Genomic DNA, 103,372 nt, shown 5'->3' with positions numbered 1-103,372 from the left:
AGGTGAATTCACGACAATGACCCATGCAAGATGTGTCTCTCCTCTATAATGCTTCTGCAATAAAAGAATTCTCCAGTAATATATTCATTTTCCCCTTTCCAAACCTTTAGGCTGACATTAAGAAAACTCCCATCTTATATCTTGAAGTATTTTAAGTTAATAATCAAAACTTGTTACAGTCAGAAGGTTATTCCAAATGCATTCTTTATCAGCCCCTTCTTTTGCAAGAGCTTCAAATTGTTCTATTTGAATTGATTTTTTTACTTTACACCATCTTTTCCTTTTAAAATCTAGTGCGACGCTCTGCAGTACTATGATTAAAAACCTATGAAATATGAGGAGTAGGCTTTTTGGCACTTCGAGCTGAGTCAAGAATTCGATGAGGTCACGGCTGATCTGCTACCTCAGCCTCATTTCCCTTATTACCCCAAACTCTATTTACCTCTGTCTTGAATATACTGAATGACTCAGCATCCTCAAACTAGCTGGGTAGAGAACTGCAAACATACACAATCCTCTGAGTGAATTCTCACTTCCATCCTTGACAGTCAATTCCTAAAAGCAGTGACCCATTTCTCCAGATTCCTCAAGCAGAGAATTCTCAGCATCTGTTCTATCAAGTACCTTAAGAATTTTAAATGTTTCAATTGAGTCAACTTGAATTTCATTCGTCTAAATTCTAGGAATATATAAGGTTAGTTTATTCAATCTCTCCTTGTGCGACAAATTCCCCAGCCTGGGTGCCAGCCTAATGTATCTTTGTAACATTCATTTTAGCGCAGGTGAAACCATTCCTTAGACAAGGAGACCAAAACTGCACACAATACCCCAAGAGTGGCCTCACAATTGCCTGGTGTGGTTAATACAGCAATAAAAACAAACAAAATACACATTGCATTTCTGGTGGACTTGTCTGATTTTAATGCTAGTAATTTATTTTTGCTGAAGGCTTTGCTATATAAAAAAAAGTTTACTTGATTTAGTGTTTGTTTTGTACCTCGGATAGGCTTGATGTTATTACAAAGGATGAAGAAAGGAGACTGCAACTTTATAAAACTACTAGGTGGCAGAGTAGGAATGCATATTCATTAGACAGGACACAAATTATGCACAGAATTAAAGACCAGGATTAAAAAAAAAATGATCAGACCATAACATGGGAACATCAAGATTTAACTAGTCAGTGCAGGCTTATCTTTAGTTTTACATTCAGATGCTGGAGTCAGAAATTGATCGCTGTCCTTAGTGACAGCATCGAGACTGCTGCTGATAAATAGTTCAGATTAGTTTGACTCAGGCTGCCAAATCTGCTTTTCCTAAACAATCTTAAACTCATTAAGACAATCCTAAGAAAGTTGCCCTAACATTGGAATGATTTTTCTTTCACACTGTGTAATAAATGTATTTGATTTTTTTTACATAGATCGTAACATTTTCAGTCCCTGTGACAGTTGCACTTTTTGTTTTTTGCATGTTAATGTACTGTTGATTGCACACAATCCCTCAATGTCATTTTAGCAAGAGAGAATCCCAAATAAAAAAAAGTTGAAAGTCTAGTTGTCTGGTGTGATTGTTGATAAAGATTGGTGCTGTGTCCTGCTTTGCCCTGAGAACATGTTTTGAAAACATTACGTGAGAGGAAAAGCTGGAAGTCTTAGAAAATATAGAGGTGGATAAATCTCCGGGATTTAGTGAAAGATGTTGTGAATCTTCAGTATTCAGAAAAGATTTACAAGTATAACGCCAGGGTAGGAGGGTTTGAGCTACAGAGAAAGGCTAAATAGAGAAAATGGGGACTATTTTCCTTGGAGTGTCGCTGAGGGGTTATCTAACAGAAGTTCATAAAATCATGAGGGGCATAGACAGCATGAATATTCAAGGTCGTTTCCTCAGGGTAGGGGAGTCCAAACTAGAGACCATAGGTTTAAGATGAGAAGGGGGAAGACTTACAAGGGATTTAAGGGGTCACTTCTTTCTCGCAGAGGGTTTTGCTTGTATGGAATGAGCTGCCAGAGGAAATGGTGGAGGCTGGTACAATTACAACATTTAAAAGCATCTGGATGGGTACATGAATAGGAAGGTTTAGATAGGTACGGGACAAATGTTGGTAAATGGGACTAGATTAATTTAGGATACCTGATCAGCATAGACATGTTGGACTAAAGGGTCTGTTTCTGTGTTGTATATCTCTATGATACTAGTTAATGCCAGGATGTTGTGGGAAGTTAGGGACAAAATTGTGGGACCGCTTGTGGAAATATTTCTATCATCTATAACTATAGGTGAGATGCCGGATGATTGAAGAGTGGTTAATGGAACATAAAGCAAAGAACACAATACAATACAGTACAGGCCTTTTGGTTCTCAATGTTGTGCTGACCTTCTATTCTACTCTAAGATCAAACTAACCTACACACCCTTCATTTTCCTATCATCCATGTGCCTATCCAAGAGTTGCTTAAATGACCCAAATGTATCTGACTGTACTATCATGGTTGGCAGTGCATTCTATGCACCCACCATTCTTTGTGTAAAGAACCAAGCTCTGCTAAACCTTCCTCCAATCACCTTAAAACTATGCCCCCTCATGATAGCCATTTCCGCCCTAGAAAAAAGTTTCTGGCTATTCACTCTATGTCTCTCATCATCTTGTACACCTCTAACAAGTCCCCTCTCACCCTCCTTCACTCCAATGAGAAAAGTCCTAGCTTCCTCAACCTTTCTTCATAAGGCTCCAGTCCAGGCAGCATCCTGGTAAATCTCCTCTGTACTCTCTCTAAAACTTCCACATCCTTCCTGTAATGAGGTGACCAGAACTGAACACAATATTCCAAGTGTGGTTTAAGCAGGGCTCTAAAGAGCTTCAGCATAACCTCACGGCTCTTAAACGCAATGTCCTTGATAATGAAAGCCAACACACCATATGCCTTCCTGACAACCCTATCAACTTGGATGGCATCTTTGAGGGGTCTATGGATATGGACCCCAAGATCCCCCTGTTCCTCCACACTGCCAAGAATCCTGCCTTTAACCCTGTATTCAAATTCGCCCTTCCAAAATGAATCGCTTCACATTTTTCCAGGTTGAACTCCATCTTACACTTTTCAGCCCAGTTCTCCATCCTCTCAATGTCCCATTGCAACCTACAACAGTCCTCCATACTAACCACAACTCTACTAACCCACCCTTCCACTTCTTCATCCAAGTCATTTATAAAACTCACGAAGTACAGAGGTCTCAGAATAGATCCCTGTGGAACACCACTGGTCACTGAGTCCCAGGTATTCTATGAACTTTCACCGTCTGTCTTCAATATGCCAGTCAATTCTGTGTCCACACAGCCAAATTTCCCTGTATTCCCATGCCTCCTTACTTTCTGAATGAGCCTACCATGGGGAACGTCTTGCTAAATGTTGAGCCTAATTATAGAGTCATTGAATCATTACGGTGTGGAAACATGCCATTTGGCCCAACAAGCCTACACCGACCCTCCAAAGAGTATCCCACCCAGACCCATTCCCCTACCTATTACTGTACATTTACCCTAACTAATACACCTAACCTATGAAACACTACGGGCAATTTAGCATGACTAATCCACCAAACCTGCACATCTTTGCCCTGTGGGAGGAAACCGGAGCACCCAGAGGAAACCCAGGCAGACACAGGGAGAATGTGCAAAGTCCACACAGTTGCCCGAGGCGGGAAACAAATCCAGGTCCTGGTGTTGTGAGGTAGCAGTGAAAACCACTGAGCCATTATGCAGTCCTGTGATGGCAGCCTTAAATTTTGTTTTATTTGTTCATGGGATGTGGGCATTACTGGCTAGACCAACATTTAATGCCCATCCCTAAATTTACGAAGTACAGTTAAGAATCAACTACAGCCACCGTGCTGCCCAAAGATGTTCTGCCTTTGTTTAAGAAGTGGTGCAAGGAGAAACCTGGGAACTATAGACCTTCGAGTCTCATGTTGGTGGTGGGTACGTTGTTGGAGGTGAATCTGAAAGATAGGATTTTTATGCATTTGGAGAGACAAAGAATAACTATGTAGAGTCAGTATGGTTTTGAGAGAGGCAAATTGTATCTCACAAACTTAAAAGTGCGGGCAAATTTGACTAGATTAATTTAGAATATCTGGTCAGTATGGACTAGCTGGACTCTATGATCTGTTTCCATACTGCACATCTATTTCTCTATGACCAAGATTGATGAGGGCAGAATGGTAGATATTGTTTACTTGGATTTCAGTAAAGCCTTCCACATGGTAGACTAATTTGAAAAGTTAGATTGCATGGAATTCATGGTGAATTTGCCAATTGGATACGAAATATGCTCAATATCAGGAGACAGAAATGATTTAGATGAGGATACAGTAGGCAATGTTATTAAGTTTGCAAATGGCACCAAAACTGGCGGCATAGTCGACAATGAAGAAGCTTAACTGAGATTGAAAAGAGACCTTGATCAGTTGGATCAATGGACTGAGTGGCAGATGGAGTTTAATTTGGATAAATATGAGGTATTGCATTTTGATAAAACAAACAAGGGCAGGACTTATACAATTAAAGGTGGGGCTGGGGGTAGTGTTGTAGCTCAGAGAGATCTAGGGGTTCATGCACATAATTCTTCAAAGTTTGCATCACATGTAGACAGGGTAATTAAGAAGGCATTTAACATACTTGCCTTCATTGTTCAGACCTTTGAATATCGGAGTTGGCAAGTCACATTGAGGTTGTAGAGGATATTGGTGATGCCACCTCTGGTGTACCATGATGCCAGTTCTGTTCATCCTGTTATAGGAAGGATATTATTAAGCCGGAGTGTATTCAGAAGAGAGTTACCAGAATGTTGTCGGAAATGGTTTTACGTGTAAGGACAACTCCGGATGGACTCGGACTTTTTTCATTGAAATGAAGGGGATTTAGGACTGACCCTTATAGAGGTTTATTACATCATGAGTGGAATAGATAGGTGACATTACCCTAGGATGAAGGATACTGGAGGCGTGTTTTTAAGGCGACAGGAGAAACATTTAAAAAAGACATGGGGCAATTTTTTTTAAGATGGAGAGTGGTTCACATTTTGAAAGAACTGCCAGAAGAAGTGATGGATGCAGGTACAGTTACAATATTTAAAAGACATTTGGATAAGTACATGAATAAGAAACGTTCGGATAGATATGGGCCAAGTGCACACAGATGAGTCTAGTTTAGTTTGGGATTATGGTCAGCATGGACTGATTGGACTGAGGGGTCTGTTTCTATGCTGTATGACTCTATAACATGTCTGTGTCAAAGTGATAGCACCAGATTTCCAGTGTACTAATTGCCAGGTTTATTCTGACATATTAATTGGCTTCTTTATGCAGGATGATGTATCCAGATTAATCCATCGTTGAAAATCTCAGCTTTGACTCAAGTTGTTGGCTTGAACTCTATATCAGTAACTCTCCAAACCTTTTTAAATTCACTTGTGGGGAATTGACATTGTTGCGTTTCCATTGCTGGCCTCTAAAAGGGATGGTGGTGAGCCGAATCAAGATGAAGTCCTTTGGATGAAATGTTAAACCAAGTATGCTATCTGCTGGCATGAGTGATATTCAACAGTAGGAGAGTCTCTACAATGGATTGCTGAGGCAAGTCACTGGTTGTTGCCAGCTGATCACCTTGGTGGTAACACAACTTCAGAGAACTGATCTATCTTCCACTCGCAATTAAGAAATAGTTAGGCATCGGTCATGGGTGTGAACCATAACCAGACAGACAGTATGCACTCTGTGCTTCAAGCTCTGCAGCCAGCAGTATAACTTATCACAAAATGTGCGTATTGTCATCCTGACGATGGGGTATGCCATACCACATTAAATGGTTATTCAACCAATTGCAGACTTACAGCTTCCACTACAGCTGTTTGCTTCAACATAAACGAATCGTTGGTGGCAACAAGTCCTGGATATTCGGGCACATTGTTATAGACGACCTCAAAATAATTCCCTTGAGTAGCTGTTATCCAAACCAGCTATCCAAAAAAACAGGCATGCTCCAGTTCATTGGAAGAACTACAAGGTCAGCTCATCAATGTTGAAAGGCTGACATGTTGCTAGTGACGGTGTTGGTCCACATGCCCAAGAAAAATTCCAACATCCTATCTATTACCTTAGATTTGCTAAGGTACACTTTTAATAGTGCTTTTAAAAACCATAATAATATAATTGACAATTGCTACAAATGTACTAAGAACAATTTGAAACATCCTCTGGGTAACTTAATTCCAAGCAACCCAGTTGAAACATGCCCTGTTTATAAAGCTTTTCAGAAATGAGTGGTCTACCCTGTTGAGGATCTCTCACCAGCTGATCAGCAGGAAGGAGCCAATGACTATTCCTCTTGGTCAGTGATTGATTTAAAACTATAGAACAGGATAATAGTGATAAAAATAAACAATCGTTTAACTTTATTTCATGTGCATGCAAGGAGAGCTGATCTGATCAGCTTGAAATGTAAAACTGACTCTGGTGGGATACAAATGTCTCCAAATATTACATAAAACACTACAACGTATATATTACATTATTCACTGGTTTCCCAGAGTTTTCACAGGCACAGCCAATATGTCACCCAAAGGCTGACGCTATCACGCTTAGTGCAGCTTGCCTCTGCATGTGGTTCCCTTTTGCTTTGACAAATGACTGAAAATGAACGAACTGAAACTGATTCAAACCTTGCACAGGGCTAAGTGATCCCACAACTACTCAGTTCATAGAGTCATAGAGATGTACAGCATGGAAACAAACCCTTCAGTCCAACTCGTCTATGCAGACCAGATATCCCAACCCAATCTCGTCCCAATGCCAGCACTTGGCCCATGTCCCTCCAAAACCTTCCTATTCATATACTCATCCAGATGCCTTTTAAATGTTGCAATTGCACCAGCCTCCACCACTCCCTCTGGCAGTTCATTCCATACACATACCACCCTCTGCGTGAAAAGATTGCCCTTTAGGTTACATTTATATCTTTCCCCTCTTAGCCTAAACCTATGCCCTCTAATTCTGGACTCCCCCAACCCCAGGGAAAAAACCTATCTATGCCCGTCAATTTTATAAACCTCTATAATGTCACCCCTCAGTCTCCAACATTCCAGGGAAAACAGCCCCAGCCTGTTCAATGTCTCCCTACAGCTCAAATCCTCCAACCCTGGCAACATCCTTGTAAATCTTTTCTGAACCCTTTCAAGTTTCATAACATCTTTCCAATAGGAAGGAGGCCAGAATTGCACGCAATATTCCAACAGTGCCATAACCAATGTCCAACAGCCGCAACATGACCTCCTAACTCCTGTATTCAATATTCTGACCAATAAAGGAAAGCGTACCAAACACTTTCTTCACTATCCTAAATTACCTGTGACTCCACTTTCGAGGAACTATGAACCTGCACTCCAAGGTCTCTTTGTTCAGCAACAATCCCTTGGACCTTACCATTAAGTGTATAAATCCAGCTAAGATTTGCTTTCCCAAAATGCAGCACCTCGCATTTATCTAAATTAAACTCCATCTGCCACTTCTCAGCTCGTTGGCCCATCTGAAAAACATCCTGTTCTAATCGGAGGTAACCTTCTTCGCTGTCCACTACACCTCCAATTTTGGTGTCATCTGCAAACTTATTAACTATACCTAAGGCTCACATCCAAATCATTTATATGAATGATGAAAAGTAGCGGACCCAGCATCGATCCTTGTGGTACTCCATTGGTTACAGACCTCTAGTCTGGAAAAACAACCTTCCACCACCACCCTGTCTTCTACCTTTGAGCCATTCCGTATTTAAATGGCTTGTTCTCCCTGTATTCCATGAGTTCTAACCTTGCTCACCAGTCTCCCATAGGGAACTTTGTTGAACGCCTTACTGAAGTCCGTACAGATCACATCTACTGCTCTACACTCATCAGTCCTCTTTGTTACTTCTTCAACAAACTCAATCAAGTTTGAGAGATATTACTTCCTACGCACAGAGCCATGTTGACTATCCCTAATCAGTCCTTGCCTTTCCAAATAAATGTACATCCTGTCCCTCATGTTGCCCTCCAACAACTTGCTCACCACCGACGTCAGGCTCACTGGTCTATAGTTCCCTGGCTTGCCCTTAACGCCCTTCTTAAACAGTGGCACCACATTAGCCAATCTCCAGTTTTCTCACACTTCCCCTGTGACTTTCAATGATACACATATCTCAGCAAAAGGCCCAGCAATCACTTCCCTAGCTTCCCACAGAGTTCTAGGGTACACCTGATTACGTCCTGGGGATTTATCCACTTTTACGCATTTATCCAGCACTTTCTCCTCTGTAATATGGACATTTTTCATGATGTCACCATCTATTTCCTTACATTCTATATCTTCCATATCCTCTTCCACAGTAAATACTGATGCAAAATACTCATTTAGTATCTCCCCCATCTCCTGCAACTCCACACAAAGGCTGCCTTGCTGATCTTTGAGGGGCCCTATTCTCTCCCTAGTTACCCTTTTGTCCTTAAATGTATTTGTAAAAACTCTTTGGATTCTCCTTAACTATTTGCCAAAGCTATCTCATGTCTCCTTTTTGCCCTCCTTTCTTAAGTATACTCCTACTGCCTTTGTATTCTAAGGATTCACTCGATCTATCCTGTCTATACCTTACATATGCTTCCTTCTTTTCCTTAGCCGAACTCTCAATTTCTTTAGTCATCCAACATTCCCTATACATACCAGCCTTCCCTGTCACCCTGACAGGAATATACTTTCTCTGGATTCTTGTTATCTCATTTCTAAAGGCTTCCTATTTTCCAGCCATCCGTTTACCTGTGAACATCTGCCCCCAATCAGCTTTTGAACGTTCTTGCCTAATACTGTCAAATTTGGCGTTTCTCCAATTTAGAATTTCAACTTTTAGATCTGGTATGTCCTTTTCCATCACTATTTTAAAACTAACAGAATTATAGTCGCTGGCCCCAAAGTGGTCTCCCATTGACACCTCAGTCACCTGTCCTGCCTTATTTCCCATGGGTAGATCAAGTTTTGCACCTTCTGTAGTAGGTACATCCACATATTGCATCAGAAAACTTTCTTGTACACACTTAAATTTCTCTCCATCTAAACCCTTCACATTATGGCATTCCCAGTCTAAGTTAAAATCCCCTACCATAACCACCCTATTATTCTTATGGATAATGGAGACCTCCTTACAAGTTTGTTTCTCAATTTTCCTGACTATTAGGGGGTCTATAACACAATCCCAATAAGGTAATCATCCCTTTCTTATTTCTCAGTTCCACCCAAATAACTTTCCTGGGTGTATTTCCGGGAATATCCTCCCTCAATACAGTTGTAATGCTATCCCTTATCAAAAACGCCACTCCTCCTTCTCTCTTGCCTCCCTTTCTATCCTTCCTGGAACATTAAGCTGCTAGTCCTGTCCATCCCTGAGCCATGGTTCTGTAATTGCTAGTCCCATGTTCCTAACCATGCCCTCAGTTCATCTGCCTTCCCTGTTAGGTCCCTTGCATTGAAATAAATACAGTTTAGTTTATCAGTCCAACCGTGTTCTCTGCTTTGTCCCTGGCCAGCTTTGACAGTTTGACTCACTTCTGCTCTGAACTGTACCAGATTCAGATTGACCTCTTTGCTCACTATCTCCCTGGGTCCCACCCTCACCTTACTAGTTTAAATCCTCCCGAGCAGCTCTAGCAAATCTTCCTGCCAGTCTAAGCACTTCAGCACTGCTATATCCAGTTGAACATTGGTGGACCAAAGCCGAAGAGAAGGGTCCTCAAATATCCCCACCCTCAATGATGGCAAGAACTAGCAGTTCTATGCAAAAAACAAGTCTGAGTCATTTACACCCATCTTCAGCCAGAAGTGCAAAGTGGATGATCTGTCTTGTAAGGTCCCTAGCATTATAGATGTTGAATTCAGCCAATTCAATTCACCAGGGGTTATTACAGACCAGGAATTAAATACTGCCAGCTACCTAAACACTGCGGCTGCAATGCAAGTCAGATGCTAGGAATTCTGTGGTCAACAATACACCTCGTCACCTTAATGACTGCTGTGTATTTGGTGGCTAAGTATATTGGAATGCTCTCCGCATGCCTGGATGCATACAAATTTCAACAATACTTTTCTAACTTGATACCATTTGTTACAAAGCACATGACTGGCATATCATCCATCATTTTCAACACTCACACTCTACACCACTGACAGAGTGACAGCAATGCACAGTCAACAAGATGTACTGCAGCAACTCAAGTTTCTTCCATACTCAAGCCTACAACCTCTACCTCCTGAAAGGACAAGGGCATCAGATGGAAGGGAACAGACAAGCTGGTACGTCCCTACCAAACCACACACCATCCTAATTGAAATTATATTATCCTTTCACTGTCACTCGGTCAAAATCCTGGAACTTCCTTTCTTACCAGGAACTGTCAGTATACCTACATCACAGATTGCAGAAACTCAAAGATAGTTTAGAATTGTCTCCAGGACAATTAGGAATTGACAATAAATATTGGCCCAGCCAGTGATTCTAACTGCCATGGTGAAAAGGAATGTCAGCCCATCCATTACATTGAACATTCAACCACTCCAAACACTGATGCAGCAATGTACAAAATACAATGCACCAAGTCTCCTTTGACTACACTTTTCAAACCTGAAGCCCTTACAACCTAGAATGACGAAGACAGCAGATGCATGGAAACATTACTCCATGCAAGTTTGTCTCCAAGCCACACACCATCCTGACTTGGAACTTAAGACCATTCCTTCCTAACAGCAACGGCTAAGATGACAGCTAACCTCTACTTTCTGTGGGACAATTCAGATAGATACCACATGATGATGTTGCCAGCAAAGGCCATATTCCAGGAAATAACAACAAAAATAAAACAAATATTCTGTCTTCTCCCATTCCTTGAGGTGGTCAGTTATTAAATAGCTTTGGGATTCCTAAGTGGTAACAATTAAACTTTTAGAATTCTGTACCTGATTTCTTATCCTCTTGTTTGCCCTACCTTAATTTTATTGATCTGAAAGTTGTGAATTATGAGTAGACAGGTTTTAAATTAGAGGCTTTATTTTATAACCACCAACTAATCGGGATAAACTTAACCATCTTGAAGTTCCTTAGCTCTGTCTACAGAATCAGTAAAAGTCTTTAGAACTCAAAAGGTCAACTGCACTTTTCTCAGTCTTTATGCAGCTAAGCTAAATTGTGGAACACAGCCAATTACTCAACAGAAAACAGGGATGAATGTGACATCTTCTAGACATTTGAAGGAGCTAACCTGGAAGGATATCATGCGCTGACTCTTGCCCCTATCCTTTACAAGGTTGTGGTCAATTAGCTTTAAAGGAGACTTTCTCTTTTTAACCCCTGTCATTGATTCAAAGAGTAATTGGAAATAGTTTGCAACAAAACGTAAAAAGCAAAATTAGAGCAAATTAAACACACTAACAACAAGAAGAGGTGACTGGTCTTTATTTTTAACCTCAAACTTTTATTCAATTGTGCAAAATTTGTAAGATTCCCTTGTCACAATCTTTTGAGACAATATGAAATTTGCAAATACAGAAGTTTTGAGAGCTTACAAATTAAGCACTTAGATTTGAGAGGTGCATGTAAAGCACGAGGAATTTTAGCAGAAGCAATTGAGACAGCGGAGAATACAAGTTTAAGGGAGGAATAGAGAGCAAGTTGAAGAGGAAGATGGCAAGTTAATGGGAAGGAAAATCCAAACCTGCTGAACAAGACTTTTCACTGTATTTGTAATAAATACACATGATAATAAATCAAATCAAATGGAGGACAGTTTTTAATTAGGAACATTTCAATTATATATTTTGTAAAAGTGACCAAGGTGCAGTAATTCTTCTTGTTCTCCCTCGTACATCACTTTCTCCCTAAAGCTTCTCCCCTGCTGTTCAACTTAATGGACTTGCTCTCAGGCTTTTGTCCGAAACATTGACTTTCCTGCTCCTCAGATGCTGCCTGACTTGCTGTGCTTTTCCAGCACCACTTTAATCTTGCCCTCATCTTATACTCATACTTATCCAGTCAGATTCTGTCACGTAATTCCCCATTTTTTCAATCTGGATTTGAATTTTTGTCTAATTATTCTCCTACAAGCATTTTGGGACTTTTCACCGACATCACGAAGGGTTTTCAACACAAGCTGCCATCACTGAATTCACACAAAGTTGAAAGCACCGATTTGACTAAGTGCTCCCTCTTTAGTTAGTCATCAAAACATTAACAATTCCCGTGGATAGAAAAACCTGTGGCACTAAGATCAGAGTTGCAGGATAGCTATCTGCACCTACTAGATATAAAGGATAGTTTTACCAACTCACTGCAAGGAAATACTTCTGTAACACAGAGGAGGGCATTGTTAATGATTTCCAGGAAAATAAAAAAATAATTTGACATTAATGACCCCAGATTAACCACAATCATACTGAATGGTGGAATGGGCTTGAGGGACTGAATTGCTGACCCTGTTCCTAGTTCTTATGCATGTTTGATATTTCATACCATTTTATAAAATATAAAGATCAGTAGATGGGGAACTCATCCAAATGTCAGGTTATTTAAATACGATAGGAGAAAGTGAGGACTGCAGATGCTGGAGATCAGAGCTGATAATGTGTTGCTGGAAAAGCGCAGCTGATCAGGCAGCATCCAAGGAGCAGGAGAATCGACGTTTCGAGCACGAGTCCTTCTTCAGGAAAGAGGAACGTGTGCCAAGCAAGCTAAGATAAAAAGGTAGGGAGGAGGGACTTGGGGGAGGGGCATTGGAAATGCGATAGGTGGAAGGAGGATAAGGTGAGGGTGATAAGGTGAGGGTGATAAGGTGAGGGTGATAAGGTGAGGGTGATAAGGTGAGGGTGATAAGGTGAGGGTGATAAGGTGAGGGTGATAAGGTGAGGGTGATAAGGTGAGGGTGATAAGGTGAGGGTGATAGGCCGGAGTGGGGGTGGGGAAGGAGAGATCAGGAAGATGATTGCAGGTTAGGAAGGTGGTGCTGAGTTCGAGGTTGGGACTAAGACAAGGTGGGGAAAGGGGAAATGAGGAAACTGGAGAAGTCTGAGTTCAATCCTTGTGGCTGGAGGTTTCCTAAGCGGAAGATGAGGCGTTCTTCTTCCAACCGTCGTGTTGCTATGGTCTGGCGATGGAGGAGTCCAAGGAACTGCATGTCCTTGGTGGAATGGGAGGGGGAGTTGAAGTGTTGAACCACAGGGTGGTTGGGTTGGTTGGTCTGGGTGTCCCATCTTCCGCACCACCCCCCACCTTTTTCTCCACTACATCGATAACTGTATTGGCGCTGCCTCGTGCTCCCACGAGGAGGTTGAACAGTTCATCCACTTTACTAACACCTTCCACCCTGACCTCAAATTTACCTGGACCTTCTCAGACCTCTCCATTTCTATATCGGGCAACTGAATCAACACAGACATTTACTATAAACCGCCTACTTGCGGAACGTTTCAGAGAACACCTCTGGGACACCCGAACCAACCAACCCAACCACCCCATGGTTCAACACTTCAACTCCCCCTCCCATTCCGCCAAGGACATGCAGGTCCTTGGACTCCTCCATCGCCAGACCATAGCAACACGACGGCTGGAGGAAGAGCGTTTCATCTTCCACCTAGGAACCCTCCAACCACAAGGGATGAACTCAGATTTCTCCAGTTTCCTCATTTCCCCTCCCCCCATCTTGTCTCAGTCCTAACCCTCGAACTCAGCACCACCTTCCTAACCTGCAATCTTCTTCCTGACCTCTCCGCCCCCACCCCCACTCTGGCCTATCACCCTCACCTTAACCTCCTTCCACCTATCGCATTTCCAACGCCTCTCCCCCAAGTCCCTCCTCCCTACCTTTTATCTTAGCCTGCTGGACACACTCTCCTCATTCCTGAAGAAGGGCTCATGCCCGAAACATCGATTCTCCTGCTCCTTGTATGCTGCCTGACCTGCTGCACTTTTCCAGCAACACATTTTCAGCACGTATTTACATATGATATCTAACAAGAATTTTTTAAAAACAAATGAAATGGATTTCAGTGAGATTATAAAAATGAATTTTGCACATTTCAGTCCCAAAATGGATTAATAACATGGATTACATAAAACACACCTATTTGCAATTCTTATGACCCCTAATTCAGCAAAGCTGCAAAACAATTACTTCAAACATATTAACCATTTTGCTAAAACAGTGGGAAAGGAGATTTCAAACACTGTGTCAAGCATTTCTACGCTTCTAATCAGCGTAATTTTAATACTTAAAACCTTTATACAATTCTGTAATAGATCAATCCAAGTGATACTCGCGTTATTCTGGTACTTTTCAATGAAGACTTTATTCCAAAACTTGAATGTGGTGCTGATCAGACATGGTACAAATGAATGCTCTCTTCCACCAAAAAGCTAATGAGAAGTAGTCAAGAAAAGTTCTCCGTTCTCATCTTCAGACATGTTGAGCTGGTCCCAAGTCAGGTTTGTTTAAAAGCTCAACTGTTCTTCCAGCTTTGCTCTCTTCAAAAATTACAATCTAATTTAAAAACGGAAAGATGTCAAATCATAATTACAAATGAAAAAGGTAAGGGGACTCTGGTACAAATTTACAGTACAATAGTAACACAGAAAAACATAAAACTGTTACTTTTTAACACAATGCTGCCATGGGATGCTGTGCCATCCAGAGCTGCCTTGATGATTTAACAGTGCCAGTGACAGAAGAAAGAAGGATCAGTTTAAATCCCAGAGGAATGTATATAAGCTGCACCTAGCCATTGACCACACACCACCCTCCCCCCAAAAAATACAAAACAAAGTCTGTAGCTCTTCCATGAGCTAATAACTAGTCTGCTCACAGTCATAAAATGCTGTGGATGGGCTAAATTGATGTACTGTGCAATCCCAGTAGGAAAAAGTACTATCTTTTGATGCTGATCTGAAAATTAACACTTCAGAGAATAGAATACCACACAAGTATCAGCCTAAATGATGAATTTTGATCATAGGTGAGGGCTTAAATCTTAAACCTAGGTATCTAGCTCAAAAGGTGACAGCAGTAATGGTGCAGTCAACTCCAAACTTTCCTATTGTCAGAGCTCATCGTTTAAAGTTCACATTGGGTTTGTTCAAGATTAACACTGATTATTATTTATCACCTGCTGTCACTAATCACTGCATTTTTCCATTCACAAATAAGTTGACTTGTTTTTGGCATCAAAAATAATCTGTAGGGAAAGGTATGAAACGATGTTAGAAAATGAAGTAAGGGAGATAGAATGCTGAGAGGAGAGTTTCATTCAAAACACTAGCGTGTAACCGAATTTTGGATTTGTATTTTTAAAATTCTTACATTGAAATTTTGCTTCATTGCTGAGAGATTAAAGTTCAGGGTTCTTTGGAACAGCTCCCCCATCATTTCTGCTCTAATATGGAATAAGGCAATATGGAAGCCCAGTTAACTGTATTGTCAGAACTACTGCACAAAGGGTGAATTTGATCCAAAAAAATTTTACTTGTGACCGTTGTAACTGATACCAATAGAGAGGAATGAAAATGTAATGGATTCCAATGGCTGGATATTCTGGCTTCTTACCTCATTACTGCCATGCTGTAGCCAAGGGGCTGGTAAGTATAATGTCTGTTGTGGCCCTATTTCCCAGTAACGGCCTAAATTCATTCCATTCACAAAAACCACTCCTTTTGTCCAGCCCTGAAAGTTACAAGAAGAAAATAAAATAACTTGATTGAAAAGAAAATCAGTTCTGAACAAGGGATGCTGGTCCTGAAACATTAACTCTGCTTCCTCTCCACACACACACTGCCAGACCTCCTGATTTTTTTCCCAGTGATTTTTGGTTTCCAGCATCCGCAGTCCTTTGGTTTTTTTTTTGAGTGGCACTCGATTGTAAATGTTTCACAAGAATACGCAATAGGCAAAAGGAGTACAGAGAGTTGACGAGCTGGCTGGAAATACAATTGCTGAGCCTAAATATCATTGAAGTGAGTACTGGAATGGTTAGAACCCCCCCAAAAAAATTCACTTCACCCTCCAAGTCCTTGCATTTTTTCTCCATTCACATGAAGTTCCCAATTCCCATTGGGAAGCCACAATTAGTCTGCTCCACCTGCCAGCCAGCAACTCCAGTTTGGAATGGCTTGGAGTAAAACAGGTTTTACCTCACTGTGCCTTTCGTTATTTGGCCAATCACCTTAAATCAGCATTTTCTGGTTCCCAAACCATTTGTCAATGGGAAAATTTCTCTCCATCTCTCATCCAGACATGATTATGAATAGCTATCTCAAAACTTCTCTCAACTTCCCCTTTTCTAAGGAGAACCTTGTCTGAGAATAGCAACTCAAGTCTCTCGTCTCCAGAACCACTTGCTGAAAAGCATTGGAGAGGTTGCAGAAAAGATTTACATCTTTCTTAAAGTGTGGTGTCAAGATTAGACACTATATTCCAGTTGAGGATGAATCACGGTTTCACTTGGGTTTATCATGACTTTCTTATTTCCTACGCTATTCCTCAATTTATACAGTAGAATTATAACTATTCTCCATCCATATTGCCCTCCTTCATTCTATCTACAAAAATGTCTCAAATTGAATTTCTCCACATTAAACAACATTTACCACATCTCTGTCTAACCCACTAACCTATATATCTAGTCTTGTTCACTTCCTTCTGTAGTTTACCACTATCCTCCTTCCAGTCCACAACACTTGCAATTTTTGTGCCATGTGAACATGCTATAACTCTATCTTTCTTTGAAGTGTTTTTTCAATGCACCTTTGTTTACTTGAATATTACTTGAAGCTTAAGAGGTGTTAAGAGAATTAAACTTTCCAAGTCATTATGAGTGGCTGTGCTTGAGGGATAATTTTATGAACATTTCAAAGATTTGCTCATGTTATTGCAGGGTTCATTGGTTCTGTACCTAGTGGAACCTGGAAGAACTCTTCAAATATTAGAACACTGTACATTTGATTTTTGAAAATTGTTCAGTCACCCACACATGTTCTGAAGAACATAGAAAATCAACTTCTGCTGTAGAGAACAGGTTGCAAGGTGTGAACATTTCCACAATGCTGTTCGGTTCATTTCAATGGCCATTTACATTTTCAGATCAAAGCCCTATCATTAATCACTGAATTAACACAAATAAATCACATATCATTTCAGCATAAAATGCAAGTCTGATATCACTTAATACTTTTACTGTCAAAAGGTTCCCAACTCCAGATTAGTCATTTCCACTAATTTACAACTCATTGGGGAACCGTCCAGCACATCTTATGCAAACCCCAGTCCAATACCATCAAAATTGCAGAGAGGTTTTAAATGCAGACAAGGTTTACTGAATGCAGGCTTATTCTTCATATTCTTACACTGGAGTTATAAAATATCTGAAGGTAGAAATTGGAGCAGCTATCACAGAAACAGATCATGTCTCTTATCTTTAAAACTGACAAAAGTTAAAATGTTTTTTCTTAAATATTCTTCTCACAGCAAGGTTTCCCACTGATTTTAGTAGCATCAGCAAATGCAGCTACACGGTCTCTTTATCCAGTTAATTAATGTGGATTGTAAATAGTTAAGGCAGTAGTAATGATCCCTGGGGAATCTCACTATAGTGAGCCAAACTGAAATAAACTCATTTATCATAGGCACACTGTTTACTGTCAGTCAATGCTCTAACATTTTAATTCTTACCTTGTGTCATAAACTGTAATGTGACATTTTAGTGACCACCTTTGGAAATCACTATATGGACTGGTTTTCCTTTACAGATTTGGTGGTTACAATTTGTCAACTACTTTGTTTTCCTGTTGGTGTTGCTCGATTGCAATATGATTTTTTAAAATGTCCTATTATCCTTGATAATGAATTCTGGCATTTTTCCAATCATAAATATCCAACTAAGTGGCCCATAATTTCCTGCTTCTAGACCCCTTCCTTTCTTGAATCGAGGTATCATGTTTGTGCTTTTCCAACCACTGGTCGCTTTTAAGAAGGGGAATTTTGAATGGTTATACCCATATCAACCACTTATTTTAAGACCCAGGATGCAGGGAATTAGCTCCAGGACACTTGTTAGTGTTCCATAGGAACATTATTAAGCAACACCTGGCACTTGTAGAAATATCAAAACAGATAAAGAGAAGATAGAAGATTGCTCAAAGCATTATTTTTAAAGGAGCATAACAGAAGGCAGAGGGGAATTAATACTGACTGGCAACTGTTTGGATTCTACTCAAGCACAATACATATCTCAGTCCAACTATGTACTGCTCAGAACAGGGCTAGAAGCTATCAAAGTGAATCGTTCCCAAATCAGCAAGGAACCACCAGTTCTCACGACAAACAGAAAGAAAAAAATAATGTTAAAAGGTAGGTGGTTTTCAAATTTAAAAACTCTAGGGACTTTGGAATTACTAGCCACCTTAAACGAACCTCTGCTCTATGAGCAATCTATTTTGAAGATACATGCAAGAATTGGCAAATAAGACATAAATTTCAAGAGATTTTGAACTTCAATGTGGAAAAAAGGAGTAATTCTGCCTATCAAATTGAAAGTCTTAGATGAATAGCCCTGCTTATTATGTGCTTTGTATGTCAGTCATGACTTGCGTACTACCTTCGTGCCAAGAAGCTTTAACCACTTTCATTTGACCTGCTTTCAGAAACTTCAGAAGATCAAATGGCAGGACCAAACTGCAAGCCACATGTGCTCATTTGAACGGATACGTCAAACCACCAAACCATTGCGAAACAGTCACAATTAAGTTGGGCTAATTTTGCAGTCAGAATGCTTAACACTCATGTATCAAAGTGAATCTTCTATGGATAGCTCCCCTGGGGTGTGCTCTCATGGCAGTCAAAAGAAGCACTCACCAAAAGGACATCAGGAAGTCTTTAGTTAGGAGGTTTGATGTGGGCTATAAGTCCTGTGAGAAGCCTGTCCAGGTTCACTGGGCAAGGTGATCCAATATGTAGATGGTGGTAGTGCAGTTGATGTAGGTTATATGGATTTCAGCAAAGCTTTTGACATGGTCCCAAATGAGAGACTGATAAAGAAGGTAAAAGCACATGGGGTCTGGGGTAACTTGGCAAGACTGACAAAAAATTGATTTAGTGGTAGGAGACCGAGGTGGTAGTACAAAGATGTTTGAGAGATTGGAAGCCAGTACGCACGGATTCCTCAGGGATCAGTGCTCATTCCCTCATTGTTTGTGCTATATATAACTGATTTGATGAGAACAGTATGAGGGAAGGTGGTAAGTGAATGATAAGTTTGCTGATGACAAAGATTAGCCAGATGGTCAATACTGAGGAAAGTTTCAAGTTCCAGGAAGATATAGATGGGTTGGTTTAATGGACAGATAAGTGGTAGATGGAATTTAACCCTGATAAGTGAGGGGTGATGGACGCACTTTGGATAAAGCAACAAGATAAGGGAATAATCAATGAACGATAGTACACTAGGATGCTCAGAAGAACAGAGATCTTGGGTTGTTTGTCCACACATCCCTGAAGGCAGCAGGAGAGATTAAAAGGGTGCTTAAGGCAGCATACAGGAAACGTGCCTTTATCCATAATGGCACAGATTATAGAGTAGTGAGTTATATTGGAACTATACAAAACCTTTGTTTGACTGCAGCTGGAGTAGTGTGTGCAGTTGTGGCTGCAAGACTGTAGGAAGGATTGTAGAGGAGATTCATCAGGATGTTATCTGGGTGGAGCATTTTTACGAGAAAGAAAAGCTGGATAGGTTCAGGTTACTTTCTTTTGAACAGAGAAAGCTGAGGGTCATTTGATTGAGCTATATACCATTACGAGGGTCATGGGCAGGGTGGATAGCAATCAGCTGTTCCCCTTAATTCAAGGGCCACTAATATACTCAACCTCATTCAGGTCAAACAAATTTATTTGATTGACACTTCACCTAACAACTTCAATTTTCATTCTCTCCACCACTGATGCACAATGTCAGCAGTTTGTATCATTTACAAGATGCATTGCAACAACTCACCATGGCCCCTGAAGCAGCAGCTTCCCAACCCAGGGCTTCTACCATTTAGAGTGACAAAGACAGAAGATGCAAGTGAACGTTGCCATCTGCAAGCTCTTCTCCAAACCGTAGACCATGCCAACTTCCTTTACTATTGCGAGGTCAAAATCTTTGAATTCCCTAACTGCATTGTTCCTACACTCAAAGAGCTGCTGTGGTTGAAGGAAACTCATCATCTTCCTTTTGGCAATGAATGCTGGCCTAGCCAGTGATGCCCATATCTCGTGATGAACAAATAAACAAAAAATGCATTAAAAACATTTAACAATTAATTTGATTGAGTACTTCACTGAAGTACTAGCTCTTTTGGATTACCAGTTCCTCGTACATCATGGAATCATTTAACAATGAACAGAGGCAGATTATACCCGTTCCTAGAAAGTTGTCTAACGGCAGGAAAAGGAGGAACTCCAAGAGTAACCTGATCTGCAATTAACTTGAATTTATTTTTAGAATTAGAGTAGGTTCTGCCAGGTGTGTGGACTTCCCATCTGGGTTTCCTGTGTCTGTTCTGCCCGGGCTCATTCAGCACTACCAAGGTCAAGAAACACAAATTAACCCTACATTTTCTTAAAACTCAATCTAATGTTTGTTGTTTAAAAAAAGAACTAAACAATGAATGGCAACATAAACATGGCCCAAAGTGAAATTACAATCTGTTATTCAGGGATTTGAATTTAATCTCACGAAATGGATAGGACTGATCTAAATTGATGCCAGGCCTCAGTCTGTCTCTGTTCTCCCTCAATACTGTCTGTCATGTCTCAGTTCTTGGTGCAAACTGCAAGGAGAATGAATAGAGTCTGAATCAATACATTCTCTGGTCTCAACTGTGTTCAAGAAATTGCAGTAATTAAGAGTAAAGGGGAAATAAAGAGCAGATTTGACAACATTTTGAAAATTCAAAGAGAACTGTCAGCACCACACCAGGAATAACAATTAATAAACACAGTGATCTGTTCAGTTAGAACACAGACACATTCTAAAACTTAAACTGCCACAGAATGAATCTTCAGTTATGTCAGATTTTCAATCACAGCTGAAATGTTTCAAAATTCTAAAAAAAAATTCCTTTAAAAAAATTGTTTACAAACAGAAGCATCATATTTTCTTCCCATGTTGGGTTGAATTTGACCTTTCGTAGTTCTATAATCTGTTATTTCATTTTCTCTTCCAACTGCTTTATTGAAGAAGTTGTGCATTAAGGATGCAAGTTACACATTTTGTTTTACACAAGTTATACATACCAATAATCAGCAAACCTAATGTCATTTATGAAATATCCTGCAAGGACAGTAACAAACACTATATTGGACAGACAGGCAGAAAAGTAGCTACCAAGATACACAGACACCAACTAGCCACCAAAAGACATGACCGACTATCAATAGTATCCTTACAAATATACAAAGGTGGACACCACTTTGACTGGGACAACATACCCACCATATGACAGGCTAAACAGAGACATGAACAGGAATTCCAAGAGGCCTGGCATTCAAACAGGAACTCCATCAATAAACACATCGACTTGGACCCCATTTACCAACTTCTGAGAAAAAGAACAGAAATGATATTATACACCACAACAGACCGAGACACACAAATAGAAAGTAGGACAGAACACCAGCGGTTCACCAGAGGCTCAGTGATGATGTTACCTAACTTCGTGATGAAACATCTGAAACAAACCTACCAGCTCAGCGAGTAAACTTACAATCTGAACCTCATCCCGAGCTACAAATCTTCTCAAAAATCACAAGTATTTTGTTTCAAATACCCCTACCCACAAACAGGACGTAGAAATTATTTTCCTCACCTTAAGTTTAATGAAAGTATCATAAGGCAACGAATCCACGTACAGTACACCGTAGAAAAAGGCAGGTAACGTCGGATTTTCAGGAACAGAATTCAACTGGATAGCTGAGAAACTTCAACCGAAAAGAGACAAAGAAAAAGTTGGCAGTATTATTCCTAATAAACAATATTCAACTTAACAGATGATACCACCTTTATTAATTGAAGTGATCCTTGAGTCAAACAGCAAGTGCAAGGTTAAATATTTCTCAGACACTAAGCTTACAAAGTTTAGAAACAATGAACCAACTTATTTGTGGATATGAGTCACATGGTATGTCCAGTGACAGTATCACAGATGCTTCGCCCGTTAGCATCCTGCTGGGCAACTGATGCTTTTCATTTGCCTTGATCCTGCAAGTCTGTTCTGGACAGACAGCTCAGGGTTGACTTTCACTTCTACAATTAAAAAAAATCCATTTCATTCAGATGAAGTGTCCCTGCCTGCCAAGCTGATCTTTTATGCAAAAGATATTCTCTCCTTCTGTGACAGGGATAAGTGGACATCGTCATACCAAATGCCCCCAGCAATGGTATCCTCTGCTTCTTAATTAGATTACATATTGATGGTATTCCTGCATCATTGTTGAGACATCCTAAATTTCAGTCCTTAATGGTATCAGTCATGGGTAGCACTGCGATTGTAACACAATTAGAATAGTGTATAAACTACTTTAAAGTCTGTATTGCTGAAGAAGTCTCCTGGTTTACCAATGTAAAATAAATGCTGCTTGACAATTCAATGAAAGACGCAGCGTTGAGTGGTGGTTAAAAATACTTCAGAAATATTTCTTCAGTGTGGTATTATTGTGTAGAACAACACTGGCAAATGAATAGTGGATAAACTGGACCAAGACATTCTATGGTGCTTTACTTGCAAGAATACGACAATTGGTCTCTCTGGTTTACCGTCCAAGAAAAGTTGCTAAACTTTCCACTCCTGAGTGGAACACTTAGCAGCTTTTCTTGTTTCCTAAACCAGGGATAGATACTGAAAGCCAATTGCAGAGTCTGTTTCCGGAAGTGTGTGCATGTACACATATACCCATACAGACAAATGGAGACTACACAAGAACAGAAACAGACCCAGCTCTAAAACACTGCTCTGTCAATTAGTCTAAGCTCAACACAAAAAGCAGAAGAGATACCACAGAGAAGCAGTGTCCATAATCCAGCGAGGAAGTGATGGACAAAAAAAGGCTTGGCATAAGTATGAAGACATACATTTTATATTACATAGACTAGAATCTTTCAATAAAGTGAAGGCGGCATTTGGTCAGAGCATTGAGTATTGGAGTTGGGAAGTCATGCTGCGGCTGTACAGGACATTAGGCCACATTTGGAAAATTGTGTGTAATTCAGGTCTCCTTCCTATAGGAAGGATGTTGCGAAACTTGAACAGATCCAGAAAAGATTTACAAGGATGCTGCCAGGATTGGAGGATTCTGGCAAAAGGGAGAGGCTGAATTTGGGCCAAATGCTGACAAATGGGACTAGATTCATTTAGAATATCTGGTTGGCATGGACGAGTTGGGCCGAAGGGTCTGTTTCCGTGCTGTATGTCTCTGAGTCTAAACCAACCATTATTTCTGTGGGACCATTGTTGATGAGGCACTAATGCATAAGCAGCCTGAATTCAATTCACAATGAGAGTGGCACAATGGTAGCATGCACTTAGATTGGCATGGGTTACCTATGTGTGAAGTTAAGAAATGGGTTCAAACTAGGCCAAGTCACAGCAGTATTATTTGGGATGAGTGTTCCAATGGACAACTAAAGGTAGGAAATTCAAATTTCTCCTATGGCTCATCACAAAATCTATCCAAGATTGTGGAGCAACCTGTAAACAGTAATCTAAACTCCGTATACAATGAACAGATGGAAAACTATGAAAACTTTCTTTGTCTGGTCTTTGTTATCCTCTCAACTACTGGTTCTATTCACTAAGCGTTTTAACCATTTGTAATTTAGGATGGAGTTCAGGAAGTTTCAAGTGATTAAAATTAAAAAAAAGCAAGGGCCATAGTACCTTGACATGCTGATGTATTTACCCTTGAATGCATTTTTTGATTCATTCGTAGGATGTGGGTATGGCTGATTTATTGTTTAGTATTTATTGCTCATCCCCAGTTGCGATTGCGAAGGTGATGGTGAGCTGCCTCTTGATCTGCTATAGGCAGGCAACAATGCTGCTGAAGGTGTTTGGGCCAAGGACATTACCATGAGGAACTCCTGCAGAGATGTACTTGAGTTGAGAGGACTAACCTGAAATGACCACAACCAGATTCCTGTGTTTCTGGTATGACTCCAACCAGTGCAGAGTCTTCCTCCTGATTCTCACTGACTCTGGTTTATATAGGGCTCCAGAGTCAATTGCAGCCTTAATGTTAAGGGCAATCACTCTCCCTTCACCTGTGGAATTCAGCTCTTCCGTAACCTTCCATTACTTTACTGATGATCATGAGTAGATTGATTGGCTGTAAATGACCAAGTTGGATTTGCCCTGCTGTTGTGGATAAGACATCCCTGGGTAATCTTCCACACTGTCAGTTAGATGACAGTGTCGTACATGGGAACATGGCCGCACAAGTCCTGCAGCATATCTTTAGAACTATTGCTCAGGGCCCAAAATCGTTTCAGTATCCCTTGGAACTGCACTACTTGTCAAAGCAGGATAAATGGCTACAGAAAGCAGGCAGGAGAGTGGAGTTGAGACCAGAATATGATCAACTATGATCATGTTAAATAGATGGAGTAGGCTCGAAGGGCTGAACTGCCTACTCCTAAATCCCATACTCTGATATTATGGTAAAAGTTTATAAAGTACCAGAATACAATGTCTTAATAGCAGTATGAGTTAATGTATCAATGAGTAGCTGTGTAAGTGGTTTGAGCAACTGTGGCAGGGGTCTGGGGGGAAAGAGAGATGGGGGTGATGATGGAGCCAACTGTTTAATGCAGAGAGGTAGGGTGATATTCTTGAGTTGGGGGCCAGTTGCATCGAGAGTTAGAACTGGTTTTAATCAAACAAACTTTCCAGGCAAGCTCTGTGAAATCTGCGACGTTAATTCAGACTTTGTTGGAGGCCTCTGGATACAGAGTGATTGCCCATTGATTGTTAAAACCACCTGGGAAATTTCTACACAGTCATTGCATTGGGACTTCTAATGGCTCTGACTATTCACTCCAGAAGATCTGAGGTAATATGTGCAAAAAATAATTATTACAAGTAGTGTTGAAAATATACAAGTTAAGGTTGCACAATATAACAAATCATTGAAAGCATGGTAAACTCCTAATATTTTACCTTTCAATAAAATTTGTTTTCATCTCTAAGGGGTAGATTGTAAAGTCCTTCAAAGGTTCCTTATTCAGAAAGACATCACCTATGAGACCTGAAAAATCAAAGCAAACAAGTTTTTTTTAAACGCAATCACCAGTTTTTATGAGGTGTACTCACTTTGAACTGGGATATTAGTAATCTAATCACAGGAGAACACAAGGAGTCCATAATTTCTTTCAAGACATCATGAAGTGATTCTCCTGTTTTTTTCCTTCATTTTAGTCAAATCACCTCTGAATAATCACTCAGTAAACATGTTATGACACAGCTTCATGGTAGGAGAAACATGAACTGAGACTTATTGGCTAAGAGGTAGGGAGACGACACTCTGTCACAATGGTTTATCACTTTAGTGAATTATAAATAATGGAAATATCTTCAGGTGACCATGGTTCAGAGCAAAAGCCACTGAACAACTTGCATAAGGAATCTGGAACAGACAAAAACGTCACAAGGTCTTTTCAGAAGTGTACTCAATAAAAATGAGTAGGCAGAAGTGGGTACTGCAGATGCTGGAGATTAGAGTTAAGATTAGAGTGGTGCTGGAAAATCCCAGCATGTCTGGCAGCATCCGAGGAGCAGGAAAATCGACGTTTCGGGCAAAAGCCCTTCATCGGACTCCGGAGAAGGGCATTTGCCTGAAACGTCGATTTTCCTGCTCCTCAGATGCTGCCTGACTTGCTGGGATTTTCCAGCACCACTCTAATCTTGACTCAATAGAAATGAATGTCAACTTAGTGGAGATATTGAGAGAGGTCACTAGAAGCTTGGACAAAAAAGTGGGATTTTAAAGGAGGATATTCAAGGAGAAGATTGATTTGGCTGAAGGGAGGGGTTGCAGGAGTGGAGCACAGGAGGTTGGCAGCGAAGAAACATGGGGGCTGCAGAGTTAGATGATGGTAAAGTACGAGGTGAAGTTTAAATTGGATTCCTTGGGGCAGCGGGAGACAATACAGGTGTGTTTGAGGTTGCATGATTTGGTACATTAGGGTAGTGAAATTTTAATAAACCGAAATCTATGGCAACATGAAGAATGACTAGAAGAACATAGGAAAAGTTGAGATCAGAGGTGAAAAAGAAGTACCATCAGCTATAACTAGATTAAATGAAAATAATGGTATGAAAAATTATCAGGGGTATTAAGGAATGTAAAGTTAAGGTTAAAATCAGATTGGCCATTGTTCTATGAATTTCAGAGCATTTTTGTAAATATTTTTCCAATTAATCGGAGAAGTAGGTGAAGTATCACAGCATGGATTTGTTAAGAGCAAGTCATGACTGACTAATTGCTGGAGATTTCTGAAAATGTATCAGAGAGAGTTGGCAAGGGCAATGCGGTCGATGTGGTACACAATTACTTCCAGAAGACAATGCCACACAATAGACCTGTAAGAAAAGTTACAGTTTATGGAATCAATCAGTCAGCAACATAAATACAGGGAGAGATGTTTAGTAAGTATTTTTTGGGCTGGATGGTGACTCAATCTTTACATGATCTGGAGAAGCATTTAGATCTTGGTAAACTGGTTGATAGATTGATCAATTAATTGATTCATTGTGTCACATGTAGTGAGATGCAGTGAAAAGTATTGTTTTGTATGCTATTCAGGCAGATTATACCTTACGAAGTGCACCAGAGGGGAGTAGAACAGTGTGCAGAATTCAGTGTTACAGCCACGGAAAAGGCAGGGAGAGGGAGAGGGAGAGGGAGAGGGAGAGGGAGAGGGAGAGATCAGAATTAACATTTAAGAGTTTCATTCAAAAGTCGGAAAACAATGCAGAGGAAGCTATTCTTGAATCCATTTGTATGTGTATTCAAACCTTTATATTTTCTGCCCAATGAAAGAGAGTGTAACCAGAAGGGGATGGGTCTTCAATTACATTGGTTGCTTTCCTGAGGTGCGGGAAGTATAGAAGTCAGAGGATGGAAGGCTGGCATGTGTAATGCACTGGGCTATGTTCACAAGTCTCTGTAGTTTCTTGTGGTCTTGGCAACTGCTGTTTCCAAGACCACAATGTGATGCATCTATATAGGAAGCTTCCTATGGTGCATCTATAAAACGGATGAGTGTTGATGTGGACATGCAAAATTCCTTAGCCTCCCGAGGAAGTAGCGATGTTGTTGTGCTTCCTTGACCATTGCGTTGACGTGGGTGACCAGGGCAGATTGTGGGGATCATCACTTGACCTCTTGATCACCTCTACTTCAGCACCAGTGATGCAGACGAGGGGTTGCCCTCCACTCTGCTTCCTGAAGTCAGTGACCAGCTGCTTTGTCTTGCTATCATTGATGGAGAGATTGTTGTCTTTACACCATGCCACTAGCACTCTTTCCTGTATTCTGTCTCATCATTGTTTAAGATCTGACCTACAATGGCGGTATTCTGCATTTACAAGTTTTCTGAGTTGGGGTGGAACTTGCCACATGGTTGTGAATGTATAAGGAGTATAGTAGGGGCTGAGTATGCGATGTTACAGGGCACTAGTGTCGAGGATTACAGTGGAGGAGATGTTGTTGCAATCTTACTGATTGCAGTCTATGGGTCAGGAAGTCTAGAATCCAGTTATGAATTGGCAGCTGCCACACAGGTCTCAGAGTTTAAGAGATAAGTTTGTTTGGAATTATGGTGTTGAAGGTGGGAAAATTTCAAAATGTGGAGACGACAAAATCTGGAAGCATTGCCACCTGTGCAGGCGGCACCATTAAACTCCAAAAGGACAAGTCAGTGGAATGGACAAGTAGGTGACATGGCAGATGAAGTTCAATGTAGAAAATGAGAGATGGTACAGTTTGGTACAAAGACAATGGAATGCCAGTATTAAATAAAGGATGTTATTAAAAAGTATATGTAGCAGCAGTGACACCTGGGTATACATATGAATAAATTATTAAAAAGGTAACAGGACAGGTAGATAAAGCATAATGCTTTAAACATTCTACACTCTATTAACACATGCAGAGACTACAAGAGGAAGGAGGTTATACTAAAAAAAGTTATAAGAGACACCAGTTAGACCTTTGTTGGTGTACTGATACAGTTGAGTGCCACATTTTAGGAAGTATGTGAATGCATCGGACAGTGTGCAGAAGTTTATAAAAACGTGTCAGGGATGAGAAACTTCAATTATAAAGAAAGATTGAAGTTGGAAGGTTTGGAGGAGATTGGATTGAGGTTTTGAATATTATGATAGGCCTGGATAGAGTAGATAGGAAGAAACTGCTTCCACTTAAAGGGATCAAAAACTACGGCACAGAATTAAAACATTTAGCTAACATTTGCTTCTTTTGCAATGAAAATCTTACAGCGAGTAATTAGAAGATGGAATGCACTGCCTGGCAGCGTGGAGGAGGCAGGTTCAACTTAAGCATTCAATTTATCATGAGACAATTATTTAAACAGAGATGACATGCAGGGTCACTAGGAAAAACATAGAACAACACATAGAACAATACAGCACAGAACAGGCCCTTCGGCCCACGATGTTGTGAAGAGACAATAAATTAAAATGCTCAGAGTTGGTGCAGACACAACGGGTCGAATGGCCTTCATCTGCACCATACGAATTCTGTGATTAGAAATCCCTCATTATTCACGCAGGAGGACAAACCACATTGTTAGTAATCTTACAGAATCACCTTTTCGCTGATCATCAAGTTTGTTTCCATAGTTGACTCTACCACGATTTTCCACCAAAAGGCTCAAATTTCGCTTTCCCTGCAAGAAACAAAAATTCAGTGCAAGGCAGCAAAGAATGTCATCACCAAATAATTTTTATCAGAACATCTTGAGATAGCATATACCCTTTTAAGCGATATTGCAGATTCACACTGCCACGGATTTAGTAATTTAATGATTTAAAAAGACAGACAATACAAAAGATTGCATAACCATTAATTCAGAAATCTTACTTATTAATAATACAAAAATAGAATACTAACATAATACAGAGGGACCTCAATTAACCAAAGGACACAGGCTGGCAGTATTTTGTTTGGTTAAATCAAATTCTGGATTATTGAATGCCGGATAACAGTTTAGCTGAGCATTGGGATTGTGGAGGTATTACCTTACACTGAAAGACTAAAGCAACTGGGCTTGTATACCCTTGAGTTTAGAAGACTGAGAGGGGATATGATTGAGACATATAAGATTATGAAAGAATTGGACACTCTGGCAGCAGGAAACATGTTTCCGCTGATGTGTGAGTGCCGAACCAGAGGACACAGCTTAAAAATACGGGTTGGACCATTTAGGACAGAGATGAGGAGAAACTTCTTCACCCAGAGAGTGGTGGCTGTGTGGAATGCTCTGCCCCAGAGGGCAGTGGAGGCCCAGTCTCTGGATTCATTTAAGAAAGAATTGGATAGAGCTCTCAAAGATAGTGGAATCAAGGGTTATGGAGATAAGGCAGGAAGCGGATACTGATTAGGAATGATCAGCCATGATCATATTGAATGGCGGTGCAGACTCGAAGGGCTGAATGGCCTACTCCTACACCTATTGTCTATTGTGCGATTTTGCTGGATATTCGAATAATTGAATGCCGGATAATTAAGGTTCTTCTATCAACCCCGTGGGACATTCTGCAATAACTTCACTGTGCTGGAGAGTCCAGTGTATCGCAGGTGAGAACTGCACTATACAAACATTTTAACAGTGAATTTTAATGAATTATACCAAGAAGTGATGGAAGATTGTGGGTTTTTATGTTGTCCGTTAACTATGCATAATCAGGTTATGTGGGCCTTCACCAGAATTATCTTCCAATGAATACTGCAGCCCTAACTGACATTTTTAGAGCAACTGAACTCCGTGTTGAGTGCAGTGTTGGGCACTGCTTCTGTTCTACACTTTAATTGAACGCCCACGGAAATGTTCTTGCAGATACCACTAGAAGTCAGCTACCATAATTAGTTACAATTCCTTTGCACAGAGGTTCTACAACCAAGTTGTACGTTTACAGTCTTCCTAGGCATGACAAAACCACTTCAACCTATGTTTCCAGTGCTATTCTGAATCAGAAGATTGTGGATTCAACCCTCTCCCTTACAGTCCAGCCCATAATTCAAACTAACCCCACAGCAAGCAAGTGGCTCTGACTTTGGATGGGAGTTTTAAAGTCTGTTCAGGCGAATGCACAAGATTCAAAAAAAAATGAGCAAGGGTTTCTCCTGATGTATGGTCTAACATTTATCCTTCATTGTTGCCTCACAGTGCCAGAGACCCGGGTTCAATTCCCGCCTCAGGCGACTGACTGTGTGGAGTTTGCACATTCTCCCCGTGTCTGCGTGGGTTTCCTCCGGGTGCTCCGGTTTCCTCCCACACTCCAAAAATGTGCAGGTTAGGTGAATTGGCCATGCTAAATTGCCCGTAGTGTTAGGTTCAGGGGTGAATGGGTCTGGGTGGGTGCGCTTCGGCGGGTCAGTGTGGATTTGTTGGGCCGAAGGGCCTGTTTCCATACTGTAAGTAATCTAATCTAATCTAAGTAATCTAATCTAATCTAACCTCGAGAAACAGGTTAATTGGTCTTCAGTTGTTAGAATTCTTAGTGTGTGGAAACAGGTCCATCAGCCAACAGGTCCACATCAACTCTCTGAAGAGTATCCCACCCAACCCCAACCCCCATTACTCTACTTTTACCCCTGACTAATGCACCTAATCTACACATTCCTGAGCACTATGGGTAACTTAACAGGTCCAATCCACCTCACCTGAACATCTTTGGATTGTGGAGGAAACCCATGCAGACACGGGGAGAATGTGCAACGCCACACAGACAGCTGTCTGAGCCTGGAATCAAACCCGGGCCCCTGGCGCTGTGAGGCAGCAATGCTAACCACTGAGCCACCATGCCATGGTTCTCATTTGCCATATGCATTTCAAACTAGATACTGTCTTTGTCTGCAGAACAAAACAAGTTGTTCGTGAAGAAACAATTTTGAATATCATGGGGAGATAAATGGCATGATATAACTTGTAGTTCTTGCTTGCTCATTTTCCTTCATTATAATCACTGTCTTTGTGAAGCCATCACTAACTAAAGCCCAAATACCTACTGCAACCTTCATGAACAGCAACACTGATAACTAATTATTTGTTCAATTAATGACAGACAAATTTTGGAGATTTGATATCGAATGGCACCTACCGTAGCAACTGAGATTGCCAATTCCACATTATTGTAATCAAGGAATCCAACTGACTGGCCATCAACAAAGATCTGAAACGACAGAAAAAAAGACTCATCACACAAAGTCCAAGAGCTATGAGAGACCAACAGGCTGTGCAGGAGTCAACACACAGCAGTGCGAGGAACAACCTTAAGCGAGAATAACACTGAATGCCTATTGCTTTACTGCATTTACGTATCACCGATGGCTATGGTTTCTCACTCCACCTCCTTTATAAAATGCCTCACTTCGTATATCGTTGCTCTTTTCAACCAAACATGGTCAACATAAAGCTCTGCACGGTATTAAAGGATTACTTCAGATACATAGCAAGGAAATTTGGCCTTCCCTATTCCCTTGACTGTGGGCTGTAAAGCAGACAAGTGTGTTTGATGCAGGTGAAAAATACTTCACTGCTCCAGTCCCACAAGCAAACTGCAAAAGCAATGATCTAACAATTTTATCCCCTAAATCTGTCCGATTCCCAACTTCCTGAGCACTGGGAAACCATCCTCTGGACAGAAACTCCGATTCCTGTCTCACCCCTTTTCTCCCCTCCACAAAGGTGCAGATTTAAAAGTCTGTCCAAACTGAACAATAAAGTAAGTTATTCTTCTAAACTTTTTCTAATCAATGGATGCTGAAGTTTAGAATTGAGCAATCAATTTGAGAGAGATCATCATTGTTTCAGTCCTGGCTGTATCAGCATTCACAGAAGCTTACAGCACAGATGGAAGTTGTTCCTCTCACGGTTTCTGTGACAGCTCCTTACCAAAACAATCGTAACAAATCTCACCTTGTTGCTTCCTCCCCAAACCATTATAAAGAAAACTGACTGCCACTGTCCAGACACACAAAAAGATCATGGTCACTTGGTGAATGCATATTAGAGAGCGCTGTGAGACTGCAGCCAGGTGCAAGTCTCCATCTGCAGAAACGTTCAAAGCCTGATTGCAAGGAACATGCAATAAACACTTTCATCTCAAATTCTTCTCCTTAAAGCCTCCATCAATCGGTGGGCCAATTTTAGGGGAAGGAGAAACCGTCACTCAGTTTAACAGCCACAGTGCCTTTCAACAGACATTTTCAGAATGTCTGCAATGTCACTGCTTCAGAACATCTGCAACAACGATATGAGATATGTCTGTATTCTTAATTAATAAAATCCTTGTTTGTGCATTTATTGTTCATTCTTAATTGCCCAGAGACCCATTGCTATGGGTCTGGAGTTAGACATAGGTCAGACCCGGCAAGTTTCTAAAATTGTCATAGAATCCCTAGTGTGGAAGCACGCTATTCAGCCCGTCCAATCTGCACTGACCAACCCAGACGCAGAAATTCCAATCAGGGTGAGTGACTCTATGCCCAATCCCAATCAGATTGAATTAAATAGTACATGTATCTTTAGAGGATTTCCGTGTTGGAAATTCCTGAACAGGGGGCTCCCATTACAAACCTAGCCAGGAATCCGTCAATCCAGCTGCATAGAAGACCATTTTAAAATCCATACCTACATCTATACAACTGAGTGCTATATACTGCAGTTTACATGTCCAGCAGACACTTTCAAAACTATTACAGTGCAACATATTCCCCATCATTTGTGCCAGAGCAACATAGTGTGCAAAATACAGTCATCCCTCCATACCAGTGAGGGTCCCATTCCTGAAAAGCCAGAGGATTGATGAAATTCACAAATGCAGAGCTCATTTAAGAGGAGGTTAAAAATCACAGATATGTTGCCAAATTGATTTTTGTTACTTTTTTGGGCACATCTAGACAAATTTAGAATTTGCGATTCTGCAGATACCGAGAAGTTACTGCATGTTTCAGGTGCCAGTTACAGGCATTAAATTGTGTGCAGTCTATTTCCTGACTCAATATGACGTATAATTATTAACCTGAAGTTGGAAAGCATTTAAATTTAAGATTTGGCAACATTTTCCATTTTCAACATGAACAATATTTTGATAACTGTCTGAATCAGCTAGTGCTAACTCTGTTTAAAATTACCCAGTCGTCTCTCAGAGATTATATTGTGCCTAGACTTGGAGCCTCACCAGTCCTAGTTGTGTCCCTGAGAGGAAGTTAGAGAGACATCTTCTCAGAAAAGGAGAAGAATTACAGGACATCTGCTTCCATATTTCAGGAACATAAAAGGTCCCAAAAAAACCAAGATTTTATGAAAGACCAAGGAAAGACGAGTGTGTAAAATAAGTGAGGTGGATAGCATGATGTTGGGTTGGGCTGGATTCAGCAGGACCAGGGTTGGAAAGTGATGTTTGGGGATGGGGTGGGGATGGTTGATCAGCAATGGATCGAGGGTTCAGTTTAATAGTGACAAAGAACTTACAGATAATCCTCTACCCTTTCCTGGGTAGCTATAAATTTGAGAGTCAAAACCTTTCAAAATCCCCAACTATAATGGAATAGTTTGCATGGCTCCAGATGCAGCGGACTTGCCCACTGTTCAAATTTTCCAGGGGTAGCAGAGTGGCCCAGTGGTTAGCACTGCTGCCTCACAGCGCCAGGGACCTTGGGTGACTGTCTGTGTGGAGTTTGTACATTCTCCCCGTATCTGCGTGGGTTTCCTCCGGGTGCTCTGGTTTCCTCCCACAGTCCAAAGATGTGCAAGTTAGGTGGATTGGCCATGCTAGATTGCTCATAGTGTTAGGTGAATTAGTCAGAGGTAAATGAATGGAAACAAGTCTGGGTCGGTTACTCTTCGGAGGGTCGGTGTGGACTTGTTAGGCCAAAGGACCTGTTTCCACACTGTAGGGAATCTAATCAAATCAAATCCCATGCAATCAACTGCATTGGGGATTCTGCAGGATCCCGATGTGTAGCTCTGGACCATGTAGCTTTGACATGTACCTGGCCACTGAAATATTAGAATATTCCCCAAGCTCCTCCAGTACGGTGATACCTTGATCAATGCACAATTTCTATCACAGGGGAGATTATTCCTCTTTCATCCAACTTTCCAGTGACTGATGCTAAGCACTGAAATGTGTACCTTCCTTGGAACATAAATCCCATTTTAACCAATGAGCACTAATGGTGAGAAAGACCGCTAGCTTACCTGTGCTCTGTCCCGTACATTCTGGCCAGAATGAAGTAATCCTCCACTGTTTATTACTGTGTTGTATAACGTATACCCATAGGCTTGTCCACTGCCATTGTTGATTGGAAGGTTTTCCATATTAATCGGTCTTTCACTTTGAATTGGCTACAAAAGTTGAAAAGTGTTACTTTTGAAACATCAAACACTTGAGCATTGTTCACCTTCCACCAGTCAACTCTGAGAGCAATTGACAAAGTCTTGTAGCATCACACCCCAAATTTGGGCAGCACGGTGGCACAGTGGTTAGCACTGCTGCCTCACAGCGCCAGGGACCTGGGTTCAATTCCCGCCTCAGGCGACTAACTGTGTGGAGTTTGCACGTTCTCCCTGTGTCTGCGTGGGTTTCCTCCGGGTGCTCCGGTTTCCTCCCACAGTCCAAAGATGTGCGGGTCAGGTGAATTGGCCATGCTAAATTGCCCATAGTGTGAGGTAAGGGGTATATGTAGGGGTATGGGTGGGTTGCGCTTCGGCGGGTCGGTGTGGACTTGTTGGGCCGAAGGGCCTGTTTCCACACTGTAAGTAATCTAATCATGACCTCTACCTCTAGAAGTCAAGGACAGCAGATACAGAATGTATTTTCTTCTCCAAACCACACACCATCCTGACTTGGAACTTCATTGCTGTTCCTTATCTGTCATTAAGTCAAAAATCCTGAAATTCCCTTCCTAACGGCACTGTGGGTCTACCTACACCAGACTCACAGTTCAAGAAGGTGGCTCACAATTCCTTTCTCCAAAAGGTGAGTGGGGGGTTAACAATAAATACAGATCCAGCCAGCGACACCGACATCCCATCCCTGTAACCCTGCATTTCCCAGGACTAATCCACCTAGCCTGAACATCCCCTGACACTATGGGCAATGTCACATGGCCAATCCACTTAATCTGCATCTTTGGACTGTGGGAGGAAATTGGAGCACCCTGTGGAAACCCAATTATAATGCAGAGTTTGCAAAGACAGACAGTCATCTGAGGTTGGAGTCGAACCAAAGTCCCTGGTGTTGAGGCAGCAGGGCTAGCCACTGAGCCATCGTATCATCCTACTGAAGAGCCTTTGTATTAACATTCAGAGATCATACAACATGCGGTAACATAGACTGCATGTTTCACTTCCACCAGATCTAATGACCATCTCACTATCACCTTCGCAAGGACAATTTGGGATGGGCAACAATTGCTGGCCTTGCCAGCATTGATTTGATGCCGTAAAATAATTAAAAGCATGAAAACTTAAAGTATGACTCATGACACATGATTGATTACTGATGTGCTCCGAAGCTATCTACAACAAAACTAATACGAGTACTCAAAAGACTTAAACACATTTTTAAAATCAGCAAGAGTTTCCCCAGACAGATAAATCAACAATGGAATGTGCAGGTTAGAGATAAGTCGCTGATTTCAGAGGGAACATTACAAATCAATAAAACTGGCAAGCTTATTATGTCCTGATGACTTCAAATCCCAAGTGTGAAACTCACACAAAGAAAAGAAAACTTGCAGTTTTATATATTATTTTTCTTCCTTTTTTATTTTCTTTTTTGCAGATGTAAACTTGCAGTTTTATAAACATTAGTTCACTTCAACATAATTGGTTCAACAATATATTTATTCAATTGATTCAATCCATTCAAGCAACCATTGCAGCTTTTAAACTTCCAGGACAGAACCAATTTGGGCAATCACTTATTGGCCGGGGGTGGAAGAAATGTTACTCCACAGCATAGAAAATTAAAATTGATTCTGCACTGGAGAATTAAACTATTCGACAGAAAACAAAATGTTTCTATTTTAAATCTTCTTTAAAACAATGCATTTATTACAAAAGAACTTTCAGACGTCAAGGTCTGAGGCTCACATGATTTCATTTTTAACAAGTAAAGCCCCTTGTGAGTATGGAATTGGGAGAAGGCAGTACGTGTAACTCCTCTCTCATTTACTTTCCAGAAACCCTTTCTCAGCTGACACAGAGACAGCAAGTACAACTGGACCAATGCTTTGCAAGCAGCTCCTGGGCAGCTGGTGAGAATATACAGAGATTACTTGTCTTCAATAGTTTGGTAGACTTATTAGGAGAAAATTTAGTCTCTGCCTGGCTCATGCTTTCGAAGAAATTACTGATAATGTGATCGTTTTAATAGAATTTCTGATTACTTACTAAAGGTGTTAATTTTTAAAAAATATGAACCAATATAACATACAGCAATGGAGTGTGAGTGACTCAATGTTCATAATTGAGCTCCCACAATGAAAATTCTAACCTATTATTATGTGGAGAGAGGGAAAAGATGTTTCTAATACATTCCACTGGGTAGCGCTCATTACATTAGAAGTGTGTAAACAATGATCACGATTCTTATGTCCAAACCTGTTAATAGCAAATTCTAAACTGCACTGGCATTACTCATCGACAATGTACAAATTGCTTTGAAAAATACCAAAGTCAGAGACACTAAAATTATACCTTTTCCAATTGATTTAATGCTTCCCACAAAGGAATGTATTCTTTTACGCGAATGGTGGTGTATCTTGCTTTATACATTTGAGCAGGTTGTTCAGGCAACTTCTGACCTGTAACAAAGTGGAAAACAAATCAACACTGTATGAATTAATATCAATTAAAAACATTTTGGAGTAGCTGAAGAATGGGATTAGGAAAAATAGCTTATGAAATGACAGAATGAGTACAACACAGCAGGAGGCCATTTGGTCTGTCGAGTCCATATACCAACTCTCTGCAACAGCAAATAAGTCTGGCTTTCAACTTTCCAAACTGTAGTTTGAAATGATTATTTCAGTTTGCAGTCATGCTGATGTCATAAAAACAGATATTAAATCATCCTTCCACAATTTAAAATTCTAATATTGCAGATTCAGCTGTAACATCACCATAGCAATGTTTCCACCATCAGCTATAGCAAAAGTCAATTGCAGAGTAAAGATCTTCCTACATTTTTGCCTTAGATTGAAATATTCCCTCTCATTGCAACCTTTCTCATTTAAACCACCTAGCAGACCTGCCCGACCTATAAGCATGCCTCCATTGATAAATTATAGCCATTTGATGCATTGAATGTGACAGCAGATATTTAAGTCCCACCAATCTGATCAGGATTCACAGAGTTTCCAGGCAGCTGTTTTAATGGGCCACATGTTCAATTGAAGGCTGTCAGATACATGAACATAAATGGACACCTCAATAAAAATTTCCATACTTTCAGAAAGCAGGTACTGAAAATGTTTACATTTTCTACCTAAATCATTCAAATAATGTTTTACTCATGCAATACAAAAAGAGGGGCATTTAAACAGGTACAGTACTGTGAGCAGGAGGATCAAAGGACAATTACACTCCATTCAATGTTCAGTCCTAGACTGTTGGATAAACAAGTCTGTAAACCTTATTTTCACAATAAATAGAATACAAAATTCACAAAAACAAATTGCATTTACCCAACCACTTGCTGTAAAGTTCACGAATTTGAGTATATTTCTCTGTGTAGTCTCCTGATTCAGATAAGGGTGCATCATAATCTGAAAGATAAGAAAAAAATTCAGATGAAAAGATATCAACAGTTTCAAAATATTTTCAAATCTTTAAAAGCGACGTATCAAAACTACTGATCATCAAAGCTGAATTGTTCAGCATCAAACTCAACTACTGAATTGTGAAAAGTGGATATGGCTTCAGATAGCTAGATGTTAATATATGAAATTCCCTCACAAAACTTCTGTCTCCCATTCTTTACGAAGCTTTTTAAAAACACATCATATTGACCAAGTGTTTTGTTACTTGTCCTAACACCTTGTTCAGTGTCAAATCTTGTTTAATAACATAGGATCACTTTGTTGCATTAAAAGTATTGTATAAATGCAATTTATAGTTGGCAGAAGAAGCTTTAATTAGTTCAGTTCTGAAAGAAGGCTTACCGGCACCAGCACCTTTTCAATTCTTAAATAGTGATGACAACGACAATGACAATGCCTGTACCTGACTGTAAGTCCAAAGGCAATGACCAGAGTTTTCAAATAAAGGAGCCAGCACCCAGAGGAATGAAGGAGAAAAGACCCATAATAAAATATGGAAGAGCCAGATGCAAATGAACCCATCAAAATGGCCATCTAAGTCAGTCTTTTCCATCAAGAAAAACCATGAATCATTCCCAAGATAATTTCAGGCTTCAGCCTCCCAAGCTAAATACTCTCTCTTTAGGAACATAAATTGTTCTTTTTAAACCTTACTTTGTCAGATTCATTTGTTCATTTACCTCTCCTAATGACTCCTTCTTTCAAGAAAGAACTGTAGTCTTTTCCCAGATTGACAGTGTTGATATCTCTCTCTCACTTTCTCTCTATACATATGACCGCTCACCTTTTCTTGGTAGCTTTTTTTGCAATCAATCTGTTCATAGTTGTCGAATATCAATTGCCTGTTTGAAAAATTAACTGGTGAAACTTGAAAGGGTTCAAAGAATATTTACAAAGGTTGCCAGGTTTGGAGGATGTGAGCTACAGGAAGAGGCTGAATAGGCTGGGGTTGTTTTCCCTGTAGCATTGGAGATTGAGGGATGATCTTACAGAGGTTTATACAATCATGAGGGGCATAGACAGGGTAAGTAGATAAGGTCATTTTCCTGGGCTGGAAGAATCCAGAACTAGAAGGCACAGGTTTAGGGTGAGAAGGGAAAGATTTAAAAGGGACCGAAGGGGCAATACTTTCACACAGAGGGCGGTATGTGTATGGAATGAGCTGCTAGAGGAAGTGGTGAAGGCTGGTACAATTGCAGCATTTAAAAGGCATCTGGATGGGTATATGAATAGTAAGGGTTTAGAGTGATATGGGTCAAATGCTGGCAAATGGGACTGGATTATTTTACAATATCTGGTCAGCATAGACAAGTTGGACTAAAGGATCTGTTGCCATACTGTACATGTCAATGACTCTGTGCACTTATCCTTTGTTTCTTGTTCATTACTGCCCTCTAAATTTGCTCAAATTGATAAAAGAGACCAAGGAAAGATTTTCAACGAATGGATCTTTACCTGTTGAAGATGTGAACAGACCTACTTTGATCTTTCAGCATTTGCTATTCTTAATTTAAGGGTCCTTTTAGCACAAAATCATGGGCTGAAGTGCCTGTTGCTGTGCTGTAGTAGTTAATGTTCCTTTAGAGGACAGGTAAAAGTCACATGACATTTGGTCAAACAATCACACAAATTAAAATTGATCAAAATGAATCTTAGTTAACTTCCTGCCAGGGAATGTGTTCAATTTCAAAAACTTAAAATTAAACTACAGTGTTGGTTATAAAAGTATGACAGTGCACTGCCCTTATTAATCTAGGGGTAAAATTCTTTGGTAACTATATAATTTAATACAGTCATAAATGATTGCATCAAAATAGCACAAATGGGAATTTACACAAACCTATTCAGCTGCACGCCACCAGAAAGAAAATTATCTCCTGCTGTACAGCTTTATTTCCACATGTTTATTCATTGAGGACCTTTTAATCTTCTTAGAAGGTAACTTGTCTGCTGAGTGAATTGCCAAATACATTTTCCAACATGTCACGGAGCCCTACATATCACAGTAAGTCTCTGGTTTGACTGTTTTGGTGTTGCAAACAAGTAGTTTTGATGGTCTGACTATCTCCTCAAAACTAATTGAAAAGTAGTCCTGCTCTAACAATGCTCATGACAAGAAGAAACTGATAAAGAGATGGAAGGTACAATTACAAAATTTGAAAATACTTGCATCTGGAGTCAAAACCTTAAGAACCAATTGATTGACTTGATTGGCTTCATGTATTTTCCTAAAAGGAACAATTAAAGGAAATCTGGTGACAAGTCAAGTGTACTCACCATAGCTGGTTACATCAGCAATATAGGTGCCAAAGTCCTGAGCACCATTCATAAAACCAAAGTTGGTTCCTCCATGAAACATGTAGAGATTTATAGACACACCCTTGTTTAAAAGTGCTGCAATGGTATTCAGTATTCCTGCAGAAGAAATCAACAATGTAACATTTTCATATATTCACTTACCTGCTCCTAAAGTACATCATGGCTTAGCTATACACATAACCGCAAGTATAGGAAACTTAACACAAAAAAAGAGAATCTAATGAGGTATAAGACTTACATTTGTCCAACACAATATTACAGACAATGTATGCCTGACACAAGATTAACTTTATCTCTTTGTTGTAATTGCATTTGCCTTTCCCCATTTAACTCTGATGCCAATCTGAACTTTACTCATTTACTCCTCCTAAGCTACAACTAAATGGAAGAATACTCTCCTCCAAGATTCACTGATGTTCTATGACCTCCTAAATCATTCATTCTGGAGAGTTTAAATTCATGCAATTGTACATCCATCAGTTTTCCATTTCTCCCACAATCTACAGGGTTCAAACACATAAATCTAGGTGTCAAGTGACCACTACTTACTTCAAGATTACTGCAATGACTGGATATTTTGCAAAAGCAAACACAAGCAGCTTTCTTTTACCTACAGTAAATATTTATTTTTCTCAAAATATCTCTAAGTTATGGATAAAGATTCAGGTGATATAAAGACAGGTGGATGAGCAGGTTGTATTGAGGAGGCTGGGAGGCTGCAGAAAGATTTAAACAGATTAGGAGAGCGGGCAAAGTAGCAGCAGATAAAATACAATGTGAGAAAGTGCGAGGTCATGCATTCTGGTAGGAAGAATAGAGGCATGGACTATTTTCTAAACGAGGACAAAGTTCAGAAATCTGAAGTGCAAAGGGACTTGGGAGCTCTAGTCCAGGTTTCTCTTAAGGTAAATTTGCAGGTTGAGTCAGTAATTAGGAAGGCAAATACAATGTTGTCATTCATTATGAGAAGACTAGAATATAAAAGCAGAAATGCACTTCTGAGGGTTTAAAAGGCTTCAGTTTGACCACTTTTAGTGTACTGCGAGCAATTTTGGGCCCCATACCTCAGGAAAGATGTATTGGCCTGGAGCGGGTCCGGAGGAGGTTAACGAAAATGATCCCAGGAATAAAAGACTTAACATATGAGGAATGTCCGAGGACTCTGGGACTATACTCAATGGAGTTTAGAAGGATGAGGGGGGAATGATTGAAACTTCAGAATACTGAATGGCCTGGACAGAGTGGATGTTGGGAAGATACTTCCATTGGCAGGAGAGACAAGGATCTGAGGGCACAGCCTTAGAGCAAAGGGAAGACCTTTTAGAATGGAGATAAAGAGAAATTTATTCAGCTAGAGTGTGGCAAATCTGTGGAATTCATTGCCACGAAAAGCTATGGAGGCCAGGTCATTGAATACATTTAAAACAGAGATAGATAAGTTCTTGACTGCCAAGGGGATCAAAAGTTACAGGGAGAAAGTGGGAGAATGGGCTTGAAAAACCTATCAGCCATGATTGAATGGCAGAGCAGACATGATGGGCCAAATGGCCTAATTTCTGCTCTTATGTCTCCTGGTCTTACATGATAAATCAACAGAAAAAAAAACTTAGGGCAGACGTTTTCCCTTCTTGGTGGGACAAAAATTATGGGGAGCACAAATGAAAAAAAAAATTATAACCCTGACAAAGTAAAATGTTCCCAATTTTTCCATTATGAAGCCACCATCCAAGGTTATTGTGGGAAAGGAAAATTCATGCAGTGAGGTGTAGCATATTGTTCTGGATAAAATATTAGGTAGCACAGAAGAAGCAGAGGAGTGGTGTAAATGGGTCTTTTCCAAGTGGGAAATATGAGATAAGTCTTGTGCCACTGAGTTCCACAGAAATCAAACTACTTACAATTTAATGAACATCGTCTATGATGGGACAGAAGGTGCAGTTACCAAATTTGCTGATGACACCAAAATACGTCAGAAAGTAGGTTGTGGAGAGGACACAAGTAGGTTACAAAATGATATAGCCAATTTCAGTGAGTGTGTGAAGTTGTAGTAAAAGGAGTATAATGTGAAATATAATATGTTTAATTTTAGCAGAAAGAATAAAAAAAACATCCAAATGGGACAGTGATTGCAAAGCTGGGATGCAGAGAGATCTGACTTTCCTTGTGCATGAATCACTCAAGATTAGTAAGCAAGTAATCAGGCAAGCTATTAGAACAGTACCATTTCTCATAAAGGAAATTGAATACAAAAGTAGAGAAGTTATGCTTCAATTACATAGGGCACTAGTGAATCTGCATCCGGAATACTATGTACAGTCTTGGCTGCCTTATTTAATGCAAGGATGCAAAGGCATCAGAAGCAGTTCAGAGAAAATTCACAATACCTGGAAACTACAGATTGGATAATGGAGGAAAGGTTAAACCCACTGGGTTTGTATTGGCTGGACCATAGGAGAGTAAGAGATTTGATTGAAATAAAATCCTGAAGAAGGGTATTGACAAAGAAGATGTGGAGAGGATGTTTCCATTTACAGTAGAATCTAGAACTGCAAGTTGCTGTTCCAAAATTAAGTTGGCCATTTACATTTACATCAGAGATGAGGCAATTTTTTTTCCTCCCAGAAAACCAGGAGTTTTTGGAACTCTCTCCTTGAAGAAAGTAATGGATCAAGAGATCATGAGTATTTATTTAAGGCAGATGTAGATAAATACTTGTTATGCAAGGGACTGAGAGGTTATCAGGGTAGGCAGGAATATTGTTGTTGAAGTTAGAATCAGATCAGCCATAATCTGACAAAATGGTGGAGCAGGCTCGAGGGACTGAATAATCTACTCTTGCTTTGTATATTTAACGCAAGCCTTAGATAAGGAGTCTAGAATCTTGCCCTTCAATGGCGAATAGTTTAAATTTCACACAACTAATGTTTAATCCCAACTTGTTCTCTTAATATTGCACTTCCAATTCTCTTCGCCTCCAGCAAGAAAATCAATGATGCAAGCAGATGGCAGGTAACACAGAGCAGGTATCTGGTAACTAGTTTCCACAGAACTGTTCTGAAGAGGAGCCATACCGGATTCAAAACATCAACGGTTTCCACTCCACAGCTGGTGGCAGACCTGCTGAGTTTCTCCAGCATTCTCCGTGTTGGTTTCTGATTTCCACCTATCTGCAGTATTCTTCCTAGACAGAATGACTTTGCACTGACATGAAGACAGGCTCCTCGTGGCACTTAGCTTGCTATTTTGCACTGAGTGACTTTAGAGCTCAATTAGGAGGCAGTCAGGTTGTGAATGACCACAGTGTACAGGCTGCCAGCTTCCACAGTTGCAGATGAAATGCTGACAGAATAACCTTATGAGACTGAAGATGCGGCAAACAGTCAGAACATTAATTAGAAGAGACCATCCAGGAAAGCAGGACAGAGCAGTGCATCACAGGGTTCAAGAGCCAAGAAACAACTTCAGAGCCACAGACTTCCTGGATGAGTGAGTTGGTTTGGACTTTGCATAAATTTGCAATTCTGTTCCTCATTTTTCATTCTCAGGATAAGGATGTCCACTGGCTTGGCCATCCCGAATGGCCCGGGGGGAGTTAAGAATCAAACACATTGCTGTGGGTTTGGGGTCACACATAGGCCAGAACAGGGAAGGATGGCAGTTTCCTTCCCTAAAGAATATTAGTGAACCAGATAGGTTTTTCTGACAACCAACATTGGATTCATGGTCATCATTCCAGATTTTTATCTAATTCAAATTCCACCATCTATCTTGGTGAGACTCAAACCTGGGTCCCCTGAACATTACCTGGAGCTCTGGATTAACAGTCTAGCGAAAATACTACTAAGGCCCTGCTTCCCCAATCCAGAAAGCAGTCTCTGCATGGTGCAAAGGACACATGGACCTGGTTTTACTTGTATTCTTCAGGTGATCCTACTTTCAAAGTACCTGCCCAGTACGATTGTTAGAAAAGTGGCACTTCGAATGCATGCACTAATATTTTAAAGGAATGTATGAGGATATAACATCTGTGTGACATGTATTGCAGGCCTTCATGATGGCCATCAAATTGACAAGAATCCTTGGGAATCCCCTTCTGATCCTTCCAATCACATAGAACCCTTCAATGTTTCACAATAAACACAGATTGTTCAGTCACCCTGAAATATTTGAAGATAGTGTTTACCTGCAAGAGATAGCAGTTCATGCAGCTTTTCTTGACAGACCATTGAACTAGAGGGATGGTGGACACACGAGCTGCCATTCAATATCTCCCAAACTTGAATGTAAGTGCGCTTCTTTGAGAAGCGGACACATGCAAAGGCTTGATGTAAATACAGAATGCTGTATGCAGGCCAGATTCTCGCACAATCAATGGGCACTTTGTTTATGCTCAGTGCAGTCCACATCAATGAGCAATGCCTTGGCCGTAGTTTCCGACATCACAGTTCAAGGATCCGTGACAACAGAGGGCATCTTCATTCAGTGTCAATAACATATGAGAGAACAGCAATTCTTGGTGATTGAAAGCTTTTATATGCTGGGGCTGTATGAAGAGCCAGTCACATGGGTGTGACCTCACCAGATCTGACAGCAGGTATTATATTGCAGCAGACATTGCAAGAATACAAGTGAATATGTAGTAATTTTTTAAAAGGTGGTCGCTCATTTACAAGGACATTTGACCTTGTTTGCCCTCTATGTTTTCTTCTTCCTCCCTCACATTACTTTCAGATGCAGGCCCGACTTCCACAGCTGGGGTACAGGTAGCTTGCTTTGCTGTTTGCCTGGTTAACTTTGAAGACTTAGGCAATTGTATCTGAGGCCTCTGGCCTACAAACAGCATTCGGCCTAGATGCAAGCTGACCGTCCTCAACGAGAAATGCTGCAGGCTTTGGGATCACAGGAAGGAGTGCTGGGGAGCAGGGGTGGAGGTTAGACTGGAGTTTCCTAAGAAACAGCTTCTGGTGTAAATCTTTCTGTTTGGTGCTCCTCATCCTCCCTCGGGCTGCCTGTTAACACCAATCTGAGAAGGGATGCCTGGATCAAAGTAGAGGTCTCTTGAACCCATGGCTCCAGCAACAGTGTGGAGAAAGTGAGGACTGCAGATGCTGGAGATCAGAATCAAAAAGTGTGGTGCTGGAAAAGCACAGCCATCCAGGCAACATCCGAGGAGCAGGAGCAACAGTGTGCACGTCTGAGCACATGTCCAGCAGCCACTGAGCCTCCTGTTGGACCTGAGTCTGCAAGATGACCAAGTCACTAATGGTTGACAGGACATCTTCTACCCTGGGATTGAACAGATGCAAGGTCTCCAGAACCCTTTTGAGTGCCAACAACCTTGGTTTTCATTCTGCAACATTTCAGTGGTGTGTTCACCAAGTCATGACCCGAATCTAACCTAAACAGAGTAATCACTGCACTGAAAGTCTCCATCCAGGTGCAGGGAACAGGTGAAAGCATTGTCAGTGCAGCTTGTTTGGCCTAACCCATTTCCACCTCAGAGATGAAACGAAGCTGGGAGTCTCCAGCACTGACCTTGAGGAAATTCAGCAAAAATGATGGGTAAAAACTGGAGGAGATTAAGAATGAGTTAGTCCCCATAACTGGAGAGCAGCACAGAACAAAGGAGATAACTGGGTTGGCTGTCCATTGGTGTATCGCCAACACAAGTGGTCTTATTCATCACTGGCCAGCTCCACTATCTTCTTCGCATACAACGTAAGGAGCCTCATCTCCGCCACTCCCCGCCTGTTCTGGAACTCTGGTGATTATGGTGGTCCAGTTAGTCCTGAAAGGAAACAAAGGGAGGGACGGAGTATAACAGAAGTGGATGCAAATCCGACTCTAGAGACTACACGTCATGGCAGAAGTGAGCGAATGCTGCAATGTCAGAGTGTCATCTTTCAGATGAGACACTAAATTGAAGCTCTGTCTGAGATCTTGTATGGAAGTAAACGATTTCACTACTTCAAAGAACAGCAGGGAAATTCATCACATATCCTGGCCAATACTTATCCCTTAACCAACATCACCAGATTATCCAGTCATTACGGGATTGCTATGCTTTTGAGAGCTTGCTGCATACAAATGGCCATCAAAATTTCTATTTTACAACAATTAATCCATGTGAAATGTAGGACTGACTGATTGTGAAGTTGTCTAGGATGTCCTGTGGCAATAAATGCAATTTCTTTCTGTTTCTTCAATGTCCATATCATTGGAAAGTCGATAAAGTGTTTCACATGATTTAATTATTATGCAAGTGAAGTGGCTGTTGTCGAATATTTTCTTATACTCAACTGATCGCAGCTGGGGCAGCTGCATTTGCCCTGGTGTGCTAATTCGTCCTATAAAAGGTGAATAAAATCCCAGTGTAGTTGTGTTCTTCATGCGTTGAAAGCAGGCTATAAAATTTTTAACACTTCACCAGAGGGAGCTAAGAGCTATTTTCACACATTAGTTTATAAGCGGTGTGTGATATTATAACCAGCCACAAAGATTTGGACGAGCTTCATTCATACAAAATGCAAAGAAATGCTTAAATGCTTGCTAAACTAACAGCAAGGTAGATAAGCAGGAGGCAGCACCAGGAGTTGGAGAAGTCGATGTGTCAGGTGTAACCCTTCTTCTGGGCTGGGGGTGGGTGTGGGAGGTGCTATAGATAAAGAGGGCAGTGGGGGCAGGGTGGTGAAGTGGCGATAGGTGAAGACAGTAGCCAGTACGACCTGGTTGATCAATGAGAGGAATGAATCTGGTTGGTGGCAGGGAGGGGGAGGAGTGGAAGGGAGGGAGAGGGGCTGGGAAAGGAGTTGGGGAATGGGAAGGGAGGTTATTTGAAATTGAAGAACTCAGCGTTGAGTCCTCCGGACTGTAGGCTGCCTAGGCAGAAGGTGAGGTGTCGTTCCTCCAATTTGCAGCTAGGTTTGTTGTGGCAATGGAAGATGCCAAGGATGGTCATGTCAGAACGGGAGTGGGAAGGCAATGACTGGGAGGTCCGTTTGGCCCCTGCGGGCCGGGCCAAGATGCTTGGTGAACTGTTCTCTAAGTTTACGTTTGGTCTCCCCGATGTAGAGCAGACCACATCGGGAGCACCTGATGCAGTAAACTAGGTTGGAAGAGAGGCAGATGAACCATTGTTTCACCTCAAAGGACTGTTTGAGGCCCTGGATGAAGGTGAAGTGGGTGGTGTGCTGGCAGGTTTTACATCTTTTCCAGTTGCAGAGGAAGGTACCTGCTGGATCAGTGAAGTTGGTGGGGAGAGTAACACAAATCAAGGAATGGTACTTGCAGAAGGCAGAGAGGGTAGGGAGGAGATGAATGGGTGGGGTCTGGTTGGAGTTGGCGGAAGTGTTTAAGGAGGATGCATTAGATGTGGAGACTGATGGGATGGTTGAGGAGGACAAGAGGGACTTTGTCTCGATTACGTTTGGTGGGTGGGGGGTGGGGTTAGAATAGAGGAACGGAGGTGGTGTTGTGGACGGCTGTCTGGATGACAGAGGGAGGAAAGACACATCGTTTGAAATAGGTGAACAGCTGGGATGCTTGGGAATGCAATATCTCCTCATCCAAACAGATGCGGCATAGGCGGAGGAATTGGGAGAACGGGATGCAGTTCTTGCAGGATACTGGGTGGGAGTAGGTGAGTCTAGGTAGTTGTCAGAGTCTGTGAGTTCATCATAAATGTCCATTTGGAGACTGTCGCCAGAGATGGAAATGGCGAGGTCAAGAAAGAAGAGAGAGGCGTCCAAGATGGACCAAGTGAATTTGAGGGCGGGATGTAAGGTGTGGATGAAGTCAATAACTGCTCCAGTTCAGCCTTGGTGCAGAGCTCTGCACCGACGCAGTCATTGATGTAATGGCAGAAGAGTTGGGGCACAGTGCCTGTGTAGGTACTGAAGAAGGACTGTTCAACAAAGCCGACAAAGAGGCTGGCATTGCAGGGTCCATCTGAGTGCCCATGGCCAACCCCTTGATTTAGAGGAAAATGGAGGAGTAAAAGAAAAAGTTATTGAGGGGGAGGATCAGTTTGACAAGGTGGAGGAGGGTATTGATGGAAGGAGACTGGATGGGTCTGTTGGATAGGAAGAAGCAGAGGGCCTGCAGGTCATCCTTGTGGGATATGGACGTGTATAGGTACTGCACATCCATAGTGAAGATAAAGCGCTGATGTTACTATAAGAGGTGGAGGGCATGGTTGGTTTTGTGGATGTAGGTGGGAAGTGTCCGAGCCAAGGGGGAGAGGATGGTGTCGAGGAAGGACGAGATGGGTTTGGTGGGGCAGGAGCATGCAGAGACGATGGGTCGGCCGGGGTAGTTGGGCTTGTGGATCTTAGGGAGCACACAGAACCGAGCAGTGCAGGACTGGAGGGGACTAGGAGATTGGAGGCAGCGGAGGGGAGATCACTGAAGTCTATGAGGGCACGGACAGTGCAAGTGATTTTGGCCTGATAGGTCACGGTAGAGTTGTGGTCAAGGAGGAGGTAGGATATGGTGTCAGAGAGTTGGCATTTAGCCTCTGCGACATAGAAGTCCATTCTCCAGACTACCACCGCCCCGCCTTTGTCAGGAGGTTTGATGGAGAAACAAGTGTGGGTGTGGAGAGAGTGGAACGCTGCATGTTCGGGGGGGGGGGGGGGGAGGAAATTGGAGTGGGTGAGGGGGATGGAGAAATTGGGGCAGCTGACGTCACATTAGCAGTCAGCAATGAAAAGGTCTAGGGTGGGTTTGACCAAATGGAGGAGGAAGGCTGGAGGTGGAAGAAGAGGTTCTCAGAGGGAAGTTGGAAGTTTTTCTCAAAGAAGGAGGCGGAGACAGAGGTGGTGGAAGAAGAGCTCCATGTTGTGTTGGGTGTGGAATTCGGTGAGGTGGGGGCAGAGGGGTATGAATGAGAGCCCTTTCCTGAGGGCAGACTGTTCAGCTTCAGAGAATTCAAAGTTGGGGGGGTAGTGAATATGTGGCAAGGCTTAGGGGTAGGGTTTTGGGGGTTGCAAGGGGGTTGAATGGGGGTTGTGGAGAGAAGGGTGATGGCATGTGATGGGTAAGGGTTAGATGGGGTGTGGTGGGGGGAGTGGGTGTGGGAGAGAAAAGGAAATTGAGAAGAGGATGGGCTGGGGGGAAATGAGATGAAGGAGGAGGTGGAGGGATAGGGTGCATTGTGGGGGTGGATAGATGAGGAGGGAGAGCTGGTATGGTGTGCTGGCTGCAGGTAGGCAGTAGGACCCAGGGATTACCCTGGGAAATGGAGTCAGAGTCTTGCTAGCAAAGTGGGCGGGCCCAGAATCTGGAGGGAAGTAGAGGCCAGTCCAAGTGTTTTTGGTGCCAGAATCCGGGGCAGTGTTCCTGGAGATGTCTGGAGTGGAGACGGAGGTTATGGGTGAGTACCTGGAGGTCCCAGTAGGTGGTTGCAAAGGCACGGGTACCTACCTGGAAACGGAAGTGGCATCCGAGCCACAAGTCACTTTGGACTGGAGAGGCCCAGTGCTGGATGAAGTCTCCATGTGGGGAGTGGCAGTGGCAGTGGGGTCTGGGCCTGGTGACAGCTGGAACCAGGGCTCAAATTCCAAACAATGAGCGAGTTCTCCGACGGGAGGTGAGAGGAGCAGAGTTTTGCAGACTTTCGATTTTTTTATATCTGTTATGGAACTGAGAAACTTTGTTGAGCTGGTGGATTCTGCATTGGATGTAGAATTGTAGAAGTCCCCCACATGTTTGAGAAAGGGAGGCCTTGAGCTGGGGGATGGTAGAGGAGAGGGCATGGAGGTGCCTCTGTGTCACCGAGAGTGTGGAGTGGAGAATCCGGAGAGAGAATTGCTCGTGGAGGCGCTGGAGGATTGCAAGTATAGAACATCAAAGGTGGATCCAAATTTGGAGAGTTTAAAATGTATCTGCAGGCCTTGAGGAATGGGATGGTTGCAAAGACAGGTGCTCCTAATGTGGTCTTCGCTGCATCGGTGAAACCAAATGTAAACAGAATACAATTTTCCGAGGAACTCAGCCGGGCCTACAGAGGCTGACTGGACCTCCCAGTCACCACCCATTTTAATTCCCCATACCTTTTCTGACATGACCATCCTTGGCCTCCTACATTGCCACAACAAACTTAACTGCAAATTGGAGAAACAAGGCCTCATCTTCCGCCTTGGCAGCCTACAGCCCAAAAGGACTCAATAAACATCGAGTTCTCCAATTTCAAATAATCTCCCTTCCCATCCCAGCTCCACCCCCTCCCTACCACCAACTGGATTCATTCCTCCCATTGACCAACCAGGTTGTACCCTCGACCTGTCTTCACCTATCCCCACTTCACCACCCTGCTCTCGCCATCCCCTTTACCTGCACCTCCCCCTTCATCTAACCCCAGTCCTGAAGAAGGGTTACACCCGAAACATTGACTCCTCCACCTCCTGATTCTGCCTGGCTTGCTGTGTTCTTCCAGCCTCCTGCTTGGATTCCAGCATCCAGCAGATATTTTGTCTCAAGCTAAAAGCAAACTGCTCTTTGCAACTCCAGCCATCACTATACTTACCACGGGTAACTGAAGCAGCAGAAAATATCATTTACTGAAGCCAAGCCAAATAGAAATGGACAACCTGAATTGAAAATAAAGTTCAAACGAAGTGAACATACCTTCACGATACACGTGATGATCACCTCCCCAATGGTCAAACCAGCCACTCCAGTACTCCATCACCATCTTAGGCTTCCCAGGCTACAAAGTGAGGAAGTAATACACAAATATTTACTGCTCAGAAGGAAATCACTTACACACAAAGACAATGTTTGAGAAGGATAGACAACAATGGGAGCATCAACATTTGAGTTAGTGGTAACTACTTATAGATTGTAGGCTCTGCTTCCCCAGTTATTAACTTTCAATCTGCTCCCTTTTCCTTCTCCTCATCATTAACGGAGTTAATTCTGTGGTGAGAATATGTTATTCCTCGTCCCACTGGTTATTTCCCAACTGACAGCTTAATCTTTGAATACTGACTGTGGATGGCTTTCCAGCCCTGATGCAAATCTGTGGAGTGAAACTTCACACAAATGCAATGTGTGACTCTCTGCATGCAGCTTTGGTTAGCAATCGATAGAAGCTGTGTTTACCCAGGGCTCTGAAATTATCAAAAGCATCGATACCATTATCTGGCTAAGACTAATGTAAGAGGAGAAAGTGAGGACTGCAGATGCTGGAGCATCAGAGCTGAAAATGTGTTGCTGGAAAAGCGCAGCAGGTCAGGCAGCATCCAAGGAACAGGAAATTCGACGTTTCGGGCATAAGCCCAAAATTTCCTGTTCCTTGGATGCTGCCTGACCTGCTGCGCTTTTCCAGCAACACATTTTCAGCTCTAAGACTAATGTAAACCAAGAATCCAACCTTCTAGATTATGTAATTTTCTGAATGTTGTCCCACTACATCAAGTTAAAATGACGAGTTCTATAATATAAAACCACTAAATTAATATAACAGCTGTATCCTGCTTATGGTGTTACAGCTGAATAGCCTTCTTGTGAACAAGAACTGCTGGTGATTCTGCTTTTCACTTTTATACCTTCTCTCGATCAATCTTTGTTTCTTTGCTTGTCTCATTACTATCATCTTTCACTATCAGCTTTTTTAGAATCAATGGATATAGAAAAGTGACAGCACCAGAAGAAACCATCCAATCCATTTTTATGTTGTTTAATCTCTCCTGCCTCAAAGGTCACATGGAAGGTTATCACACACGATAAAAGCACACTGTAGGAGATAACATATTAACAATGGATAAAGGATTGATGGGCTAAAAGGAAGGAGAGAGTAAAGATAATTGGGATTGTTTTCAGATTGGCTAGTTATGGCAAGTGCGGTGTCACAGGAATCAACTACTTATAATCTGCATCAATGACTTGGACAAACAGCCAAAGGCTGTTGCTACCAAGAGGAATGGGAAAATAAGTTATCCAGAGAAAGTAAACAATGTGCAAAGGGATCCAGAGAGGTTGTGTGAGTGCCCAGAACTTTGCCAGATGGAGTGTAATGAAGGCATTAACTAATGAAGAAAGGATGGACAAGTTGGGCCTTCACTCACTGAAGCTTGGAGGAAATGAGAGGTGATCATATTGCAATTGAAGAGATTGTGAGGAGTCTTGTTTGAGTGAATACCTGGGAGAAGGTTTTCTCGTGTGGGGATACCACAGGAAGAGGACATAATTACAGAATAACAGGTCAAGACAAAGATCAAGAGGATGATTTTCTCTTAGAGGGTCGTGAGTATATGGAATTATCTTCCCCAGAAAGTAGTGGAAGCTGGATCAGTTATTGAATGAATTTATTCAAAGGCAGAGAATTTATTCATTGGTTTTGAGATGCACAATGTGGTCAAGACAGGACAGCAGAGAGGAGACCACAAGCAGATCAGCCATAACCTTATGGGATGAGACAAAAAACTGTAGAGGCTGGAATCCAAGGGTGACATGCAAGAGGCTGGCGAACACAGCAAGCCAGGCAGCATCAGGTGGTGGAGAAGGTTACACCCAAAACCACAACTTCTCCAACCTCGGTGTGCCTGGCTTGCTATGTACGCCAACCTCCTGCCTGTCTACCTTGATCTTATGGAATGGCGAAGCAGGGTCAAAGAGCTGAAGGACTGACCACTCCTCTGTCCCAAGATCACTGACCCTCCTCTGTATTTGTCTTGGCTCCTGGTCTGCTGTTTCCCCAGCCACTGTCCTTCAGCAGATTTAGGAACAGTTACATTCACAAACACTTCTCAGTTCTGACATAAGTGTACCAACTTGAAAAGTTTCTCTCTCCACAGCTGTATTAAAACATTCTACTGTTGCTCTAAGACCCTTCTGTCAGCACTTCACTGACTCAGAACTGAATGACTAATGTAGCTGTATAGCTGAGAGCTGAACTCTGTTCGTGAACTCAGTCATGCAGTTGCCTGAACAGTGCCTGCAGTCCCTATGCTCCACCCAACTTTTTAACAATGGAATGATGTGCTATTATGTTAATTCACATTCAAAGTTCAAGACACGGTCAGATTTTTCCACAACTAACAATCTTGAGCAAACAAGGAGAATATACAAAAATAATCTTACTGCTAGACTTTTCATAAGTGTCATTCCAGAATCCAGCTTCTGAAAGTTGATAGTTGGTAAAGCTGTAAATGCATCAAAATGGATTAGCACAAACAAGCAATTTATTTTACCTCCTAAATTTATAGCTTCAATAGGAACAATTTACCATGTGTATAATGTGGGGTTGTCTGACCACTTCTAGTCGCCCTATTATAGGAAGGATATTACCAAATTGGTGAAGATTCAGAAGAGATTTATCAGGATGTTGCCAGGTATGGAAGGCTGGAGTTATAAAGAAAGACTGGATAGGCTGGGACACTTTTCACTGGAGCACAGGAGGTTGAGAAGTGATCTGATAGAAGTTTATAAAATAATGAGGGGTACAGAGTTAATGGCAGTTGTCTTTTCCCTGGGATAGGGGCTTTCAATACCAAGGAGCACATTTTAAAAGTGAGATCAGAGAGATTTAAAAAAAACAGGCAAATTTTTTACACAAAGCATGGTTCACACGTAGAATGAACTTCTTGAGAAAGTGGTAGATGTGGGTACAATTAATGTTTAAAAGACATTTGGATAGATACATGAACAGGAAAGGTTTGGAGGGATATGGGCCAGCACCAGGCAAGTGGGACCAGTTTAATTTTGGATTATGTTTGACCTGGATTGGTTGGATCAAAGGGTCTGTTTCCGTGCTGTAGGACTCAATGATTCTATACAGCAGAGCTTAGGCTGTAAACTGAAATTTTGGGATCACAAATTGGGAGGCAACTCTGATCATTGTGAAGTTCTGATCTAGTTTGTGAGGACGCTGCTCCTTTAATAAGATTATGTGGTCCTTGGTTTATTTTCCAGGGAGGTCAAAGACACAAGTTCTGATGTGTCTGATTTGGATAGGTTTTTAGAGCCAATTTGAATATAGCTAATATACACTAACTCAGGCAAAAGGCTTTCAAGTTTAAAACAAAACTTGTACAGTGACAGCCAGTTCTCCCAGCTCAGTTTCTGTCTGGTCTGGGTTGTGGTAGTCTGTCTGTTCAGAGCTGCTGGTCAGTGGGTATCCAAAACATACAGCTACATGGAAGCAGCTAATGGGTGGCACAATGGCTCAGTGGTCAGCACTGCTGCCTCACAGCACCAGGGACCCGGGTTCAAGTCCCAGCTCGGGTGACTGTCTGTGTGGAGTTTGCACATTCCCCTTGTGTTTGCGTGGTGTTCCTCCCACAATCCAAAAGATGTGCAAGTTAGGTGAACTGGTCATGCTAAATTGCCCATAGTGGAAGGTGCATTAGTCAGGGGTAAATGGGTTTGGGTGGATTACTCTTTGGAGGGTCGGTATGGACTTGTTGGCCGAAAGGCCTGTTTCCACACTGTAGGGAATCTAATATAAAAGATGTTCCATGCTGAATCTCTGACATCTCTTCTGTCTCTGCTTTTACCTCTTTGCCAAGGGGGTGTTTATGGGGACTGCTGCAGGCATTTGGAACAGTGTCTTTAAGTTATGATAGTCAGTTGGGTTCCCGGATCAATTAAGCTATTCCGTATTCTGTGCTCTTTTGCTTGTGTTGTGTTTCATTCAGTACTCTACAAATAAATTCTGTCTTGTTTAAAACAGAGGTGTTTTGACCAGCTGCATCACTTCTGAAATATCCACTTATCACCTGCTCAAAACAACTAGAAAAGTTAAGGTCTGGGCTACCTTCTTGAAATATTTCAAAGGGGTCACAGATTAGGGGCTCTTTGTGGGATTTGTTCTTTAGTTCCAATTTGGGATTACGGTTGCTGGACGTGAAGGCAGCGAGTGGTAGGTGGCATTGTCTTTTGTTCTGGGTGTTGAATTAGGTTGGTTCAAACAGTGCTTGGGCTAAGTAATGGCTCTTTCAGTAACTGAGAGTTTTCTGGGGGTGGAAGAAGTGGCCTTGAGGGTTTTACAAAAGGTGAATAAGACCAAGCTGCTGGAATTAGCAGACACTCTGGAGTTGGAGTGATCTCCTTAAGAAAAGGAGATGATTACAGCAATAGCTCAGCATTTAAATTTGCTTGAAACACCAACAGAATCTTGAGAGATGGCTAAAACTCAATTGAAAATTAAGCAGCTTGAGTTCGAGGCAAAAGAAAGGAAGAGGGCCAAAGAAATGAACCGTTTGAATTACAATTAAAAGCAAAGAGAAAAAAAATTGAATTGCTTTAGCGAAACAAGAAATGGAGAGCGGGAGAGAGCAGAAAAGAGCAAAGATAGGGAGTTTAAACTTCAGAAAATGGCTCTTAGACAGGAAAGTCAGCTCCAAACGATGGAAATGAAGCTGAAGATAAGCCTAATGAGGACGAGCAAACCCATGGTATCCAAAGACCTGGTGAGAAACTGCTGAAATATATTCAAGCATTGCCTAAATTTGATGAGAAGGATATGGAAACCTCATTTGAAAAGGTGGCTAAACAAATGCAGTGGCCAATGACCATGTGGGTTTTGTTGATCCAAACAAAACTTGCAGGTAGAGCTAGTGAGGTATTTGCATCACTATCAGTGGAGGTATTTGGGGTATATTGTTATGAAGATGTGGGCATACTGTACCTTTGAGAGAGTTAAAAGCAACAGAACTACCTGATAGCACCACTGGTTCTAAAAATATATATAATGTAAACTTTTGGTTCAGTAGTTAGTGTAGCTGGTTGCCTGGAGACAAAACCAGACTCGAATTAGGCCAATCAGTTTAATTTATACCTCCAAAGAAACACTCCAATCAAGCTTGAATTGAGTATATTAACAATCTTAAAAGCCAATGATACAATGTGGTGTTTTGGAGGTATAAGACCAAGGAAAATTGAACAGTTGGGAGGAGAACTGCCATGCCACCAGCATGTAGAGACGATCTGAAAAATTGCTCTCTTAAAAGGTACCTTTATCGATCTGTGACCTGTGAAGCATTATCACTAAGAAAAGACGACAGTAACATCCAAATAGGAGATTCAACAGCTGGCTGGTTTTGAAAACCCGAATTTTTGATAAATCTTAATCAGGGGTTTTTATCAGACTAGTATTGTAGACGGGAAAGTAAAAGATAGGTTAGAGGAAGGAGTTGTAAATAGTTGTTAATTAAGTATTCTCTGTTATACTTTAAGAAATAAAGTTGAAAATGTGTTGCTGGAAAAGCGCAGCAGGTCAGGCAGCATCCAAGGAACAGGAAATTCGACGTTTCGGGCATAAGCCCTTCATCAGGAATGAGGAAAGTGTGTCCAGCAGGCTAAGATAAAAGGTAGGGAGGAGGGACTTGGGGGAGGGGCGATGGAGATGTGATAGTTGGAAGGAGGTCAAGGTGAGGGTGATAGGCCGGAGTGGGGTGGGGGCGGAGAGGTCAGGAGGAAGATTGCAGGTTAGGAAGGCGGTGCTGAGTTCGAGGGAATCGACAGAGACAAGGTGGGGGGAGGGGAAATGAGGAAACTGGAGGAATCGGAGTTCATCCCTTGTGGTTGGAGGGTTCCCAGGCGGAAGATGAGGCGCTCTTCCTCCAACCGTCGTGTTGTTATGTTCTGGTGATGGAGGAATCCAAGGACCTGTATGTCCTTGGTGGAGTGGGAGGGAGAGTTAAAGTGTTGAGCCACGGGGTGGTTGGGTTGGTTGGTCCGGGTGTCCCAGAGGTGTTCTCTGAAGCATTCCGCAAGTTGTTAATTTTTACTTGAAATAGTTGTTAGCCAGTTGAATTTTCACAGATTACTGCAAAGCATAAATCTTTTCTGCGTTGCCAATTTAAATTAAGCAGGAGGGTTTACCCTGAGTCCTAACAGTATGAGGTGAAGAAAGTCATTTTAAGTGTGTATGAGCTTGTGCTAGAAGCCTACACACAACGTTCCAAGAATCTAAGAAGGGACCCGGGTCAAACCTACATTGAGTTTGAAAAATCAAGCAAACTAATTTTAAGAAGTGGATTCGAGCATTAAGAATATAGCAATGCCTGTGATGCTCTTAGAGAAACGATTAATTTGGAGAAGTTCAAAAATTCACTTCTTGAAGTAGTGAGAACTCATGTGGAAAAGCAGAGAGTTAAAACGGCAAGATTAGCATCTGAAATGGCTGATCTTTATGAGTTGGCCCATAAATTAAAGTTTGGCTTCCAATATCATTTTCAACAGAAATTCAGGAAAGAGAGATGCTCATGTGGAAAAGCGAAAGATCTCTGTGAAGATCATAAGGATAACTTAGCATAGGGTAAAAAGTAAACTCTTCAAGGTGTTGTTTAAGAGAAGTTTAAAAAGCTCCTGTGTGTTCACTGTAATAAAGTAAGCCACACAAAATCAGTGTTGGTGGGTTAGGAAAAGCACTGGGAAGGCAGATATAGGAAAACAGGATAAGCCGGTGAATCTCGTTGGAGTGGTAACAAAAAGCACAGTGAAGGCTAAAAAGCTGCACCAGAATATACAAGTTAGTCGGAGGTTAGTTAATGAGGAAGCACTAGATCTTCTTAAATCATATACTTTATACTCGCAGGTATAAAGTATACTCGCATAGGCCAGAAGCGGAGAGAGATACAGTATCCTGTTTATCTTTGATGTTGAAAGATGAGGAGATGTGCACCTCTGAAGGACTATTGCTAGAAAACATGCTAGTAACTGGAATTTAGTGAGACAGAAGCACTCAACTATAAAGAGTGAGGTTAGAGTGTTCCGTGAAGAGTGGAAAAGTTGTGGTAGGGATCCTGGACAAACTCTCAGCTCCAGGGATATAATTTGTCCTTGCTAACGACATAGCTGGTTCACAAGTAGGAGTGCTGCCTACTGTGGTTGAAAAGCCAGTGGAAGCTCAGCTAACAGAGCGACTGCAGGACGGATATCCTGGGATTTTTCCCGACCGTGTGATAACAAGCTCACAAAGTCACCAGTTGAAACAGTTACACGAGAGACTATCGTAACTGCATTGACTTTACAAAGATGGATGCATACCTGATTCCGCACTTGGAAAACTGCTGAAAAGGTGACCCTAGCAATTCATATTTCTTAGTTGGACTTGCTCAGAAGGATACTGGCAGGAATGTTTGTCCAAAAGAGTGAAGACAATTTCGGCTTTTGTAGAATCGCAGGGAATGTATTAGTTCAAAGTCTGAATAGCATGCCAGCCACATTTCAGAGATTAATTAATAAAGTCATTGTCCGATCACCCAACTGTGTCGTGTACATATAGATGATCTGGTGATTTTTAGTCACACAGGGAAGGTTCATTTGCAACATTTATAAGAATTGTTTAATCAACTTTGGGGGGGGGGGGGCAGGCTTGGTGATAACCTACCTAAAAGTCAATTTGTCAAAGCCCAAGTCACTTCCTGAGCCTGGTTATTGAACATGGACAAATGGCTCCAAGGGATGTGAAAACAAAGGTAACTGGAGAATTTCCCATACCATCCACAAAAAGAGCAGTACTATGATCCCTGGGAGATTGAGTGGATTTTATTGGAAATTACTACCAAATTTTAGCACTGTGTCTGCTCTATTCACTGAATTACTAAAGAAATCAAAAGTTTCAGTGGACTATCAGGAGGCATGTGACAGCCTGAAATCTGTGTTAACCACTGCCCCAGTGTCAGCTACACTTAATGTTGCAAAGCCATTCAAGGTGGCTATCAATGAGAGTGATGTGTCGGTGTGCTCTTACAGGAAGATGATGAAGATAGAAAGACTCATTGGATATTTCTCCAGGAAATTGAACATTCATCAGCAAAAATATTCAACAGTTGAGGAAACTTGCAGCTTGGTGTTGGCGTTACAACATTTCAATGTTTATATTACCAGTAACGATTCTGAGACAATATACACTGTTCATAACCCACTGAGGTTTGTGGAGAAATTTAAGGACAAAAATTCCAGATTATTTAGATGGACCTTATTGTTACAATTGTTTAATTTGAAAATTGTGCATTTGGCAGGATAAGAAAACATGATTGCTGAAGCATTGGTCGAGACTTAGAGAAACAGAGGCATTTATTGATGGGAGTAAAACAGACTGTAACATAATTTAGTGTGCATGCTTATAGTCAATGGAATGTATGTAGGTGTTGTAGTGTAGTAAAAGTGTAAGATTAAGGGGTTATAAAATGAAGCCATCTTTGGATATTGGTAGTTCACATTTTTTTGTTAAAAAAGGGGGAGGTGTGATTATGCTGCCCCTTTATCAAGATTATGTTGTCGTTGGATATTTTTCAGAGGGGTCATAAAGACACAGGTTCTGATTTGTCTGGTTTGGATGGGTTTAAGGGCTAATTTGATTACAGCTATCAGACACTGCCTCAGATGAAAGGCTTTCAAAGTTAAAAAAACTTGTACAATGAAAGGGGAATGGCCAGTTCGCCCAGCTTAGCTTTTCTCTGGTCTGATTTGGTTTGGGTTTTATCAGTCTGGCTTTTTGGCGCTGCTGGTCAGGTGTTAGCTGGGAATCCAAAAGAAACAGCTACATGGAAGGTGTTCCATGCTGAATCTCTCTTGTAAGAACCTGTGTCTGATTTTACCTTTTTGCCAAGTGGCTGTTGGGGTAGTCTGTTGGGTTTCTAGATCGGTTAAGTTGTTTTGTTCTCTTTTGTTTGTGTTTTATTCAGTACATTGTAAATAAATTCTGTTTTGTTTAAAACAGAGGAGGTCTGACCAGCTGCATCACTCCTGGAATATCCACTTTAACCTGCTTAAAACAACTAGAAAAGTGAAATGTTTTAAGGGAGTGTGCTCTGATCCAGAACAAGTTATAACAGCTATACTCCCTAAGAGACTCTCATATTCTTAGTCACCTACAGTAGAGGTTTCATTTAGGGTTTATAACAACCTTCAAGGCTGAAGATGGTGCTGCAGACAGGAAAGGTTTAGAAAGCACTAATGCATAGTCTAGAGGATAAGATGCAGGACTCCAAGAATGCGGAAGATCATTTTGCTCAATGAAGTTTATGTTATTTGAATACTTTTAGACCTATGGTGTTATGCACAGGTATGCATGCATGATTATACTGGTTGCTTTCCCAAGGCAGTGGGAAGTATAGAGGGACTCAATGGATGGATGTCACAGCACTTATTATCACACTACAGTCAGTGCATCACATCAACAGCACGTGCAGAAAGCTGCAAGAACATGCCAAGTTGAGTAGATTATACCAAAATATGTTTATTCAGACTTTTGGGAACCTCACCTCTCACTCCCACCACTTCTCAACACCTAGTTAAGTGGTTGTTTAAATGTTGGTGGATAAGGATCCACCAGTCAGGTTAACTGGTCACTGAACTGTGCTCAGCAACATATCAAAGAATGGCTATCACCAATGCTGTGAAGTTCAAAAAGGGATAGTATGTTCATGATCTCTCTAACTGCAAAGAACAAGACACTGTGCATCTTCCAGTACACACAAGAGGTGGATAAACAATCTATTGTTAGGGAATCTGGCAAAAAGTCTAAGGCTGTGTGGACAAAAATTTTAATGAATCATCTGAATACAGCTGTTTATAATGCCATGCTACACAACACCAAATTTTCTCTCTCAAAACTGATAGATCATACCTAAAAGATATTTTACTAGGTTTGGTGCTTGAAAAAAAAACAAACTGAAGCTGCTTTATACATAACCTTTTGCGTGTACACCATTCATGTGCCTCATTTCCTGAGCAATTACGATGAATATTTACATAAAATCAATCATTTCCCTAATCTCCCAAAACGGTACTTACCTCCTGCGATTGATCCTTTACTTAGCCCGTCTTTGTTGTCGCAAGTCATGAATAATTCTGAGATCCCTCTGTTCGCGAGGGCCTTTCGGGATTAAAAAGATAAATTACTTTGGGTGTCTTTATTCAAACTTCTTGCAAGACCTTCAAACAAGGTGGCCTGCGCAATACTTGCAAGGTTGAGAAGTCAGTGTTTCATCTTCAAACGTTTCCAAATCGTCATTTGGTAGAACAGAACTTGAGTGTAGTTGAAAAGCCATTTTGTTGAAGCTTTATGTCTTGCATGCCTCAATATACTTAGTAATTATCACCTTCATACTTATGCATTCACCATGGCAACACCGTTACCAGTCAGAGTCCATTTGCCAACCAATTATCACAATCCTCTAAGCCAACATAAATGTTATATTCCCTTAACCTTGTTATTTCTTGTGAAATGTTGATGGAAATTGGGGTCCCTTTAAAATGGAATGTTCCTATTATTTACCACACAGTGTAAGATTGCATTTAACTGCTGTAACAGCAGGAACTAGTTTTCCAAACTTCTAGCAAATGCATACAAAAAGGAAAGGTCAAAAGAGTCACTGAGGTTGTGATACCACATTGAACTAATGTCCAAGATATACAAAATACCATGTGTACTTTTTTACCCACATATACAAAGACACAAACACAGATCGAGGGGGAGACAGGCAGATGGATGGCGAGAGAGTGACTTGAATGAAACAGACGCACAGATAGCAGGTATGTGAGCGGAAGAAAGAGAAACAAACAAACCGGGGGCGAGGGAGAGGGAGGGAGAGAGGGAGAAGAAAGAGAGAGAGAGAGAGAGAGAGAGAGAAACAACAGCTCGAGGTAACAACAGATTTCACTATCACCAAATGCAGAGTAACATCAAGGCTGAATACTCCACTATCCTAAACTGTAGTGGCTCACTGCCTCTGCCTCTCCAGTGTCCAGAACAGTTTCAAGATAAGCAAAACATTCTCATTTCTCATGGAACTGCTGCTTCCTAAATTGAAGTGATCTGCGACTTGCTTAAAATGATCAACTGCCTCTTAGGTAAGTGTGATCATGAATATTGCATTCATAAGTGCAAGACTAAAACTTCAACAAAATGTACCTTTTAATGATTTACAGATAATAAACTATATTGCTGGATGCTCAGAATGATCAGACATTATTAGAGGATCATATTTGAGCCTTTAAAATATACATGTTTAATGCTAAGTTATTCTTATAATGTGTAACCATATGAAGTGGATGTACAACTGGTGAATGAAGTCAGCTGAAGTAAGTTTGGACAGGCTGTAGGGACCACTTCATCACCTTCCTCTGTATGACTGACATACATGTTTGAATGACACGCTCATGCATTTAGTACAAGTTGGGAAGTGACTTCACATTATTGACAGCATTAACAGTTCATTGACCTTTGGAATAAGGTGAGTGAAGTCCCGCTGCAGCATGGAACTACCTTTTATATAGCAAAATGCACGGTTGTCAACTAGAAGGTTGGATCCATAATGGCACAAGAGACAAGAAAGAGAAACTCGGTTTGTCAAATTCCCTCCCTCCACTACTCACCACTCGTTTAACCTGGAATTTCAAACAAATGCAGAGGAGAAATGTCATTGGACTCATGCATTTCATCCTATAGAAACCTATGATTTGCTCATCAGAAGGTCAATAATCTCTTCAAAGTATCAAGAGCATTTGACTCCATTGTGCAACTCAGTTAACTATACTGAGGTACTGATTACTTTTCACCTGAAGTACTTCCTGATCAGTCCTGAATACAGTCTTTAAAAGGTTAATACTGAAGCATTAAACCCGAAGGAAACACGTAGGAAAAGGCCCGGTGTCTAGATTTCTCCCACAAGAGCGAATAGTTCAAAAAACAAGTTACTATTTAGACATGTTGTACTCTTCTTTGAAACCCTTACCACAGCTGAGCTCATATTGATCTGGGAAACAATCTGTCATCCACCTACCTGTCTCTCTCCCTCCTTACCACAACCACCACTCTACCCCTCCCCAGCTCAACCTTGCTTGGTTGTTCAGGCCCTGGATGGACAGAGTGGGAAACAAGACTGAAAATGGCATCAAGGTACATTATTTTCATTCACATAGCAAAATAACAAATAAAATTACCTCATACACAAATTTCATATACTTTGGATCTTTATCATAGCCACCGTATTCATTTTCTACTTGTACAGCAATGATTGGACCTCCTTCTTTGTACTGCAGAACAAGAGAACAAAATGGGAAGTTATTTTAATGATTAACATTCATGTTTTGCATCACCATTATTTCTTCTTTCAACCAATCTTTTTCCATTCAGGAAAGTTGATATTTTGCAAGGATACAGTGTCATATTGTATCAGGCACCTTCCAATTATTCACCCAAGTCAGTTATGAGCCTAGATTAGAAATATCAGAAATCTATGAATTTACAACCTTTTCCTTGAACCACTAAGTGGGTTGTACACAACCGATTGGCTGACTAGACTGCCACACAGATGTGGGGACAGGATATATATGCAAGCTGGACAAGGTGAGGGTGGTAGGTTTCCTTTTCTAAGAAATGAGTTGCATTTCTGTGATCCCCCCACAATTGAAGAAATTGCTGCCAAGGAGAAAGGGGGAGATGTTAGGAGAAGTAACCAATAACCAGTCAAGAGTTTTATGGAGGATCGTAGAGAAGACAATGTGGAGAAGATGATGGATTTAAGGTTGTTACAAAGTTAAAAGCATTTTCTGAAGTTTGAAGTAAACTTAAAGTGCAGGCTCAGCTGTCTGAATGTAAAGGCTGGAGACGAGCTGTTCCAAAGTAGATAGATGTAGCAAATGGCTGTTAAATGGATACCTGAGTTTTGTTTGTTGTTTTGACAACAATTTGAATTTGTCCACTTAGTTTAAATTACGCCCAGGATACCAGAAGCCAATGGATTTTAAATTTTCTTGTTTTGATACCTGGAAACCAAGCAAATTATAAGAATGCAATGTCTCATGGGGGGTGGGGGGGGGGGGGTTGTAAACCCAGTATTTTGAAAATTAGTCAGACAGCAATTGACATAGAGCCAGTGTGCTAACTGCCCATCTAACATCTTGCTGTCAAAGAAACCAGAATACACTCTCTATCAAAAGGTACCTTTTTCATGTAAAACATACTCACATTAACATGAAAAAAAATGACCGAGGGATATCAGATGGAAAACTGAAGACTATGGAGAAGACAGACTGTGCAATCTTGAGATTAAGTTAATATAACGTTTAATAATTGCGGTATTGGTACAGCATTTTAATAGAATTGGAGTCAGATAATAAGTAATTCAGAAAAAGGGGAGTTTGGATTTCTGAATAGTTTTTGTTTAGTGTTCACTATTAGTGTCAAGAAATTAAAATGTTATTTTCTTTACATGGTGGAAATTAATAGTTCTCTGTCACTCACACATTTTATCAGATCACAAGGCGAGGCAAACTTTTCTGCGGGTTTGATTTTAACTAACTGAGGGGCCATAACAGGAAGAAAACGTCCATTCACCCACAACTGCAGAGGAACTGCTGAATATAGACCAGGAATGCGTTAAGATCACAAAGAAAAAAAAGTTATATCTTCACAAAGCTTTGGGCTTAATGCATTTACTTGTCAAAAATTAACTTTCTTACATGATGAGGGTTGGTTAAGAAAGAAAATACAACCAGGTCAGAAAGTACATCATCGGCCTAAAACAATGCTTAACAGATTGTAAATCACAAGTATCTGGATCACATCAAATGCCAGTTGCTAGAACATCAGCTTGCCAAGTCCAAACAATAGATGGAACCTGAATAAAGTCTACAACACAAACAGTATTTCTCAAGAGTCATGGCTGTACAGTTGCAAGATTACAAAAACTGATTGATTGGTCAGGCTCACCTGAAAAGGAATAATTTTAGGAATTAGTTCATCAAAAAAGTCATCAACTGCATCAGTAAATCCAGTATAAGTTGTGCGCAGTTTCATGTTCTCGTCTCTCAGCAACCAACTACAAGGAAAAACAAATCACAATTTAAATTAAATTAAACAATTACTGATTAGCAGTTTCCCGCAGTGTTCATTATTCTTTAGAATTAGTACTGACAGGAGTGGTCCCCTCAAACCGGTGTTTGGAGGGGAAATGAGACGGGGGACAAACAGAGAGAGAGAAGAGAGAGAAGAGAATCTCGCTCGTGTGAGGAAAGCCTGACCACCCTGGCCGACCCATTGTCTCAGCATGCTCCTGCCCCCACTGAACTCATTTCTACCTACCTCAACACTGTCCTATCCCCCCTAGTCCAGGAACTCCCCACATATGTTCAAGACACCACCCACACCCTCTGTCTCCTCCAAGACTTCCGTTTCCCCGGCCCCCAACGCCTCATCTTCACCATGGATATCCAATCCCTCTACACCTCCACCTGCCATGACCAGGGCTTCCAAGCCCTCCGTTTTTTTTCCTCTCCAGACATCCCCAACAGTACCCTTCCACCGACACTCACATTCGTTTGGCCGAACTGGTCCTCACCCTCAACAATTTCTCCTTTGAATCCTCCCACTTCCTCTAGACCAAAGGGTTAGCCATGGGCACACATACGGGCCCCAGCTATGCCTGTCTCTTTGTTGGCTACGTAGAACAGTTGATCTTCCATAATTACACCGGCACCACTCCCCACATCTTCCTCCGCTACATTGATGACTGCATTGGCGCCACCTCGTGCTCCCGCGAGGAGGTTGAGCAATTCATCAACTTCACCCATACATTCCACCCTGACCTTAAATTTACCTGGACCATCTCAGACACCTCCCTCCCCTTCCTGGACCTCTCCATCTCCATTAATGACGACTAACTCGATACAGACATTTTTCACAAACCCACCAACTCTCACAGCTCCCTGGATTACACCTCTTCCCACCCTACCTCTTGCAAATATGCCATCCCGTATTCCCACTTTCTCCGCCTCTGTCGTATCTGCTCCCAGGAGTACCAGTTCCACCACAGAATACACCAGATGGCCTCCTTCTTTAGAGACCGCAATTTCCCTTCCCATATGGTTAAAGATGCCCTCCAATGCATCTCGTCCACATCCCGCACCTCCGCCCTCAGACCCCACCCCTCCAACCGTAACAAGGACAGAACGCCCCTGGTGCTCACAATCCATCCTAGAAACTTTCGCATTAAACCAAATCATCCACCAACATTTCCACTACCTCCAAAAAGACCCCGCCACCAGGGATATATTTCCCACTCCACCCCTTTCCACCTTCTGCAAAGACCGTTCCCTCCATGACTACCTGGTCAGGTCCACGCCCCCCTACGACCCACCCTCCCATCTTCGCACTTTCCCCTGCCACCACAGGAACTGTAAAACCAGCGCCCACACCTCCATCCAAGGCCCTAAAGGAGCCTTCCGCATCCATCAAAGTTTTACCTGCACATCCACTATTATCAATTATTGTATCCGTTGCTCCCGATGCAGTCTCCTCTACATTGGGGAGACTGGGCGCCTCCTAGCAGAGCGCTTTAGGGAACATCTCCGAGACACCCGCACCAATCAACCACACCGCCCCGTGGCCCAATATTTCAACTCCCCCCTTCCACTCTGCTGAGGACATGGAGGTCCTGTGCCTCCTTCACCGCCGCTCCCTCACCAGACGCCTGGAGGAAGAATGCCTCATCTTCCGCCTCGGAACACTTCAACCCCAGGGCATCAATGTGGACTTCAACAGTTTCCTCATTTCCCCTTCCCCACCTCATCCTAGTTCCTAACTTCCAGCTCAGCACTGTCCCCATGACTTGTCAGAATTGCCCTACCTGCCTGTCTCCTTTTCCACCTATTCACTTCACCCTCTCCTCCCTGACCTATCACCTTCATCCCCTCCCCCACTCACCCACTGTACTCTATGCTACTTTCTCCCCACCCTCACCCTCCTCTAGCTTATTTCTCCACGCTTCAGGCTCACTGTCTTTATTCCTGATGAAGGGCTTTTGCCCGAAACATCGATTTCGCTGCACTTTGGATGCTGCCTGAACTGCTGTGCTCTTCCAGCACCACTGATCCAGAATCTGGTTTCCAGGATCTGCAGTCATTGTTTTTACCTCTAGTCCAGCGACATGACTGCCTTGCCACAATCTTCCTCTACACCAGTACTTAGAAACACTGTGGGCTCTCTGCCTACAAATCTTTTCAACATACTGTCATACCACGATACCAGGAGATTATATTTGGAAATTCAAAAGGATTTATTTGGGCGTACCAAACATGGGACTAAATTAAAAGTGAAGTCGCCATAATCCAAGCAGACCACAAGGCTGCACTCATTAGGGATGAGTGAGTACAACTTGAGGGTCACCATGTCATAGGAAAAGGGCGAGGATGAGAAGGTGGGATTTTTATCATAATCTCAGCCAGTTAAATTATGTTTGTCATTTATACTGGTCAACAAGTTTTCGCAAGATTTTCTTGTGCACTAAATAAGCAAAAAATTAAGTTTGGAAATTCTAACTACCTTTGAGGATGCTACTTAATATTGATTTGCTTTCAAGGCTAAGTATCAGAATTGTGTATTGCTTTAAAAGTTTACTGGTCAAATAGATCCATATATGACTAAGCACAGGCTTTTCTGCACTTTGTTTGAACTATTTCCATGTTAAATCATGTCCATATTTATAATGAAAACATCTTTGTAAATTACTGCACATAATTTGAGCACTCTCTACTTCCAGTGAAGGCACTGTAAAGCACTGCAGAACTGTGAAACAATCTCAAATTAACAAAAAGTATGTTTCAGCTGAAAAAAATGAGCAATTTTTAAACTCAGCCAACAGATGGGGCTCTTGAACAAGGAAACTTGATTCAAGCCTCAACCCCTACTTCAACTATTTAACAGTTCCCCCTGCCATTTAATGCCTTCCAATCTGTCACAGAAATCACACAAACACAAGATTTAACTTCTGTAGTAATACTGGACAGTTTTCTACCTTATCATCTTGAAAGTGTATAACAAGAAATGCAGAAAGTGTACAATTAACAGTATATTTTTACAAAGCCAAAAATGTGTTGCTGGAAAAGCGCAGGTCAGGCAGCATTCAAGGAGCAGGAGAATCGACGTTTCGGGCATGAAGAAGGGCTCATGCTCGAAACGTCGATTCCCCTGCTCCTTGGATGCTGCCTGATCTGCTGTGCTTTTCCAACAACACATTTTCGGCTCTGATCTCCAGCATCTGCAGTCCTCACTTTCTCCTATATTTTTACAAAGTAAGGATAGTATTCTCTCTTTCTATCTGATGCCAGCTACTTCATTGTGGCAAAGCCAGAATTCTACCTGCTCAAAGACTCCCTTGAAGTGCAGTAATTCCTTCTCAACTTTTATTCTTATCCCTATCCACATTGTGATGCTGCACAGATTTCTCTGCAATAATCCTTACCATGGCTTTTGACTTGGAACTATATCACTGTTCCTTCACTGTTACTGAAACCCCCTTCTGAACACCAGTCTGTGTGTGTACTTACTCCTGTCACACTACAGAAGTACAAGAGAGCAGCTCATCACCACTTTCTCAGGGGTAATTAGGGATAGACAATAAACAGAGTTAGCATCCAATGAATGAATATTTTAAAAACTAGCAGAGGCCTCTCGTGAAGGAGTGGCAATGTCCCTACCTCTGGTATAAAAGGAGAAAGTGAGGACAGCCGATGCTGGAGATCAGAGCTGAAAATGTGTTCCTGGAAAAGCGCAGCAGGTCAGGCAGCATTCAAGGAGCAGGAGAATCGAGGTTTCGGGCATGAGCCTTTCTTCAGGAATGAGGAGAGTGTGCCAAGCAGGCTAAGATAAAAGGTAGGAGGACAGACTTGGGGGAGGGGTGTTGGAAATGCGATAGGTGAAGGGAGGTTAAAGGTGAGGGTGATAGGTCAGATGAGGGCGAGGGCAGGGAGGTCAGGAAGAAGATTGCAGGTTAGGAAGGTGGCGCTGAGTTCGAGGGTTGGGACTGAGACAAGGTGGGGGGAGGGGAAATGAGGAAACTAGAAAAATCTGAGTTAATCCCTTGTGGTTGGAGGGTTCCTGGGCGGAAGATGAGGCGCTCTTCCTCCAGCCGTCGTGTTGCTATGGTCTGGCAGTGGAGGAGTCCAAGGACCTGCATGTTCTTGATGGAGTGGGAGGGGGAGTTGAAGTGTTGAGCCACGGGGTGGTTGGGTTGGTTGGTCCGGGTGTCCCAGAGGTGTTCTCTGAAACGTTCTGCAAGTGGGCGGCCTGTCTCCCCAATATAGAGGGAGCCACATCGGGTGCAGCGGATGCAGTAAATGATGTGTTTGGAGGTGTAGGTGAATTTGTGGCGGATATGGAAAGGACTATGAGATTGGAGGCGGTGGATGGGAGATCCCCTGAGGTGGTGAGGTTATGCATGGTCTGGGAGATGATGGTTTGGTGGTGGGAGGTGGGGTCATGGTCAAGGGGGCAGTAGGAGGAGGTGTCCGCAAGCTGGCGTTTAGCCTCAACGTCGTAAAGGTCGGTGCGCCAAACTACTACCGCGCCTCCCTTGTCTGCCGGTTTGATAGTGAGGTTGGGGTTGGAACAGAGGGGGTGGAGGGCTGCACATTCCAAGGGTGAGGGGTTGGAGTGGGTGAGAGGGGTGGAGAGGTTGAGACGGTTGATGTCGCGGCGGCAGTTGACTACGAAGAGATCGAGGGCAGGTAAGAGGCCAGCACGGGGTATCCAGGTGGATGGGGTGTATTGGAGGCGGGAGAAGGGGTCGTCAGAGGGTGAGCGAGAATCCTGGTTGAAGAAGTAGGCGCAGAGGCGAAGGCGGCGGAAGAATTGTTCGATGTCTCGCCATGTGTTGAACTCGTTAATCCGAGAGCGTAGGGGAATGAAGGTGAGGCCTCTGCCGAGGACTGATCTTTCATCCTCAGAGAGGGGTAGACCGAAATGCAAAACTTGCACCCACACCTCCCCCCTTACTTCCCTCCAAGGCCCCAAGGGATCCTTCCATATCCGCCACAAGTTCACCTGCACCTCCACACACATCATTTACTGCATCCACTGCACCCGATGTGGCCTCCTCTATATTGGGGAGACAGGCCGCCGACTTGCGGAACGTTTCAGAGAACACCTCTGGGACACCCGGAACAACCAACTCAACCACTCCGTGGCTCAACACTTCAACTCCCCCTCCCACTCCACCAAGGACACGCAGGTCCTTGGACTCCTCCATTGCCAGACCATAGCAACATGACAGCTGGAGGAAGAGCGCCTCATCTTCCCCCTAGGAACCCTCCAACCACAAGGGATGAACTCAGATTTCTCCAGTTTCCTCATTTCCCCGCCCCCAACCTTGTCTCAGTCCCAACCCTCGAACTCAGCACCACCTTCCTAACCTGCAATCTGTTTCCTGACCTCTCCACCCCCACCCCCACTGCGGCATATCACCCCCACCTTAACCTCCTTCCACCTATCGCATTTCCAATGCCCCTCACGCAAGTCCCTCCTTCCTGCCTTTTATCTTAGCCTGCTTGGCACACTCTCCTCATTCCTGAAGAAGGACTCATGCCCAAAATGTCAATTCTCCTACTCCTTGGATGCTGCCTGACCTGCTGCACTTTTCCAGCAACACATTTTCAGCTCTGGTATAAAAGGCCCAGGCTCACGCCCCACATGCCCCAGAGTTGCCTGATTAAAAATAATTTAAGTTATAGCAATCCAAGCATTGCTCTCTCAGTTTAAACTGATTTGAGTCCATTGATATGCTTTTATTCTGTGACATGCTCCAGTCCATTTTTAAAACACCAAAATTTGAGCAAGGTTGGTGTCCACACTGATGACTAGGAACACAAATCTATTTTCAGCAAAGAGAAAAAAAGGTTGACAGATATAGCAGCATTAAAGTTTCCTCTTTCTGATTGCCGTTGTATTTACCTGGGTAAACCACCAAGGTCCCATTCCGAACAAATGTATGGTCCTGGACGCAGAATGACCCACAAATCCAAATCATTGGCCAATGTGAGATATGCCCTAAGAGACAAAATAATTATGTTGATCCTTTTGAACAAAGTAGTGATTAAGTGTAGTGTGTTTAGAGATGAATGAACTTTACTCTTGCATTCACTGTCTGCTCCATATCCTACAACATCTAAATTCTCTCAAACTTAGCGAAGTGCTATATGTCCATTTAGGGGAACAGTAGAAACATTATAACGGACAAAATCAAACAGTTTATATCTTTCTATACTACAACATCAAATATATTTCACAACTACAGATACAGTGTGCCAAAACCAGCAACCTCGGGACCAAGTCAATTTTGGATCTTGCCTGTTTTCAGACACAGTTTTTTTTAGATTAGATTACTGACAGTGTGGAAACAGGCCCTTCGGCCCAACAAGTCCACACCGACCCGCCGAAGCGCAATCCACCCATACCCCTACATTTACCCCTTTATCTAACACTACGGGCAATTTAGCATGGCCAATTCACCTAACCTGCACATCTTTGGACTGTGGGAGGAAACCGGAGCACCCGGAGGAAACCCACGCAGACACAGGGAGAATGTGCAAACTCCACACAGTCAGTCGCCTGAGTTGGGAATTGAACTCCGACGCTGTGAGGCAGCAGTGCTAACCACTGTGCCACCGTGCCGCCCACCAAAGTTTTGAAAATTCTTTTTCTTCATCTTTCAAAATGTTCCAGATTCATTAGTAGGCTTTCCATTTTCTTCACGGACACTCAAAAGTTTAACACTATTTTCATTGGGTTTTTAAACCTTGCACATCCAAACGAGTACAATTGAGGAAATCCAATTTTCAAGCCCCGTTTAAAATGGTGAACCCAACCACAGAAAAGGCCAGGGTGTGTATTTGAGCAGAGCAGGGCGGCCGAGAGAGCTGGCTGGAGGCCTGCAGCAGGGCGGAGATAGTTGTTGGACTCGGTCAGTCAGCAGCTTGTGAGGCTGGTCAGACCCATGTGGAAGCCCCTGCACTGAGCTACTGCCATGTAATGTTTATCTGTACTTCATCTGACTGCAATGTTTATCCTTTTAACTATGTCGCATTTCTTAACTTACACGATGAATCACTTTAAGGTATTACAACTCTTCCTTATTCCCCTTTTTGTATCTCAGATTTGTACCCTAGATATTTTATACCCAAGGCAGCACCAGAGGCGATATTGTGTACTTCTCACTCTACTCCTGTACTTGAGTACATGTGACAATAAAGGATAAAGAATATTCTATTCCAGGCATTCCCAACCTGACAAATGACCAGAGAAAAGAGCAGGGGTTGGAAATGTGGAGAAAAATCTGAGTTTCTGCAAATGTAAAACTTAAGAATGGCCATTCACACACCGCCACATCAAAAGGTTCAACCCCTAACTGTTCAGAGACTCTTGCAGGGAATACCACAACCTTCAATAAGGTTCAGAATTAGTTGAAATCAAAATACTACAACATTTGTATGTGAAAGATGAGCTCACTAACTCTCTCCGCTCCCCCCCCCCCCAAAAAAAGACTGCTTTTAAAAGGAGATGAAGGGAAACAAAGGCAACAACAAAAAGAAAGGTGGAGGGTGGGGGGGTGGGGGAGGAAAGAGGGCAATTACTTACTCAAAATCAAGATTGTCTTTGAAATTAAATATTCCTTTCTGTGGTTCATGGAGATTCCATGGTATGTACCTGTAATAAGATCACAGATACTGATATCATATCCAAAGCAGTAAGAAATACAATGCTCACTGAGCTGGCAGGTTTATTTTCAGACGTTTCATCACCATGTGAGGTAATGTCATCAACGAGCCTCCAGTGAAGCGCTGGTGCTCTGTCCTGCTTTCCCTCACAGACAATTCAGTAGCTTGGATTAAAAAACCTATCAGACCGGTCACTAACAGACACGGGAAAAAAACCGTCCTAGTAAGAGGGATGAACTGCAACTGCAGAGGCACAAATGAAAAAGGACTTCTTAGTAGCATGAGAATCAACTCTGAAAGACAGAAAAGCAACACACAGACCAGATATTTAACTACAGAAGCAATCATCCCAACACCCACAAACCGAGTTGCATCAGGACATATTTAAAAAAGTGTCACAACACACTGCAGCACCCAGGAACTAAGAGCAGCAGAAGAAAAATATCTATACAGCAAGTTCGAGAAGAATGGATACCTGAGAAACACAGTCCGCCAATTTTTAAACAACAAACCCAAACAAGTAGTCACAACATGCCGAGAAACTCCAGCCACATTACCATACAAAGACACCTCGGAGATGACTACCAGGCTACTCTGACCCCTTGGCATCATGGTAGCCCACAAACCTACCACACATTGAAACAGCTACTGATGAACCTAAAATATCACATAACAAGCAAAATGAATGTAATTTACAAAATATACTGCAAGGACTGCAACAAACACTACATCAGAGACAGGCAGAAAACTAGTCACCAGGATAGACGAACACCAAAACGAAATGATCTACTATCACTGGTATCCTTACACACAGATAAAGAAGGACACCACTTTGACTAGGACAACACATCTATCCTGGGATAGGCTGAACAGAAACATGCATGGGAATTCCTAGAGGCCTGGCATTCTAACTGGAACTCCATCAATAAACACATCAATGTGGACCCCATCTACCATCCTCTGAGATATCACCCACCTTAAGAGACCAAGACACATAAGTAGAGGCTCACTGAGGTTACCTGGCATGGTGATGAAACATCTGAAAACAAACCTGCCAGCTCAACAACTAAACTTACAACCTAAACCTCAAGCTAAGCTACAAAATCATCTCAAAAAATTGCAAATTACACATTTGATACTCCCATACTCAAGCTCAGAATGTTCTAAACCTATTCCCGCCATAGACGTGGGATCATGGCTGTTTCACAACCTGTCAATCTTAAATTGTCTGTAAATACTAGCCATAAAAAAGATTTTATGTACAAGCAAATAAATTAGAAGTAGAAGTAGGATTTTTGGCACTTTAAGTTTGCTCCAACATTCAATAAAATCAAGGCTAATCCCACAGATTCATAAAGCTCTAATAAGTTTAGATTCTCATTAGGTCAGGGAATCTCAAAAATAAACTGATGGCTGCATGTCCATCAATGTCTTATGTACCTGATAAGTAACAATCTTACATTGATGCCTCTTTTAATAACGGACAGCACTCAGTTAGCCTTCTTAAATCACTTGCTGAATTGCACACTGACTTTCTGTGATTCGGTGGAGTATCTAAATCCCTCTAGACCTCTGAATACTTCCATTGCTATGGCTTAAGTCATACTCTACCTTTTTAGTTTTCTTGCCAAAATGAATAACATTGCATTTTCACCACATTATTATCCACCTGTCAGATATTTGCTCACTCAATCTATATCCACTTGCAACTTCCCATGTCATCTTCACAACATTCACTGATTGTAACTGTAGTGATTATAATTTCAACAGGTTTTCCTCCTGCTTCAATTTCTTGATTTATAGATATTAAATGTAACATTGCATCCTCTACAATGAAGACAAAAAAGTTTATTCATTACAGCTGCCATTTCTTAACAATTGACAAACAACACCCCATTCTTGCCCTCTAAAAGGACCAACATTTTTCCTATTCCTTTTTTTAGATATGTTTTTACATTTCTCTGTAGCTTCCACATGTTCTAGTTTATTTGTCTTAATTCTTGTTTTAGCAGTTCTCTGCTATTATTTAGATATTGATCTGTCATATTACTTGTTTTTCACCATTTCACAATGACATGCTTTTTTCTTAAATTTGATATCCTCAAATTCTTCAACTTTCTGGATCCACCCTTGGAATTTTTTTTAATATAGGAAACGTACTTGTTCTGAAATATTCCTTTAAATGTCTGATACTCCTGGCCTAATGATCTAGTTCATTTTAACTCACTCAGCTTTCACACCCACATCTTTGCCATTTTTTTTAATTGCAGAAGGATATAGATCTGCTCTTCTCCCTTTCAAACTGGATGTAACATTCAATCGTTTTTACTGTGAGATCATTAATTAATCCTATCACATTACACAATATCTGCTCTCCAAAACTGATTTTCCCAATTTATAACTAGATTAAAATCACCCACAATTGCTGCCATTCCTTTATCTGTAGAACCCAACATTTCTCCTTACTGGTAGTCCCTAGATTGCAAATGGGTTTGATTCTGGAGTCGCAAGCTGATTCATATACAAGTCAGAATGCAATGCAGGATAATATAACAGAGCCGTTCATAAATACAGGAAATATTTGTATGCCCCTGCATGAGATCACATTTATAAATGTGAGTGTTCATAAGTCAGACATCTGTAATCACACGTATGCTTCTTCCCACATCGTGATTACTGTGTGAGGGGCTGTAGATCATTTCACAAGTTTTTTTTATATATATTACCTTTCCATATCTCCACCCAAACAAATTCAATAACCTGACCTCCTGAAATAAGGTCATTTCATACAAGTGCACCATTGCAACTTTTGATTGAGAGTGCACCGCCAGGGCAGAAGCGCCTATCACGAGTGAGCATCATTTTAAGGTGATTGGAGGAAGGTTTAGGGGAGATGTCAGAGGTAGGTTCTGTGCGAAGAGTGTGGTGGATGGGTGGAATGCACTGCCAGCAGTGGTAGTAGAGTCAGATACATTAAGGACATTTAAGCATCTCTTGGAAAGGCACATGGAAGATAGTACAATGAAGGATGAGTAGCTTAGTCTGATCTTAATGTAGGATAGAAGGCCGGAACAACATCAAGGGCCGAAGGGCGCTGCTGTATTACACAGAAAACAGTAAGTGCTGGAAATCACAGCGAGTCAGACAACATCCATGGGAGAGAAGCAAGCTAACATTTCGAGTCTAGATGACTCTTCGGAGGGGAGGTGAAGTGGTGTGGAGGGGACAGCATTTATGCTGTGGTCGAAGGGAGGCGGTGGGGCAGCAGGGTGGAGGAGTATAGAGTGCTGGGGGACAAATACACTCTACACCTCATCACCACCCAACTATCATATAAATGCTGCCCCGTCCATACTTCACTTCAGCTCTGAAGAAGAGTCATATAGACGCAAAATGTTAGCTTGCTCTCTCTCCCATGGATGCGGTCTGACCCGCCGTGATCCCCAGCATTCATTGTTTTCAGTACAGATTCCAGCAACTGCAGTAATTTGCCCCTCCACTGTATTTCTTGAGTGCTTTATCATTCAGAACTCCATGCTTATCATTCTGCAGCTACACATCCATAACTGCTTCCAGTTCATATTTATTTACTTCAATTTTTTTTATTAAGAGCTGATCTACTTTGTGATGAATGCTACGCACATTCAGAAACTGATGCTTTTTTTAAAAATAAAATTTTCACAGCATTTAGTTTTGGCTGATGGTATAATCTTGGATTTTTTTTCCCCCCTCCCTGTCCCTTCCTGTCATTGTCTGGCCTTCATTTTCCACATTAGTATTCTGCCGTCCTGCCTCAACTCTATCCCTTGATTTTAGATCAGGGTGGTGCTAGAAAAGCACAGCAGGTCAGGTAGCATCCGAGGAGCAGGAAAATCAATGTTTTGGGCAAAAGCCCTTCATCTGTGAAACTTGAAAGGGTTCAGAAAAGATTTACAAGGATGTTGCCAGGGTTGGAGGATCTGAGCTACGGGGAGAGGTTGAACAGGCTGGGGCTCTTTTCCCTGGAACGTTGGAGGCTAAGGGGTGACCTTATAGAGGTTTACAAAATTATGAGGGACTTGGATAGGATAAATAGACAAAGTCTTTTCCCTGGGGTTGTGGAGTCCAGAACTAGAGGGCAGAGGTTTAGGGTGAGAGGGGAAAGATATAAAAGAGACCAAAGGAGCAACGTTTTCACAGAGGGTGGTACGGGTATGAAATGAGCTGCCAGAGGATGTGGTGGAGGCTGGTTCAATTGCAACATTAAGAGGCATTTGGATGGGTATATGAATAGGAAGGGTTTGGAGGGATATGGGCCGGGTGCTGGCAAGTGGGTTTGGGTTTGGATATATGGTCGGCATGGATGGGTTGGACCGAAGGGTCGGTTTCCGTACTGTACATCTCTATGACTCTATCTTTAGCCGAAACGTCAATTTTACTGCTCCTCGGATGCTGCCTGACCTGCTGTGCTTTTCCAGCACCACTCTGATCTAAACTCTGGTTTCCAGCATCTACAGTCGTCACTTTTGCCTACTCCCTCCCTTGATTCAAGACGGTTATCCAAATTTGATCCCTTATCCACTTTGCTTAGCTTAAAGCCACCTCTACTTCTCTAATTATATGGCCCATGAGAATGCCAGCTGAAGCACGGTTCAGATGTAGATTGCCCTAATTGTATATGATCCAACTTAACCTATTACTGATGCCAGGGCTCCAACAACTGGAACCCACTTCTCTCATTTTGAGCCACATATTCACTTCTCTATTCGTATTAATCTGTAGTCAATTTGAATGCAGTTCAGGCAAGTAATACCTCAAACGTTCTCCATTTTAAAATTTAGCATTTAACTTTTCTTATTCCCTCATCAGAACATTTTTCCTAGTTCTTGCAGTGTCTAGGACAAACATGGACCAGGATCCCTGATTCCCCCCTTCCCATGGAGAGTTCCTCTCCAGTCCACAATAGATATCCACGACTCTGACATCAGACAGTCCACACAACCACACCATCTGGACTGTCCTTTACTGCAAGAGAAAAATGTCCATACCACTCACTATAACATCTCTCACTATCATTACATGAGAATCCCTACAGTGTGGAAACAGGCCATTTGGCCCAACAAGCCCACACTGACCCTGCAAAGAGCATCCTACCCAGACCCATTCCCTAGCCCATTACTCTACATTTCCCCGGACTAATGCATCCAACCTACACATCCCTGAACTATGGGCAATTTAGCTTGGCCAATTCACCTAACCTGTACATCTTTGGACTGTGGGAGGAACCTGGAGGAAACCCACTCAAACACAGGGAAAATGTGCAACTTCCACACAGACAGTCACCTGAGGCTGGATTCAAACCTTGCTCTTGGCTCTGTGAAGCAGCAGTGCTAACCACTGAGCCAATGTGCCGCCACTTTTTTTTTCTTGAATGGTTTGCTGTTTCACAGTGCCTTGGCCAGTTATCTCAGACTGCCCTTCAGCTGTCACTCTCACCCAAGCAAGCTGTAAAAACCTCAAACTTGTTGGACAATTTCAAAGTCTGAGGCTCCTGCTCTCCGGACCCCGTGAACTGCCTCTTGTGCAGTCACAACCCTTCGTTCCTGACCAAATCCGAAGACCTAATCTAAAGGGTTTGACAACCTCCTAAAATAAAATGCCTAGCTAATTTTACCCCTCCCTGATGTTCTACAGTGCTCAATAACTCTGAGCTGAAGTCCGGTGGAGTATTTGCTCTGGATCACATCGGCATCCAGAAACTCCATCGCTTTCCAAGCTCAGCACATTACCTGCTCTGCCCTCTAATGTGTTAATTAAAAAGAGTAATTGCTAATTCATTTATAACTGATACAACCCGCACCCTCCCTTCACCAACTTCTCTCAGCAAATTTTACTTCTAGTAGTAAATTGTTCTTTAAGTACTTCTTTTCCCACTCTGCACCAAATTCCCAGATACATTCACTTGACCTCAGTCACTCTCGGGTGAAGTCTCCATCACAATCATCAAGCTAACTCTTTGATTATACGAGGTATTTTAGAAAATTTAAACTACAATTTCAGTGGGATTGGAAATAACAGAGAAGAAAGAAATTCAAAGAGACAAGGCAGAAGCATCCATAATGTATGATTTTTACTTACGTTACTAAAGTGTTCAAACCTAGAGCTTTCATCTTCAGCATACGGTCTGCCCAGTACGCCCGAGGAATACGAAAGTAGTGCATCGATCCACCCAGGATGAGAAATTTATTTCCCTCTAATTCAAAGTATTCTCGGTCAGCCTGCAAACCTATTTTTCGGCTGTACATTCTTGTTGGAGTGAGCGATATCCAATGGAACCTAGAAGTAGACGAGAACCGTCTTATTTCAAAGTATAATTGTAGCTCGGCTATTAATTTACGGAGTAGACACATGGTGATTTCCGACACACAATCCCAAGCACCAGAGAGTTTCAACTACAAAGTGTACAGATGAGTTAAGATATGTCAAAATGCTTTCCTCTTCTATATCTCTCCGGGTATTTAGTAGATGCACGTCCAAACGATTGAAGGGAGTAGATGTCAGCAGTTTAAAAAACAAAGACATTTATCCATTTTCCACGCACACAATGGCATTTCTAAAGGTGATTGTTGAAAACTATTGCAGAGACTCCGTAATTTGTGCATAGCTCATCAAAAACACACTTCAATGTAAATATATGCTGAGTTAAACAGATTTACACTAATATAACAAATACTACACCATACTGTACTCAAAACACGTACTTAGACATTTTATGATCTCCACAACACTGAGATTTTCTAAAGGCAAAGGACTTTTCCATTACAGCATGCCTTACCTATCTGAAAGCCTTCCCTAACTGCCATCATAAATTCTGATATTCACAAAGATCAAGCATATCTCTTTATTTTAGAATTTCCATTATCTCGACAACCGGTCACAGGCTTTAGTCAGAAAGCTCTTATTTTAGGAATGGCAAGACTTCCTTTTGGATGCCTGATGTTGCTGTTTCACCATTTAACTTTGTATAAATTGAGTTCGGGAGCTATACCATTCCTGTGATTTTTACAATCTACCGTAACCTGTAAGAATTTATTTGTAATGTTAGCCACAATTCCCTCCAAGTTCCTGTTTGGAGATGGAGGGAATGCCAGACCACTGCTGGTGCTATCTTTCAAGTGAGACATTAAACCAAGATCTTATCTATCCAGCACGGTGGCACAGTGGTTAGCACTGCTGCCTCACAGCGCCAGGGACCTGGGTTCAATTCCCGCCTCAGGCGACTGACTGTGTGGAGTTTGCACGTTCTCCCCATGTCTGCGTGGGTTTCCTCCGGGTGCTCCGGTTTCCTCCCACAGACCAAAGATGTGCGGGTCAGGTGAATTGGCCATGTTAAATTGCCCGTAGTGTTAGGTAAGGGGTAAATGTAGGGGTATGGGTGGGTTGCGCTTCGGCGGGTCGGTGTGGACTTGTTGGGCCGAAGGGCCTGTTTCCACACTGTAAGTCTAATCTAATCTAATCACTTGGGTGGGGACACATGATCCTGAGAGTTGGTTGACAATTAATGTGGGCATTAATGAGTAGGAAGAGCAGAAAATAATTATGAAGCATCTGCAGGCACACCACCCCCTAACCGCACCCCCAGAATAAAAACCCTTCTTCCTCAGAGAAAGTCTGACATTTGATTGGTCATCCTCAGCCATAGCTCAAAGTATCATTCGTTGTTTGATTTTGAAAAAGATACAAGTGAGAGCTCTCCTTTATCATCAAGAAATTCAGTGACATTCAAGAGGCAAGATGAAGCCTGTGATTATGTAGTTCAAGTGGGAGGTGAGAGCATTGTGGTGACGACATTGGACTCTGAATCCAGAACCCCACTCAGGCTGACATTCTTGAGCAACGTGCTCAAATCTCACTGTGGTAGACAGTGAAATTTGAATTCAATAAAAATCTAGAATTAAAAGCAAATGTTATGCTAATGGTGTCCACACAATCATGGTCAATTGTTTAAAAAAAAACCCAAACAAAAGCAGAACTTACTGGAGAAATGCCGCAGCATCTGTGGAAAGAAAGCTTTCTGTTTTTGTTTCAGATTTCCAGCAATTGCAGTTCTTTTTTATTCATTTCCCTTTCAGAAAAGAAATCTGCCAACCTTACCTGGTCTGGCTACATAAGACTCCAGCAACTGGTTGAATCTTGATTGCTCTTTGGTCAAATAGGGATAGGCAATAAATGCTGGCCTAACTAGAACTACATCCCACGACTAAATTTTAAAAAATCTACGCAAGGAACAAGGGGTGAGATTACTGATAAAATTATAGAATGATGGAGAACAGAAGCAAAAGCATCAAGACTAAAACAGATGAATCAAGGCTCATGGTGAACAATTTGAAATACTCAACACGGTCATGGAAGTCAGCAATAATGGTTAGCTCAGTCAGATTGTACATCTCTGGGACACCCACACCAACCAACCCCGTGGCTGAACACTAACTCCCCCTCCCATTCTGCCAAGGACATGCAGGTCCACCACCAAACCCTAACCACCTGATGCCTTGAGGAAGAACACCCCTTTTTCCACCTTGAGACCCTTCAACGACACTGGATCAATGTGGATTTCACCAGTTTCCCAATTCCTCTCCCCACACCTTATCCCAGTCCCAACCTCCCAACATGGTTATCACCCTCTTGAATTGTCCTACCTGTCCATCTTCCTTCCCATCCATCCGCTCCACCCTCCTCTCCAACCTCTCTCATTCCCAGCTACCTTCATCCCCCCACCCCCAACCCAACGTCCCTCCCTTTTAGCCCACAAGCCTCATTCCTGATAAAGGGCTTATGCCTGAAACGTCGATTCTCCTGCTCCTCAGATGCTGCCTGACTGGCTGTGCTTTTCCAGCACCACCTTCTTCGACTCGGATCTCCAGCATCTGCAGTCCTCACTTTCTCCAGACTGTACATAAGAGCACCAACACCATGGATTCATTCCCTATAATGGCTGAGATAATTCTTGAATATGCCTCCTCACTTTGCGCTATGCTAACAACATGCTATAACTAGCAACCCTCAGAGGAGATATCCTGAACACAGGCACCAATCAGGCAACACAGCTTTTGGGAATCTTAATACAGGCCACAGAACAGTGTTTACTCCATGAATTCACTACCCTCGATTACAATAACATTTCTCCTTTATCTGCTGTCTTGAATGGCTCCCTGTACAATGGTGCTACGGTCAGTTTGCTCACCCTCCATGCAAACCCCAGCTCTCATCCACACCGAGAGCAAGAATCGCAAACCTGTTAGACAAGCTCAGGAACTGAGACTCCTGCAGCACTACCTCCTGGATCCCTCCGTCTGTCTCACTCTTGGTCACACCCTCCAGTCCCTCACCACAGACCAAATTCAAGGTAGTTAGTCTAAGGAGTGTGACTGCCTCCTGAAACATAGCCTTCATGTATGTAAATGTGGTCAGTTGTTAGGTTCTTTTCCGAGGTTTCACACACGAAATGCAATTCACACACACCAACTTCAGCAAACAGTTAAAGTTTATTAAGGCTTGTACAAGCTAGGTGATCCCCTTTGGCCCTCTTCACAGGCGAGTGAAGTCGGGTCAAAGTGAGGCCCTGAACAAAGAAAACACATCCCCTTTACGCGGGTCACTTGGTCATGCTTACAGACACTCTGGCCACTCAAGCCAACCCCCCGTTACTGACAGTCAGGTTACCCCAGGTACAATGGTAGGATGAGATCACCCTCAGAGGTAATGCAAATGCTACTGCCCTAATTGTTATGCAGACGATTTCCTGACTCTATTATTCCCCAAAACAATGCAGGTGCAACATATCTAGTTTTAGGGAATGGCTTATGAAAATATTTCTAAATGGAAGAAATTGAATGATAGTTTAAATGGATAATAGTAGGGGAATAGCAGCAAATGACTGTCTAATTGGAATGAGAGTTGTCTGCATTCTTTCACGATTGTCATCCCCACCCATTTCCAGAATGTTCATTCAGTGCAGTTTAACTCTTTACTATTACATCAATGTCCAGAGAGACATTCCAATCTAATCTTTCAACATTACAGTGACCCAGAACTCAGACATGCTTCAAGCTACCTTCTGCGCTACGTCCAACAGACCTTCAGCCCGTTCAGAAAATCCAGACTTTATTGCTTTTAAAATAGCAACATCTCTTAACACAAATGGAGGAGCCATGGGTGCTTGTCTTGTGCTCAATTTTCCTGAAGTAGACGGAATTGAGATACAACCTTAGTCAAAAAGTATAGATTTAGCTTGACATCTATTCATTTGTCATGTCAAACAAGGGAGCATAGTCAATGTGTAATACGATGTGGAGGTGCCGGTGTTGGACTGGGGTGGACAGGGTCAGAAGTCACACAACACCAGGTTATAGTCCAACAGGTGTACTTGATATCATAAACTTTCGGAACACTCCTCTTTCACAAATGCCAATAAATACGTGCCTATGCGCTTCACTTCACTTCATCTGATGAAGGAGCAGCACTCCTAAAGCTTATGCTTTTAAATAAAGCTGTTGGACTACAACCTGGTGTGTGACTTCTGACCTCGAATGTGTAATATTAGTCAGTACACTGACAAATTTCAATTGTCGGTTCAAATAGCTCAGCAATAAGTTAAATCTATTCTTGCATTTAAACTAAGACTGGGAAGATAGACAAACGAATTTGGACAGCGCTCAATATTTAGTGACTGTGGTTTCCATCAAATGCATACAATATTGTGATATGGTGGTATCCTCTGATAAAGGTTCGAGAATACAACAACAAAAGTTCTATTATAATAGTATATTGGAGCACTGGGATTCAACAGTTTTTAAAAAAACCTCCATTATAGTGGTTTACTATAATTTGGACTGTGTGCCTGCCCTCTAACAGGCTGAGACCAGAAATCACAGTGGGTGTCTGGTTATCTCAGAACTGTAGGAATTGTCTGGAGCCATAGGTGTGTACTTTGTCCTCAGCTCTCAGGCAAAGATAAGACTGTCAGCCCTGGTTGTTATCATAATAACTACCTCCTGTTTCTATTAATGTACTTCCTTACCCATTAGCAAGGGATGTGAAGACCAACAATGAGAACAATACTGAATCCTATTATCTAGCTCCCTACCAATTAACACAAGATTGTGAATAACACAGTAACAGGCTCATGTGAGCAATTCGATACTTGTCACAGGAAGGTAGCAATCACTAGTCAATGTAAGATTGAGAAATACCTGTTTTTAAACAACATAATAGTAGTCAGCCATGAGATGTTAAGAACTTTGTATTGATCACACCCAAACAAGATATAACGTACACTGCTTGCATGTAATATTCAGAGATTCATCGAGGGGTGCCATCACAGAAGGCTATGAGATTCCTTTGGTGTCACCCAGAATATCTCGCTGGCTATCCAGAAATAAAGGTTTGTTTCTCTTTAAACTGAAATTTGTGTCATCCAGAATTAAGAGAAGTAATCTTGGTCTCAGCATCTGTAACAAATAATGATAATTTCTGTATATGTTTATTTAATTAGTTAATGACAATATGAAACATCAATCTTTTCACTTCACTGTTAAGAAACAGGAAGCATTCTAAAATGGGCACAGGGCTAGTTCATCAGAAATCAGATAAATGAAACTTAAGTTAATTGAATTCTGGTTTTCTGTCCTTAATAAACATGCTTCTATTTCTATAAAAGTTCCTTAGGTCATCGGTTAGTGACAAAAGTGTCTCTGATGTCCATGAACTATCAGTTAGTACAGTCCTTCTCCCATCTTTAAATGCAGCTTATGAAAGAAACTTGCATTTTTTCCATAGGACAAATATCTGTTTTTCATTTTTGTGGACTGTGTCTAATTTGATATTTTTAAAAAAGGTTTTCTGCTATTTTGTACCACTTTTTTTTTAACTTCTGTACTAGTTCACCCACTTAATTAATTCCTAGCTTTCCCAAACAATTTATTGTAGCCTATGATTAATTTTTAAACCGGGCCAGCAGAAACCCATACTAGGATATGGACTTTGGACTCAGATTGTTTTCTGAAACTGCTGTTTAGCCAACGACATCAGTAAAGATGTGGAACTAGGGCAAGGAACATATTCATTAGCATCAGAAATAGTTGAAATAAAGATCTTTCCACATAGATCAAGCATCACAATCATAAAAGGACACAACATTGGTGTTATTTGGATCACACGTGGACTGTGCGTTTGCAGCCTGGGATACTGCATTGAGCTGAGTAAAATATTGCTTAAATTCAAAACAGTTCAGTAACATGTTGCTTCACATACCCTGACAATCTTCCAGAAACTAGCATGCTTCTTCTTCCCAGTCTTTCACGTTAGCAGCATACTCCTTGCCTCACACAACTTGAAGCTAACAAAAAAAATTTGCTTTCACCAGTTAATAAATAGGGGCCTTGACATCTCTATCAGCATTTTATTACATGAAGGCCTCAAACAGAATGGGGGAGACACTGATCACATTGGGTGGAATTTTATTGCGACTGGAGCTGTGCTGAGTAATCTGATAGAATCACGCAAAAAAGTCACTTAGGGTACATGTCGACATTGGGATCAACTTGCTGCATCTTTTAATTAAGCATTAGGCATTAAGGTAAGGTGACAGCAGGTGACTTGAGGAGTTTAGTAAAGTTAGATCACATGGGATTTAGGGTGAGCTTGCCAATTGGATACAAAATTAATTTGACGATGGGACTTAGACGGTGGTGGTAAAGGTTGTTTTTCAGACTGGAGGCCTGTGACCAGCGGGGTTCCAGATGGATTGGTATTGGGTCTACTTTGTTTGTTGTTTATATAAATAATTTGGATGAGAATACAGGAAACATTATTAATAACTTTGCAGATGACACCAAAATTGGTGGTATAGCAGACAGTCAAGAAGGTTCTCGAAGATTACAAACAGATCTTGATCAATTGCATCAATGGGATGAGGATTGGCAGATGGAGTTTAATTTGGATAAATGTGAGGCATTGTAATTCAGTAAAACATACAAGGACAGGACTTGTACAATTCATAGTAGGGTCCTGAGAAGCATTGTCAAACAGAGACCTAGGTGTCAGGTACATAATTCTTTGAAGTTGGTGTCACAGGTAGAGAGGGTGGTTAAGGCAGCCTTTAGAATGCTTGCCTTCATTGCTTAGACCACCGAGTGAAGGAGTTAGGACATCATGTTGAGGTTGTACAGGATGTCAGTGAGGTCTCTTCTGGAGAGCTGTGTGAAATTCTACATGTTCTGCTATCGGAAGTAGATTATTAAATTGGAGAGAATTCAGAAAACATTTAGAAATATGTTGCCAGGAAAAGAGCGTTTGAGCTATAGAAATGGACTGGATGGGACTTTTTTCACTGGAGCATAGGAGTTTGAGGGGTGACCTAATCGAAATTTATAAAATCATGAGGGACATAGTTAAGGTGAATAGTGAGGGATCATTTCACTAGGGTAGTCGAGTCCAAAACCTAGGGGCATATTTTTAAGGTGAGAGGAGAAAGTTGGGAAGAGGATAAGGGACAACTTTTTTTTTAACAGAGTAATTCATGTTCGGAACAAACTTCCAGAGGAAGTGGTGGATGCAGGTACAGTCACAATATTTAAATGACATTTGAAAAGTACATGAATAGGAAACATTTAGAGGGATACGGGTCAAATGCAGGCTAGTGGAACTAGTTTAGGTTGGGAACATAGTCGACATGGATTAGTTGGACTGAAGGGTCTGTTTCCATGTCATATGAGTCTGAGTTCTGCAGAAGTCAGTGTTGGGACCACAACTATTCATGTTATATATTAACAATCTGGATGAAGGAATTGAGGGTATTGTTACAAAGTTTGCACAAAAATAGATAGATGGACAGGTAGTGTTGAGGTGGGGAGACTTCAGAAGGACTTGGACAGGGTAGGAGAATGAGAAAAGAAACGGTAGATGGAATACAATGCGAGAAAGTGTAAGATTCTGCACTTTGGTAGGAAGAATAGAGAGAGGGACTATTTTCTAAGTGGGGAAAAGGCTTTAGAAAGCACAAAGGGACTTAGCAGTCCTAGTTCAGAATTCTCTTAGGTTTAATATGCAGATTCAGTTGCAGGTAAGAGGGAAATGTAATGTTCAGATTCATTTTTAGGGGGCTAGAACACAAGAGCAGGGATGCATTGTTGAGAACAAAGAAAATGACAGCACTGGCCCTTTGGCCCTCCAAGCCTGTGCCGATCCGGATCCTCTGTCTAAACCCGCTGTCTATTTTCTAAGGATCTGAATCCCTCTACTTCCTGCCCATTCATGTATCTGTCTGAATACATCTTAAAGGACACTATCGTGCCAATCTCTACCATCTCCACTGGCAATGTAATCCAGGCACCAACCACCCTCTGCGTGAAGAACTTTCTATGCACATCTCCCTTAAACTATTCCCCTCTCACCTTGAACTTGTGACCCCTAGTAATTGAGTCCCCCACTCTGGGGGAAAAAAAAAAGCTTCTTGCTATCCATCCTATCTATACTCATGATTTTGTAGAACTCAATCAAGTCACCCCTCAACCTCCGTCTTACTAATGAAAATAATCCTACTCTACTCAACCTCTCTTCACAGCTAGTGCCCTCCATACTAGGGAACATCCTGATGAATCTCCTCTGCACACTCTCCAAAGCATCCACATCCTTTTGGTAATGTGGCGACCAGAACTGTAAGCAGTATTCCAAATATGGCCGAATCAAACTCCTATACAACTGAAAAATGACGAGACTTACACTCAATACCCTGGCCAATGAAAGAAAGCATACCTATGCTTTCATGACCACTCTATCGACCTGCATTGCCACTTTTAGGGTACAATGGGCCTGATGACACAGATCTCTCTGTACATCAATATTCCCTAGGGCTTTCTATTTACTGCGTAGTTCGCTCTGGCATTGGATCTTCCAAAATGCATTACCTCATATTTGCCCGGATTGAACTCCATCTGCTATTTCTCCACCCAACTCTCCAATCTATATTCTGCTGCATTCTCTGACAGTCCCCTTCACTAACTGCTACTCCACCAATCGGAGTGTCATCTGCAAACTTTGTAATCATATCACCTACACCTTCCTCCAGCTATACCCTCCTGAGGTTATAAGAGTCTCTGGTTTGGTCAAATTGGAATATTGTGTGTAGTTTTGGGCATCGTATCTAAGTATGACCTACCGGCCTTGAAGTGGGTCCAGAGCAGAATGATCTTGGGTATGAAGAGCTATCATATGAGGAACAGTTGTAGGGGGGTTAGTGAGGATTAGTCAGGGTACAAAGTAGGCATAACGTACAGTATCAGAGGATGCAGTACCTCGCAGGGAAAGGGACGAGGCGGGGGGGGGTGGATGAGGTGGAACTGCAGGCATTGACAGTGACCAAGACTGTCACCTCCACAGTGAAGCATACAGAACAGAGCTCAGGGAGCAAGGAGGAAAGTTGGAAGCAAAGCTGAATGTAGGAGCTTTCCACATTTTCTTGGGTGGGGTCTAGTGGGTGAAGGTGAGTTCTCTAGGTAGTACAAAGTTAAAAGAAAGGGTCGTGGTGGCACTGACAGAGTGGGACCCTGGTGAATAGGCACAGCCCAGTGCTGATAGTGTCCACTGAAAGGTGCATTCCCTACAGTCACTTCCTGTTCACTAGATACGACCTCAGGAATAGCTGAGACAATACCCAGGGTAGTTGGAGTCAGTATCAGATGGATGGGCAAAAAACAAGGGTCCCACGCCCGTCAAACATTAGAGCATTCAAGGGTTAAATATATTAAGCATGTACTTGCAAGATGCAGTGCAATAATTTAATTATTCACGTGCAACGCACGCAGAGTGAATGTACTTCGGGTTCAAATGCTGATCGATGCAATTTTCACCACGTCACCAGTTCACTTCCCCATGACTAGATCATTGCAGCAGTTAGGTAACAGGATTCGGAAACATAGTTGTGCCACATTGCCAATCACGCGTTGTCAGCAGTGTGGCTTTGTGGAAGATATGCCGGTGAAGGGCAACATGGGATCGCTGGCACTTACCCAGGTGCACAGCGGCCATTTCAAGGCTCAGGTTAAAGTTAGGGTTAGGGGTCAGGGTCAGACCACCAGCACTGTTACTGGGGATTATCTAGTGAGTGGAGAGTTCTTCTGGGAATGGTGGGTGACTGAATGGACAAGACAGGGTAGGTAGTTAATGAAGTCTGTTTGCTAAAATGCAGCAAGGAAACTTGCTAGATCTTGCAGAGAAACCTTCTGAAAATTTAATGAAATTGATGCTTAGCTAAATTGGTGGGATATTCAGTATAGTGTCTAAGCTAAACAGTTGGATGGAATAACTTGAAAACTGGGTGGGTCGTACTTTAAAAGTTCACAAGACCTGATTGCCTACAATGAGACAAGCAGCCCAAAGGGTCTTGGTTTTAGTCCTATCAAACTAAACCTAGAATCAAAAAAAACTGACAAGAAACTCAGTATTCATGGTGTTATCAAGTTCTAAAACTCTTTCCACTGTGCAAGACAGGGCATGACCTCCAAAAATTATACAATCACTACAGTTTGGAAGCAGGCCATTTGGCCCATAAAATCCACACCAATGTTTTGAACAGCATCCCACCCAGTCCCCACCCCACAGTATCCCTTTAACCCTATATTTTCCATAGCTAATCCACCTAGCCTGCACCACTCTGGACACAATGGACCATTTAGCATGGCCAAACCACCCAAACTGAACATCTTTGGACTGTGGGAGGAAACTGGAGCTCCTGGAGGAAAGCCACTCAGACACGGGGAGATTGTGACTGTCTGTGTGGAGTCTGCACAGAGGGTGGAATCAAAACTGGGTCCCTAGCACTGTGAGGTAGCAGTATTAACCACTGAGCCACTGTGCCACCCAAAATCAGGCACACTTCTTTACAAGGTCTACAAGGCTACTTTGATAAATGGAACATTTCTGAACAACATCCTTGCTCCAGTCCTTTCTGTCTTCTACTCTAGGACAACTTTAGAGACAACCACACTTGGTTGGTTGCTGGTATTGGATTACCCAACTCGTAACCCTGGTGCTCTTACAATCTGCTGTGTATGGACCAGAGATGTTGCAGATTTACACATATACAAAATGACTCTACTACCCAACCTGGAAGAGCAGCATTCAGGCAAACAAACAATCTGCGGAGCTGTATTGTTGATTCCCATAAGTTGGTGTTTTTTTTTAAAAAAAGATATGTTCAAATGTTACTTCAATAAGCATTTGCTAATGAAAATATTTTCTACAGCCACACCATTGTTTGTCTTTGGATGCACAATATTACTTTCTGGAAGTCGGGACAGAATTATGCAAATACTTGCAAATAACTCCCATGATATTTGTAACATCGTCACACAATACATTCTGAAAAGTAGTCATGATTTGGAGAAGCCGGTGTTGGACTGGGGTGTACAAAGTTAAAAATCACACAACACCAGGTTATAATCCAGCAAGTTTAATTGGAAGCACACTAGCTTTCGGAGCGTCGCTCCTTCCTCAGGTGATTGTGACATCAGGTGACAATCACCTGATGAAGGAGCGACGCTCAGAAAGCTAGTGTGCTTCCAATTAAACCTGGTGGACTATAACCTGGTGTTGAGAGATTTTTAATTCTACAAAGTACATTGCCTTGGTGACAATAAAGCTACACTCCGAACAATCTGAATCCAAGCACTGAAGAAAAATAGATGCAGAAGTCATATTACCATGCATTTTTTCTGAACCCATGGGGAAGCCCAATCCCCTTCATTGGTACAATAATTGCTTAGAGTCAAAAGAGAGCTGGCCATTCTCCTTCTGAAGGTGGAAAGCTCCAACATAGAGTCTCTATAATACCTCCTACATCTTATCAAATGACTGGGTGTTTACAGATGACATTCCTGTTTTCCCAAAAACAAATAGCTCACTGGCTTTTGTTTTAAGGTGGCCATCCTAGCCAATATTTATTCTTTAAGCAAATAAATAATTTATCTGGTTATTATCACAATGGATTTATACTAACTGGTTGCCATTGTTTCTATGTATTGCAACGGCAACTGCTCCTGCTCAGAAATAATCATTGCTGTTATGTGATTTGGGATGTCCTAATGCCAGGAAAGATATCATATAAATGCAAGTTCTTCTTCATATACATGTCATGCTTACACAACATGGAGCCATGAAGTATAAACACACAAAAGGACATTATATTAAAACATAGTGTTAGGTGACGGGGTAAATGTAGGGGAATGGGTCTGAGTGGGTTGCTCTTCGGAGGGTCGATGTGGGCTTGTTGGGCTGAAGGGCCTGTTTCCACACTGAGTAATCTAATCTATTCTAATATGGAGTCGAGATGTCAGGTGGCCTTTTTCTCTTTCCTCCTAATACAGTTAGCAAGGTTCCCCGAGCTAATCCTGTGCCTGAACAAAGTCATTAAAATTCAAACAAACCTTCTGATGAGAAGCTTTAGTATTTCATTTTGGAACATCAAGGAAAAACAGTGAATGGTACAGTGGTTAACATCAGTGCCTCACAGATCCAAGGACCCGGGTTAGATTCCAGCCTCGGGCAACTTGTCTGTGTAAAGTTTGTACATTCTCCCCATGCCTGTGTGGGTTTCCTCTGGGTGCTCCAGTTTCCTCTCAGTCCAAACATGTGCAGGTTAAGTGGATTGGCCATGCTAAACAGCTTACACATCCCTGGAGCAATGTAGGGAGATGAAGAAACTGGTGAAATAGATGTTGATACGGTGTGATTGGAGGCCCCCAAAGCAGAAGGTAAGGCATTTTTCCTCCAGACGTTGGGTGGCTAGAATTTCGCAGTGGAGGCAGCCCAGGACTTGCATATCCTTGGCAGAGTGGGGGGGGAATTGAAGTTTTCAACCACAGGGCGGTGGGGTTGTTGGGTGTGAGTCCCAGAGATGTTCTCAGAAACATTCCACAAGTTGGCATCCTGTCTCTTCAATGTAGAGGAGACCACAGAGAGCAATAGACACAGTAGATAAGGTGGTTGGATGTGCAGGAAAATCTCTGCCGGCCGGATATGGAAGGATCCTTTGGGGCCTTAGATGGAGGTGCGGGGAAGTTGTGAGCGCAGGTTTAACACTTCTTCAGGTGGCATGGGAAGATGCCGGCTATGGAGGATGGGTTGGTGGAGGGCGTGGACCGAACGAGGAAGTTGCAGAGGGATTGGTCTCTCTGATAGGGGTGCAGATGGAAATATATCACTGGTGGTGGGCTCTGACTGTAGGTGGTAGAAATAGCAGAGGATGATGCACTGCATCTGGAGACTGGTGGGGAGGAAAGTAAGGACCAAGAGAATCCTATCCTTGTTGTGGTTGGAGCTTTGGGGTTCAAGGACAGAGGTGCAGGAAGTGGAGGAGATGCGCTGGAGGGCATTGTTGACCAATTGGGAAGGGAAATTGCGGTCCTTGAAATAGGAGGCCATCTGGGGTATTCTGGAGTGGAATTGGTCCTCCTGGGAGCAGACACGGCAGAGGCAGAGGAATTGAGAGTATGGGGTAGCATTTTTGCAGAAGAAAGGATGGGAATCAATGAGTTTAAAGTAGATGTCCATGTTGAGTCGGTCGCCGGAAATGGAGAATGAGAGGTCCAAGTAGGGGAGGGAGGTATCCGAGCTGGTTCAGATGAATTTGAGGTCAAGGTGGAAGGCGTTCATAAAGTTAATCAAATGTTCAACCTCCTTGAGGGAGCACGAGGCAGCACCAATACAGTCACCAATGTAGCAGAGGAGAAGATGGGGAATGGTGCCAGTGTAACTTCACAAACACTTTCCACCCTGACCTCAAGTTCACCTGGATCATTTCGGACATCTCCCTCCCGTTCCTGGACCTCTCCATCTCCATTTCTGGCGACCGACTCAACGTAGACACCTACTTCAAACCCATCGACTCCAACAGCTACCTGAACCACACCTTCTCCACAACCCCATCCCCACTCTATTTATCTCTCAGTCCCCTTCCCCACCCTCCCACATTCCTGATGAAGGACTTATGCCCAAAACTTTGACTCTCCTGCTCCTCAGATGCTACTTGACCTGCTGTGCTTTTCCAGCACCATACGTTTTGACTCTGATCACCATCTGCAGTCATCACTTTCTTCTATGCCTCTATGAAAAACATTTAGACCAGAAAAGCAACAAGATGTACCCAAGATCCACCAGTACACCATGATCTGTGTTGATTTTTACTGAGGAAGTAGGCAAAGGGATCACTATTATGGTTTTGATATTGCTCCACTCTAGTTGAGGTGCAAGAAAAATCTGCCTCTGTGTACATTCATCAACAGTAAATCTGTATTGCTAAAACTTCCAAACTTTTTCTTCAGTGGACCAAAAATGATTGCAGGTCTGCCTCATTAAGTCTTTACAACATGGAAAAGCAAAAGTGGTAAAGGATTCTTGCGGTCTTAAGAACTAAATGCATGATACAGTTTGTACTCAAAACCTTTCCTTCAATGTGGTTGCATGAAAGTAGACTGTGTGCGGTTGCATTTACATTCAGGCACTAAATAACAAATATTCACCATTCAAAACGTCAATGAAAACCTCTCATTTGTCGGTTCCTGTCAGTTATAGGTCATACATTTCCTGTACAATACAGAAATAGACCTCTCCAATCCAACTAGTTCCATGCCGACCAAGTATCTTAAATTAAACTAGTCCCATTTGCCAGCATTTGACCCCAATCCTTCTGATTCATGTACCCAGCCTTTTAAAATGTTGTAATTGTACCAGTTTCCACCACTTCCTCTGGCAGCTCATTCCATACAGACACCACGCTCTGCATGAAAAAGTTGCCTTTGAGGTCCCTTTTAAATCTTTCTCCTCTCACCTTAAATCTATGCCCTATAGTTTTGGACTCCCCGAACACTGGGAAAAAGACCTTGGCTATTCACCCGATCCATGCCCCTCATGATTTTATAAATCTCCACAAGGTCATTCCTCAGGCTTCAAATGTTCCAGGGAAAAAAAAAGCCCCACCCCTATTCAGCCTCTCCCTACAGTTCAAACTCTCCAACCATGGCAACATCCTCGTAAATCTTTTCTGAACCCTTCCAAGTGTCACAACATCTTTCCAACAGTAGGGAGACCAGATTTCCATGTATTTCGAAAGTGACCAAGCCAAACACTCTACAGCTGTAATATTGCAGCACTCACTGTAAAAGGTGGCTGTCTGGGCTCAGACAAAATGTGAACAGGGGGTAAATCATCCATCCATTCCCTGACAGCAATCAAATTTGCTTCCTAAGGTCTGAAGTGCACAGACTGTGGCTGCAGAGCTGTTAGCATCTCTTTTATATTGGAGCAAATTACTGCAGATGCTGGAAGATGTACTGAAAACAACAAACGTTGGAGATCACAGCAGGTCAGGCAGCAACCATGGAGAGACAGCAAGCTAACTTGGAATCTCGTTGCCTCTTTATCAGGCCCCCAGGCCCTCCTTTTACACTACAAGGCCTAAATAAATGCTTAGGTAAGTGGTATTGTGAATACAATAGGCTGCACTTTATAAGTCCAAATAAATATTTTAACAAAAGCAAACATTATTTAACTCAAAATAAAACCTGTTTGAGTGAGATAACTGCACCACAATTTCACACAGCTGCTTCAGTTTGACCAACACGTTTGGCTTGAAAAACAGATTTTACAATTGCAGCTACTGTTTCTCAAAGCAGAGGTAGGACATGTTTTTTCACATATTCCAAAGTACATTTTTATTATCCCAATGGAAATATGCTGTTTTTCCATTAAATTAACATGGTTCAACAATTGTATTTTGTATATGGATGCAAATTATACATTCTGCCAGATACACTTGGTAATTTCCCAAGCATTTGATTTAGAAATGGCAAGTTTTCTAATAGCCCCTAATGGTTTGGATTTGAGGTAATCATTTTTTAAAAAGCTCTTCAGGCTTTAAAAAACATGTTGCCAACACCATTCTACAATAAAAGTATCAGCAGAAAGAGACATTTCAATCGTATGAAGAGGATCAAGGAAACTCATTTTTATACAGACACGGAATCCCAGAAGATTAGAATATGGTCATGGGACCAATTTCAAACTTTAAAGCAGGTTATGTACTTCAGAGAATTGATAAACAGCATAAATGTGAATGGCTGGTCAAGATGTATAAAACCGATCAAAAGTCCTCAATCGTCATTCATATTTTAAAGGTCATTTTCTACTCAGCCATTGAAGCTCCCTGTAATTTTGAGTGCTTGTATTTGCTGGTAATATGCCTGATTAGCTCTATACTAAAACAGTAGCAGCAATAGCTATTCAAAAAATTACATGCACAATATCTTTGGTATATTAAAACTTCTCTGGATCGAAAATTATACCTGAACAAACATTTTTAGAATTGTAGAACTTCAAAGAATGGATTGTACGAATTTGCAGGTACACAGGGTGGGGACAAGAATGATGTAACATTATAGGTTCACAACAGACAGACCTTTCATACATTTCATACTTTCACAAGCAACAGACAACTTGTTGAACTTCTTCCTCAACCCAGTTATAAAATGAGCGCTTAGGCTGATTGTCTGCACATCCTCAAATATTGATGACTATCCAAACTGAACTGATTGTATTTCTGTGAAAAACAATAAAGCTGCAAATCTGCTTAAAAATCATGGGGTTTACTGAACTGTTTGAATATTTCTACCTATCGTTAATACCAAACATAGGAACTAGGCATGTATTGCCTAGTAGTCTTTCTCATTGTTTAACAGATATTGTTCTGCTTTGCAATCTTGACTTCTTTAATAATACAGTTCAAGTAAACAGGCAAACTGTGATCTTAAAATGTTGAATCATGTCCCCTCCTTACGCTAGTTGTTCTAATGTGACAATCGTCAGCCTAATGAGTCTCTCGCCAATTTCTGTAGCTTTCAACAAAATCCTCTCCACTATATCAAAATTAAAACATAAAAGAACACAAAGCACCAGAGGGTAAACAATATGCTGTCTGAATAATTGTTTTTCCAGAGTCAAATGGCAAAGGAATTTACTACATAATAGCCTGCATTTATGTTGGATCAAGAAGTATTATCAAATAAATTTTCACATACAAATAATTTTGCCAATACTAAAGCCTCAACTGATTAATGCAACTTTTCTAATCTAAAAACAGAGGTAAGCCTCTACAAATGAGATGTAACAGACTAATACAGATAATTTAAAATGCACCAATACTGCATTGATTATTTCTTGCCAAAATGAACCTACCAGATCCACATAATTAAATACAAGATGAAAAGTTAGAACAGGCTTAGGCACAATTGATCAGTTGATTACTGGAGATGGGGGAACGTTGGTAGAGAAAATAAAACTAGAATAAGACTGTCATTCCCTTAAGTCAGAGCAACAACATTCCAAATTACCAATCCTGGCCTCTCGGGTACAATCTAAGTTTTCAATAGACTGCACAGTGCATCTTATGTTGCAGATTCATTTGCTTCGTCAAGTTGCCAGCTTAGCCAAATAGATTATGTTTGCAACATGGATAGAATAACTCCAGCTGGGCAGTGAGAGACAGGAGTAAGGAAGGGCCAGGGTCCATAATGCAGGACATGGTCATTTTTGAAAACAAGAGGATATGGGAATTACTGAATTGGTGATTTTAATAGGAATTTTCGATTCTAATAGTTTCCCGAATGTGGAAAGTTGTAAAGATAAGACTGAAGGGATTATATACTTAGAACATGACACAATGAGTGAAATTCAAAATAGCACCAATATTACATACTCCCTCAATCATAACTGGGAGACATGCAGAAAGAGATAACGAAATTGCAAAATTACAATCAAGTGAAAAATAATTCTGTTGACAGCACCCTGATACCAAGCTGAACTTCTTCCAGCACACCATTAGAAATATATCTCAATTTCCACATATGTCTCTTGCAAATCTTTTCCAACTTCATAACTTATTGTGGTTCTGTTCGCCGAGCAGACGTTTCGTCCCCTGTCTAGGTGACATCCTCAGTGTTTGAGAGCCTCCTGTGAAGCACTTCTGTAATGTTTCTTCCAGCATTATAGTGGTTTGTCTCTGCCGCTTCTGGTTGTCAGTTCCAGCTGTCCGCTGCAGCGGTCAGTATATTGGGTCCAGGTCAATATGTTTGTTGATAGAATCTGTGGATGAGTGCCATGCCTCTAGGAATTCCCTGGCTGTTCTCTGTTTGGCTTGTCCTATAATAGTAGTGTTGTCCCAGTCGAACTCATGTTGCTTGTCATCTGCGTGTGTGGCTACTAAGGATAGCTAGTTGTGTCGTTTCGTGGCTAGTTGGTGTTCATGGATGCGGATCATTAGTTGTCTTTCTGTTTGTCCTATGTAGTGTTTTGTGCAGTCCTTGCATGGGATTTTGTACACTACTTTGGTTTTACTCATGCTGGCTATCGGATCCTTTGTCCTGGTGAGTTGTCTGAGAGTGGCTGTTGGTTTGTGTGCTGTTATGAGTCCTAGTGGTCGTAGTAGTCTGGCTGTCAGTTCAGAAATGTTCTTGATGTATGGTAACGTGGCTAGTCCTTTGGGTTGTGGCATGTCCTCATTCCGTTGTCTTTCCCTTCGGCATCTGTTGATGAAATTGTGCGGGGTATCCGTTTTTGGCGAATACTTTGTAGAGATGTTCTTCTTTCTCTTTTTGCAGTTCTAGTGTGCTGCAGTATGTTGTGGCCCTTTTGAACAGTGTCTTGATGCAACTTCTTGTGTGTGTGTTGGGAGGGTTGCTATCGTAGTTCAGGACTTGGTCTGTGTGTGTGGCTTTCCTGTATACCTTAGTGGTGAATTCTCCGTTCGGTGTTCTCTGTACCATCACGTCTAGGAATGGGAGTTGGTTGTCCTTTTCTTCCTCTCTAGTGAATCGGATTTCTCTGACTGTGGCGTTGATGATCCATTGTGTGTTTTCTATTTCTGTGTTTTAAATGATTACAAAGGTGTTATCTACATATCTGATCCAGAGTTTGGGTTGAATTTGCGGCAAGACTGTTTGTTCTAATCTTTGCATGACAGCTTCTGCTATGAGTCCAGAGATGGGTGAGCCCACAAGCAGGAGGCTGGGAGAACAATACATCCAGGCAGCATCAGGAGGTGGAGAAATCAACATTTCAGATCTAACTCCAGTCCTGAAAAAGGGGGTGGATGCTACTTTGTTTGCTGTGTTCTCCCAGTCTCCTGCTTGTTTACCTCATAACTTGTCACAAAATAGCTGTTTAACTAATTAACTAACTAACCCCCAATGTTTTGCCCTGAACTTGCCTTGTAAATTGTTGAACATGTTCATCAGCATGGATAAAAGTTATTATTCAGGTGTAGCTTCATTGTCAGCCCTCTTAACTTCAAGTCAAACCAATGTCTCATCTGTCTTTTCATTCAAACATTAAACTCCCAAAGTATTACTTCAAAAGACACCTGTGTTAACCCCACTCTATGATGTGACAGTTATCCCTCAATCAATATGGCACAAAAACAGACTATATGGCACTTTATAAGTCACTACACTTCCCAAATATTTTGGGACATTCTGTGATTGTGCAAGACAATATAAATGCAAATATTTCATTTTATTCCAACATTATGTTCTCTAACCCCTCAGACATCTTAAAGTATCTTTCTTTCATACAAATCTTCACTGAGACATGTGCTTAATCACTGTGAAAGCTCAGAGTATGTTTAAAATTTAAGTTGACAGATTTGTAAGAACCAAAGATATAAAGGGATATCACAATAGTATAGAGAAAAGGTACTTATGTGGATGATCATTTATGATAATAGAGAATATTGGAGCAGGCCTGATGGGTGGAACAGCCAACTCCTGTTCGGATGTACTAAAGAGGCCCAAGATAATATTTTTGTGCCTCGTGGCTGGTCTTTCTGACAGCTCAGGCATCAACTTCACCATTTTTACTATTTGTAGCATAAACATTTTATTGTTTTGGTGGCAATCACCATCATCATGGGGAGATGATGGCCTTGTGGCATTACAGCTAGACTATTAATCTAGAGACCCTAGTAATGGGGAACTAGGTTCAAATCATTCCATGGCAGGAATTTGAATTTAATAAATATCTGGAATTAGGAGTTTAACGCTGATCATGAAACTATTTTTGATTGTCAGGAAAACCCATCTGCTTCAATGAGAAGGAACTTTATCTGGTCTGGCCTACAAGTGACTCCAGATCCTCTGAACTGCACTCTGAGCAACTGGCAATAATGGCCAATAAATGCTGGACGGGTCAGTGATGCCTATAGCCCATGAACGAATAAAAAAAAATCTTGATTGCTTGCTACCATTGTTTTGTCACCCATTTCACTGATAGTTGCTCCCTGCTGCTTTTCTTCCCTTCCCACCTTCCCAGATGTATAAGTTCTTATCTCTCATTTTTGAGAAAAGGTACAAGGCCCAAACATCAATGGTGTGTTCTCACCAAAAAACGTAACTGATTTTGTATTTCCAAATTTTTGGCTTTAGTTGTGCACCAGATCTGGTCTGACTTTCTTTATATTGAAGCAATGGCTCATAGTGCGTATTTTCTCAATTCTTAAATTGAGCAAGAAGTTTATGAAATCATTAACTTTCTATATTTGCACATTTGTTAACTTATTACCAAATCATTTCTACTTGCAGTCAAATAATAATGGTTCCAATATTTATAGCAGTATTCCTTTGAACAGATGATACTGTGTCAACTATTTATACCTAACATCAATTAATTGAATGAATCAACCAAATGTCTGGTTGCTAAGTTTGCAGGAAAGTAAACTATGAAGTGAGTATAACGGCCAACAAACAGACACAGATAGGTCAAGCAAGTGGACAAACATTTAGCAGATATAATCATACAGCATAGAAACAGACCTTTCCATCCAACTTGTCCGTAGACGCAGTTTCCCAAACTAAACTAGTCCCACTTTCCTGTATTTGGCCAACATCCTTCTAAGTCTTTCCTATTGCTTATATCTACCACTTCATCTGACAATTCATTCCACATACAAGCCACCTTTTATATTAAAAAATGTTGCCCTTCAGGTCCCTTTAAAATCTTTCTCATCACCTTAAAAATACACCTCCTAGTTTTGAACTCCCCTACCCTATGGAAAAGACCATTGTTATTCACCCTATCTATGCCCCTCATGACTTTACAAACCTCTACAAGATCAACTCTCAACCTCCTACGCTTCAGTGAAAAAAGTCATAGCCTATCCAGTCTATCCCTTTAATTCAAATCTTCCAGTCCAATCAACATCCCGCTAAGTTTTTTTTTTAACTCTCTTCAGTTTATTAATATCCTTCCTGTAGCAGGGTGACTAGAACTATGCAAAGTACTCCAAGAGTGGTCTCACCAACACTGAGCTGAAAATGTGTTGCTGAAAAAGCGCAGCAGGTCAGGCAGTATCCAAGGAGCAGGAGAATCGACGTTTTGGGCATGAGCCCTTCTTCAGGATGTTGGTCTCACCAACATCTTGTACAAACTCAACATGATGTCCTAACTCCTATACTCAATGAAGCCAAGCATACTAAACACCTTCTTAACCAACCTGTCTAACCGTGAGGCAACTTCCAAAGATCTCTCTGTTCGACAACACTTCCCAGGGCGTTACTTTTAATTGTATAAGTCCTGTCCATGTTTGTTTTACCAAAATGCAATACCTCATATTTATCCAAATTAAAATCCATTTGCCACTCCTCAGTTCTTTGGCCCAATTGATCAAGATCCCTTTGTCATCTTAGGTAACATGCTTCCTTGTCAACTATTCAATCAATTTTGTTGTCATGTGCAAACGTACAAGCCATAAATTCTCAAACAAATCGTTTATATAGATTACAAACAAAAACAGACCTAGCACAGATCGCTGTGAACACCATTGGTCACAGGCCTCCAGTCCAAAAAACAAAACCTCTACCACCACCTTGTCTCCTATCGTCAAGCCAATTTGGCATCCAATTAGCAAGCTCTCCTAGAATCCCATGTGATCTAACGTTATTAATTGGCATACCATACCTCACGGAACCTTGTCAAAGGCTTTGCTAAAGTCCACGAAGGTGAAGAGTATAATGTGAGAAATACAAACTTGTCTACTTTGTCAGGAAGAATTGAAAAGCAGCATATTATTTCAATACAAGAAATTCAAACAAAATTTAGTATCTAAGTGCAACAAGTGACTGAAAAGGGAAATTAAATGTTGCAGTTTGCTGCAAGAGGAATGGAACACAAGTATGCCCGGTTTGTTTTAAATCTACAGGAAATTGGTCAGACTATATCTTATGAATAATGCAGAGTTTTGGTCTCCTTATTTAAAAGATGTAGATCTGTTTGAAGGAGTTCAGAAATGTTTACTCAGTTGATCTGTTGCATTACAGCGTTATCTTAAGTAAGTAATTAAGTAGATGTAATTTTAATAAATGTTTTATTGGAACAATATATTGCGATAGAGTTGGAGGCAGGTAGGAGCAGTTAAGAGAAAGGGGGGCTTAAAGCTGTGAATAGTTGTTGCTTAATGTTCACTTTTAGAGTTTAAAGAAAATAATATCATTTTATTTTAATAGTGGAAATTGAGATGCCTCTGTCACTCTGATTTTAACAGATTATGAAGCGAGGTGAACTTTTCTGGGTGTTCAGTTTAATTAACAGAGGGGCTCACAGCCATGTCATAACAAACGCCATTTCCAACTGTGAAACAGACTGGTACTGAAGAACAGTTTATAAATGAGCAGTCTCCCATTTAAGATGAAGATAATGAGAAATCCTTTCTCTGAGGGTTGTATGTCTGAGGAACTTTCTTCCTTACAGTATGATGGGGAGTAGGATCACTGAATATCTTCAAGGCAGAGATAGATAGAACCTTACTAACAAGGCAGTTAAAGAGTATGGGAATAAGCAGGAAAGTGGAGTTGGATCAACAATTAGATCAGCCATGGCAAAGCAACGTCAAGGGCCAAACTCTTCTTATTTCTAGTATTTATATTTCTGTACTCCAGCCAATATTTGAAGACAGAAGGAGGTCTGCATCAAACATTTATCAATCATTTCAATGCTTTTGGACTGGCCATGTAGACATGCCTAAACTTCACTATTGAGTGGACCAAGTAATGCATTTTATTAAACGTATTTCTTAATCATCTCCACAAAAATAACTAAAATTAATGCAAAGTACTCCTGCCACTGGAGATGTGAAATAAAAATAAAGAGCTGGAGAAACTTAGCAACTGTGTAGGAGAGAAAAAGTTAGCATTATCTACATATTTGAAACTGAAGGGGGCCAAAACATTGAGATTCTCATTCTGTTGACTGAGTGAGAGCAGGAGCAAGTGGAACACATGAGGGATCACCAAACAAGAGGAGAGTACTAACAGTTTGAGAGAAGAAATATAGGTACAAAACAGATGTTACAGTATGTCTAAACAGTAGAAAAATCCACATGCATCACTGATGTTATCTGGTAGCACTCTTGTTTCCTGTTCAGAAGATTGAGCTTTCAATGCTTAAAGACAATTATGTAGGCTAAATCTTCAGTGCAGTGCAATGTTGTCAAAAGGTAGTAGCTGTCAGTCCCAAAAGAACCATTAACATTTCTGGAGAAGATCACTGAAGTTGCCATAGCCTACTAATACTCCTCAAAGAAAATCCTGCACAAAAATAATATGCCTGGTCACTTTATCTTACGTGAAATTTTGCTATATTCAAACTGACAGCCTGGGTACCAGAATAGTGACAAAGTGTGAACTCAACGAACTGGCTGAGACATAACTTGCGAGGTATGCATGTTTCTTTAGCAACACACAATAATCATTGCATCTGCAAACGTGTTATGCATCGAGCAATAACTGTGAAATAAAAAGGGGAAAGGGGGCTGGTGAACAGATAAGCGAATGCACCATTGGGGTGGGCAGGGGGCTGTCCAAGGGCAGTGCACCCTCCCATTCCAGTACCTGAGTCTATACAGAATCACAGCCACTATAATCAGGAGCAGGAGGCCAATCCTCCTCACATGCTCTTTCCGCACTGCAATGACCTGCATGGACCTCGATCCTTTCTGTGCAAGTAGCTTCAACATTGCAGCCCGCAGTGAGACTCCTCCGGCCGGCGGCGTGGTGACCGTCCACTCTCCGCTACCACCTGGGACTCAGGCATCTCCCGCATGCGCGCTGTCGCCACTTCCTATTGGCTCCCCGCCCAATAGGTTGTCCATCCTTCCACTCCCGTTGGTCGATGACAACCTTTCCTCCCATTGGCTGTGCCCTCCTCGGATTGTTCGCCCCACCGTATTCTCCCATTGGTCACACACCCCATCCATCTCCAATTTTAATTGGTCTCCACACTGCGCTCTCCCATTGGCCACGTGT

The 103,372-nt window shown here is 41.8% G+C and overlaps 1 protein-coding gene across 2 annotated transcripts; it reads right to left on the bottom strand.

Annotated features, from left to right (window-relative positions):
* Positions 1–13,959: 13,959 nt before the first annotated feature.
* LOC132829482 (beta-galactosidase-1-like protein 2) lies at positions 13,960–103,170 on the bottom strand. Of its 2 annotated transcripts, none has more exons than XM_060846688.1 (19): positions 102,959–103,170; positions 79,110–79,307; positions 72,913–72,981; positions 71,230–71,325; positions 65,215–65,323; positions 63,444–63,536; positions 61,293–61,374; positions 53,628–53,689; positions 51,171–51,252; positions 40,503–40,640; positions 38,091–38,171; positions 37,102–37,208; positions 34,597–34,743; positions 31,493–31,564; positions 28,980–29,058; positions 25,307–25,394; positions 21,962–22,073; positions 15,663–15,779; positions 13,960–14,603 (listed from the first exon to the last, which is right to left on the bottom strand). In XM_060846688.1, exons 1-19 carry the CDS (start codon positions 103,081–103,083, stop codon positions 14,520–14,522), a joined length of 1,941 nt encoding a protein of 646 aa, XP_060702671.1. In that variant the 5' UTR covers positions 103,084–103,170; the 3' UTR covers positions 13,960–14,519. The 2 variants fall into 2 exon arrangements, with proteins under 2 accessions (XP_060702671.1, XP_060702672.1); XM_060846689.1 differs by having other exon boundaries at positions 103,042–103,102.
* Between the last annotated feature and the right edge of the window lie 202 nt (positions 103,171–103,372).

Source organism: Hemiscyllium ocellatum, chromosome 29 (assembly GCF_020745735.1).
Source record: "Hemiscyllium ocellatum isolate sHemOce1 chromosome 29, sHemOce1.pat.X.cur, whole genome shotgun sequence".
Lineage (NCBI taxonomy): Eukaryota > Metazoa > Chordata > Chondrichthyes > Orectolobiformes > Hemiscylliidae > Hemiscyllium > Hemiscyllium ocellatum.
Note: the sequence above shows the minus strand (reverse complement) of the source record. Positions and strands in the feature narration are given on the sequence as shown.

What these genes read in the sequence shown, in the direction of transcription:
- LOC132829482 (XM_060846688.1), bottom strand. Translation starts at nt 103,083, where the DNA reads ATGTTGAAGCTACTTGCACAGAAAGGATCGAGGTCCATGCAGGTCATT. An exon ending in TCATCACGTGTATCGTGAAG is followed by an intron (nt 40,641 to 51,170) that starts GTATGTTCACTT and finishes TTTCTTCTGCAG; the next exon opens with GAATACTGAATACCATTGCA. An exon ending in ACTTGATGATCAGCGAAAAG is followed by an intron (nt 25,395 to 28,979) that starts GTGATTCTGTAA and finishes TTGATTTTTCAG; the next exon opens with GTCTCATAGGTGATGTCTTT.